Raw genomic sequence first — 144,179 nt, 5'->3', positions numbered from 1 at the left:
AGGAAAAGGTCCATTTCTGTCAAGTTCTCAAACTTATTAGCATAAAGTTTTGAGAAGTATTCCCTTATTATGTTCTGAATCTTGGTTGTTTCCGTGGTGATGTTTCCATTCTCATCTCTGAGTTTATTAATTTGGGTGTGTTCTCTCCTTTTTCTGATAAGATTTGCTAAGGGTCTGTCAATTTTGTTAAGTTTTTCGAAGAACCAACTCTTTGTTTTGTTGATTCTTTCTATAGTTTTTTTGGATTCTAATTCATTTAATTCTGATTTAATTTTGATTATTTCTTTCCGTCTACTGGATTGGGGTTTATCTTGCTGCTATTTTTCAAGGAGGTTTAGATGTGTCATTAAATTGTTAGTTTCCAATCTCTACAATTTGTTGATGTAGGAGCTCAGAGCTATAATCTTGCCTCTGAGTACTGCCTTTGCTGTGTCCCAGAGGAGCTGGTAATTTGTGTGTTCATTTTGGTTGAATAGCATGAACATTTGAATTTCCTTTCTAATCTCTTCCATGACCCACTCATGACTCAGCAGTGTCTTGTTCAGCCTCCATGTGATACCGGACTTTCTTTGGTGTCTTTTGGTGTTGAGTTCTAATTTTATTCCCTTGTGGTCAGAGAGAATTCAAGGTATAAATTCAATGTTTCTGAATTTAGACAAGTTTACTTTGTGGCCTCAAATGTGGTCTATTTTAGAAAACGTTCCATGTGCTGCTGAGAAGAACCTGTATTCTGATGCTGCTGGGTGAAATTTTCGGTAAATGTCTGTTAAGTCTAGTTGATCTATGGAGCTGTTTAGATCTGCGGTTTCTCTGTTGAGTTTTTGTCTAGTGGGGAGAGTGGTGTGTTAAAATCCCCAACAATTAATGTCTTTGGATCTATATGGGATTTGAGGGAAAGTAGTGTTTCTTTGATAAATTTGAGTGCTCCATTGTTTGGCGAATAGATATTTAGAATTGTAATATCCTCCTGAAGGAGAGATCCTTTAATTAGTATGTAGCGACCTTCTTTATCTCTTCTCACGAGTTTTAATTAGAAGTCTATTTTATCTGATATTAGGATTGCAACTCCCGCCTGTTTATGAGGGCCGTTTGCTTGGTAGATTTTGTTCCAGCCTTTCACCTTGAAAATATGTTTGTTTTTACGGGCAAGATGTGACTCCTGCAGGCAGCAGATAGAAGGGTCTTGTTTTTTAATCCAACTAGACAGTCTATGTCGCTTAATTGGAGAGTTCAGTCCGTTAACGTTAAGAGATAGGACTGAGAGGTATTTGGGAGTTCCTGCCATGTTATCCACCTTCTTGGGAGCTGTGAAAACTGGGTTCTTACTAAGGTTCTTAGACTCTCAGTTTGGGTGCAGTTTCTTGGCCTTTGTTGCGTTCTTGTTGGTTTTCTATGTGTAGGACATCTTTAAGAATCTTTTGTAGGGCTGGTTTGGTGGAGATGTATTGTTTCAATTTTTCTTTGCTATGGAAGGTTTTTATTTGGCCTTCAGTTATGAAGGAGAGTTTAGCTGGGTATAGTATTCTTGGTTGATAGTTGTTTGTTTTTAGGGCATGGCATACGTCATTCCAGGCTCTTCTTGCTTTGATTGTCTCTGCTGAGAAATCTGAGGTAAATCTAATTGGTTTCCCTTTATAGGTGATTACCCTTTTCTCCTTGACAGCTTTAAGGATCTTTTCCTTGGTCTGGGTTGATCCTGTGTGGATTATAATGTGACGGTGGGATGTCCTATTCTGGTCTGGTCTATTTGGGGTTCTAAAAGCTTCTTGTATTTGAATAGGCCTATCTTTTTGTATGTTTGGGAAGTTCTCTGCTAGGATCCTGTTAAACAAATTTCCTAGAACATTAACTTCTGTTTCTAGGTGCTCCTCTACACCCATTATCCTTAGATTGGGCCTTCTGATGGTGTCTTCCAGGTGTTGGATAGACCTATCATATTTCTTGGACTTGTCTTGGATGGTTGTATGTTCTTTCTCTATAATATCTAGGCTGTCTTCAATCCCTGAGATTCGATCTTCTGCATGGTCTAACCTGCTGTCAAGACTCTCTACTTTGTTTTTTATCTCTTTTCCTTCTAATTGGTCAGCTTTGATGGCTTCAAGTTCTTTGTTGAAGCTCTGTTTTAGGTCTTGTATGAATTTCTTTACTTCCTTAATTTGGTGTTCACTGTTTGTTCTCAAATCACTTAGTTGATTAGTTATGGTTTCTTTGGACTCCCATTCCTTCTGTTGGGTTCCATTCAGCATTCCCTTTGTGGTCTCCCTGACTTCCTTCAGCTCTTTGTTAATGGATTCCATGAATGCCTTTAGTGATCTTTGTGTATTCTCTACCTGGTCTCTTAATTTGTGAATTACTCTTTGATTAGTTTCCTCCCTTCTGTGGGATTCCTGCAGTTCTCTTTGATTGTTCTCTGCCTGCTCACGCCATTCCTCCCTTTCTCTTTGAGTATTCTCAAGTTGTTCACGCAAATCCTGTATCAGTTTTTGAGAAGCTTCCTCACGCTTATGATATTCCTGTATAAACTTCTGGGATGCCTCCTCTCTCTCCCTATCACACTCATACAGAATCCTTTGTACATTGTCAAACTTCTCATTTATCATGTTTGCTATTAGTGTTTGTAGAGCTATTTGGGAACTCTCCTCTGGATTATTCTTTATCTGTTCTAATCCCTGATTATCAAGGTTGGGAATTGAGATACCCGAATTTGCCATTTTCTTGTGTTTTTGCGGCTTACTCGGCCCATTTGAGATAAAGATTGCACCAGTTTTGTGCTAGAACACTATCTTAACGCAACCATCAACCAAAGTTTGCATTTGTACAGTCAATAGTCTACAGATACAATCTAGTTCAACAGATACACCTATTCAACATCAAACGACTATATGTTAAAGGACTTCGAACTGCAGAAAAGAATTTGGAAAACCAGAAATTATTAGGATTAGGGAGAGATGTGGGTAAAAAATAGGAATAGATTGGTGTGGGGAGGCACAGGGAGAGTTAACTATGTCCTAATCACAGTGCAGGAAATGGGTTGGGTAGGATGCAAGTAGAGAGAGAGAGAAAAAGAAGAGACGGAAAGGGGAATAAAGAGAGACCAGAGAAAGAATAGAAACGTAAAAATTAATGTTATTATAGAGGTTAAAAGACCGTCTATTTAGAGAGGAATGTGAATATGTTCAGAGAAGGGGAGGGACAAGGATGGGAAAGGGAGAAGAAAAGATCAGAAGTTCAGTAGAGCTAGATAAAAAACAAAAAGATAATTAAGAAAGAAAGAAAAAGAGAAAGAAGACAAGAAAAGAAAGGAAAACTCTCATTCACGTATTCCTAAAATAAAAATTATAAGATGAGGAAAAAAAAAAGTTACTGGAAAACAATTATTTTTTCAGAAGAGGCAAAAATTAAAGATTAATAAAAGTTTTAGAAGGGAAAAAAATTTATATATATATATATATATATATATATATATATATATATATATGGTAACAAAAAACAAAAAAACAAGCAAAAAAAAAAAAGAAAAGAAGAAGAAGAAAAAAAAAAGAAAAAAAAGTCTTTTGATTTTTTTTTGGGGGGGGGAGGAGTGGGAAGAATCCTGTATCTCCCTTTTGTCTGCAACCAGTCTCTTGTTGTAGTCTCTGGTCAGCTTGAGGTCCTGTGGCTTGATTGGTTTCTTAAGTCGGTTGGTTGGAAGAGGCAGAAAAATGCTCTGCTTTACCCAAGATTTTGAGATCCCCCTCCCAGGTTAGTTTTCTGGGAGGGTGGTCTGCTTTGAGAGTCACAAAAGAGGGGGATGTGGTGATGAGGCTAGGTTCTGGGTAGAGTTGAGGCCTTTCAACAAACAGTAGCTTTTCCCTGGGGCTATTTTGTGATAAAGCTCACAGCGCCCAGCCTGGAGCCACTCTCAGGGTTTCTGTTTTTCAATTGATTGTGGTGGCTGCTAGAGGGAGGGGGAGCCTCTGGTTCTGGTTACCCAGTGAGGCAAGGCACTTCGATGGCTGGCGCCTGAGCTGGATGACTTTTCCCTGGATGGAGCTGAGTCTGGCAGGTCACTTCGCCATTAAGTTCTTGTGACCTGCTAAATGACTCATTTTATTCCAAGGCCTGAGCTGGAGCTAGCAGCTCCTCCGAGCTTTGTCGGTATCCATGATGGAGATCACCGGTGCTGGGGGGGGAGGGGTGGCCTTCCCTCCTCTGCTCCCTGAGGAGTGAGGACGTCGGGCTTGTACTCACGCCGAGTCTTGGATCCTGGGTCGTCTCTGGTCTGCAAACAGCAGGATGAAGATGTTCGCTCCTTGTCGGTTCTTGTTGGTCTTGAGTAGAATCCGCTCGTTCGCTGCCCCTTTAAACAGTTTTAACGCACCCAAGCAATGGGGTTTTACTCCTTCCTCAAAGGAGTGACATGCCTCCATAGAGAAATTGACAGCACCAATCTTCCCAAGAAGTTCTGTTCTGCATCCCAGCAAGACAGAAAGTGTCTCATCCTGTCTACAATCACAGGTTCCTTTTTTTTTTTACTTACCACTTGGAGGGATGAAAAGTTTTTGAGACCTCAGGATGTAAATGACAACATAGAGCAATCAGACCTTCGGTGAGGTAAACAATATTGTATGCTGCCCAAGTTCTGAAGGCTTTACAAATTCTCAAAGAGATACAAGAGAAATAGACAGCATGGTTCTATCACAGGCAACAGCGGTGTGCATCCTAGCAGGACTTGAAGCCCCTCACAGTGTCCACAGTAACAAGTCCGAATTTTTTCCTTGCAATTCAGAGTGGGCTGACCAGTGTTAGAATGCTCAGGATGAAAACGACAAGATAGAGCACTGAGAATGTGGGGAACTTAAAACAAAATTGTTTTATGGCGCCAAGTTTCTGAATGCTCTATACTTTCGAAAAAGAAAACACCAACCCCGAAGAGAAATAGACAACATCGTTCGGTTTCTAGCAGCCCCTGTGTGCAGCCTGGCATGGTTCAAAACCCCTCTTGGTGTCAGCATCCGCAGGTCAATCTATTTCCTTGCAATTTTGGGAGAGCTGTGGAGGGTTTGGGAGCACAGGATGCAAACAACAAGAAAGAGTTCTCACAATTTGGGGACCAAAAAGAAAATTGTTTTAAGTTCTCCAAGTTCTGAGTGCTCTCAACTTTTCCCAAAAGCGAGACAAGCCACTTAGGCAAAATGGAAAGCATTGTTCGGTCCCAGGCAACTGTGCTCTGAATCTTAGCAGGGCTTAATGACCCTTGCATTATCCACATTAAACAGTCCAAACGTTGTTCTTCCAATTCTGGGAGAAGTGACCAGTGTTAGGGAGCCCAGGTACAAACGATAAAATAGAGTACTCAGAATATGGGGACCCAAGAACAGTCTTAATTCCCCCAAGGAGGAGGGCTCTACCACTTCCCCAAGGAAGAGACATCCCTCCAAAGAGAAATTCACAGCTGCCATCTTTCCCCTGAAGCGCTGCTCTGCATCCTAGCAATATTGAAAGTGCTTCATTCTGTCTACAATAACAGGTGAAATTTTTTTTCCTTTTAATTCTGAGAGAGGTCAAAAGTGTTTAGGAACTCAGGATGCAAAGAACCAGATAGAGCACTCAGAACCTCAGCGATTTAAAACATTATTGTTTTACGGTGACTAGGTTCAAAATGCTCTACACATTCGCAAAGGAAAGACAGGGCACTAAGGAGAGCTAGACAGCATCGGTCTATCCCAGGCATCTTTGGTCTGCATCCTAGCAGAGCTTAAACCTCCTCACACCGTCCCGATTAACCAGTCCCAAGGTTTGAGTGCTCTACACCTTCCCCAAAGGAGAGAAAACCCGCTAAATAGGAATAGACTGCATTTCTCTCGCCCAGGCAACTCTGGTCTGCATCCATCAGGGCTTAATGCCCCTCACACTGTCCACAGAGCCCAGTCCAGTTTGTTTCATCCAATTCTGGGAGAGCTGATCCGTGTTAGCGAGCTCAGGATGCAAACGACCAGAAAGGACACTCAGAAATTGGTGACCTTAAAACAGTTTTAAGGTCCCAAAGTGAGGAGGCTCTACTCCTTTCCCAATGGAGAAACAATCCTCCAAAGATATATGGACAGCACTGAACTTTCCCACTAAGCCCTAATCTAAATCCTAGCAAGACTGAAATTTCCATATACTGTCAACAATAACAGGTCCACTTATATTCCTTGTAATTCTGGGAGAGCTGAAAAGTGTTTGGAAGCACAGGATGCAAACGACAAGATAGAGCAACAGAGACATTTGGCACCTTAAAACAAAATAGTTTTTTAGGGCTCAATTTCTCAATGATCTACACCTTCCCCAAAGGAGAGACAAGACTCTAAATAGAAATATACCGCATTTTTCTAACCCAGGTTACTCGGGTCTGCATCCTAGCATGGCTGAAAGCCTCTTATACTGTCCATTAACAGTAACAAGTCCAATTTTTTTCTTCCAATTCTAGGAGAGCTGACCAGTGTTAGCGAGTTCAGCATGCAAACGGAAGTTTGAGCAAAGCAGAGAAAGTCAGATAAGGTGATGTTAATGAAATGAACCATAATATATGTATTCAAATGTTTTTTATTTGCTTTCAAGCGATTGTTTATGGCACATTCATAATATCATTTATTTTTACTTTGTAAGTCCTTCTCCCATTGTATAACCACTGCTTTCACTGTATTTCATGTCGGTATAATTTGTGGAGGGGAAATGGAAAAACAATTCGTTTAAATAGGGATTCGTTTAAATAGAAGAGGAAGATGGTGGAGGAGAAGCTGGAATCTGAACAAGCTCTCGCATAGAAAGCAGTTTTAGAGTTCCAGTGAACAGTCCTAAGCCAGAGAATCACACCAAGTGTGCTATCACAGGACAGAGAGTTAGACAAGAGAGGGGAAACCAAGGCAAAAATACACATCTGAGGGCCTGTCAGCCGCCACCACAGGCGGCTTTTCTTTTTTTTTTTTTTTTTTCTTTTTTTTTTTTTTGGTACCTTATATATATATATATAATTTTTTTCCTTTTCTAAAAATTTCATTAATCTTTAATTTTTGCCTTTTTTGAAAAAATAATTGTTTTCCAGTAACTTTTTTTTTCCTCTTATAATTTTTATTTTAGGAATACATGAATGTGCGTTTTTCTGTCTTTTCTTGTCTTCTTTCTCTTTTTCTTTCTTTCTTAACTATCTTTTTGTTTTTTTGTCTATCTCTACTGAACTTCTGATCTTTTTTTCTCCCTTTCTAATCCTTTTCACCTTTTCCTCTCTTTTGATCTTCTTTATGTGACTTAACTGTTGTCCTGCACATCCTCAGATAAACCCGTAATTAAGTAGTAGACTCTATCCCCCATTGTGTACACACTTAATCCACAAATTTATTACTCAATTCAAAACCTCTGAGACTTAAATTCCTTAATAGCAGTACTACCTCTTTATACCTATATAATATTTTAAGCATTTTCTTAAGTTTTTCACGTCTCTGCTATGTCCCTACCCTTCTATTAATATACTCACATTCCTCTCTAAATAGATGGTATTTTAATCTCCATAATAATATTAATTTATACGTTTCTATTTTTTTCTGGTCTCTTTTCATTTCTCTTTAACTTTCTTCTTTTTCTCTCTCTCTACTTGCATCCTACCCAACCTATTTCCTGCATTGTGATTAGGACATAGTTAACTCTCCCTGTGCCTCCCCACACCAATCTATTCCTATTTTTTACCCACATCTCTCCCTAACCCTAAAAATTTCTGGTTTTCCAAATTCTTCTTTGCGGTTCGAACCCATTAACATATAGTTGTTTGATGTTGAATAGATGTATGTGTTGAACTAGATTGTATCTGTAGACTCTGTATAAATGCAAACGTTGGTTGATGGTTGCCTTAAGATAGTGTTCTAGCACAAAACTGGTGCTATTTTCATCTCAAATGGGCAGAGTAAGCCGGAAAAACACAAGAAAAATGGCAAATCCGGGTATCTCAATTCACAATGTTGATAATCAGGTTGATGATCAGATAATGAACAATCCAGAGGAGAGTTACCAAATAGCTTTACAAACACTGGTGGCAAACATGATAAATGAGAAGTTTGACAACTTACAAAGGACTCTGTATGAGTGTGATAGGGAGAGAGAGGAGGCATCCCAGAAGTTTATACAGGAATATCATAAGCATGAGGAAGCTACTCAAAAACTGATACAGGATTTGCGTGAACAACTTGAGAATACTCAAAGAGAAAGGGAGGAATGGCGTGAGCAGGCTGAGAACACTCAAAGAGAACTGCAGGAATCACACAAATGGGAAGAAAAAGAACTGCAGGAATCCCACAAACGGGAGGAAGCTAATCAAACAGTAATTTAGGAATTGAGAGACCAGGTAGAGAATACACAAAGATCACTAAAGGCATTCATGGAATCCATTAACAAAGAGCTGAAGGAAGTCAGGGAGACCACAAAGGGAATGCTGAATGGAACCCAACAGAAGGAATGGGGGTCCAAAGAAACCATAACCAATCAACTAAGTGATTTGAGAACAAACAGTGAACACCAAATTAAGGAAGTAAAGAAATTCATACAGGACCTAAAACAGAGCTTCAACAAAGAACTTGAAGCCATCAAAGCTGACCAATTAGAAGGAAAAGAGATAAAAAACAAAGTAGAGAGTCTTGACAGCAGGTTAGACCATGCAGAAGATCGAATATCAGGGATTGAAGACAGCCTAGATATTATAGAGAAAGAACATACAACCATCCAAGACAAGTCCAAGAAATATGATAGATCTATCCAACACCTGGAAGACACCATGAGAAGGCCTAATCTAAGGATAAAAAACAAAGTAGAGAGTCTTCACAGCAGGTTAGACCATGCAGAAGATCGAATCTCAGGGATTGAAGACAGCCTAGATATTATAGAGAAAGAACATACAACCATCCAAGACAAGTCCAAGAAATATGATAGATCTATCCAACACCTGGAAGACACCATCAGAAAGCCTAATCTAAGGATAATGGATGTAGAGAAGCACCTAGAAACAGAAGTTAAAGGTCTAGGAAATTTGTTTAACAGGATCCTAGCAGAGAACTTCCCAAACATGCAAAAAGATAGGCCTATTCAGATACAAGAAGCTTTTAGAACCCCAAATAGACCAGACCAGAATAGGACATCCCACCGTCACATTATAATCCACAATGGATCAACTCAGACCAAGGAAAAGTCCTTAAAACTGTCCAGGAGAAAAGGGTAATCACCTATAAAGGGAAAACAATTACAATTACCTCAGATTTCTCAGCAGAGACAATCAAAGCAAGAAGAGCCTGGAATGACGTATGCCATGCCCTAAAAACAAACAACTATCAACCAAGAATACTATACCCAGCTAAACTCTCCTTCATAACTGAAGGCCAAATAAAAACCTTCCATAGCAAAGAAAAATTGAAACAATACATCTCCACCAAACCAGCCCTACAAAAGATTCTTAAAGATGTCCTACACATAGAAAACCAACAAGACCGCAACAAAGGCCAAGAAACTGCACCCAAACTGAGAATCCAAGAACCATAGGAAGAACCCAGTTTTCGCAGCCCCCAAGAAGGTGGATAACATGGCAGGAACTCCCAAATACCTCTCAGTCCTATCTCTTAACGTTAACGGACTGAACTCTCCAATTAAGCGACATAGACTGTCTAGTTGGATTAAAAAACAAGACCCTTCTATCTGCTGCCTGCAGGAGTCACATCTTGCCCGTAAAAACAAACACATTTTCAAGTTAAAGGCTGGAACAAAATCTACCAAGCAAACGGCCCCCATAAACAGGCAGGAGTTGCAATCCTAATATCAGATAAAATAGACTTCTAATTAAAATTCGTGAGAAGAGATAAAGAAGGTCGCTACATACAAATTAAAGGATCTCTCCTTCAGGAGGATATTACAATTCTAAATATCTATTCGCCAAACAATGGAGCACCCAAATTTGTCAAAGAAACACTACTTTCCCTCAAATCCCATATAGATCCAAAGACATTAATTGTTGGGGATTTTAACACACCACTCTCCCCACTAGATAGATCAACTCGGCAAAAACTCAACAGAGAAACCGCAGATCTAAACAGCTCCATAGATCAACTAGACTTAACAGACATCTACCGAACATTTCACCCAGCAGCATCAGAATACACGTTTTTCTCAGCAGCACATGGAACGTTTTCTAAAATAGACCATATTTTGGCCACAAAGCAAACTGGTCTAAATTCAGAAACATTGAAGTTATACCTTGCATTCTCTCTGACCACCAGGGAATAAAATTAGAACTCAACACCAAAAGCCACCAAAGAAAGTCCGGTATCACATGGAGACTGAACAACACACTGCTGAATCATGAGTGGGTCATGGAAGAGATTAGAAAGGAAATTCAAATGTTCATGCTATTCAACTAAAATGGACACACAAATTACCAGCTCCTCTGGGACACAGCAAAGGCAGTACTCAGAGGCAAGTTTATAGCTCTGAGCTCCTACATCAACAAATTGGAGAGATCGGAAACTAGCAATTTAATGACACATCTAAACCTCCTTGTAAAAGAGCAGCAAGATAAACCCCAATCCAGTAGATGGAAAGAAATAATCAAAATTAAATCAAAATTAAATGAATTAGAATCCAAAAAAACTATAGAAAGAATCAACAAAACAAAGAGTTGGTTCTTCGAAAAACTTAACAAAATTGACAGACCCTTAGCAAACCTTATCAGAAAAAGGAGAGAACACACCCAAATTAATAAACTCAGAGATGAGAATGGAAACATCACCATGGAAACAACCAAGATTCGGAACATTATAAGGGAATACTTCTCAAAACTTTATGCTAATAAGTTTGAGAACTTGACAGAAATGGACCTTTTCCTAGCAAATATTGACATGCCAAAACTAAACCAAGATGTGTTAAACCAGCTTAACAGGCCCATATCAAGCATTGAAATAGAAACAGCAATAAGAGACCTCCCAGCTAAGAAAAGTCCAGGACCATCTGGAATTTTACAAGGCCTTCAAAGCAGAGCTCACACCAATACTCCTCCAACTCTTCAATGAAATTGAAAGAGAAAGCTCACTACCGAACACATTCTATGAAGCCATTATAACCCTCATCCCAAAACCAGGCAGGGATTCATCAAAGAAAGAGAACTAGAGACCCATTTCTTTGATGAACATTGATGCAAAACTTCTCAACAAAATTTTGGCCAATCGACTTCAACAATTCATCCAAAAAATCATATACCATGATCAAACAGGATTCGTTTCAGGGATGCAAATCTGGTTCAATATACGCAAATCAATTAATATTATTCATCACATCAACAGGCGCAAGAATAAGAACCACATGGTTCTCTCAATAGATGCAGAAAAAGCATTCGACAAGATCCAACACCCCTTTATTATGAAGGTTTTGGAAAAATTAGGAATCCATGGAACATTCCTCAATACAATAAAGGCTGTATATGACAAACCTACAGCCAGCATTATATTCAATGGTGAAAAACTAAAGCCATTTCCTCTTAACTCAGGAACAAGACAAGGATGCCCACTCTCTCCACTTCTCTTCAATCTAGTATTAGAATGCCTAGCTACAGCAATAAGACAAGATGCAGACATAAAGTGGATCCAAATAGGGAAAGAAGAAATAAAACTCTCCCTCTTTGCAGATGACATGATCTTGTATTTAAAGAATCCCATAGACTCCACTCCCAAATTACTCAAGCTGATTCAAAACTTTGGCAAAGTAGCAGGTTATAAAATTAACCCCCCAAAATCAATGGCTTTTCTGTATGCCAACAATGAGAAAAGTGTGGCTGAAATTAGGAAAGCAACTCCATTTGTAATAGCCCCACAAAGAATAAAATACCTAGGAATTAACTTAACTAAAGAAGTGAAGGACCTCTATGATGAAAACTTTAAAATCTTAAAAAAGGAAATCAACACAGAACTTAAAAAATGGCAAAACCTCCCATGCTCCTGGATTGGAAAGATTAACATTGTGAAAATGGCAATTCTTCCCCAAGGCTATCTACAAATTCAACGCAATACCTATCAAAACTCCATCCTCATTCTTCAAGGAAATAGAAGAGGCAATCCAAAAATTCAAATGGAACAATAAAAGACCCCGAATAGCAAAAACACTCCTCAACGGTCTTTCCGTTGAGGAATATCAATACCAAACTTCAAACTCTACTATAAAGCCATAGTAAACAAAACAGCTTGGTATTGGCATAAGAACAGACCTCAGGACCAATGGAATAGAATTGAAAACCCAGAAATGAACCTACAGACCTATAGGCATCTAATCTTCGATAAGGGACCTAAAACAATAGAATGGAAGAAAGATAGCTTCTTCAGTAAATGGTGCTGGCAAAATTGGTTAACTACATGTAGAAAACTTAAGCTAGATCCTTATATATCACCCTGCACCAGAATCAACTCCAAATGGATCAAAGACCTTGAACTCAAAGCAGACACTCTGAAAACATTACAGGATGGAATAGGAGAAACCCTAGGTATCCTTGGCTCAGGCCGAAATTTTCTGAATAGAGACCCGGAAACACAACACATCAAAGAAAGGTTGGACAAATGGGATTGCATAAAGTTGCAGAGCTTCTGCAGGGCAAATGACATAGCTAGCAAGATCAATAGAAAACCCACGGATTGGGAGACGATCTTTACTAGCCATACAACGGACAAGGGTCTCATATCTAAAATATACTTGGAACTCAAAAAATTAAACCCCCCAACAACAAATCCTCAAAGAAACAACTGCCCAGTAAATAAGTGGGCGAAAGACTTAAAGAGAAACTTCTCTGAAGAAGAAAGAAGGATGGCCAATAGACACATGTAGAAATGTTCAACATCCCTAGCCATAAAAGAAATGCAAATCAAAACAACATTGAGATATCACCTCACTCCAGTTAGAACGGCAAAAATCAAGAACTCTAACAACAACAGATGCTGGAGGGGATGTGGACAGAAAGGAACTTTACTTCATTGTTGGTGGGAATGTAAACTTGTTCAACCACTTTGGAAAGCAGTATGGAGGTTCCTCAAAAGACTTCACATAGAACTCCCCTATGACCCAGCAATCCCACTTTTGGGCATTTACCCAAATGTTTACAAACAAGACCACACTAAAGCTACCAGCACAACTATGTTTATTGCAGCATTATTTACCATAGCTAAGATATGGAAGCAACGCAGATGCCCCTCAGTAGATGAATGGATCAAGAGAATGTGGTATATATACACAATGGAATTCTATGCCTCCATCAGAAAGAATGACATTGCCCCCTTTGTTAGGAAATGGAAAAACTTGGAAAAAATTATATTAAGTGAAGTAAGGCAGGCCCAAAGAAACATAGGTCCCATGGTTTCCCTTATTTGTAATATCTAGTATATGTATGAATCAAGCGGAAAAGGTCAGATAATGTGATGTCAGGAAAATGAACCCTTAGATGTGTATTTTAATGTTTTTTTCTTTCATGCATGTGTTTCTAACGCATTTATAAGATTATCTCTTTGTTGCTTTGTATGTCCCTCCCCCACATTATAACCCCTGATTTCACTATATTTGATGTCAGTATAACTTGTGGAGGAGATGGGGAAAAACCAGTTGTTTAAGGATACAGGTGGACCTGTTGCAACAATGAGAAGTAGAAGTTGTCATGTCCAAAACGAGTTTTACAACGTCGGTGCGGGGGGGTGGGAGGGGGGAAGGAGAAGGATTGGGATTGGGGGCAGGTGGGAGGCTGGGAAGAGATGTGAAGGGTAAACGAAGGAGGAGGCTGCAATGATTGGTAAGAAATGTACACATTATCCTGCCCATGTAATTGTAACTCCTCTGTACAGTATGTTCACAAATAAAATTAAAAAATAAAAATAAATAAATAAATAAATAGGGATACATGTGGACCCATTGCAAAAATGCGATGTACAAGTCGTTATGTCCAAAACGAACTTTACAACTTTGGTTTGTGAGTGGCGAGAATATGTGAGGGGGGTGTACTGTGGGGGAAGGCAGGAGGAGGATGGGAAAAGATGGGGAGGGGAAACAAAGGAGGACGATACAATACTTTATAAAAAATGTACTCATTAAATTGCACACGTAATTGCAACCCCTCTGTACATTGTTTCAACAAAAAAATAAATGAACAAATAAATAAATACATAAAATTAAAAGCAAGAAAAGATCGAGCACACAGAACTTGGGGACCTTTAAACAGTTTTAATGCCCCCAAGCAATGAGGGTTTACTCTTTCCTCAAAGGAGTAACATGCCTCCATAGAGAAATTGACAGCACCAATCATCCCAAAAACCTCTGGTCTGTATCCAAGCAAGACAGAAAGTGTCTCATCCTGTCTACAATCACAGGTTCCTTTTTTTTACTTACCACATGGAGGGATGAAAAGTTTCTGAGACCTCAGTATGTAAATGACAAGATAGAGCAATCAGACATTCGGTTAGGTGAACAATATAATATGGTGCCCAAGTTCTGAAGGCTTTACAAATTCTCAAAGAGATACAAGAGAAATAGACAGCATGGTTCTATCACAGGCAACAGCGGTGTGCATCCTAGCAGGACTTGAAGCCCCTTACACTGTCCACAGTAAAAAGTCCGAAGTTTTTCCTTGCAATTCAGGGTGGGCTGTCCAGTGTTAGAATGCCCAGGATGAAAACGACAAGATAGAGCACTGAGAATGTGGGGAACTTAAAACAAAATTGTTTTATGGCGCCAAGTTTCTGAATGCTCTATACCTTCGAAAAAGAAAAGACCAGCCCCCGAAGAGAAATAGACAACATCGTTCGGTTTCTAGCAGCCCCTGTGTACATCCTGGCATGGTTCAAAACCCCTCTTGGTGTCACCATCCGCAGGTCAATCTTTTTTCCTTGCAATTTAGGAGAGCTGTGGAGAGTTTGGGAGTACAGGAGGCAAATAACAAGAGAGAGTTCTCAGAATTTGGGGACCATAAAGAAAATTGTTTTAAGGTCTCCATGTTCTGAATGCTCTCAAATTTTCCCAAAAGCGAGACAAGCCACTTCCGAGAAATAGAAAGCATTGTTCTGTCCCAGGCAACTGTGCTTTGAATCTTAGCAGGGCTTAATGACCCTTGCACTATCCACAGTAAACAGTCGAAACTTTGTTCTTCCAATTCTGGAGGAAGTGACCAGTGTTAGGAAGCCCAGGTACAAACGATAAGATAGAGTACTCAGAGTATGGGGACCCGAGAACAGTCTTAAGGCCCCCAAGGAAGGAGGTCTCTACACCTTCCCCAAGGAAGAGACATGCCCCCAAAGAGAATTTCGCAGCACCCATCTTTCCCAAGAAGCTCGGCTCTGCATCCTAGCAATACTGAAAATGTCTCATTCCGTCTACAATAACAGGTGAAATTTTTTTCCTTTTAATTCTGAGAGAGTCAAAAGTGTTTAGGAACTCAGGATGCAAAGAACAAGATAGAGCATTCAGAACCTCAGCGATTTAAAACATTATAGTTTTAAGGAGACCAGGTTCTAAATGCTCTACACATTCCCCAAAGGAAAGACAGGGCTCTAAGGAGAGATAGACATCACCGATCTATCCCAGGCATCTTCGGTCTGCATCCTAGCAGGGCTTCAACCTCCTCACACTGTCCCCGTTATCCAGTCTCAATTTTTTCCTTACAATTCTGGTATTGCTGAGCAGTGTTAAGGAGGTCAGGATGAAAACGACAAGATAGAGTCCTGAGAACTTGGGTACGTTAAAACTGAGCTGTTTTTTTGGGGCCTCAGTTGGGAATACTCTCCACCTTCCATAAAGAAGAGACAAGCCACCAAAGAGAAATAGACAGCATATTTCGGTCTCTAGTAGCTCCTATGTGCCTCCTGGCATGTTTCACAGCCCCTCTCGGTATCACCATCCATAGGTCAAAAGTTTTTTTGAAATATTGGGAGAGCTGAGGAGGTTTTGGGAGCACAGGATGCAAACAACAAGAAAGAGCTCTCACAACTTGGGGACCTTAAAACAATAATTTTAAGTGCTCTACACCTTCCCCAAAGCTGATAAAAGCCGCTAAATAGAAATGGACTGCATTTTTCTAGCCCAGGCAACTCTGGTCTGCATCCATCAGGGCTTAATACCCCTCACACTGTCCACAGAGCCCAGTGCAATTTGTTTAATCCAATTCTGGGAGAGCTGACCTGTGTTAGCGAGCTCAGGATGCAAACGACAACATAGAGCACTCAGAAATTGGTGATCTTAATACTTTTAAGGTCCCCAATTGAGGAGGCTCTATTCCTTCCCCAATGGAGAGACTAGCCTGCAAAGATATATGGACAGCACAGACCTTTCCTACTAAGCCCTAATCTACATCCTAGCAAGACTGAAAGTTCTATATACTGTCAACAATAACAGGTCCAATTATATTCCTTGCAATTCTGGGAGAGCTGAAAAGTGTTTGGAAGCACAGGATGCAAACGACAAGATAGAGCAACAGAGACATTTGGCGCCTTAAAACAAAATAGTTTTTCAGGGCTCAAATTCGCAATGATCTACACCTTCCCCAAAGGAGAGACAAGACTCTAAATAGAAATATACCGCATTTTTCTAACCCAGGTTACTCGGGTCTGCATCCTAGCATGGCTGAAAGCCCCTTATACTGTCCATCCACAGTAACCAGTCCAATATTTTCTTCCAATTCTGGGAAAGCTGACCAGTGTTAGCTAGTTCAGCATGCAAACGAAAGTTTGAGTAAAGCAGAGAAAATCAGATAAGGTGATGTTAATGAAATGAACCCTAATATATGTATTCAAATGTTTTTTATTTGCTTTCAAGCGATTGTTTATGACGCATTCATAAGATCATTCCTTTTTTACTTTGTAAGTCCCTCCCCATTTAAAACCACGGCTTTCACTGTATTTAATGTCGGTATAATTTGTGGAGGGGAAGGGGAAACACAATTCTTTTAAATAGGGATACAGGTGAACCCATTGCAAAAATGCGATGTACAAGACGTTATGTCCAAAACGAACTTTACAACTTTGGTTTTTGTGTGGTGCCGGGTATTGGAGCGGGGAGGATTGTTGGGGAGGGCAGGAGGAGGATGGGAAAAGATGGGAAGGGGAAACAAAGGAGGACGTTACAATACTTTATAAAAAATGTACTCATTATCTTGCACATGTAATTGTAACCCCTCTGTACATTGTTTTCACAAAAAATAAATGAACAAATAAATAAATGTATAAATTTAAAAGCAAGAAAAGATGGAGCACTCAGAACTTGGGCACCTTGAAAAAGTTTGAAGGCCCCCAAGCAATGAGGGTTTACAACCCTCCATAGAGAAATTGACAGCACCAATCTTCCCAAGAAGCTCTGGTCTGCATCCTAGCAAGACAGAAAGTGTCTCATCCTGTCTACAATCACAGGTTCCGTTTTTTTCTTTACCACTGGGAGGGCTGAAAAGTTTTTGAGATACCAGGATGTAAACGACAAGATAGAACACTCATACCTTCGGTGGGGTAACCAATATTGTAGGTTGCCCAAGTTCTGAAGGCTCTACAATTCCTCAAAGGAGATACAAGCCGCTAAAGAGAAATAGACAGCATGGTTCTATCACAGGCAACAGCGGTGTGCATCCTAGCAAGGCTTGAAGACACTTACACTGTCCACAGTAAGAAGTCCGAATTTTTTCCTCGTAATTCAGGATGGGCTGACCAGTATTAGGATGCTCAGGATGAAAATGACACGATAGAGCACCGAGAATGTGGGGAAATTAAAACAAAATTGTTTTATGGCGCCAAGGTTCTGAATTCTCTATACCTTCGAAAAAGAAAAGACCAGCCCCCGAAGAGAAATAGACAACATCGTTCGGTTTCTAGCAGCCCCTGTGTGCATCCTGGCATGGTTCAAAGCCCCTCTTGGTGTCACCATCCGCAGGTCAATCTTTTTTCCTTGCAATTTTGGCAGAGCTGTGGATGGTTTGGGAGCACAGGATGCAAACAACAAGAGAGAGTTCTCAGAATTTGGGACCATAAATAAAATTGTTTTAATGTCTCCAAGATCTGAGTGCTCTCAACTTTTCCCAAAAGCGAGACAAAGAAAGGAGGAGAAATAGAAAGCATTGTTCTGTCCCAGGCAACTGTGCTGGGCTTAATGACCCTTAGCAGGGCTTCATGACCCTTGCACTATCCACAGTAAAGAGTTCAAACTTTGTTCTTCCAATTCTGGGAGAAGTGACCAGTGTTAGGGAGCCCAGGTAAAAACAATAAGATAGAGTACTGAGAATATGGGGACCTTAGAACAGTCTTAAGGCCCCCAAAGAAGGAGGGCTCTACAGCTTCCCTAAGGAAGAGACACCCCTACAAAGAGAAATTCACAGCACCCATGTTTATCCAGAAGCTCTGCTCTGCATACTAGCAATATTGAAAGTGCCTCATTCTGTCTACAATAACAAGTGAAATTTTTTTCCTTTTCATTCTGAGAGAGGTCAAAAGTATTTAGGAAATCAGGATGCAAAGAACAAGATAGAGCACTCAGAACCTCGGCGATTTAAAACATTATTGTTTTACGGTGACCAGGTTTTAAATGCTTTACACATTCCCCAAATGAAAGACAGGGCACTAAGAAGAATTAGGCAGCATCGATCTATGCCAGGCATCTTCTGTCTGCATCCTATCATGGCTTAAATCTCCTCACACTGTCCCCATTAACCTGTCCCAATTTTTTCCTTGCAATTCTGGGATTGCTGAGCAGTGTTAACGAGTGAAGGAAGAAAACCAAAAGATAGAGCCCTGAGAACTTGGGTACCTTAAAACAGAACTATTTTATGGCCCCTCAGTTGTGAATACTCTCCACCTTCCAAAATGAATAGACATGCCACCAAAGAGAAATAGACAGCATATTTCGGTCTCTAGTAGCTCTTACGTGCATCCTGGCATGGTTCACAGCCCCTCTCGGTATCACCAGCTATAGGTGAAAAGTTTTCTTTGAAATATTGGGAGAGCTGAGGAGGTTTTGGGAGCACAGGATACAAATAACAAGAAAGAGCACTCACAAATTCCCCAAAGGAGAGAAAAGCCGCTAAATAGAAATAGACTGCATTTTTCTCGCCCAGGCAACTCTGGTCTGCATCCATCCGGGCTTAATGCCCCTTACACTGTCCACAGAGCCCAGTCCAATTTGTTTCATCCAATTCTGGAAGAACTGACCTGTGTTTGCGTGCTCAGGATGAAAACAACAAGATAGAGCACTCAGAAATTGGTGACCTTAGAACAGTTTTAAGGTCCCAAAGTGAGGAGGCTCTACTCTTTCCCAATGGAGAGACAAGCCTCCAAAGATATATGGACAGCACAGACCATTCCCACTAAGCCCTAATCTACATCCTAGCAAGACTGAAAGTTCCATATACTGTCAACAATAACAGGTCCAATTATATTCATTGTAATTCTGGGAGAGCGGAAATGTGTTTGGAAGCACAGGATGCAAACGACAAGATAGAGCAACAGAGAAATTTGGCGCCTTAAAACAAAATAGTTTTTCAGGGCTCAAATTCGCAATGATCTACACCTTCCCCAAAGGAGAGACATGCCTCTAAATAGAAATACACCGCATCATTCTAACCCAGGTTACTCGGGTCTGCATCCTAGCATGGCTGAAAGCCCCTATACTGTCCATTCACAGTAACCAGACCAATTTTTTTCTTCCAATTCTGGATAGCTGACCAGTGTCAGCGAGTTCAGCATGCAAATGAAAGTTTGAGTAAAGCAGAGAAAGTCAGATAAGGTGATGTTAATAAATGAACCCTAAGATATGTATTCAAATTTTTTTATTTGCTTTCAAGTGATTGTTTATGACACATTCATAAGATCATTTCTTTTTTACTTTGTAAGTCCCTCCCCAATTGTATAACCACTGCTTTCACTGTATTTCATGTCGGTATAATTTGTAGAGGGGAAGGGGAAAAACAATTCGTTTAAATAGGAATACAGTTGGAACCATTGCAAAAATGTGATGTACAAATCGTTATGTCTAAAACAAACTTTACAACTTTGGTTTGTGATTGGTGGGGGCTATGGGAGCGGGGAAAACATTGTGGGAGGGCAGGAGGAGGATGGGAAAAGATGGGAAGGGGAAAGAAAAATGGATGTTACAATAGTTCATACAAAATGTACTCAATGTCTTGCACAGGTAATTGTAACCCCGCTGTACATTGTTTTCACAAAAAAATAAATGAACCAATAAATAAATTAATTAATTAAAACAAGAAAAAATGGAGCACTCAGAACTTAAGGACCTTGAAACAGTTTGAAGACCCCCCAAGCAATGAGGGTTTACTCCTTCCCCAAAGGAGGGACACGCCTCCATAGAGAAATTACAGCACCAATCTTTCCAAAAAGCTCCGGACTGCATCCTAGCAAGACAGAAAGTGTCTCATCTTGTGTACAATCAGAGGTTCCGTTTTTTTCCTTACCACAGGTAGGGCTGAAAAGTTTTTGAGATCTCAGGATGTAAACGACAAAATAGAGCACTCAGACCTTCGGTGAGGTACACAATATTGTATGGTGCCCAAGTTCTGAAGGCTCTAGAAACCTCAAAGGAGATACAAGCCTCTAAAAAGAAATATACAGCATGGTTCTACCACAGGCATCAGCGGTCTGCATCCAGGCAGGGCTTGAAGCCCCTTACACTCTCCACAGTAACAAGTCCGAATTTTTTCCTTGCAATTCAGGGTGGGCTAACCAGAGTTAGGATGCTCAGGATGAAAACGACAAGAGAGAACAATGAGAATGTGGGGAACATAACACAAAATTATTTTATGGCGAAAAGGTTCTGAAGGCTCAATACCTTCGGAAAAGAAAAGACCAGCCCCCGAAGAGAAATAGACAACATCGTTCGGTTCCTAGCAGGCCCTGTGTGCATCCTGGCATGGTTCAAAGCCCCTCTTGGTGTCACCATCCGCAGGTCAATCTTTTTTTCTTGCAATTTTGGGAGAGCTGTGGAGGGTTTGGGAGCACAGGATGCAAACAAGAGAGAGTTCTCAGAATTTGGGGACCATAAAGAAAATTGTTTTAAGGTCTCCATGTTCTGAGTGCTCTCATCTTTTCCCAAAAGCGAGACAAGCCACTTAGGAGAAATAGAAAGCATTGTTCTGTACCAGACAACTGTGCTCTGAATCTTAGCAGGGCTTAATAACCCTTACACTATTCACAGTAAACAGTCCAAACTTTGTTCTTGCAATTCTGAGACAAGTGACCAGTGTTAGGGAGCCCAAGTACAAATGATAAGATAGAGTCGTCAGAATATGGGGACCCTAGAACAGTCTTAACACCCCCAAGGAAGGAGGGTTCTACACCTACCCCAAGGAAGAGACATGCCTCCAAAGAGAAATTCACAGAACCCATCTTTCCCAAGAAGCTCTGCTCTGCATCCTAGCAATATAGAAAGTTCCTCATTCTGTCTACAATAACAGGTGAATTTTTTTTTTCCTTTTAATTCTGAGAGAGGTCAAAATTGTTTAGGAACTCAGGATATAAAGCACAAGATAGAGCACTCAGAACCTTGACAATTTAAAACATTATTGTTTTAAGGTGACCAGGTTCTAAATGCTCTACACATTCCCCAAAGGAAAGACAGGGCTCTAAGGAGAGTTAGACAGCATCGGTCTATCCCAGGCATCTTCGGTCTTCATCCTAGCAGGGCTTAAACCTCCTCACACTGTCCCCATTAACCAGTCCCAATTTTTTCCTTGCAGTTCTGGGATTACTGAGCAGTGTTCGGGAGCTCAGGATGAAAACGACAAGATAGAGCCCTGAGAACTTAGGTACCTTAAAACAGAACTATTTTAGGTGCTCCTCTACACCCATTATCCTTAGATTGGGCCTTTTGATGGTGTCTTCCAGGTGTTGAATAGACCTATCATATTTCTTGGACTTGTCTTGGATGGTTGTATGTTCTTTCTCTATAATGTCTAGGCTGTCTTCAATCCCTGAGATTCGATCTTCTGCATGGTCTAACCTGCTGTCAAGACTCTCTACTTTGTTTTTTATCTCTTTTCCTTCTAATTGGTCAGCTTTGATGGCTTCAAGTTCTTTGTTGAAGCTCTGTTTTAGGTCTTGTATGAATTTCTTTACTTCCTTAATTTGGTGTTCAGTGTTTGTTCTCAAATCACTTAGTTGATTGGTTATGGTTTCTTTGGACTCCCATTCCTTCTGTTGGGTTCCATTCAGCATTCCCTTTGTGGTCTCCCTGACTTCCTTCAGCTCTTTGTTAATGGATTCCATGAATGCCTTTAGTGATCTTTGTGTATTCTCTACCTGGTCTCTCAATTCCTAAATTACTGTTTGATTAGCTTCCTCCCGTTTGTGGGATTCCTGCAGTTCTCTTTCTTCCCGTTCGTGGGATTCCTGCAGTTCTCTTTGAGTGTTCTCAGCCTGCTCACGCCATTCCTCCCTTTCTCTTTGAGTATTCTCAAGTTGTTCACGCAAATCCTGTATCAGTTTTTCAGTAGCTTCCTCACGCTTATGATATTCCTGTATAAACTTCTGGGATGCCTCCTCTCTCTCCATATCACACTCATACAGAGTCCTTTGTACATTGTCAGACTTCTCATTTATCATGTTTTCTAGTAGTGTTTGTAGAGCTATTTGGGAACTTTCCTCTGGATTATTCTTTATCTGTTCTAATCCCTGATTATCAGGGTTGGGAATTGAGATACCCGAATTTGCCCTTTTCTTGTGTTTTTCTGGCTTACTCTGCCCATTTGAGATGAAGATAGCACCAGTTTTGTGCTAGAACACTATCTTAACGCAACCATCAACCAAAGTTTGCATTTGTACAGTCAATAGTCTACAGATACAATCTAGTTCAACAGATACATCTATTCAACATCAAACAACTATATGTTAAAGGACTTCGAACCGCAGAAAAGAATTTGGAAAACCAGAAATTATTAGGATTAGGGAGAGATGTGGGTAAAAAATAGGAATAGATTGGTGTGGGGAGGCACAGGGAGAGTTAACTATGTCCTAATCACAATGCAGGAAATGGGTTGGGTAGGATGCAAGTAGAGAGAGAGAGAAAAGGAAGAGACGGAAAGGGGAATGAAAAGAGACCAGAAAAAAATAGAAACGTAAAGATTAATGTTATTATAGAAATTAAAAGACCATCTATTTAGAGAGGAATGTGAGTATATTAATAGAAGGGTAGGGACATAGAGGAGAAGTGAAAAACTTAAGAAAATGCTTAAAATATTATATAGGTATAAAGAGGTAGTACTGCTATTAAGGAATTTAAGTCTCAGAGGTTTTGAATTGAGTAATAAATTTGTGGATTAAGTGTGTACACAATGGGGGATAGAGTCTACTTGTTAACAGAAAGGAACCTTACTTCATTGTTGGTGGGAATGTAAATTTGTTCAACCACTTTGGAAAGCAGTATGGACGTTCCTCAAAAGACTTCACATAGATCTCCCCTATGATCCAGCAATTCCACTTTTGGGCATTTACCCAAATGTTTACAAACAAGACCACACTAAAGCTACCAGCACAACTATGTTTATTGCAGCATTATTTACCATAGCTAAGATATGGAAGCAACCCAGATGCCCCTCAGTAGATGAATGGATCAAGAAAATGTGGTATATATACACAATGGAATTCTATGCCTCCATCAGAAAGAATGACATTGCCCCATTTGTTAGGAAATGGAAAGGTTTGGAAAAAATTATATTAAGTGAAGTAAGGCAGGCCCAAAGAAACATAGGTCCCATGGTTTCCCTTATTTGCAATATCTAGTATAGGTATGAGTCAAGTGGAAAAGGTCAGATAATGTGATGTTAGGAAAATGAACCCTTAAATATGTATTTTAATGTTTTTGTTTCTTTCATGCATGTGTTTGTAATGCATTTATAAGATTATTTCTTTGTTGCTTTGTATGTCCCTCCCCCACATTGTAACCCCTGCTTTCACTATATTTGATGTCAGTATAACATGTGGAGGAGATGGGGACAAGCAAGTCGTTTAAGGATTCAGGTGAACCTGTTGCATCAATGAGAAGTACAAAATGTCATGTCAAAACAAGCTTTACAATGTCGGTGTGGGGGCGGGAGGGGGGTATGATTGGGTGGGGGGGAGAGGGGAGGCTGGCAAGGGAGGTGAAGGGTAAACAAAGGAGGAGGCTGCAATGCTTGGTAAGAAATGTATGCATTATCCTGCCCATGTAATTGTAACCCCTCTGTACAGTATGTTCTCAAAAAAAAAAAAACAGAACAGTTTTTTGTCGCCTCAGTTGTGAATACCCTCCACATTCCATAATGAAGAGCCAATCCACCAAAGAGAAATAGACAGCATATTTCGGTCTCTAGTAGCTCCTATGTGCATCGTGGCATGGTTCACAGCCTCTCTCGGTATCACCAGCCATAGGTCAAAAATTTTCTTTGAAATATTGGGAGAGCTGAGCAGGTTTTGGGAGCATAGATGCAAATAACAGAAAGAGCACTCACGACATGGGGACCAAAGTCCTGAGTGTTCTACAACTTCCCCAAAGGGGAGAAAAGAAGCTCAATAGAAATAGACTGCATTTTTCTCTCCCAGGCAACTCTAGTCTGCATCCATCAGGGCTTACTGCCCCTCACACTGTCCACAGAGCCCAGTCCAATTTGTTTCATCCAATTCTGGGAAAGCTGACCCGTGTGAGCCAGCTCAGGATGCAAATGACAAGATAGAGCATTTAGAAATTGGTGACCTTAAAACAGTTTTAAGGTCCCAAAGTGAGGAGGCTCTACTCCTTCCCCAATGGAGAGACAAGCCTCCAAAGATATATGGACAGCACCGAACTTTCCCACTAAGCCCTAATCTACATCCTAGCAAGACTGAAAGTTCCATATACTATCAACAATCAGAGGTCCAATTATATTCCTTGGAATTAATGGAGAGTTGAAATGTGTTTGGAAGCACAGGATGCAAAAGACAAGATAGAGCAACACAGAAATGCGGCGCCTTAAAACAAAATTGTTTTTCAGACTTCAAATACGCAACGATGTACACCTTCCCCAAAGGAAAGACAAGCGTCTAAATAGAAATAGACCGCATCTTTCTAACCCAGGTTACTCCGGTCTGCATCCTAGCATGGCAGAAAGCCCCTTATACTGTCAATCCACAGTAACCAGTCCAATATTTTCTTCCAATTCTGGGAAAGCTGACCAGTGTTAGCTAGTTCAGCATGCAAACGAAAGTTTAAGAAAAACAGAGAAAGTCAGATGTGGTGATGTTAATGAAACGAACCTAAGATATGTATTCAAATGATTTTTATTAGCTTTCAAGCGATTGTTTATGACACATTCATAAGATCAATTATCTTTAATTTGTAAGTCCCTCCCCCATTGTATAAGCACTGCTTTCACTGTATTTCATCTCGGTATAAATTGTGGAGAGGAAGGGAAAAACAATTCGTTTAAATAGAGATACAGGTGGACCCATTGCAAAAATGCGATGTACAAGTCATTATGTTCAAAATGAACTTTACAACTTTGTTTTGTCAGTGGTGGGGAGTTTGGGAACGGGGAGGACTGTGGGGGAGGGCAAGAGGAGGATGGGAAAGATGGGAAGGGGAAACAAAAGAGGACGTTAAAACACTTTATAAAAAATGTACTCATTATCTTGCACATGTAATTGTAAGCCCTCTGTACATTGTTTTCACACAGAAAATTAATGAACAAATAAACAAATAAATTTTAAAAAAAGAAAAGAGGGAGCACTCAGAACTTGGGGACCTTGAAACAGTTTGAAGTCCCCCAAGCAATGAGGGTTTACTCCTTCCCCAAAGGAGGGACACGCCTCCATAGAGAAATTGACAGCACCAATCTTCCCAAAAAGCTCTGGTCTGCATCCTAGCAAGACAGAAAATGTCTCATCCTGTCTACAATCACAGGTTCCATTTTTTTCCTTACCACTGGGAGGGCTGAAAAGATAGAGCACTAAGACCTTCGGTGAGGTAAACAATATTTTATGGTACCCAAGTTCTGAAGGCTCTACAATTCCTCAAAGGAGATAGAAGCCACTAAAGAGAAATAGACAGCATGTTCTATCACAGGCAACAGCGGTCTGCATCCTAGCAGGGCTTGAAGCCCCTTACATTGTCGACAGTAACAAGTCTGAATTTTTCCTTGCAATTCAGGGTGGGCTGACCAGTGTTACTATACTCAGGATGAAAATGACAAGATAGAGCACTGAGAATGTGGTGAACTGAAAACAAAATTGTTTTATGGTGCCAAGGTTCTGAATGCTCTATACCTTCGAAAAAGAAAAGACCAGCCCCCGAAGAGAAATAGACAACGTCGTTCGGTTTCTAGCAGCCCCTGTGTGCATCCTGGCATGGTTCAAAGGCCCTCTTGTTGTCACCATCCGCAGGTCAATCTTTTTTCCTTGCATTTATGGGAGAGTTGTGGAGGGTCTGGGAGCACAGGATGCAAACAACAAGAGAGAGTTCTCAGAATTTGGGGACCATAAAGAAAATTGTTTAAGGTCTCTAAGTTCTGAGTGCTCTCAACTTTTCCCAAAAGCGAGACAAGCCACTTAGGAGAAATAGAAAGCATTGTTCTGTCCCAGGCAACTGTGCTTTGAATCTTAGCAGGGCTTAATGACCCTTGCACTATCCACAGTAAACAGTCGAAACTTTGTTTTTCCAATTCTGGGAGAAGGGACCAGTGTTAGGGAGCCCAGGTACAAACGATAAGATAGAGTACTCAGAATATCGGGACCCTAGATCAGTCTTAAGGCCCCCAAGGGAAGAGGACTCTACACCTTCCCCAAGGAAGACACACACCTCTAAAGAGAAATTCACAGCACCTATCTTTCCCAAGAAACTCTGCTCTGCATCCTAGCAATATTGAAAGTTCCTCATTCTGTCTACAATAACAGGTGAAAATTTTTTTCCTTTCAATTTTGAGAGAGGTCAAAAGTGTTTAGGAACTCATGAAGCAAAGAGCAAGATAGAGCACTCAGAACCTCAGCAATTTAAAACATTATTATTTTATGGTGACTAGGTTCTAAATGCTCTACACATTCCCCAAAGGAGAGACATGGCACTAAGGAGAGTTAGACATCATCGGTCTATCCCTGGTCTCTTCTGTCTGCATCCTAGCAGGGCTTAAAACTCCTCACACAGTCCCCATTAACCTGTCCCAATTTTTTCCTTGCAATTCTGGGATTGCTGAGCAGTGTTAAGGAGTTCCGGAAGAAAATGACAAGATAGAGCCCTGAGAACTTGGGAACCTTAAAACAGAACTGTTTTTGGCACCTCAGTTGTGAATACTCTCCACCTTCCATAATGAAGAGACATGCCACCCAAGACAAATAGACAGCATATTTCGGTCTGGAGTAGCTTCTATGCATCCTGGCATGGTTCACAGCCCCTCTTGGTATCACCAGCCATAGGTGAAAAGTATTCTTTAAAATATTGGGAGAGCTGAGGAGTTTTTGGGAGCACAGGATGCAAATGACAAGAAAGACCACTCACGACTTGTGGACCTAAAACCAATTGTTTTAAGGTCCCCAAGGTGTGAGTGCTCTACACCTTCCCCAAAGGAGTGAAAAGCAGCTAAATAGAAATGGACTGCATTTTTCTCGCACAGGCAACTCTGGTCTATATCCATCAGGGCTTGATGCCCCTCACACTGTCCACAGAGCACAGTCCAATTTGTTTCATCCATTCTGGGAGAGCTGACCTGTGTTAGCAAGCTCAGGATGCAAACGACAAGATAGAGCACTCAGAAATTGGTGACCTTAAAACAATTTTAAAGTCCCAAAGTGTGGAGGCACTACCCCTTGCCCGATGGAGAGATAAGCCTCACCCTCACCCTCAGCCTCACCCTAACCCTAACCCTAAATCTAACCCTAACACTCATCCTAACCCTAATCCTAACCCTAACACTAACACTAACCCTAACCCTCACACTCACCCTCACACTCACCCTAAGCCTAACCTTACCCTAACCCTAATACTAAACCTAACCCACACCCTCACCCTAACCCTAACCCTAAACCTAACCCTAAAACTCACGTTTACACTATCACTAAGCCTAACCCTCACCCTAACCTGAACCGTCAACCTCAATGTAACCATAACCCTCACCCTAACCTGAACCCTAACCTTAACCCTCGCCCTCACCCTAACACTCACCATCACCCTAACCCTCACACTAACCCTAACCGTCACCCACACCCTAACATTCACCTTCACCCGAACCCTCACACTCACCCTAACTTTCATCCTCACGCTAAACATCACCCTAACCCTAACCCTCACACTAACCCTCAAACTAACCCTCCCCCTAACCCTCCCCCTAACACTCATGCAAACCATAACCCTCTCTCTCACCCTAACCCAAACCTTAAACCTTACCCTCACCCTAACCCTAACCCTAACCCTCACACGAAACCAAACTTTTACCCTCACTCTAACCCAAAACCTACCCCTCATCCTAACCCTCACCCTAAACCTAACCCTCACCCTAACCCTAACCCTAACTCTCAACCTCACCCTAGCCCTTATCCTAACCCTAATCCTAACCCTAACCCTAAAACTCACCCTAACCCTAATCATAACCCTAACCCTCACCCTCACCCTCACCTTAACTTTCACCCTCAACCTCACCCTCACCCTTACCCTCACATTAAACCTAACCCTCACCCTAAACCTAACCCTAACCCTCACCCTCACCCTAAACCTCAACCTCAGCCTAACACTAACCCCAACCCTAATCCTAGCCCTCATTGTAAACCCAATCCTATCAATAACACTAAAACTCACCCTAACCCGAAATGTAACCCTAACCCTCACCCTTACCCTTACCCTCACATTAAACTTCAGCCTCAACTTAACACTCACCCTAACCCTAAACTCTAACCCTCACTCTCACCCTAACTTTAACCCTCACACTCAACCTAACCATCACCATCACCCTAAGCCTCACCCTAATCCTAACCATCACCCACACCCTAACCCTCACCTGAACCCTCACTCTCATGCTCAACGTCACCCTAACCCTAATCCTAAACCTAACCCTCACCTTAACTCTCACCCTAACCCTAATCATAACCTAACCCTCAACTTCACTCTAACTCTAACCCTAAACCTAAACCTAACCCTCACCCTCACCCTCACCCTAAACCTATCCGTAAACCTAACCCTCACCGTCACACTTTCCCTCACCCTAACCCGAACCCTCACCCTCACCCTCACCATAACCCTAACCCTAACCCTAATCGTAAACCTACCCCTCACCCTCACCCTCACCCTACCCTCACCATAACCCTAACCCTAACCCTAACCCTCACCTTAAACTTCACCCTCTACCTCACACTCACCCTAACACTCACATTGACCCTAACCCTCACCCTAAACCTAACGCTAACCCTCACCCTCACCCAAACCCTCAAACTCAGCCTAACACTAACCCCAATCCTAATCCTTAACCTAAACTTCACACTCACCCTCACACTAACCCTAAACCTAACCTTCACCCTCACCCTCACACTAAACCTAAGGCTAAACCTAATCCTCAGCCTCAGCCTAACCCTCACACTATAACCCTTAACCTCACATGAAGCCTAACCCTAACAATAACCCTCACAGTAAACCTAATACTCACACTAACCCTAACACTACCCCTCAGCCTAACCATCAACCTAACCCTAACCCTAACCATTAATCCTCACCCTATCCTTAACCCTAACCTGAACCCTCACCCTAATCCTCAACCTCACCCTAACCTTAATGCTAACCCTAAACCTCACCCTCACCCTAACTCTCACCCTAACACTTACCCTCAACATAACCCTATCCCTCACCCTCACCCGCACCCTAACCCTCACCCTAACACTTACCCACACCCTAACCCTCAAACTAAACCAAACCCTAACCCTAACCCTAAACTTTACCCTAAACCTCACCGTAATGCTCATCCTAATCCTAACCCTAACCCTCACCCTAACCCTCACTCTCACACAAACCTTAACCCTAACCTTAACCCTCACCCTCACTCTAAACCTCATTCTAACCCTTATCCTCACCCTAACCCTAACACTAACCCAAACCCTCACCCTAACCCTAACCCTCATCCTCATCCTAACCCTAAACCTATCTCTCTGACTATCCCTCACCCTAAGTTCACACTCACCCTAAACATCACCCTAACTTGAACCCTCACCCTAACCCTAACCCCAACACTCACCCTAACCCTTACCCTCACCCAAATCCTCAACCTCACCCTAATCTTCACCCTAACCAAACCCTAACCCTTACATAACCGAAACCCTCAACCTCATCCTCACCCTCACCCCAACCCGCACGCCCACCCTAGCCCTCACCCTAACCCTAACCCTAACTATAACCCTCAATCTCACCCTCACCCTCACACTCACACTCAGCCTAACCCACACCAAAACCCTAAGCCTATCCCAAACCTCAAGCTACACCTAACTCTCATCCTAACCTAACCTAACCATAAACCTAACCATCACACTCACCCTAACACTAACCCGAAACCTAAAACACCCTAATCCTCATCCTAAACCTAACTCTAATCCTAACCCTCACCCTCACCCTAAACCTCACCCTAACCCTTAGCCTCACAATAACCCTAACCCTAACCCTAATCCTCACCCTATACCTCACCCTAACCCTTACCTTCACCATCACGCTAAACCTAACACTAAACCTCACCCACACCCTAACCCTCACCTGAACCCTCACCCTAACCCTAACCCTAATCCTAACCCTTAAACTCACCCTCACCCTCACCCTCACCCTCACCCTCACCCTAACCCTAAACCTAATCATAAAACTAATCCTCAACCTCACACTAACGCTACCCTATCCATAATCCTAACCAGCACCCTCACACTAAACCTAAACCTGACACTAACCCTCACCCTAAACCTAACCCTAACCCTCACTCTAATCTTTACCTTAAACCTAACACTAACCCTAAACCTCACCCTCACCCTAACCCTCACATTAACCCTTAACCTAACACTAACCCTAAAATTAATCCTAACCCTCACACTAACCCTAAAACTCACCCTAACCCTCACCCTAACCCTCACCGTAACCCTAACCCTAACCCTAACCCTCACACACACCATAACCCTCACCCTCTCCCTCACCCTCACCCTCACCCTCACCCGAAAACTTACGCGAACCCTAACCCTACCCTCACCCAAAACATCACACTAAACCTAACCTTAACTCTCACCTTAACCCTAACTCTCACCCTAACCCTAACTCTCACCCTCAACCTAATACTCACCCTAAACCTAAGACAAAATAACCCTCACCCTAACCCTAACCCTAACCCTAATCCTAAAGCTAACCTTCACCCTCACACACACACTTACCCTAACCCAAAACCTAACCCTCCATCTCACCCTAACCCTAACCCTCACCCTCATCCTAACCCTATCCCTAACACTAACATTCACCCAAACCCTAAACCTCACCCTAACCCTAACCCTAACCCACACTTCACCCTAACCCTAACCCTAAACCTAACCCTCACCCTAACCCTAACCCTCACCTTAAACCTAACGCTAACCCTAACCTAAACCTCACCGTAAACCTCACCCTAACCCTTATACTCACACTAACGCTAACCCTGAACCTAACCCTCACACTAACACTAACCCTCACACTAAGCCTAAACCTACCCTCACCCTAAACCTCAGCCTCACAATAACCCTAACCCTCACCCTCATCCAAACCATCACCGACACCCTAACACTCACCCTACCCTAACCCACACCCACACCCTAACCATCACCCTCACCCGAATCCTCACCCTCACCTGAACCCTCACCCTCACCCTAACCCTCAACCTCACCCTAAACATCACTCTAAAACTAACCCTCATCCTAACACTAATCCTCACCCTAACCCTAACCCTCACCCTAACCCTCACCATCACCCAAACACTCACCCTAACCCTGACCCTCACCCTCACTGTAACCCTCACCCTAACCCTAACCCTAACCCTAAACCTAACCCTCATCGTCAGCCTAACCCTAAACCTAACCATCACCCTCACCTTAACCCTCACCCTCATCCTCACCCTCAACCTCACCCGCTCCCTAACCCTTATCCTCACACTAACACTAACCCTAACCCTACCCCTCACCCTAACCCTCAGCCTAACCCTAACCTTAAACCAACCCTCACCCTAAACATAACACACCCTAACCCTCAACCTAACCCTATTCCTAGCCCTCACCTTACAACTCAACCTAACTCTAACCCTAACCCTCAACCTAATCCTCACCCTAACCCTAAAACTTATCTAACCGAACCCTAACCCTCAACCTCACCTTAGCCCTCACTCTAACCCTAACCCTAAACTTAACCCGCACCCTCCCCCTCCCCCTCCCCCTCAGTCGAACCATAAACCTAACCCTAATACTTACCCTAAACCTCCCACTCACCCTCACTCTAACCGTACCCTAACCCTAAAACTAACCCTCACCCTAATCCTAAACCTAACACTCACCCTCAACCTCACCCTAACCCTAACACTAACCCTAAACCTCACTCTCACCCTAACCCTCACACTAACCCTAAATCTCACCCTAACCCTAACCCTAACCCTCAGCCTAACCCTAACCCTAACCCTCACCCTCACCCTAATCCTCAACATACCCTCACCCTCACCCTTACCCTAAACCTAAACCTCACCCTCACACTCACCCTAACCCTCACCCTAATCCTAAACTTACCCTCACCCTCAACCTCACCCTAACCCTCAGACTAAACCTGACCCTAACCCAAAAACTCACCCTAACACTAACCCTAACCCTTACACTAAACCTAACCCTCACGCTAACCCTAATCCTAACCCTCACCATCACCCTAAACCTAAACCTAACCCTAATCCTCACACTAAACCTCAATCTAAAACTAACCTTATCCCTAAGCCGAACCCTAAACCTAACCCTAACCCTCACCCTAACCCTAACCTTACCCTCACCCTAACCCTAACCCAAACCCTCACCCTAACCCTAACCCTCAACCTAACACTCACCCTCATCCTAATCCTCACCTTAAACCTAACCCTAACCATTACCTAACCGAAACCCTCACGCTCACCCTCAACCTAGCCCTCCCCGTAACCCTAAACCTCACCCTAACCCTAACCCTAAACCTCACCCTCACCCTACCCCTCACCTAAACCTAACCCTAACCCTAACCCTCACCCTAACCCTAACCCTAAACCTAAACCTCACCTTAACAGTCACCCTAACCCTAACGCTAACCCTAACGCTCACCCTCAACCTAACCCTTACACTCACACTAACCCTAATGCTAACCCTAACCCTCAACATCCACCCCTCCCCCTCAGCCTAACCTTAACCCTAACCCTAATCCTGACCCTAAGCCTCTCCCCCATCACCCTAACCCTAAGCCTAAACTTAAAAATAACCCTACACCTAAAGCCAACCCTAATCCTAACCCTAACCCTAACCCTAAAACTCACCCTAACCCTAATCCTAACCCTAACTCTCAACCTCACCCTGAACCTCACCATAACCCTCAAACTCACCCTCACCATCACCCTAACCCTCACACTAACCCTAAAGCTCAACCTAACCCTATCCCTAACCCTCACCCTCACCCTCACCCTCACTCTCAGCCTAACCCTAATGCTAACCCTAACCCTCACCCACACCCTCACCCTAACCCTAACGCTAACCCTAACTCTCAATCTCCCCCTCCCGCTCCCCGTCAGCCTAACCTTAACCCAAACCCCAATCCTTACCGTAACCCTCACCCCCACGCTCACCCTAACTCTAACCCTAACCTTAAAAATAACCCTAACCCTAAAGCCAACCCTAATCCTAACCCTAAACCTAACCCTAACCCTAAAACTCACCCTAACCGTAATCCTAACCCTAACTCTCAACCTCACCCTCACCCTCACCCTAACCCTCTCCCTCAGCCTCACTATCACCCTAACCCTCACACTAACCCTAAATCTCAACCTAACTCTAACTCTAATGCTCACCCTCACCCTCACCCTCACCCTCACCCTCACTCTCAGCCTAACCCTAATCCTAAACCTAACCCTCACCCTCACCCTCACCCTAAACCTAATGCTAAACCTAAACTTCGCCCTCACCCTCACCCTCACCTTAACCCTCACCCTCACCATCACCTCACACTCACCATCACACACACCCTCACCCTAAACCTCACCCTAAGCCTAACCCTCACCCTAAACCTAACCCTAAACTTCACCCTAACCCTGAACCTCAACCTAACACTCATCCTAACCCTAACACTCACCCTAACTCTCACCATCACATGAACCCTCATCCTAACGCTAACCCTAACCCTCACACTAACCCCAAACATCACCCTAAACCTAACCCTAACCCTCAAACTCACACTAAACCTAAGCATCACCCTAACACTCACCCTCACCCTAACCCTCACCCACACCCAAACGCTCATCCGAAGCCTCACCCTCACCCTAAACATCACCCTCATCCTCACCCTCACACTCACCCTCTGCCTAACCCTAAACCTAACCCTAATCCTAACCTTAACGCTCACCCTCACCCTAACCGTAACCTTAACCCTAACCCTAACCCTCACTCTCACCCACACTCTAACACTAACCCTCACCCTAACCCTCACCCTAACCCTAACCCTCACGGTAAACCTAACCCTCACCCTCACCCTAATCCTAAACCAAACCCTAACCCTAACCCTAAAGCTAAGCCTAACACTCACCATCACCTTAACCCTCACCCTAACCCTTATCCTCACTCTAACCCTAACCCACACACACACTCTAACCCTCAACCGAACCCTCACCCTCACACAAACCCTCACAATCACCCTAACTCTCACCCTCACCCTCACCCTCACCCTAAACCTAACACTCACCCTAAGCCTAACCATAACCCTAACCCTCACCCTAACCCAAACCCTCAACCTCACCCTCACACTAAGCCTCAGCCTATCCCTAAACCTAACCCTAATCTTAACCCTAACCCTCACCCTCACCCTCACCCTAACTGTAACCCTAATCCTAACCGTAACCCTCACCCTCACCCTAACACTAACCCTAACCCTAACCTCTCCCTAACCCAGCCCTCACGGAAACCCTAACACTCACCCTCAAGCTAATCATAAACCAAGCCCTAACCATAACCCTCACCCTCACCTAATCCTCACCCTAACCCTTACCGTCACCCTAATGCTAACCCTAACCCAAATCCTCACCCTCACCCTAACCCTCACCCTCACCCTAAACATCACCCTAACAGCAAACCTCACCCTAACCCTACACCTAACCCTAACCCTAACACTAACACTCAACCTAACACTCACCCTCAACCTAATCCTCACCCTCAACCTAACCCTAACCCTTACCTAACCGAAACCCTCATCCTCTTCCTCACTCTCACCCTCAACCTAGCCATCACCCTCACCCTAGCCCTCACCCTAACCCTAAACATCAGCCTAACCCTAACACTAACCCGAAAACTCACCCTCACCCTCACCCTCAACCTAACGTTTATCCTCACACTAACCCTAACCCTTTCCCTCACACTAACCCTAACCCTCACCCTAACATTAACCCTACCCCTCACCCTAACCCTAACCCTAACCCTAACCCTATTCCTAACCATCACCCTCACCCTAACCCTTACCCTACCCCTCATCCTCACCATCACCCTAACCCTCACCCTAACCCTAACCCTCACCCACAACCTAACCCTCACCCTCACCCTCACCTGAACCCTCACCCTCACACTAACCCTCACCCTCACCCTAAACATCACCCTAACCTGACCCCTCACCCTAACCCTAACCCTCACCCTAACCAAAACCCTAACCCTAATCCTAAAGCTAACCCTAACCCTCAAACACACACTTACCCTAACCCTCCATCTCACCCTAACCCTAACCCTCACCCTCATCCTAACCCTATCCCTAACCCTAACATTCACCCAAACCCTAACCCTAACATTCACCCAAACCCTAACCCTTACCTAACCCTAACCCTAACCCACACTTCACCCTAACCCTAACCCTCACCTTAAACCTAACGCTAACCCTAACCTAAACCTCACCATAAACCTCACCCTAACCCTTATACTCACACTAACGCTAACCCTGAACCTAACCCTCACACTAACAATAACCCTCACACTAATCCTAACCCTAACGCTCACACCACCCTCTCCCTAACTCTAACCCTAACACTAACTCTAACACTCTCACTCACACCCACCCTAACCCGAACCCTAACCATCAACCTCAACCTCACTCTCAGACTAACTATAAGTCTAATCCTAATCCTAACCCTCACCCTCACCCTCAACCTCACCCTAACCCTAACGCTAACACTAACCATCACCCTCACCCTCACCTTCACCTTCACCCTAACCCTCACCCTCAACCTCACCCTCACCCTCACTCTAACCCTAACCCTCACCCTAAACCTAAGCCTAACCCTCACCCTAAACCTAAGCCTAACCCTCACCCTAACCCACACCCTAACCCTAAAACTAACCCTAACCCTCACCCTCACCCTCACACTCACCCTCACCCTCACCCTCACTCTAACCCTAACCCTCACCCTAAACCTAAGCCTAACCCTCACCCTAAACCTAAGCCTAACCTTCACCCTAACCCTAACCCTCACCCTAACCCTCACCCTAACCCTAAAACTAACCCTAACCCTCTCCCTGACCCTCACCCTTACCATAACCCTTATCCTCACACTAACCCTAAACCTTACCCTCACACTAACCATAACCCTCACCCTAACCCCAACCCTACCTCTCACACTAACTCTACCCAAACTTCACCCTCACCCTAACCCTAACCCTAAGCCTCAAGCTCACCCTAACCCTCACCCTAACCCTCACCCAAACCCTAACCCTAACCCTCACCCAAACCCTAACCGTCACACTCAGAGAACCCTAACCCTCAAACGAACCCGAACCCTCACCCTAATCCTCACCCTCACTCTAAACATCACCCTAACCCTAAACATCACCCTAATCCTAACCCTCACCCTAACCATAACGCACAAACTAATCCATACCCTGATCCTCCCACTAACCCTAACCCTAACACTTCCCTAACCGAAACACTCAACCTCACCCTCACCCTCACCCTAACCCTCACCCTCACCCTAGCCCTCACCCTAACCTTAACCCTCACCCTAACACTAACACTCACCCTCACCCTCACCCTCAACCTAAACTTAACCCTAACCATCACCCTAACCCTAACCCTAACCCTAACACTCACCCTCACTCTAACCCTAACCCTGATCTTCACATTAACCCTCACCCTAACCCTAAACCTAACCTCACCCTAACACTCACCCTCAACATAACCCTAACCCTAACACGAACCCTAACCATCAACCTCATCCTAACCCTCACCATCAACCTAATCCTCACCCTAACCCTAACCCACACCCGCACCCTAAACTTCACCCTCACCAGAACCCTCACCCGAACCCGAACCCGAACCCGAACCCTCACCCTAACCCTCACCCTCCCTCTAAACATCACCCTAACCATAACCCTCACCCTAATCCTAACCCTAAGCCTAAGACTCACCCTAAACCTAACACTCAATCTCACTCTCACACTCACCCTCAGCCTAACCCTAAACCAAACCCTAATTCTAACCCTCACCCTCACCCTCACCGTAACCCTAACCTTAACCCTAATCCTCACCCTCACCCTTACCCTAACACTAACCCTAACACTAACCCTCACCCTAAGACTAATCCTGATCCTTACCCTAATCCTAAAACACACCCGAAACCTAACCCTCACAGTCATCCTAAACTAAACCCTAACGTTAACCCTCACCCTCACCTAACCCTGACCCTAACCCTTACACTCACCCTAACGCTAACCCTAAACCTAATCCTCACCCTCACCCTAACACTTACCCTCACCCTAAACATCACCCTAACCCTAACACTATCTCTCACCGTAACCCTAACACTCAACCTAACACTCACTCTCACCCTAATCCTCACCCTAAACCTAACCCTAACCTTTCCTTAACCAAAACCCTCATCCTCACCCTCACCCTCACCCTAACGCTCACCCTCACCCTCACCCTAACGCTCACCCTCACCCTACCCTTCACCCTAACCCTAAATCTCACCCTAACACTAACCCTAATCCTCACCTTCACCCTCACCCTAACCCTAAATCTAACCCTAACCCTCCCCTAACCCTAACCCTTATCCTCACACTAACCCTATCCCTAACCTAACCCTCACCCTAACCCTAACCCTAACCCTCACCCTAACCCTAGCCCTAGCCCTCACCCTAACCATGACTCGAAACCTCACCATCACACTAAACCTATCCCTAACCTAACACTCACCCAAACCCTGAGCCTCAATCTAACCCTAATCCTAACCCGCAACCTCACCCTAAACCTAACCCTAACACTAAACCTCACCTTAACCCTAACGCTAACCCTAACCCTCACCATCAACCTAACCCTCACCCTAATCCTTATCCTCACACTAACCCTAACCCTAACCCTAACCTTCACACTAATCCTAACCCTCACCCTAACCTTAAACCTAACCTCAACATAACACTCACCCTCACCCTAACCCTAACCCTAATCCTCACCCTAATCCTCACCCTAACCCTCAACCTCATGTTAACCCTCACCTTCACCCTAACCCTCACCATAACCCTAGCCCACACCCACAAGTTAAACCTCACCCACACCCTCACCCTCACCCTCAGCCTCACTCTCACCTTAACCCTCACCCTCACCCTAATCCTCACCCTCACCCTAAACATCACCCTAAACCTAAACCTCATCCTAACCCTAACCCTAACCCTAAAACTCAACCTAACTCTAATCCTAACCCTAAACCTCACCCTCACCATCAACTTCACCCTATGTCTAACCCTCACCCACACCCTAAGCCTAACACTAACCCTAACCCTAATCCTAAATGCAACACTCACCCTCACACTAACCCTAAAACTCAACCTAACCCTAATCCTAACCCTAACCCTCACCCTCACCATCAACCTCACCCTATGTCTAACCCTCACCCTCACCCTAAGCCTAACACTAACCCTAACCTTAATCCTAAATGCAACACTCACCCTCACACTAACCATAAACCTAACCGTAACACTAACCCTCACTCTCACCCTCACCCTAACACTGACCCTAACCCTTATCCTCACACTAAACCTAACCCTAACCTGACCCTAACCCTCACACTAACCATAACCCTAACCCTCACACTAGCCCTAACCCTCACCCTAAGCCTAAACCTACCCCTCATCCTAACCCTCACCCTCACGCTAACCCTCACCCTAACCCTAACCCTCACACTAAACGAAACCCTCACCCACACCCTAACACTCAACTTCACCCTGACCCTCACCCTAAACCTAATCCTCACCTTAACAATAATGCTACGCCTTACCTAACCGAAACCCTCAAACTCACCATTAACGTCACCCTAAACCTCACCCTCACCCTTGCCTTAATCCTAACCTTAACCCTCACCCTAACCCTAACACTAACCCTCTGCCTCACCCTCACCCTAACCCTAACCTGAAACCTATCCCTCAACCGAACCCTCACCATAAACCAACCCTCACTCTAACACTAACCCTCACCCTAAACCTCACTCTAACACTAACCCTAAACCTAACCCTCACCCTAACCCTAACCTGAAACCTATCCCTCAACCGAACCCTCACCATAAACCAACCCTCACTCTAACACTAACCCTCACCCTAAACCTCACTCTAACACTAACCCTCACCCTAACCCTAACCCTACCCTTCACCGTACCACTTACCCTAACCCTAACCCACAACCTAATCGTCACCCTAACCCTAAAACTTACCTAAGCGAAACCCTCACCCTCAACCTCAACCTAGCCCTCACCCAAAGCTTAACCCTAACCCTAACCCACACCCTCACCCTCACCCTCACCCTCAGTCGAACCCTAAAACTAACCCTAATCCTAATCCTAACCCTCACCTTCACCATCAACCAAACCAAACCCTAACCCTAAACCAAACCCTCACCCTAATCCTAAACCTAACCCTCAGCCTCAACCTCACCATAACCCTAACCATAGCTCTCACCCTCACCCTAACCCTCACACTAAACCTAAACCTCACCCTAACCCTAAGCCTAAACATCACCCTCACCCCACCCTAAAACTCAGCCTAAACCTAACCCTAAACCAAAAATTCACCCTAACCCTAATACTAACCCTAAACCTGACCCTCACCCTTACCCTCACCCTCACCCTAAACATCACCCTAACCCTAACCTTCACCCTAACCCTAACCCAAACCCTCACCCTAACCCTAACCCTCAAGCTAACACTCACCCTCATCCTAATCCTCACCCTAAACCTAACCCTAACCCTTACCTAAACGAATCCCTCAGCCTCACCCTCACCCTAGCCCTCACCCTAAACCTAAACCTCACCCAAACCCTAAACCTAAACCTCACCATATCACTAAACCTAATCCTCACCCTAACTCTCATCCTAACCCTAACACTAACCCTAACCCTCACCCTAACCCTAACACTAACCCAAACCCTCACCCTCACCCTAACCCTCACCATAACCGTTGCCCTCACCCTAACCCTAACGCTAACCCTAACCCTCAACTTCCCCTCCCCCTCCCCCTCAGGCTAACCTTAACCCTAACCCTAATCCTAACCCTAACCCTCACCCCCACCCTCACCCTAACACTAAACCTAACATTAACAATAACCCTAACCCTAACGCCAACCCTAATCCTAACCATATACCTAACCCTAACCCTAAAACTCACCCTAACCCTAATAATAACCCTAACTCTCAAAATCACCCTGACCCTCACCCTAATCCTCTCCCTCACACTCACCATCACCCTAACCCTCACACTAACCCTAAATCTCAACCTAACCATAACCCTAACCCTCACCCTCACCCACACTTGCAATTTCAGCCTAACCCTAATCCTAACCCTCACCCTCACCCTCACCCTAACCCTAACGCTAAGCCTAAACCTCGACTTCATCTTCACCCTCACATCACACTAACCTTCACACTCACCCTCACCTCACACTCACCATCACCCACACCCTCAACGAAAACATCACCCTAAGACTAACCCTCACCGTAACCCTCACCCTAAAACTCACCCTAAACCTAACCCTCAACCTAACCCTAACACTAACCCTAACGCTCACCATCACCTTAGCTCTCACCCTAACCCTTATCCTCAAACTAACCCTAACCCTAACCCTCACACTAACCCTAAACATCACCCTAACGCTAAACATACTCCTCAGCCTATCCCTGACCCTAACTCACACCCTAACCCTAACCCTCACCCTAAACCTAACCCTAACCCTCAACGTCACACTAACCCTAACCATCACCCTAACACTCATCCTAACCCTAAACCTCACCCATACACTAATCCTCACCCGAACCCGAACCCTCACCCTCAGATTAAACCTCACCCTCTCCCTAAACTTCACCCTAAACCTAACCCTCACCCTAACCCTAACCTTAACCCTAACCCTCATCCGATCCCTAACCCTCACACTCACCCTCTGCCTAACCCTAAACCTAACCCTAATACTAACCCTAACCCTCACCCTCACCCTCACCATAACTGTAACCCTAACCCTAACCCTAACCCACATCCTCAACCCCACCCCAACACTAACCCTAACCCTAACCCTCACCCTAACCCTAACCCTCAAGGTAACCCTAACCCTCACACTCACCCTAATCCTAAACCAAACCCTAACGCTAAACCTAACCCTAAAGTTAACCCTAACACTCACAGTCACCTCAAGTCTCACCCTAACCCTTATCCTCACTCTAACCCTAACCTTAACCCTCACACAAACCCTAACCATCACCCTAACCCTAACCCTACACCTCAACCTAAACCTCAACCTATCCCTTACCCTAAACCTAACCCTAAAACTCACCCTAACCCTAACGCTAACGCTAACCCTCACACTCACCCTCAACCTCACCATAACCCTTATCTTCACACTAACCCTAACCCTTAAAATCACACTAACCATAACCCTCACCCTAACCCTAACACTACCCCTCACCCTATCCCTAACCCTAACCCTAACTTTCACCCTCATCCTAAACCTAACCCTAAACTTCACACTCATCTTAACCCTCACCCTCACCCTAACCTTCACCCTCAACCTAAACCTCACCATCACCCTAACCCTCACACTAACCCTAACCCTCAACCTAACCATAACCCTAACCCTCACCCTCACCGTCACCCTCAGCCTCAGCTTAACAGTAACCCTAACCCTAATGCTAACCCTAAACCTCACCCTCACCCTAACCCTAACGCTAAAACTAAACTTCACCCTCACCCACACCCTCACCCTAACACTCACGCTCACCCTCAACATAAACCTCACCCTCACCCATACCCTCACCCTAAACATCACTCTAACCCTAACCTCACCCTAACCCTAACCCTAAAAGTCACCCTCGCCCTAACCCTCAACCTAACCCTCAACCTAACCCTAACCCTCACCCTAACCCTTACCCTCACCATAACCCTCAACCTAAACCTCAACCTAACCCTAACCCTCAACCTAACCCTTACCCTCACCCTAAACCTCACCCTAACCCTTATCCTCACACTAATCCTAAACCTAACCCTCACATGAACACTAACCCTCACCCTCAACCAAACCCTAACCCTATCCCTAACCCTAACACTCACCCTAACCCTAACACTAACCCCAAACCTCACCCTAAACCTAACCCTAACAGTCAACCTCACACTAACCCTAACCATCACCCTAATACTCACCATAACCCTAACCCTCATCCATACTCTAACCCTCACACTCACCCTCACCCTCACCCGAACACTCAACCTCACACTAACGCTCACCCAAACCCTAAATATCACACTAACCCTACCCCTCACCATAACTCCAACGCTCACCCTAACCCTAACCCTTACCTAAACCTCACCCTCTCCCTAATCCTCACTCTAACCCTAACCATACCCTACCCTATATGAAACCCCCAATCTTACCCTAATCCTCACCCTAACCCTAACCCTCACCTCACACTAACCCTCACCCTCACACTAACCCTCAGCCTAATCCTAAACCTAACCCTAATCCTAACCTTAACCCTCAACCTCACCCTGCCCCTAACTGTAACGCTAATCCTAACCCTAACCCTCAGCCTCACCCTAACAATAACCATAACCCTAAACCTCACCCTAACCCAACCCTCACGGAAACCCTAAACCTCAACCTCACCCTAATCCTAAACCAAGCCCTAACCATAACCCTCACCCCACCTAAACCTCACCCTAACCCTTAACCTCACACTAGTGATAACCCTAACCCTAATCCTCACCCTCAGCCTAAACCTCACCCTCACCCTAAACATCATCCTAACCGCAAACCTCACCCTAACCCTAAACCTAACCCTCACCGTTAACCTAACACTCAACCTAACACTCAACTTCACCCTAATCCTCACCCTAAACCTAACCCTCACCCTTACCTAACCGAAACCCTCAACCTCACCCTCACCCTAGACATCACCCTCACCCTCACCCTCACCCTAACCCTAAACCTCAACATAAAACTAACCCTAACCCTCACCCGCACCCTAACGCTAATTGTAACCCTAACCCTAACCCTCACCCTAACCCTAAACCTCAACCTAATCCTAACCTTAACGCTAACCCTCACCCTAACCCTAACCCTAACCCTCAACCTAAACCTCACACTAACCCTAGTGCTAACCCTAACCCTCACCCACACCCTAACCCTCACGCTAAACCTTCCCTCCCCCAAACCCTATCTCTAACCCTAACCCTAACCCTCACACTAACCCTAACCCTCACCCTAACCCTAACCCTAAACCTACCGCTCACCCTAACCCTCACCCTCACCCTCACCCTCACCCTAAACCTAACCATCACCTACACCCTAACCCTCAACCTCACCCTAACCCTCACCCTCAACCTAATCCTCACCCTAACAATAACGCTAACCCTTACCTAAATGCAACCTTCAACCTCATCCTCACTCTCACCCTAACCCTCAACCTCTTACTAGCACTCACACTAACCCTAAACCTAATCCTAACCCTAACCCTCAACCTCTCCCTCCCCCTCAGCCTAAACTTAACCCTAACCCTAAACCTAACCCTAACCCTCACCCTAACACTAACGCTAAACCTCACACTTACCCTCACACTAACCTACACCCTAACCCTAACAATAACCCTAACCCTAACACTAATCCTAAGCCAAACCCTCACCCTAACCCTTACACTAACTCTAAACCTAAAACTCACCCTAACCCTAACCCTAACCCTTATCCTCACACTAACCCTAACCCTTACCCTCACACTAACCCTCACCCAGACCCTTACCCTAATTCTAACCCTAACCCTAAAGTTAACCCTCACACTCACCCTCACCATAACCCTAACAATAACCCTAAAGCTAACCCTAATCCTAACCCGAAATTCACCTAACCCTAACTCTAAACCTAACCCTAAAATTCACCCTAACCCTAATCCTAAACCTGACCCTCACCTTCACCCTAAGCCTCACCATCACCCTAACTCTCACACTAACCCTAACCCTAACCCTAACCCTCACTCTCACCCTTACCTTCACCCTCAGCCTAACCCTAAGCCTAACCCTAATCCGAACCCCAACCCTCACCCTCACCTTCACCCTAACATTAACGCTAACCCTAACCCTCACCCTCACCTTCACCTTCACCCTCACCCTAACCCTCACTCTCACCTTCACCCTGACCCACACCGTAAACCTCAACATTACCCTAACCTTAACCCTCACCCTAACCCTCACCCTAACATTCACCCTAAACCTAAAGCTAACCCTAACACTCACCCTCACCCTCACCATCACCATAATCCTTACCCTCACACTAACCCTAACCCTAACCCCAACCTTAACCCTCACCCTCAATCTAACCCTAACACTAACCCTCACCCTAACCCTAAACCTAACCTCACCCTAACCCTCACCCTCAACATATCCCTAACCGTAACCCTCACCCTAACACTAACCCTAACCATCAACCTCATCCAAAACCTCACCGTCACCCTAAACCTCAACCTGAACCTAACACACACCCACACCCTAAACTTCACCCTCACCAGAACCCTCACCTGAACCCGAACCTGAACCCTCACCCTAACTCTCAAGCTCACCCTAAACATCACCCTAACCCTAACCCTCACCCTCACCCTAACCCTAACCCTCAACCTCACCCTAGACCTCACCCTAACTTTATACCTCACCGTAACCCTAACACTAATCCTCAGCCTCACCCTCACCATAGCCCTAACCCTAATAGTAACCCTCCCCCTTACCCTCACCCTAACCCTAAATCAAAACCAATCCCTCACCCTAAAACTAACCCTCAATCTAACACTAACCCTCACCCTAACCCTCACACTAACCCTAACCCTCACCCTATACCTAACCCTACACCTCACACAACCACTCATCATAACCCTATCCCTAACCCTAACCCTCAACCTAATCCTCACCCTAACCCTAAAACTTACCTAACTGAAACCCTCAACCTCAACTTCACCCTAGCCCTCACCCTAACCCTAACCTAACCCTATCCGACATCCTCACCCTCACACTCACCCTCAGTCTAACCCTAAACTTAACGCTAATCCTAACCCTAAACCTCACCCTCACCCTCGCCCTAACCTTACACTAGGCCTAACTCTAACCCTAACCCACACCCTCACCCTCATCCTAACCCTCACACTAACCGTAACACTCACCCTAACCCTAACCCTAACAATTCCCCTCACCCACAACCTCACCCTCAGCCTAAACCTTACCCTAACACTTAAACTCACCCTAACCGTAACCCTAAACCTAACCCTCACACTAACCCTAACCCTAACCCTAAACCTAATCCTAATCCTAACCCTAACACTCACCCTAACCCTAACCCTAACCCTAACCCTAAGCCTAAAAATCTCCCTAACCCTAATCCTAACCCTAACCCTCACACTCACCATCACCCTCACCCCGTCTAGCTCTCAACCACACCCTAAACCTCACCCTAAGCCTAACACTAACCCTAACCATAATCCTAAAACTAAACCTCACCCTCACTCTAACACCTAAACCTAAAGCTAACCCTAACCCTCACCCTAACCCTAACCCTTACCATAACCCACACCCTAACCCTCACCGAAACCTTAACGCTAACCCTAACACTCATCCTCACCCTAACCCTCACCCAACCCTTATCCTCACACTAAACCTAAGCCTAAACATAACCCTACCCCTCACACTAACACTAACCTTCACCCTAACCCTAACACTACCCCTCACCCTATGCCTCACCCTAACCCTCACCCTAATCCTAACCCGCACCCTAAACCTAACCCTAACCCTCACCCACAACGTAACCCACACCAGCAACTTAACCCGCACCCTTACCCTTACCCTCACCCACCCTCAGCCTCACAAGAACCCTCACCCTCATCCTAAGCCTAACCATAACCCACATCCTAACCCTCACCCTAACCCTAATCCTCACCCTAACCCTAACCCTAACATTCACCTTAATCCTAAACATACCCTCAACCTCACCCTCACCCACACTCTAACCCTCACACTAACCCTAACCCTCACCCTAACCCAAAGTCTAACCATCAGCCTCACTCACACCCTGACCCTCAGCCTAACCCTAACCCAAACCCTAATACTCACCCTAACCCTAACCCTAACCCTAATCCTCACACTAACCCTAACCCTCACCCTAACCCAAACCCTAAACCTAAACCTAACCCTAATGCTAAAACTAGCCCTCACCCTAATCCTAACCCTAACCCTCACCCTAACTCTAACCCTAACCCTAATCCTAACCCTAACCTTCACCATCACAGTCACCTTCACCCTAACCCTCATCCTCACCCTCACCATCACCCTTACCCTAACCCTATCCCTAACAATAACCCTCAACCTAACCCTAACTCTAATCCTAAACTTAACCGTCACCATGACACTAAACCTAACCCTAACCCAAAAACTCAACTTAACCCTAATCCTAACCCTAACCCTCACCCTCATCCTAACCCTCACCCTCACCCTAAACATCACCCTAACCCTAACCCTCAACCTAAACCTAAACCAAACCCCCACCCTAAACCTAACCCTCAATCTAATACTCACCCTCAACCTAATCCTCACCCTAAACCTAACCCTAACCCTTATCTAACAGAAACCCTCACCCTCACCCTAACCCTAGCCCTCACGCTAACACTAATCCTAACCCTGACCCTAACCCTAAACCACAAACTCACCCTAACCCTAACCCTAACCCTCAACCTCACACTATCCCTAACGCTAACCCTAACCCTCACCCTCCCTCTCCCCGCCCCCTCAGCCTAACCTTAACCCTAACCCTAAACCTAAGCCTAACACTTAATCCCACCCTCACCCTAACCCTAAACTTACCCTAAAGCTAACCCTCATCCTCACAATCACACTAACCCTAACCCTAACGTTAATGATAACCCTAACCCTAAAGCCATCGCTAATCCTAAACCTAAACCTAACCCTAACCCTAAACCTCACCCTAACCCTAATCCTAACCCTAATTCTCAATCTCACCCTGACACTCACCATAACCCTCACCCTCACCCTCACCATCACCCTCACCCTAGCCCTCACCCTCACCCCCACCCTCACCATAACCCTAAACATAACCCTAACGCTAACCGGCACATTCACCCTCACCCTAAACCTAACCCTAACCCTAAAAATAAGCCAAACCCTAAACATAAACCTAATCCTAACCCGAACCCTCACCCTAACCCTAACCCTAACCCTAAAACTCATGCTAACCCTAATCCGTACCCTAACCCTCACCCTCACCCTAACCCTCACCCTCAACATCACCGTAACCCTCACACTAACCCTAACCCTCACCCTAATCCTAACCCTGACCCTCACCCTCACCTTCAGCCTAACCCTAACCCTAATCCTAACCCTAATCCTTACCCTCAGCCTCACCCTAACCCTAAAGCTAACCCTAACCCTCACCCTCTGTCTCAACTTCACCCTCACCCTAAGCCTCACCCAAAGCCTAACCCTATTCCTAACCCTCACCCTCACCCTAACCCTAACACTAACCCTCACCCTCATACTAACCTTCACCATCACCCTAAACCTCACCCTAACCCTAACACTCACCCACACCCTAAAACTCAACCTCATCCTCACCCTCACCCTCACCCGAACCCCCATACTAATCCCCACCATCACCCTAATGCTACCCCTCACCGTAACAATAAGCCTCACCCTAACCCTAAGCCTCACCCTCACCCTAACCCTAACTCTACCCCTAAGCCTCACCCGAACCCTAACCCTCACCCTCACCCTAACCCTAACTCTAAAACTCACCCTCACCTCACCCTTACCTTCACCCTAACCCAAACCCTAAACCTCACCCTCACCTTCACCCTAACCTTCACCCTAACACTTACTCTCACCCTAAACATAATCCTAACCCTAACCCTCACTCTAACCCTAACCCTCACCCTAAACCTAACCCTCACCCTCACCTTAACCCTAAAACTAAACATACCCATCTCCGTAACCCTAACCCTAACACTAACCCTAACCCTAAACTTACCCCTAACCCTCACCCTCACCCCTACACTTACCCTCACCCTAACCTTTACCGTCACACTAACCCTCACCCATACCTTCACCCTCACCCTCTCCTGAGCCCTCACCCTCACCCTAACACTCACCCTCATGCTAACCATAACCCTAACCCTTACTCTCACTCTAAACCTAACCCTAACACTCATCCTTACCCTAACCCTCATCCTAACATTAACCCTAACCCTAAACCTAAGCCTCACCCAAACCCTCACCCTCACCCTAACCCTAACACTAAACCTTACCCTCATCCTAACCCTTACCCTTACCCTAACCTGAACCCTCTCATCAACCCTAACCCCCACCCTAACCCTAACCCTAACCCTAACACTAAACCTTACCCTTATCCTAAACCTTACACTTACCCTAACCCTAACCCTTACCCTCACATCAACCCTAACCCTCACCTAACCCTAACCCTACCCCTCACACTAAACCTCACCCTAACCCTAACACTAACCCTAACCCTGACCCTAACCCTCACCCTATCCGTTACCCACAACCTAACCTTCATCCTCTCCCGAACTCTCACCCTCACCCTAACCCTCACCCTCACGGGAAACATCACCCTAAACCTAACCCTCACCCTAACCCTTACCCTCACCATAACCCTAACAATAACCCTAACCCTAACCCTAACAAAAACCCCAAAACTCACACTAACCCTAACCCTAAACCTTACCCTCACCCTAACCCTAACCCTAACCGTAACCTTCACACCAACCCTAACCCTCATCCGAACAGTACCCTACACCTCAACCTAACCCTCACCCTAACGCTAAACCAAACCCTAACCCTCACATTAACCCTAAAGCTCACCCTAACCTTAAACCTACCCCTCACCCTCATCCTAACACTATCCCTAACCCTCACACTAACCCTAACCCAAACCCTAACCCTCACCCTAACCTTAAAAATACCCCTCAACCTAAACCTCACCCTAAACCTAAACCTAACCCTACCCCTCACAATAACCCTAACCCTCTCCCTATCCCTAACACTAGCCCTCACACTAACCCTCACCCTAACCCTCACCATAACACTAACTCTAACCCTAATCCTCACCCTCACCCTAACCCTCAACCTAAACCTATACCTCACCTTAACCCTAACCCTAAACACTACACTAACCCTAACCCTAACACCACCCATAAACCTAACTCTAACCCTAACCCTAACCCTAACCCTTACCCTAACCCTAAACCTCAAACTAACCGTCACCCTAAACTTAAAACTAAACCTAACCCAAACCTTCAACCTCACCCTCACCCTCACCCTAACCCTAACCCTAACCCAAACTTTAAACCTAACCGTCACCCTAACCCTAACGCTCACCTTCCCTCTAACCCTCACCCTAACCCTAGGCCTCACCCTAAACCTAAACCTCACCCTCACCTCACCCTAACCCTAAACCTAACACTAACGCTAAACCTCACCCTAAACCTCACCCTAAACCAAACCCTAAATCTCACCCTCACCCTTACACTGACCTTCACCCTAACACTCTCACCCTAAACCGAATCCTAACCCTAACCCTCAGACTAACCCTAACCCTCACCCTAAACCTAACCCTCACCCCTCACCCTAACCCTACCCCTCTCCCTAACCGTCTCTGTAACCCTAACCCTAACACTAACCCTAACCCTAACATTACCCGTAACCCTCACCCTCACCCCCACCCTCACCCTCACCCTAACCCTAACTGTCACACTAATCCTCACCCATACCCTAACCCTCACCCTCTCTTGAGCCCTCACCCTCACCTAACACTCACCCTCACGCTAAACATCACCCTAACCCTTACTCTCACCCGAAACCTAACCTTAACACTCATCCTTACTGTAACCCTCATCCTAACCTTAACCCTAAGCCTAAACCTAACACACACCCTAACCCTCATCCTAACCCTAACCCTAATCCTAAACCTCATCCTCATCCTAACCCTTACCCTTACCCTAACCCTAACCCTAACCCTCACATCAACCCTAACCCTCACCCTAACCCCAAGCCAAGCCCTCACACTAAACCTCACCCTAACCCTAACCATAACCCTAACCCTCACACTAACCCTAACACTCACCCTATACCTAACCTTACCCCTCACCCTCAGCCGAACCCTAACCCTAACCCTCACCCTAAACCTAACCCTCACCCGAACCCTCACCCTCAGCCTAACGCTCACCCTACCCTACCACTCAACCTAACACTCACCCTAATGCTAACCGTAACCCTCACCCACACCCTAACCCTAACCCTCACACGAACCCTCATCCTCACCATAAAGCTCACCCTCACCCTAACTCTCACCCTCAACCTAGCCCTCAACCTAACCCTAACGCTATCCCTAACCCTCATCCTAATCCTAACCCTAACCCTACCCCTCACACTTACCTTAACCCTAACCCTACCTCTCTCTAACCCTCAGCCTAACCCTAACTCTAAACATTGCCCTATCCCTAACCCTAACTCTCAACCTCACCCTAAATCTAACCCTAACCCAAACAATACCCCTCACCCTACCCCTCGCCCTCACTCGAACCATAACCCTCACAATAACCCTATCCTTCACCCTAAACCTAACCCTACCCCTCACCCTAAGCTTCAACCTAACCCTCACGCTAACCCTAATGCTAACCCTCACCCTCACCCTCACCCTAACCCTCAACCTAACCCTTTACCTTACCATAACCCTAAGCCTAACCCTCACAGTAACCCTAACCCTAACCCTGCCCCTAAACCTAACTCTAACCCTTACCCTCACCCTAGCCCTCACCCTAACCCTAACCCTAACGCTCACTATAACACTCAGTCTCACCCTAAAATTCACTGTAACCCTAATCCTCACCCTAACCCTAACCCTCACCCTCAACCTCACCCTACCCCTACCCCTACCCCTCACCCTCACGCTCAGCCTAACCATAAACCTAACCCTAATCCTAAACCTAACCCTCACATTCACCCTCAGACTAACTCTCAGCCTCACCCTAGCCCTCACGCTAACCCTAAACATAACGCTCCCCCCTCCCCCTCGGACTAACCCTAACCCTAATCCTAACCCTAACCCTCAACCACACATTAATTCTTACCCTCACCCTAGCCCTTACCCGAACCCTAAACCTAACATTAACCCTCACCGTCACGCTCACCCTCAGCCTAACCCTAAACCTAGCATTGATCCTAAGCTTAACCCTCACCCTCATGCTAACCATAACCCTATCCCTCACCCTAACCCTAACCCTCACCCTCACCCAACACTAAAGTTAACCCTAAACCTAAACCTCAACCTTACCCTAACCCTAACACTAACCCTCACTTGCACCCAAACCCTCAGCCTAAACCTTACCCACAACATAACCTTCACCATCTCCCGATCACTCACCCTCACCCTAACCCTCACCCTCACGGGAAACATCACCCTAACCCTTACCCTGACCCTAACCCTTACCCTCACCATAACCCTGAAAATAACCCTAAACTTAACCCTCACACAAACCCCAAAACTCACACTAACCCTAATCCTAAACCTTACCCTCACCCTAACCCTAACCCTAACCGAAACCTTCACAACAACCCTAAACCTCATCCGAACTCTACCCTATCCCTCAACCTAACCCTCACCTTAACGCTAAAGCTAACCCTAACCCTCACACTAACACTAACGCTCACCCTAACCCTAAACCTACCCCTCACCGTCAGCCTACAACTAGCCCTAACCCTCACCCTAACCCGAACCCTAAACCTAACCCTCACCCTAACCCTAATAATACCCCTCACCCTAACCCTCACCCTAACGATAAACCTAACCCGAACCCTCAAAATAACCCTAACCCTCACCCTAACCCTAACACTACCCCTAACCCTATCACCCTAACCCTAACACTAACCCTAACCCTCACCTCACCCTCACCCTAACCCTCAACTTAAACCTATAACTCACCCTAACCCTAACCCTAACCCTGACAGTAACCCTAACTCTAACATTACCCCTAAACCTAACTCTAACCCTCACCCTTACCCTAGCCCTAACCCTTACCCTCACCCTCACCCTAACCCTAACAGTAACATTCACTCTCAGCCTAACCCTTACCCTAACCCAACCCTACCCCTCATGCTCACCCTACACCTAACCCTAAACCTAACCCTAACCCTCACAATAACGCTAACCCTCACACTAACCCTAAAAATACCTCTCACTCTAACCCTCACCCTAACCCTCACTCTAACCCTAATCCTAACCCAAACTGTCACAATAACTCTAACCCTCACACTAACCCTAACCCTAACCCTCAACCTAACCCTCACCTTCACCCTCACCATCCACCTCACCCTAAGCCTAACCCTAACCCTAAACCTAATACTATTTCTAAACCTAACCCTCGCCCTCACCCTCAACCTCATCCTAACACTATCCCTAACCCTCACCCTAACTCTTATCCTCACCCTAACCCTACCCCTAACTCTAACCCTAACCCTCACGCTAACCCTAACCCTCAACGTAACGCTAACACTACACCTCACCATAACCCTAACCCTAACCCTAACTCTAAACCTAACACTCACCCTCACCCTAACCCTCACCGACACCCTAACACACACCCTAACCCTAACCCTCACACACACACTAACACTCACCCTAACCTGATCCTTCACCCTAACACTAAACCTAACCCTAACCCTCTCAGTAACCCTAACCCTCACCCTAAACCTAACCCTATCTCCCACCCTGAGCTTCAACCTAACCCTCATCCTAACCCTAATTCTAACCCTTACCCTCACCCTAGCCCTCACCCTAACCCTAATCCTAACCCTAACCCTCATCTAACCCTCACTCTCACCCTAAACATCACTGTAACTCTATTCCTCACCCTAACCCTAACCCTCACCCTCACACTCACCCTCACACTAACTCTCCCCCTCCCCCTCCTCCTCAGCCTAACCCTAAACATAACCCTCCCCCACCCCATCAGCCTAACCCTAACCCTAACCCTAATCGTAACCCTAAGCCTCACCCTCAAACGAAATCTTACCCTCACCCTAGCCCTCACACTCAGCCTAACCCTAAACCTAACATTGATCCTAAGCCTAACCCTCACCCTCGCGCTAACCATAAACCTATCCCTCACCCTAACAATAACCATCACGCTCACACTAACCCTAAACTTAACCTTAACCGTACCCCTCACCCTACCCCTAAACCTCACCCTCACCCTAACCCTAACCCTAACCCTCACCCTCACCTCACACTAACCCTAAACCTAACACTAAACCTAAACATCACCCTAATCCTCACCCTTACCCAAACCCTAATTCTCACCCTCCCCCTCACCCTAACCCTCAACCTAACCCTTACCCTCACCCTAAACCTAATCCTAAACCTAACCCACACACTAATCCTAACCCTCACCCTCACCCTAATCCTAACACTAACACTACCCCTCTCCCTAACCGTCTCCATAACCCTCACCCTAACACTAACCCTCACCCTAACCAAACCTTGCCCTTCACCCTCACCCTAAACTTACCCGTAAACCTCACCCTCACCGCTACCCTGACCGTCACCCTAACACTTAATATCACACTAAATCTCACCCACACCCTATCCCACACCATCTCCTGAACCCTCACCCTCACCCTAACACTCTTCCTCACGCTAAACATCACCCTAACCCTAACTCTCACCCTAAGCCTAACCCTAACACTCACCCTTACCATAACCCTCATCCTAACATTAACCCTAACCCTAAATCTAACCCTCACCCTAACCCTAACCTTAACCATACCCCTAAACCTCACCCTCACCCTAACCCTAAACCTTACCTTAACCCTAAACCTATCCCTCACACCAACCCTAACCCTCACACTGACCCTACACCTACCCCTCACACTAAGCTTCACCCTAACCCTAAACCTAACCCTAACCCTCACATTAACCCTAACACTCACGCTAAAACTAATCTTACCCCTCACCCTCACCCTAACCCTAACCCTAACTCTAACGCTCACCCTAAACCTAACCCTCACCAGATCCCTCACCATCACCCTAACCCTCACCCTACACTACCCCTCAACCTAACCATCACCCTAACGCTAAACATAACCCTCACCCACACCCAAACCCTAACACTCACCGGAACCCTCACCCTCACCCTAAAGCTCACCCTCAACCGAACTCTCACCCTCAGACTAGCCCTCAACCTAACCCTAACCCTCACCCTAACCCTAACCCTAACCATAAACCTCACACTAAATCTAACACTAACCCTCAGCCAAACCCTAACACTAAACCTAAACATTGCCCTCACCCTAAACTTAACCCTCACCGTCACCTGAACCCTCAAACTCACCTTAACCATAACAATACCCCTCACCCTACCCCTCACCCTCACCCTAACCCTAACCCTCACAATAACCCTAACCCTCACCCTAAACCTAAACCTACGCCTCACCCTAACTTTCAACCTAACCCTCACCCTAGCCCTAACACTAACCCTAAACCTCACCCTCACCTAAACCCTCACCCTAAACCTTTACCTCACCCTAACCCTAATCCTAACCCTGACAGTAACCCTAACCCTCACCCTAAACCTAACCCTACCCCTCACCCTAACCTTCAACCTAACCCTCATCCTAACCCTAATTCTAACACTTAACCTCACCCTAGCTCACACCCTAACCCTAATCCTAACCCTAACCCTCACCTAACCCTCACTCTCACCCTAAATATCACTGTAACCCTATTTCTCACCCTAACCCTAACCCTCACCCTCACGCTCACCCTCACACTAACTCTCACCCTCACCCTCCTCCTCAGCCTAACCCTAAACATAACCCTCCCACTCCCCCTCAGCCTAACCCTAATCCTAACCCTAACCCTCACTCTCACACTAAGTCTTACCCTCACCCTAGCCCTCACACTCAGCCTAACCCTAACCCTAACATTGATCCTAAGCCTAACGCTCACCCTCACGCTAACCATAACCGTATCCCTCACCCTAACAATAACCATCACCCTCACACAAACCCTAAACTTAACCCTAACCCTAACCCTCACCCTAACCCTAAGCCTAACACTAACCCTAACTCTCACCCTTACCCTCACCCTAAACTTCACGCTAACCCTTCCCCACACCCTAACCTTCACCCTCTCCCGAACCCTCACGCTCACCCTAACCCTCACCCTCATGCGAAACATCACCCTAACCCTAACTTTCACCCTAACCCTTACGCTCACCCTAACCCTAAAAATAACCCTAAACCTAACCCAAACAAAAAACCCAAACCTCACACTAACCCTAAACCTAAAACTTACCCTCACCCTAAACCTAACCCTAAACCAAACCTTCACACAAACACTAACCCTCACCCTCACCCCACCCTATCCCTCAACCTAAACCTCACCCTAACGCTAAACCTAACCCTAATCCTCACACTAACCCTAACCCTCACCCTATCCTTAACCCTACCCCTCAACGTCAGCCTACCACTAGCCCTAAACCTCACCCTAACCCTAACCCTAACCCTCACCCTAACCCTAAAAATACGCCTCAACCTAACCCTCACCCTAACCCTAAACCTAACCCTAACACTCAAAATAAACCTAACCCTCACCCTAACCCTAACCCTACCCCTCACCCTAACTCTCACCCTAACCCTAACACTAAACCTCACACTAAACCTAACACTTACCCTAACCCTAACCTTCACACCAACCCTAACCCTCATCCTAACCCTAACCTACCACTCAACCTAACACTCACCCTAACGCAAAACCTAACCCTAACCCTCACACTAACCATAACCCTCACCCTAACCCTAACCCTACCCCTCACCCTCACGCTACTACTAGCACTAACCCTCACCCTAACCTTAACCCTCACCCTAACCCTAAAAATATCCCTCACCCTAACCCTCACCTTAACCTTAACGCTAACCCTAACCCTCACACTCACCCTATCCCTAACCTAACCCTATACCTCACCCTAACCCTGACCCTAACCCTGACAGTAAACCTAACCCTAACCCTACCCCTAAACCTAACTCTAACGCTCAACCTTACCCTAGCCCTAACCCTCACCCTCACCCTCACCCTAACCCTAACGCTATACCTAAACCTCACCTTCAGCCTAATCCTAACCCTAACCCTAATCCTACCCCTCACCCTCATCCTACACCTAACTCTAACCCTCACCCTAACCATCTCAATAACCCTAACCCTCACACTAACCCAAAAAATACCCCTCAACCTAACCCTCACCCTAACCCTAAACCTAACCCTAACCCTCACCCTAACCCTAACTCTCACCCTAAACATCACCGTAACCCTAATCCTCACCCTAACCCTAACTCTCACCCTCACCCTCAACCTAACCCTAACCCTAAACTTCTCCCTCAGCCTAACCCTAACCCTAATCCTAACCCTAAACCTAATCCTAACCCTCACACTCACACTCACCCTAAGCCTAACCCTAACCCTCACCCTAGCCCTAAACCTAACCCTAACCCTCACAATAAACCTAATCCTCAACCTAACCCTAACCCTACCCCTCAGGCTATTCCTCACCCTAACACTAAGCTAAACCCTAACGCTAACAGTAATGCTAAAACTAACCCTACCCCTAAACCTAACTCTAACCTTCACCCTTACCATACCCCTAACCCACACCCTCACCCTCACCCTCACCCTAACCCTAAACCTCACCCTCAACCTAACCCTAACCCTAACCCTAACCCTACCCCTCATCCTCTCCCTACCCCTAACCTAAACCTAACCCTGACCCTCAAAATAAGCCTAAACCTCACCCTAACCCTAAAAATACCCCTCACCCTAACCCTCACCCTATCCCTAAACCTAACCCTAAACCTCACAATAACCCTAATCCTCACCCTAAACCTAACCCTGCCCCTCACCCTAACCCTGACTCTAACCCTTACCCTAACCCTAACGCTAACCATAACCCTCACCCTAAACCTAACCCTCAACCTAAAACTAGCCCTCACCCTAACACTAACCCTAACACTCATGCTAACACTCAGTCTCACCTTAAACATCACCGTAACCCTAATCCTCACCCTAACCCTAACCCTCACCCTCACCCTCACCTTAAACCTAACCCTAATCTTAACCCTCACACTCAGCCTAAACCTAACCCGAACCCTAACCATAAACCTAACTCTAACCCTCAACCTCACCCTCACAATTACCCTAAGGTTAACCCTAAGCCTCACACTCACACTAACCCTAAACCTAACCCTCTCCAAAGCCTTAACCCTCACCTGGAACCTAACCCTAATCCTCACCCTCACACTAACCCTAACCCTCACCCTAACCCTAACCCTACCCCTTACCCTAACCCTCACCCTAACCCTAACATTAAACCTCAAACTAAAACTAACCCTTACCCTAACCCTAACCTTCACACCAATCCTAACCTACCACTCAACCTAACCCTCACCCTAACGCAAAACCTAACCCTAACCCTCACACTAACCATAACCCTCACCCTAACCCTGACACTACACCTCACCCTCATGCTACAACTAGCCCTAACCTTCACCCTAACCCTAACCCTAACCCTCACCCTATCTCTAACCCTAAAAATACCCCTCACCCTAACCCTCACCTTAACCCTAACGCTAACCATAAACCTCACCCTCACCCTAACCCTCAACCTAACCCTATACCTCACCCTAACCCCTAACCCTAACTCTAACCCTAATCCTATCCCTCACCCTCATCCTGCCCCTAACCCTAAACATAAAACTATCCCTCACAATAACCCTAATACTCACACTAACCCTAAAAATACCCCTTACCCTAACCCTCTCCCTAACCCTAACACTCTCCCTAACCCTCAGAAGAACCCTAATCCTCACCCTAACCCTAGCCCTATACCTCATGCAAACCCTCACCCTAACACTCACCCTAAACCTAAACCTCAACCTAACCTTATACCTCACCCTAACCCTAACCCTAACCCTCACCCTTACCCTCACTCTCAACCTAAATATCACTGTAACCCTAAACCTAACCCTCACCCTCACCCTCACCCTAACCCTAAACCTAACCCTAAACTTCTCCCTCAGACTAACCCTAACCCTAATGCTACCCATAACCCTAAACCTAACCCTAACCCTCACACTCACATTCACCCTAACCCTAAACCTAACCCACACCCAAGTCCTAACCCTCACCTGGAAACTAAACCTGACACTCACCCTCATCCTGACCCTAACACTCATCCTAACCCTAACCCTACCATTCACCCTAACCCTCACCTAACCCTAACACTAAACCTCACACTAAACGTAACCCTCACCCTAACCCTAATCTAGCCCTCTTCTAAACCCTCACCCTAACACTCATCCTCACGCTAAACATCACCCTAACCCTAACTCTCACCCTAAGACTAACCCTAACACTCACCCTTACCCTAACCCTCATCCTAACCTTAACCCTAACCCTAAACCTAACCCGCACCCTAATGCTCACCCTATCCCTAAGCCTAACCTTAACACTCACACTTAACATAACCCTTACCCATAACCTAGCCCTAACCCTAACCCTCACACCAACCCTAACCCTCACTCTAACCCTAACCCTACCCCTCACACTAAACCTCACCCTAACCCTAACACTAAACCTAACCCTCATATTAACCTTAACACTGACCCTAAACCTAACCTTACCCCTCACGCTCACCCTAATACTAACCCTAACGCTAACACTCACCCTAAACCTAACCCTCACCAGATAATTCACCCTCACCCTAAAGCTCACCCTACCCTACCCCTCAACCTAATCCTCAAGCTAACACTAACATTAACACTCACCCACACCCGAACCCTAACACTCACCCTCACCCTCACCCTCACCATAAAGCTCACCCTCACCCGAACTCTCACCCTCAGCCTAGTCCTCAACCTAACTCTAACGCTAACCCTAACCCTCACCCTAACCCTAACCCTAACCGTAACCCTCACATTAACCCTAAACCTAACCCTCAGCCAAACCCTAACCCTAACCCTAACCATTGCCCTAACCCTAAACCTAACCCTCACCATCACCCTAACCCTTACCCTCACCCTAACCAAAACAATACCCCTCACCCTACCCCACCCTAACCCTAAATCTCACAATAATCCTAACCCTCATCCTAAACCTAACACTACCCCTTACCCTAACCTTCAACCTAACCCTCACCCTAACCCTAACGCTAACCCTAACCCTCACCCTCACTCTCACCCTAACGATCAATCTAACCCTTTACCTCACCCTAACCCTACCCCTATCCCTAACCCTCACATTAACACTAACCCTCACGCTAAACCTAAGCCTACCTCTCAACCTAACCTTCAACTTAACCGTCACCCTAACCCTAACTCTAACCCTTACCCTCACCCTAGCCCTCACCCTAACCCTAATCCTAACCCTAACCCTCACCCTAACCCTCACTCTCACCCTAAACATCACTGTAACCCTAATTCTCACCCTAACCCTAACCCTCACCCTCACCCTCACCCTATCCCTAACCCTAACGCTCACCGTCCTCCTAAGCCTAACCCTAAACCTAACCCTCACCCTCACACTAACTCTCACCTTCACCCTAGCCCTCATGCTAACCCTAAACATAACCCTCCCCCCTTCCCCTCAGCCTAACCATAACCCTAACTCTAATCCTAACCCTAACCCTCATCCTCACACTAACACTTAAACCTCACCCTAGTCCTCACCATAAACCTAAACCTAACCCTAACCCTCACCCTCACCCTCACCCTCAGCCTAACCCTAAACTTAGCTTTGATCCTAAGCCTAACCCTCACCCTCATGCTAACCCTAACCTTATACCTCACCCTAACCTTAACCCTCACCCGCACCATAACCCTAAACTTAACTTTAACCCTAACCCTCACCCAAACCCTAACCCTAACACTAACCCTAATACTCACACTAACCCTAACCCTAACCCTTACCCAAACCCAAGCCTTCACCCTCTCCCGAACCCTCACCCTCACCCTAACCCTCACCCTCAAACGAAATATCACCCTAAACCTTACCCTCACCCTAACCTTAACAATAACCCTAACCCTAACCCTCACACAAACCCCAAACTTCAGAGTAACCCTAACCCTAAAGCTAAACCTCGCCCTAAACCTCACCCTAACCCTGAACCTAACACTCACCCTAACACAAAACCTAACCCTAACCCTCACAGTAACCATAACCCTCACCCAAACCCTCACCCTACCCCACACCCTCACGCTACCACTAGCCCTAACCTTCACAATAACCCTAACCCTAACCCTAAAAATACCCCTCACCCTAACCCTCACAATAACCCTAACGCTAACCCTAACCTTCATCCTCACCCTAACAATCAACCTAACCCTATACCTCACCCTAACCCTAATCCTAACCATGAGAGTAAACCTAACACTATCCCTACCCCTAAACCTAACTCTAACCCTCAACCTTACGCTAGCCCTAAAACTCACGCTCACCCTCACCCTAACCCAAACCTATACCTAAACCTCACCCTCAGCCTAATCCTAACCCTAACCCTAACTCTAATCCTACCATTCACCCTCATCCTACACCTAACCCTAAACCTAACCCTATCCCTCACAATAACCCTAACCCTCACTCTAACCCTAAAAATACCCCTCAACCTAACCCTCTCGCTAACCCTAAACCTAACCCTAACCCTCAAAATAACCCTTATCCTCACCCTAATCCTAACCCTACACCTCATGCAAACCCTCACCCTAACCATCACCCTAACCCTAACGCTAACCCTAACACTCACCCTAACCCTAACCCTCAACCTAACCTTATACCTCACCCTAACCCTAACCCTAACCCTCACCCTAATCCTCACTCTCACCCTAAACATCACCGTAACCCTAATCCTCACCCTAACCCTAACCCACACCCTCACCCTCAACCTAACCCTAACCCTAACCCTAAACCTAACCCTAACCCTCACACTCACACTCACCCTAAACCTAAACCTAACCCTCACCCAAGACCTAACCCTCACTTGGAACCTAACCCTAAAGTTCGCCCTCATCCTAACCCTAACATTAATCCTAACCCTAACCCTACCACTCACCCTAACCCTCACCCTAACCCTAAACCTAAACCTCAGACTAAACCTAACCCTCACCCTAACCCTAACCCTAGCATTCACCCTAAACCTCACCCTAACACTCATGCTCACGATAAACATCACCCTAACCCTAACTCTCACCCTAAGCCTAACCCTAACACTCAGCGTTACCCGAACCCTCATCCTAATCTTAACCCTAACCCTAAACCTAACCGGCACCCTAAACCTCACCCTAACCCTAACCCTAACACTAAACCTCACCCTAAGCCTAACCCTAACACTCACCGTTACCCTAACCCTCATCCTAAACTTAACCCTAATCCTAACCCTAACCCTTACTCTCACCCTAACCATAACAATAACCCTCACCCTACCCCTCACCCTCACCCTAACCCTAACCCTCACAATAACCCTAACACTCACCCTAAACCTAACACTACCCCTCACCCTAACCTTCAAACCTATCCCTCACCCTAAGCCTAACGCTAAATCTAACTCTCACCTTCACCTTCACCCTAACCCTCAACCTAACCCTTTACCTCACCCTAACCCTAACCCTACCCCTAAACCTCACATTAACCCTAACCCTCATCCTAAACCTAACCCTACCTCTCACACTAACCTTCAACTTAACCCTCACCCTAACCCTAATTCTAACCCTTACCCTCACCCTAGCCCTCACCCTAACCCTATTCCTAACCCTAAACCTCACCCTAACCCTCACTCTCACCCTAAACATCACTGTAACCCTAATCCTCACCCTAACCTTAACCCTTACCCTCACCCTCACCCTAACCCTAACACTCACCGTCCTCTTAAGCCTAACCCTAAACCTAACCCTAATCCTAAACCTAACCCTCACCCTCACACTAACTCTCACCCTCACCCTAGCCCTCACCCTAAATCTGAACATAACCTTTCCCCCCTCCCCCTTAGCCTAACCTTAACCCTAACCCTAATCCTAAACCTAACACTCACCCTCACACTAACTCTTACCCTCACCCTAGCCCTCACCCTAAAACTAAAGCTAACCCTAACCCTCAACCTCACCCTCACCCTCAGCCTAACCCTAAACCTAGCATTGATCCTAAGCCTAACCCTCACCCTCATGCTAACGCTAACCTTATACCTCACCCTAACCCTAACCCTCAACCTCACTGTAACCATAAACTTAACCTTAATCCTAACCCTCACCCTAACCCTAACCCTAACACTAACCCTAATCCTCACAATAACCCTCACCCTAAACCTTACCCACACCCAAACCTTCACCCTCTCCCGAACCCTCACCCTCACCCTAACCCTCACAGTCACGTGAAACATCACCCTAACCCTAAGCCTCACCCTAACCCTTACCCTCACCCTAACCTTAACAATAACCCTAACACTAACCCTCACACAAACCCCATACCTCAGAGTAACCCTAACCCTAAACCTAACCCTCACCCTAAACCTCACCCTAACCCTCACCCTAACCCTCAACCTAACACTCACCCTATCGCAAAACCTAACCCTAACTCTCAAACTAACCAAAAACCTCACCCTAACCCTCACCCTACCCCTCACCCTCACGCTACCACTAGCACTAGCCTTCACCCAAACCCTAACCCTAACCCTAAACCTCACCCTAACCCTAAAAATACCCCTCACCCTAACGCTCACATTAACCCTAACACTCACCCTCACCCTAACCCTCAACCTAACCCTATACCTCACCCAAACCCTAACCCTAACCCTGACAGGAAACCTAACCCTAACCCTACCCCTAAACTTAACTCTAAGCCTTAACCTTACCCTAGCCCTAAACCTCACCCTCACCCTCACCCTAACCCTAACGCTATACCTAAACCTCACCCTCAGCCTAACCCTAACCCTTACCCTAACCCTAATCCTACCCCTCACCCTCATCCTACCCCTAACCCTAAACCTAACCCTATCCCTCACAATAACCGTAACCCTCACACTGACCCTAAAAATAGCCTGCACCCTAACCCTGTCCCTAACCCTAAACCTAACCCTAAAACTCACAATAACCTAATCCTCACCCTAAACCTAACCCTACACCTCATGCAAACCCTCACCCTAACCATCACCCTAACCCTAACACTAACCCTAACACTCACCCTAACCCTAACCCTCAACCTAACTTTATACCTCAACCTAACCCTAACCCTAACCCTCACCCTAATCCTCACTCTCACCCTAAACATCACCGTAACCCTAATCCTCACCCTAACCCTAACTCTCACCCTCACCCTCACCCTAACCTTAACCCTAACCCTAAACCTAACCCTAACCCTCACACTCACACTCACCCTAACCCGAAACCTAACCTTCACCCAAATCCTAACCCTCACCTGGAACCTAACCCTAACGATCTCCCTCATCCTAACCCTAACCCTCTTCCTAACCCTAACTCTAACACTCACCCTAACCCACACCCTATCCCTAACACTAAACCTCACACTAAACCTAAACCTCACCCTAACCCTAACCCTAGCACTCACCGTAACCCTCACCCTAACACTCATCCTCACGATAAATATCACCCTAACCCTAACACTCACCCTAAGCTTAACCCTAACACTTACAGTTACCATAACCCTTACCCTTACCTTAACCCTAACCCTAACCCTCACACCAACCCATAACCCTAATCCTGACAGTAACCCTAAACATAACACTACCCCTAAACCTAACTCTAACCCTCAACCTTACCCTACCCATAACCCTCACACTCAACCACACCCTAACCCTCACCCTAACGCTAAACCTACCCCTCACACTAAACCTCACCCTAACCCAAACACTAACCCTAACCTTCACATTAACCCTAACACTCACCCTAAACCTAACCTTACCCCTCACCCTCACCCTAACCCTAACCCTAACCCTAACACTCACCCTAAACCTAACCCTCACCAGATCCCTCACCCTCACCCTAAACCTCACCCTAGCCTACCCCTCAACCTAACCTTCACCCTAACGCTAACCGTAACCCTCACCCACATCCGAACCCTAACACTCACCTGAACCCGAACCCTCACCCTAAAGCTCACACCCAACCGAACTCTCACCCTCAGCCTAGCCCTCAACCTAACCCTAACGCTAACCCTAACCCTAACGCTAACGCTAACCCTAACCGTAACCCTACACTAACCCTAAACCTAACCCTCACCCTAACCCTAACTCTAACCATATCAATCACACTAACCCTAAACCTAACCCTCAGCCAAACACTAACCCTAACGCTAACCATTCCCCTAACCCTAACCCTAACCCTCACCATCGCCCTAACCCTTACTCTCAACTTAACCATAACAATACCCCTCACCCTCACCCTAACCCTAACCCTCACAATAACCCTAACCCTCACCCTAAACCTAACACTACACCTCACCCTAACCTTCAACATATCCCTCACCCTAACTATAAGGCTAAACCTAACCCTCACCCTCACCCGAACCCTCAACTAAACCTTTACCTCACCCTTGCCCTAACCCTACCCCTAACCCTCACAGTAACCCTTAACCCTCACCCTAAACCTAAACCTACCCCTCATCCTAACCTTCAACCTAACTCTCACCCTAATCCTACTCTAACCCTTACCCTCACCCTAGCCCTCACCCTCATCCTAATCCTAACCCTAACCCTCACCCTAACCCTCACTCTCAACCTAACCATCAATGTAACCCTAATCATCACCCTAACCCTAACCCTCACCCTTACCCTAACCCTACCCCTAACCCTAACCCTTACCCTCCTCCTCAGCCTAACCCTAAACCCAACCCTAATCCTAAACCTAACCCTCACCCTCACACTAACTCTCAACCTCACCCTAGCCCTCACCCTAACCCTAAACCTAACATTAACCCTCACCCTTACCCTCACACTCAGCCTAACCCTAACCCTTACATTGATCCTAAGCCTAACCGTCAACCTCAAGCTAACCATAACCCTATCCCTCAAGCAAACAATAACCCTCACGCTCACCCTAACCCTAAACTTAACCCTAACCATAACCCTCACCCTAACCCTAACCCTAACACTAACCCTAACCCTCACCCTAACCCTCACCCTAACCCTCACACTAACCCTTACCCACATCCTAACCTTCACCCTCTCCCGAACCCTCACCCTCACCCTAACCCTCAACTTCACGCGAAACATCACCCTAACTCTAACCTTCACCCTAACCCTTACCCTCACCCTAACCCTAACAGTAACACTAACCCTAACCCAAACACAAATCCCAAACCTCACACTAACCCTAGCCCTAAACCTTACCCTCACCCTCACCCTCACCCTAAACCTAACCTTCACACCAACACTAACCTACCCTACCCCTCAACCTAACCCTCACCCTAATGCTAAACCTAACACTAACCCTCACACTAACCCTAACCCTCACCCTAACCCTAACCCTACCCCTCTCCCTAACCCTCACCCTATCCCTAACACTAAACCTCACACTAATCCTAACCCTCACCCTAACCCTAAAAATAACCCTCACCCTAATCCTCACCCTATCCCTAAACCTAACCCTAACCCTCACAATAAACCTAACCCTAACCCTACCCCTCACCCTAACCCTCACCTTAACCCTAACACTAACACAAACCATCACCCTCACCCTAACCCTCAACCTAAACCTATACCTCACCCTAACCCTATCCCTAACCTTGACAGTAACCCTAATCCTAACCCTACCCCTAAACCTAAATCTAACCCTCAACCTTACACTAGCCCTAAACTTAACTCTCACCCTAACGTTCATGCTCACCTTAATCCTAACCCTGAACCTAACCATCAACCGAAACCTCACCCTAACAATCACCCTCACCCTCACCCTAACCCTAACCCTCACCCTCAGCCTAACACTAACCGTAACCCTACCCCTCACCCTCACCTTAACCGTAACCCTAAACCTAACCCTAACCCTCACAATAAGCCTAAACCTCACCCTAACCCTAAAAATAAACCTCACCCTAACCCTAAACCTAACCCCAAATTTCACAATAACCCTAATCCTCACCCTAACGTTACCCCTAAACCTAACACTGACCCAAACCCTCACCCTAACCCTAACAGTAACCCTAACCCTAACACTAACCCTCAACCTAACCCTAGCCCTCACCCTAACCTTATCGCTAACCCTCACGCTAACCCTCATTCTGACCATAAACATCACTGTAACCCTAATCCTCAACCTAACGCTAACCCTCAGCCTCACCCTCACCCTAACCCTAACCCTAACCCTCACCCTCAGCCTAACCCTAACCCTAACCCTAACCCTAATCCTAACCCTCACCCTCACCCTCACACTAACCCTAATGCTAACCCTAAGCCTCACACTCACACTCACCCTAAACCTAACCCTCACCCAAGCCCTAACCCTCACCTGGAACCCAACCCTAACCCTCACCCTCATTTTAACCCTAAACCTCATCCTAACCCTAACCCTACCCCTCACCCTCACCCTCACCCTAACCCTAACACTAAACCTCACACTAACCCTAACCCTCACCCTCACTCTAACCCTGGCCCTCACCCTAACCCTCACCCTAACAATCACACTCACACTCAACCTCAGCCTAACCATAACCCTAAAACTAATCCTAACCCTACCCCTCACCCTCACCCTACCCCTCACCCTCACCCTACAACTCACCCTAAGCCTCACCCAAAAACTAACCCTCACCCTTATCCTCACCCTCCGCCGAACCCTTACCCTAAACCTAACCCTAACCCTCACCCTCAGCCTAACCCTAAACCTAACCCTGCCCCTCACCCTCACCCTAACCATAAACCTAAACGTAACCTTAACCCTCACAATAACCCTAAACATAACCCTAACCCTAACCCTAAATTAACCCTAACCCTAACCTTCAACCTAACCCTAACCCTAACACTAACCTAACGCTCACACTATCCCTAACCCTCACCCTCACCCTAGCCCTACCACTCACCCTCAACCTACCATTAGCCCTAACCCTCAACCTAACCCTAACCCTAACCCTAACCCTCAACCTAACCTTAAAATACCCCTCACCCCAACTCTCACCCTAACCCTCACCCTAACCCTGATGGAAACCCTAACCCTCACCCTCACCCTTACCCTCAACCTAACCCTATAACTCACCCTAACCATAACCCTAATCCTGACAGTAACCCTAAACATAACACTACCCCTAAACCTAACTCTAACCCTCAACCTTACCCTACCCCTAACCCTTACACTCAACCTCACCCTAACCCTAACCCTCACCCTCATCCTAACCCTAACTCTAAACCTAACCCTACCCCTCACCCTCACCCTACCCCTAACCCTAAACCTAACCCTAACCCTCACAATAACCCTAAAACTCACCCTAACTCTAAAAATACCCATCACCCTAAAGCTCACCCTAACCCTAAACCTAACCCTAAAGTTCACAATAACCCTAATCCTCACCCTAACCATAACCCTACCCCTTCCCTCATCCTCACCCTAACCCTCACCCTAACCCTAACACTAACCCAACCCACACGCTAACCCTACCCCTCAACCTAACCCTACCCCTCAACCTCAACTTACCACTAACCCTCACACTAACACTCAATCTCACCCTAAACATCACTGTAACCCTAATCTTCACACTCACCCTAATCCTTGCCCTCACCCTAACCCTAACCCTAACCCTAAACCTACCCCTAACCCTCAACCTCACCCTCACACTAACCCTAACGCTAAACCTAACCCTCACACTCACACTCACCCTAACCCTAAACCTAACCCTCACCCAACCCCTAACCCTCACCTGGAACCTAAACCTCACCCTCACCCTCATCCTAACCCTATCCCTCATCCTAACCTCAACCCTAACCCTCACCATAACCCTCACCCTAACCCTAACACTAAACCTCACCCTCAAACTAACCCTAACCCTCACCCTAAACACCACTGTAAACCTAACCATAACCCTAAACCTAAACCTCACACTAACCCTAACCCTCACCCTAACCCTAAAACCTAACCCTAGCCCTCACCCTAACCCTGACCCTAACCCTGACCCTCACCCGAAACATCACCCTAACACTAACCCTCACCCTAAACCTAAACCTAACCCACACCCTAACACTAACCATCACGCGCACCCTCAACCTAACACTCACCCTCACCCTGGCACTCACCCTAACTCTAAGCCTAACCCTCAACCTAAACCTAACCCTCACCCTAACTTTAACCGTCATCTCTCCATCACCCCAATCCTCAGCCTAACCCCAACCCTAACACTAACCGTAACCCTCACCCTAACCCTAACACAAGCACTACCCTGTCCCTAACCCTCACCCTCACCCTCACCCTAACCCTCACCTCACCCTAACCCTCACCCAAACCCTCATACACACCCTAAACCTCTCCCTCAACCTAACCCTCACCCACAACCTAAACCTCTCCCTCACCCTCATCCTCACCCTAACCCTCATCCCCACCCTCACCCTAACCCTAAACCTAACCCTATGCCTCACCCTAACCCTCACCCTAACCCTATCCCTAAGCCCACTCAACCTCACCCTAAACCTTACCCTAACCCTAACCCTCACACACACACTAACCCTCACCCTTACCTGAACCCTCAACCTCACCCTAACACTCACCCTCACCCTAAACATCACAGAAACACTAACCCTCACCCTAAACCTCACCCTAACACTAACCACCCTCACCCTCAGCCTAACCCTAACACTAACCGTAATCCTAAACTTAACCCTCAAACTCGCCCTCACCCTAAACTTAAACCTAACCCTAACCCTAACCTTCAACCTCACCCTCACCTTCAACCTAAACCTAACCCTCACCCTAAACCTTACCCTCACCCTAACCCTAACAATAATCCTAACCCAAACCCTCACACAAACCCCAAACCTCACACTAACCCTAACCCTAAACCTAACACTCACTCTAACCCTAAAACTAACACTAACCTTCACACCAACCCAAACCCTCATCCTAACCCTACCCTACCACTCAAACTAACCCTCACCGGAACGCTAAACCTAACCCTAACCCTCACACTAACCCTAACCTTAAACCTACCCCTCACCCTCACCCTACCACTAGCCCTAACCCTCACGCTAACCCTAACCCTAACTCTAACCCTCAAGCTAACCCTAAAAATACCACTCACCCTAACCCTCACCCTAACGTTAAACCTATCCCTATCCCACACAATAACCCTAACCCTCATTCTAACCCCAACCCTAACCCTAACCCTAACCCTCACCCTCACCCTCACCCTCAACCTAACCCTATACCTCACCCTAAACCTAACCCTTACTCTAACCCTTAGAGTAACCCTAACGCCAATCCTACCCCTAAACCTAATTCTAACCCTCACCCTTACACTATCCCTAACCCTTACCCTCACCCTCACCCTAACCCTAAAACTAACCTTCACCCTCAGCCTAACCCTAACACTAACCCTAACCCTACCCCTCACCCTCACCCTACCCCTAACCCTAAACCTAACCCTAACCACCACAACAACCCTAACCCTCACCCTAACCCTAAAAACACCCCTCACCCTAACCCTCACCCTAACCCTAAACCTAACCCTAACCCTCACAATAACCCTAATCCTCACCCTAACCCTAATCCTACCCCTTACCCTAACCCTCACCCTAACCCTAACGCTAACCCTAACCACCCTCACCCTAACCCTAACCCTCAACCTAACCCTAGCCTTCACCTTAACCCTAACCCTAACCCTACACCTCCCTAACCTTCATACTCACCCTAAACATCACCGTAACCCTAATCCTTACCCTAACCCTAAACCTCACCCTCAGCCTAACCCGAACACTAACCCTAACCCTAAACCTAACACTAATCCTCAACCTCACCCTCACACTAAACCTAGAGCTAACTCTAACCCTCACACTCACACTCACCCGAAACCTAAACCTAACCCTGACCCAAGCCCTAACCCTCACTTGGAAGCTAACCCTAACCCTCACCCTCATGCTAACCCTAACCCTCATCCTAAACCTAACCCTACCCCTCACCCTAACCCTGACCCTAACCCTAACACTAAACCTCACACTAAACCTAACCCTCAACCTAACCCTAACCCTACCCTCACCCTAACCCTCACTCTAACCCTCACCCTCACCCTCAAACTCAGCCTAAACATTACCCTAACATTAATCCTAACCCTAACCCTCACATTTAGCCTAGCCCTCACCCTCACCCTAGCACTCACCCTAAGCCTCACCCTAAAACTAACCCTCACTCTCATCCTCACCCTCACCCTAACCCTCACCCTAACCCTAATCCTAACCCTAACCCTCAAACTCACTCTCATCCTAACCCTAACCCTAACCCCAACCCTCACCCTCAACCTAACCCTAAAATTATCCCTCATCCTCAGCCTAACACTAACACTCACCCTTACCCTAACACTAAGGCTAACCCTAGCCCTCACCCTAATCCTGACCCTAACCCTCACCCTCTCCCGAAACATCACCCTAACACTAACCCTCACCCTAACCCTAAACCTAACCCTCACCCTAACACTAAACCTCACGCGCACCCTCGACCTAACCCTCACCCTCACCCTGGCACTTACCCTAACTCTAAGCCTAACCCTCACCCTAACCCTAACCCTCACCCTAACTTTAACTCTCAACTCACCATCACCCCAATCCTCAGCCTAACCCTCACCCTAACACTAACCGTAACCCTCACCCTAACCCTAAAACAAGCCCTACCCCTGTCCCTAACCCTCACCCTCACCCTAACCCTAACACTCACCCTCACCCTAATCTTCACCTCACTCTAACCCTCACACTCACCCTAACCCTCACCCACACCCTAAACCTCTACCTCACCCTCCTCCTAACCCTCAGTCTAACCCTAATCCTAACCCTAACCCTAATCCCCACTCTCACCTTAACCCAAACCTAACTCTACGCCTCAACCTAACCCTCACCCTAAACCTATCCCTAAGCCTAATACTCAACCTCACCCTAACCCTTACCCTAACCCTAACCCTCACACGCACCCTAACCCTCACCCTCACCCTAAACATCACGCAAACACTAACCCTCACCCTAAACCTCACCCTAACACTAACGCTCATCCTCACCCTCACCCTCAGCCTAACCCTACCCCTAACCGTAATCCTAACCTTAACCCTCAAACTCACTCTCACCCTAAAATTAAACCTAAACCTAACCCTAAACTTCAACCTCATCCTCACCCTCACCCTAACCCTAACCTTAACTCAAACTCTAACACTAACCCTCACCCTAAACCTAACCCTCACCATCACACTAACCCTCACCCTAACCCTAACCCTCACCCTAACCCTAACCCTCACCCTCACCCTAACCCTAACCCTAACCCTCACCCTCACCTCACCCTAACCCTAAACCTAACACTAACCGTAAACCTCACCCTAAACCTCACCCTAACCCAAACCCTAATTCTCACCCTCACCCTCACCCTAACCCTCACCCTAACCCTTACCCTCACCCTAAACATAATCCTAAACCTAACCCTCACACTAATCCTAACCCTCACCCTAAACCTAACCCTCACCCTCACCCAAACCTTAACACTAACCCTACCACTCTCCCTAACCTTCTCCATAACCCTAACACTAACCCTCACCATAATCTTACCCCTAACCCTCACCCTCACCCCTACCCTGACCATCACCCTAACCCTTACTGTCAGACTAACCCTCACCAACACCCTAACCCTCACCCTCTCCTGGACCCTCACCCTCACCCTAACACTGAACCTCATGCTAAACATCACCCTAAACCTAACTCTCCCCCTAAGCCTAACCCTAACACTCATCCTTACCCTAACCCTCATCCTAAACTTAGCCCTAACCCTAAACCTAACCCTCACCCTAACCCTAACCCTAAACCTCACCCTCAACCTAACCCTTACCCTTACCCTAAACCTAACCCTAACCCTCACACCAACCCTAACCCTCACCCTAACCCTAACCCTACCCCTCACACTAAACCTCACCATAACCCTAACCCTAAACCTAACCCTCACATTAAACCTAACACTCACCCTAAACCTTACCTCTCACCCGCACCCTAAACCTAACCTTAACCCTAATGCTCACCTTAAACCTAACTGTCACCAGATCACTCACCCTCAACCTAATCCTCACCCTACCCTACACCTCAACCTAACCCTCAACCTAATGCTAACCATAACTCTCACCCACACCCGAACCCTAACACTCTCCCTCACCCTCACCCTCACCGTAAAACTCACCCTCACCCTAACTCTCACCCTCAGCCTAGCCCTCAACCTAAACCTAACGCTAACCCTAACCCTCAGCCAAACTATAACCCTAACCATTGCCATAACCCTAACACTAACCCTCACTGTCACCCTAACCCTAACCCTCACCCTAACCATAGCAATACCCCTCACCCTACCCATCACCCTCACCCTAAAACTAATCCTCACAATAACACTAAACCTCACCCTAAACCTAACCCTAACCCTCACCCTAACGTTCAACCTTACACTCACCCTAACCCTAATGCTAACCCTAACACTCACCCTCACCCTAACCCTCAACCTAAACCTTTACCTCACCGTACACGTAACCCTGACAGTAACCCTAACCCTCACCCTAAACCTAACCCTACCCCTCACCCTAACCTTAAAACTAACCCTCATACTAACCCTAACTCTAACCCTTACCCTCACACTACCCCTCACCCTCACCCTAACCCTAACCCTAACCATCACCCTAGCCCTCATTGTCACCCCAAACATCACTGTAAACCTAAACCTCACCCTAACCCTAACCCTCACCATCACCCTCACCCTACCCTACCCCTAACCCTCACCCTCATCCTCAGCCTAACCTTAAACCTAACCTTAATCCTAAACCTAACCCTCACCCTCACACTAACTCTTACCCTCAACCTAGCCCTCACCCTAAACCTGAACCTAACATTAACCCTCACCCTCACCCTCACACTCAGCCTAACCCTAACCCTAACATTGATCCTAAGCCTAACCCACACCCTCACGCAAACCATAACCCTTTCCCTCACCCTAAGAATAACCCTCACCCTCACACTAAACCTCACACTAACCCTTAACCACACCCTAACCTTCACCCTCTCCCGAACCCGAACCCTCACCCTAAACCTCACCCTCACGCGAAACATCACCCTAACCCTCACCCTAAACCTAAACCTCACACTCAGCCTAACCCTAACACTAAGTCTAACTGTCTCCGTAACCCTAACCCTAACACTAAACCTCACCCTAACCTTACACCTAACCCTCACCCTCACCCCATTCTCACCCTCACCCTAACCCTTACCGTCACACTAATCCTCAACCACACCCTAACCCTCACCCTCTCCTGAACCCTCACCCACACCCTAACATTCACTCTCATGCTAAACATCACTCAAAGCCTAACTCTAAACCTAACCCTAAACTTAACACTCACCCTTACCCTAACAGTCATCCCAAACTTAACCCTATCCCTAAACCTAACCCTCACCCTAACCCTCACCCTAAACCCAACCCTAAACCTAAACCTCGCCCTCACCCTAAGCCTTACCCTTACCCTAACCCTACCCTAAGTCTAACCCTCACACCAATCCTAACCCTCACACTAACCCTAACCCTACCCCTCACCCTAAACTTCACCCTAAACCTAACGCTAACCCTAACCCTCACCCTAACCCTAACCCTAACACTCACCCTAAACCTAATCTTACCCCTCACCCTCACCCTAAACCTAACTCTAACCCTAACCCTCACTATAAACCTAACCCTCACCCAAATCCTCACCCTCACCCTAACCCTCACCGTAAGAGTAACACTCAGCCTAACCCTAAACCTAACACTCACCCTAACACTAAACCTCACGTGCACCCTCAACCTAACACTCACTCTCACCCTAGCACTCAGATTAATTCTAAGCCTAACCCTCAACCTAACCCTAACCCTCACCCTAATCCTAACCCTCATCACACCATCACCCTAATCCTCCGCCTAAACCTAAACCTAACACTAACCCTCCCCCTCACCCTAGCCCTCACCCTAACCCTAACACTAACTCTTACCCTCACCCTCACCCTAACCCTAACCCTTAACGCAACCCTAAACTTAACCCTAAACCTCACCCTCACCCTAACCGTCACCTGACCCTAACCCTCACCGTCACCCTAACACTCACCAACACAATAAACCTCTCCCTCACACTCATCCTCACCCTAGCCTAACCCTAAACATAACCCTAAACCTAACCCTAACCCTCAACCCCAGCCTCACCCTAACCCTAAACCTAACCTACGCCTCACCCAAAGCCTCACCCTAACCCAGCACTAACCCTAACCCTCATCCTTACCCGAAACCTAACCCTAACACTCAACATCACCCTAACCCTCAGACTAAACCTAACCCTCACCCACACCCTAACCCTAACACTCACCTGAACCCTCAACCTCACCCTAACCCTCAACCTCATCCTAAACATCACTCAAACATTAACCCTCACCCTAACCCTCACCCTAACACTAACCCTCACCTACACCCTCACCCTCAGCCTAATCCTAACACTAACCCTAATTCTAACCCTAACCCTCAAACTCATCCTCACCCTAAACTTAAACCTAACCCTAACCCTATCCTTTAACCTCACTCTCACCCTCACCATAACCTTAACCCTAACCCAAACACAAACCCTAACCCTCACCCTAACCCTAAACCTCAACATCACACTATCCCTCACCCTAACCCTAACCCTCACCCTAACCCTAACACTCACCCTCACCCTAACCCTAACCCTAACTCTCACCCTCACCTCACCCTAACCTTAAACAAAACTAACCCTAAACCTCACCCTAACCCTCACTCTAACCCAAACCCTAAATCTCACCTTCACACTCACCCTAAACCTCACCCTAAACCTTACCCTCACCCTAAACATAATCCTAACCATAACCCTCACACTAACCCTAACCCTCACCCTAAACCTAACCCTCACCCTCACACTAACCCTAACACTAACGCTACCCCTCTCCTTAACCCTAACCCTAACACTAAACCTCACCCTAACCTTAAACCTAAACCTCACCCTCACCCCTACTCTCACCCTCACCCTAACCCTTACCATCACACTAATCCACACACACACTACCCCTCACACTCTCCTGAAACCTCACCCTCACCCTAACACTCATCCTCATGCTAAACATCACTCTAAGCCTAACTCTAACCCTAACCCTAAACCTAACACTCACCCTTACCCTAACCCTCATCCTAACCTTTACCCTAAACTTAAACCTAATCCTCACCCTAACCCTCACCCTAACCTTAACCCTAATCCTAAACCTCACCCTCACCCTAACCCTTACCCTTACCCTAACCCTACCCTAAGTCTAACCCTCACACCAACCTTAAACCTCACCCTAACCCTAACCCTACCCCTCACCCTAAACCTCACCATAACCCTAACCCTAACCCTCACACTAACCCTAACACTCACCCTAAACCTAATTATACCCCTCTCCCTCACCGTAACCCTACTCTAACCCTAACCCTCACACTAAACCTAACCGTCACCCTAATCCTCACCCTCACCCTAACGCTCAAGCACACCTTAACACTCACCATCACCCGAAACCTTAGCCACACCCTAACCCTAAACCTCAGCCGAAGCCTCACGCTCACCCTAAAGCTCACCCTCACCCTAACTCTCATCCTCACCCTAGACAGCAACCTAACCCTAACGCTAACCCTAACCCTCACACTAACCCTAACACTAACCCTAACCCTAACCCTACCCTATCCCTAACTTTCAGCCTAACCCTAACCCTAACCCTAACCATTTCCCTAACCCTATCCCTAACCCTCACCCTCACCCTAACCCTAACCCTCACCCAAACCTAACAGTACCCCTCACCCTACCCCTCACCCTCACCCTAAACCTAACCCTCACAATAACCCTACCCCTCACCCTAACCCTAACCATACCCCTCACCCAAACCTTCAACCTAACCCTCACCCTAACCCTAACGCTAACCCTAACCCTCACCCTTACACTAACTCTCAACCTAACCCTTTACCTCACTTTAACCCTAACCCTAACCCTAACCCTCACAGTAACCCTAACCCTAACCCTACCCCTAAACCTAACTCTAAGCCTTACCCTCACCCTAGCCCTCACCCTGACCCTAACTCTAACCCTAACCCGCACTCTAATCCTAAATATCACTGTAACACAAATCCTCACCCTACCCCTAACACTCACCCTCACCCTCACAATACCCTTAACCCTAACACTAAACCTCACGCTCAGCCTAACCTTAAACCTAACCCTAATCCTAAACCTAACCTTCACCCTCACCCTCACACTAATTCTCACCCTCACACTAGCCCTCACCCTAACCCTAAAAATAACTCTCCCCTCTCCCTGTCAGCCTAAAGCAAACCCTAACCCTAATCCTAACCCTAACCCTCACCCTCACACTAACTCTTACCCTCCCCTAGCCCTCACCCTCACCCTCAGCCTAACCCTAAACCTAACATTGATCTTAAGTCTAACCCTCACCCTCACTCTAACCCTAACTCTATCCCTCACCCTAACCCTAACCCTCACCCTCACTCTAACCCTAAACTTTACGCTAACCCTAACCCTCACCCTAACCCTAACCCTAAAGTAACCTTAACCCTCACCCTAATCCTCACCCTAACTCTTACCCACACCCTTAACTTCACCCTCTCCCGAACCCTCACCCTCACCCTAACCCTCATTCTCACTCTAAACATCACCCTAACCCTAACCCTCACCCTAAACCTTACCCTCACCCTAACCCTAACAATAACCCTAACCCTAAACCTCACACAATCTCCAAACTTCACACTAACCCTAACCCTAAACCTTACCCTCACCCTAAACTTAACCCTAACCCTAACCTTCAGATGAACCATTACCCTCACCCTAACCCTATCCTACCCCTCAACCTAACCCTCACCCTAACGTTAACCTAAACGTAACCCTCACACTAACTGTAACGCTCACCCTAACACTAACCCTACCCCTCACCCTCACTGTAACACTAGACCGAACCCTCCCTCTAACGCTAACGCTAACCCGAACACTCACTTTAACCCTAAAAGTACCCCTCACCCTAACTTTCACCCTAACTCTAAACCTAACCCTAACCCTCACAATAACCCTAACCCTCACCCTAACCCTAAACCTACCCCTCAACCAAACCCTCACGCTAACACTAACGCTAACCGTATTGCTCTCCCTCATCCTAATCCTCAACCTAAAACTATACCTCACCCTAACCCTAACCCTAACCCTAACTCTGACAGTAACCCTAACCCTAAACCTGCCCCTAAACCTAACTCTAACTCTCACCCTTACCCAAACCCTAACCCTCACCCTCATCGTAACCCTAACACTAACCCTAATCCTCACCCTCAGCCTAACCCTAAACCTAACCCTACAGCTCACGCTCACCCTAACCCTAACCCTAACCTAAACCTAACCCTAACCCTCACAATAACCCTAACCCTCACCATAACCCTAAAAATACCCCTCACCTTAACACTCACCCTAAACCTAAACCTAACCCTAACCCTCACAATAAACCTAACCCTCACCCTCACCTTAACCCTACCCCTCACCCTAACGCTCACCCTAACCCTAGCCGTCACCCTAACCCTAACCTTAACCCTCACTCTCACCCTATCCCTCGCTCTCACCCTAAACATCACCGAAACCCTAATCCTCACACTAACCCTCACCCTCATCCTCACCCTAACCCAAACCCTAACCCTAAACCTAATCCTAACCCTCAACCTCACCCTAACACTAACCTTAACGCTAAAATTAACCCTCACACTCAAACTCACCCTAACCCTATACCTAACCGTCACCCAAGCCCTATCCCTCACCTGGAACCTAAACCTAACCCTCACCCTCATCCTAACCCTAACCCTCATCCTAACCATAAACCTACCCCTCACCCAAACCCTCACCCTAAACCTAATCCTAACCCTAACCCTCAAAGTAACCCTAACCCTCACCCTAAACCTAACCCTCACCCTCACCCTAACCCTAACACTAACCCTACCCCTCTCCCTGACAGTCTCTGTAACCCGAACCCTAACAATAACCCTCACACTAAACTTACCCCTAATCCTCACCATCACCCCTAGCCTCATCCACACATTAACACTTAAAGTCACACTAACCCTCACCCAAACCCTAATCCACACCCTCTCCTGAACCCTCACGCTCACCCTAACACTCACCATCACGCGAAACATCACCCTATCCCTAACTCTCACCTTAACCCTAAACCTAACACTCACCCTTACCCTAACCCTCATCCTAACCTTAACCCTAACCCTAAAAAACCCTTACCCTAACCCTAACCCTAACCCAAAACCTCACCCTAACCCTAACCCTTACCCTTACCCTAACCCTAAACCTAATCCTCACACCAACCCTAACCCTCACCCTAACCCTAACCCTACCCCTCACCCTAAACCTCACCCTAAACCTACCCCTAACCCTAACCCTCACACTAACCCTAACACTCACCCGAAGCCTAACCTTACAACTCACCCTCACCTTAACCCTAACCCTAAACCTAAACCTAACCCTCACCCTAATTCTCACCCTCACCCTAACCCTTACCCTATCCTACCCCTCAAACTAATCTTTACCCTAAGCATAACCATAACCCTCACCCAAAAACTAACCCTAACCTTCACCCAAATCCTCACCCTCACCCTAAAGCTCACCCTCATTGTAACTCTCACCCTCACCCTAGCAATCAAACTAAACCTAACGCTAACCCTAACCCTCACCCTAAACCTTACCCTAACCGTAACCCTCACACTAACCCTAACCCTAACCATACCCTCTCCCTAACCCTTAGCCTAACCCTAACCTTAACCATTGCCCTAACCCTAACCCTAACCCTCAACCTAATCCTAACCCTTACCCTCACCCTAACCCTCACAATAACCCTACCCCTCACCCTAACCCTAACCCTAACCCTCACCCTAACTTTCAACCTAACCCTCTCCCTAACGCTAACCCTAACCCTTATCCTCACCCTAACCCTCAACCTAACCCATTACCTCACCCTAAACCTAACCCTAATGGTAACCCTCACAGTAACCCTAAACCTGACCTTACACCTAAACATAACTCTAACCCTTACCCTCATCCTAGCCCTCACCCTAAACCTAACCCTCACCCTAACCCTCACTCTCACCCTAAACATAACTGTAAACCTAATCCTCACCCTAACCCTAACCCTCACCCTCACACTACCCCTAATCCTAACCCTCACCCTCACCCTCATCCTAACCCTAAAGCTAACCCAAATCCTAAACCTAACCTTCATCATCACCCTCACACTAACTCTCACCCTCACCCTAGCCCTCACCCTAACCCTAAACATAACCCTGCCCCCCTCAACTTCAGCCTAACCCTAACTCTAACGTTAAACCAAAACCTAACCCTCACCCTCACACTAACACTTACCCTCACCCTAGCCCTCACCCTAACCCTAAACCTAACCCTAACCCTCACCCTCAGGCTAACCCTAACCCTATCGCTCAGCCTAACCCTAACCCTCACAGTAACCCTACCATACCCCTCAACCTAACGCTAAACCTAACCCTAACCCTCACACTAACCATAACCCTAACCCTAACCCTAAACCTAATTCTCACCCTCACCCTACAACTAGCCCTAACCCTCACCCTAAACCTCACCATAAACATAAACCTAACCGTAACCTTCAAAATAACCCTAACACTTACCCTAACCCTAACCCTACCCCTCACCCTACCCCTCACCCTACCCCTAACGCTAACCCTAAACCTCACCCTCACCCTAACCCTCAACCTAAACCTATACCTCACCCTAAACCTAACCCTAAACCTAACCCTGACAGTAACCCTAACCCTAACCCTAAACCTAAACCTAATTCTAACCCTCACCCTTACCGTAGCCCTAACCCTCACCCTCACCCTCATCCTCACCCTAACCCTACCCCTCACACTCACCCTACCCCTAACCCTAAACATAAGCCTAACCCTCACAATAACCCTAAACCTCACCGTAACCCTAAATATACCAATCACACTAACCATCATCCTAACCCTAAAGCTAACCCTAACACTCACAATAAACCTAATCCTCACCCTAACCTTAACCCTACCCCTCACCCTACACCTCACCCTAACCCTCACCCTAATCCTAACCCTGATCCTAACCCTCACCCTCACCCTAACCCTCAACCTAACCCTAGCCCTCATACTAACCCTAAACCTAACCCTAACCCTCAGCCTCACCCTAACCCTCACCCTCACCCTAAACCTTACCGTAACCCTAACCCTCACCCTCAGCCTAACCCTAACCCTAACACTCACCCAAGCCCTAACCCTCACCTGGAACCTAACCCTAACCCTCACCCTCATCCTAACCCTCACCCTCATCATAAACCTAACCCTACCCCTCACCCTAAACCTCACCCTAACCCTAACACTAAACCTCACACTAAACCAAACCCTCACCTTAACCCTAACTCTAGCCCTCACCATAACACTCACCCTATCCCTCACCCTCACCCTCAGCTTAACCATAATGCTAACACTAGTCCTAACCCTACCCCTCACATTCAGCCTACCGCTCACCCTCACCCTAGCACTCACCCTAAGGCTCAGCCTAAAACTAAACCTCACCCTCATCCTCACCCTCAGCCTAACCCTCACCCTAACCCTAATTCTAACCCTAACCCTCAACCTCACCCTCATTCTAACCATCACCCTCACCCTCACCCGAAACATCACCCTAACACTAACCCTCACCCTAACCCTAAACCTAACCCTCACCCTAACACTAACCCTCACACGCACCCTCAACCTAACACTCACCCTCACCCTAGCACTCACCCTAACTCTAAGCCTAACCCTCACCCTAACCCTAACCCTCACCCTAACCCTAAACCTCAACTCATCATCACCCTAATCATAAGCCTAACCCTAACCCTAACCCTAACCGTAACCCTCAACCTAACCCTAACACAAGCGCTACCCCTGTCCCTAAACCTCACCCTCACCCTAATCCTAACCCTCACTCTCATCCTAACCGTCAACTCACCCTAACCCTCACCATCACCCTTACCCTCACCCACAACATAAACGTGTCCCTCACCCTTCCTAACCCTAACCCTAACCCTAATCATACACCTAACCCTCATCCCCATCCTCACCCTAAACCTAAACCTAACCCTACCCCTCAGCCTAACCCTCACTGTAACCCTATCCCAAATCCTAATACTCAACCTCACCCTAACCCTTACCCTAACCCTAACCCTCACACGCACTCTAACCCTCATCCTCACCCGAACCCTCAACCTCACCCTAACCCTCACCCTGAACCTAAACATCACCCAAACACTAACCCTCACCCTAAACCTCACCCTAACACTAACCCTCATGCTCACCCTCACCCTCAGCCTAACCCTACCCCTAACCCTAATCCTAACCTTAACCTTTAAACTCACCCTCACTCTAAAATTAAACCTAACCCGAACCCTAACGTTCAACCTCATCCTAACACTCACCCTAACCCTAACCCTAACCCAAATTCTAACTCTAACCCTCACCCAACCCTAACCCTCACCCTAACCCTAACCCTCACCCTCAACCTAACCCTAACCCTAACCCTCACCCTCACCTCACCCTAACCCTAAACCTAACACTAACCCTAAACCTCACCCTAACCCTCACCCTAACCCAAACCCAAATACTCACCCTCATCCTCACCCTAACCCTCACCCTAACCCTTACCCTCACCCTAAACCTAATCCTAAACCTAACCCTCACACTAATCCTAACCCTCACCCTAAACCTAACCCTCACGCTCACCCTAAACCTAACACTAACCCTACCACTCTGCCTAACCTTCTCCATAACCCTAACCCTAACCCTAACCCTCACCATAAACTTATCCCTAACCCTCACCCTCACCCCCACCCTGACCGTCACCCTAATCCTTACTGTCACACTAACCCTCACCCACAACATAACCCTCACCCTCTCCTGAACCCTCACCCTCACCCTAACACTCATCCTCACTCTAAGCATCACCCTAACCCTACCTCTCACCATAAGCCTAGCCCTAACCCTCATACCAACCATAACCCTCACCCTAACCCTAATCCTACCCCTCACACTAAACCTCACCCTAACCCTAACCCTAAACCTAACCCTCACATTAAACCTAACACCCTAAACCTAACCTTACCCCTCAGCTTCATTGTAACCCTAACCCTAACCCTAATGCTCACCCTAAACCTAACCATCACCAGATCCCTCACCCTCACCCTAACCTTACCCTACCCTACCCCTCAACCTAACACTCACCCTAACGCTAACCGTAACCCTCACCCACACCCGAACCCTAAAACTCACCCTCACCCTCACCCTCACCCTCACCCTAAAGCTCACCCTCACCCTAACTCTCTCCCTCAACCTAGCCCTCACCCTAACCCTAACCCTAAACCTGAACCTTACATTAACCCTCACACTCACACTCACACTCAGCCTAACCCTAACCCTAACATTGATCCTAAGCCTAACCCTCACCCTCACGCTAACCATAATCTTATCCCTCACCCTAAAAATAACCCTCACCCTCACCCTAACCCTCAAACTAACCGTTAACCACATCCTAACCTTCACCCTCTCCCAAACCCTCACCCTCACCCTAACCCTCACCCTCACGCGAAACTTCACAATAACTCTAACTTTCACCCTAACCCTTAGTGTCACCTTAACCCTAACAGTAACCCTAACACTTACCAAAACACAAACCCCAAACCTCACACTAACCCTAACCCTAAACCTTACCCTCACCCTAACTCTAACCCTAAACCTAACCTTCACACCAACACTAACCCTAACCCTAAACCTTACCCTCACCCTAATCCTAAAGTTAACCCTAACCCTCACAAAAAACCTAACCCTCACCCTAACCCTAACCCTAACCCTCACCCTACCCCTCACCCGAACCCTAACACTAACCGAAAGCATCACCCTCTCCCTGACCTCACCTTAACCCTAAACCTAACCCTAACCCTCACAATAACCCTAATCCTCACCCTAAATCTAACCCTATCCCTCACGCTAACCCTAACAATACCCTTCACCCTACCCCTCACCCTTACCCTAACCCTAACCCTCACAATAACCCTTATCCTCACCCAAACCCTAACCCTTCCCCTCACCCTAATCCCCACCCTAACCTTCACCCTAACCCTAACGCTAAACCTAACCCTCAACGTAACCTTAACCCTCAACTTAACCCTAGCCCTCACCCTTACCCTAACCTAACCCTAACCCTAACCATAACCCTCACTCTCACCATAAAGATCACTGTAACTCTAATCCTCACCCTAACCCTAACCCTCACCCTCACGCTACCCCTAACCCTAATCCTCATGCTAAGCCTAACCCTAACCCTAAACCTAACCCTATCCCTCACACTAACCTTAACGGTAACCCTAACCCTCACCCTCACACTCACCCTAACCCTAAACTAACCCTCACCCAAGCCCTAACCCTCACCTGGAAACTAACCCTAACCCTCACCCTCATCCCAACACCGACCCTCATGCTAATCCTAACCTTACGCCTCACCCTAACCCTCACCTTAGCCCTAACACTAAACCTCACACTAAACCTAATCCTCCACCTAACCCTAACCCTAGGCCTCACCCTAACCATCACCATCACCCTAGACATAACCCTAACCATAACACTAACACTAATCCTAACCCTACCCCTCACTCTCACCTACCAATCACCCTCACCTTACCACTCACCCTAAGCCTCACCCTAAATCTAACCCTCACCCTCATCCTCACAATCAGCCTAACTCTCACCCTAACCCTAACCCTAACCCTAAGCCTCAACCTCAGACTCATCCTAACCCTAACACTAACCCCAACCTTCACCCTCGCCCTCACCCTCACCCTCACCCTAACCCTAACCCTCACCCTCGACCTAACCCTAACCCTCATCCTAAACATCACACTAACCCTAAACCTAACCCTAAAGCTAACCCTAACACTCACAATAATCCTAATCCTCACCCTAACCCTAAGCCTAACCCTCACACTAACCATCACCCTAACCCTAAGGTTAAACCTAACCCTCACCATAACCCTAAACATCAACCTAAACCTCGCCCTCATCCTAAACCTAACCTAATCCTAACCCTCAGTCTCACCCTAAACATCACCGTAACACTAATACTCACCCTAACCCTCACCCTCACCCTAAACCTAACTCTATACCTCACCCTCAGCCTCACCTGACCCTAACCCTTAACCTAACACAAACTCTAAACCTCAGCCTAACCCTCACACTAACCCAAAACCTAAATCTCAACCTCACACTCACCCTAAGCCTCACCCTAACCCTTACCCTCACCATAAACCTAATCCTAACCCTAACCCTCACATTAACCCTAACCCTCACCCTAAACCTAACCCTCACCCTCACCCTCACCCTAACACTAAGCCTAACACTCTCCCTAACTGTCTCCGTAACCCTAACCCTAACACTAAACCTCACCCTAACCTTAAACCTAAACCTGACCCTCACCACTACTCTCACCCTCACCCTAACCCTTACCGTCACACTAATCCTCACCCACACCCTAACCCTCACACTCTTCTGAACCATCACCCACACCCTAACATTCACCTTCATGCTAAATATCACTCTAAGCCTAACTCTAAACATAACCCTAACCTTAAAAATCACCCTTACCCTAACCCACATCCCAACCTTAACCCTATCCCTAAACCTAACCCTCATGCTAACCCTCACCCTATACCCAACCCTAAACCTAAACCTCACCCTCACCCTAACCCTTACCCTTACCCTAACCCTACCCTAAGTCTAACCCTCACACCAACCCTAAACCTCACCCTAAACCTCACCCTAAACCTAACCCTAACCCTAACCCTCACACTAACCCTAACACTCACCCTAAACCTAATCTTACCCCTCACCCTCACCCTATCCCTAACTAACCCTAACCCTCACCCTAAACTAACCCTCACCCAAATCCTCACCCTCACCCTAACGCTCACCCACACCTTAATACTCACCATCACTTGAACCCTCACACGAATCCTAACCCTCACCCTCACCCTCACCCTAACCCTCACCCTAACAGTAAACCTCAGCCTAACCCTAAACCTAACACTCACCCTAACACTAAACCTAACGTGCACCCTCAACCTAACACTCACTCTCACCCTAGCACTCAGCCTGATTCTAAGCCTAACCCTCAACCTAACATTAGCCCTCACCCTAATCCTAACCCTCATCTCACCATCACCCTAATCCTAACCCTCATCTCACCATCACCCTAATCCTCCGCCTAAACGTAACCCTAACACTAACCCTAACCCTCACCCTAACCCGGACACAAGCCCTAACCCTGTCCCTAACTCTCACCCTCACCCTAACCCTAACCCTTAACACAACCCTAAACTTAACCCTAACCCTCACCCTCACCCTAAACCTCACCTGACCCAAACCCTCACCGTCACCCTAACCCTCACCCACACAAGAAACCTCTCCCTCACACTCATCCTCACCCTCACCCTAACACTAAACCTAACCCTACGCCTCACCCAAAGCCTCACCCGAACCCTAACCCTAACCCTAACCCTCACCCTTACCCTAAACCTAACCCTAACACTCAACCTCACCCTAACCCTCACCCTAAACCTAACCTTCACCCACACCCTAACCCTAACCCTAACCCGAACCCTCAACCTCACCCTAACCCTCACCCTCATCCTAAATATCACCCAAACACTAACCCTCACCCTAATTCTCACCCTAAAACTAACCCTCACCCTCACCCTCACCCTCAGCCTAACCCTAACCCTAACCCTAATCCTAACCCTAACCCTCAAACTCACCCTCACCCTAAACTTCAACCTAACCCTAACCCTATCCTTTAACCTCACCCTCACCCTCACCCTAACCCTAACCCTAACCCTCACCCTAACCCTCACCCTAACCTAACCCTCACCCTCACCTCACCCTATCACTAAACCTAACACTAACTTTAAACCTCACCCTAACCCTCACCCTAATCCAAACCCCAAATTTCACCCTCACACTCACCCTAAACCTTACCCTAACACTTACCCTCACCCTAAACATGATCCTAATTGTAACCCTCACACTAACCCTAACCCTCACCCTAAATCTAACCCTCACCCTCACACTAACCCTAACACTAACGCTATCCCTCTCCCTAAACGTCTCCGTAACCCTAACCCTAACACTAAACCTCACCCTAAACTTAAAGCTAACCCTCAACCTCACCCCTACTCTCACCCTCACCCTAACTCTTACCGTCACACTAATCCTCACCCACACCCTACCCCTCATCCTCTCCTGAACCCTCACCCTCACCCTAACACTCACCCTCATGCTAAACATCATTCTAAGCCTAACTCTAACCCTAACCCTAACACTAACACTCACCCTTACCCTAACCCTCATCCTAACCTTAACCCTAACCCTAACCCTTACCCTTACCCTAACCCTACCCTAAGTCTAACCCTCACACCAACCCTAACCCTCACACTAACCCTAACCCTAACCCTCACACTAAACCTCAACCTAACCCTCACACTAACCCTAACCCTCACACTAACCCTAACACTCACCCTAAAACTAATCATACCCCTCACCCTCACCCTAACCCTAAATCTAACCCTAACCCTCACACTAAACCTAACCCGCATCCTAATCCTCACCCTCACCCGAACGCTCACCCACACCTTAACACTCACCATCACCCGAACCCTCACCTGAACCATAACCCTCACCCTCACCCTAGCCCTCACCCTAATGCTAACCTTAACCCTTACCCACACCCTAACCCTAACCCTTACCCGAAACCTCAACCTCAACCTAAATCTCACATTCACCCTAACTCTCACCCTCACCTTAGCCCTCAACCTAACCGTAGCCCTAACCCCAACCCTCAGCCAAACCCTAACCCTAACCCGAAACCTAACCCTAACCCTCAACCTCACCCTAACACTAACCCTAACGCTAACCCTAACCCTCACACTCACACTCACCCTAACCCTAAACCTAACCCTCACCCAAGTCCTGACACTCACCTGGAACCTAACCCTAACCCTCAACCTCATGCTAACCCTCACCCTCATCCTAAACCTAACCCTATCCTTCACCCTAAACGTCAACCTAACCCTAACACTAAACCTCACACTAAACCAAACCCTCACCCTAACCCTAACCCTAACCCTAGCCCTCACCCTAACCCTCACCCTCAACCTCGACCTCAGCCTAAACATAACCCTAAAACTATTCCTAACCCTTACCCCTCACCCTCACCCTAGCCCTCACCCTCATCCTAGCACTAACCCTAACCCTCACCCTAAAACTAAACCTCACCCTCATCCTCACCCTAAGCCTAACCCTCACGCAACCCTAAACCTAAACCTAAGCCTCAAACTCACACTCTTCCTAACCCTAAAAATAACCCCAAACCTCACCCTAAACTTCACCCTAACTCTAAGCCTAACCCTCACCCTAAGCCTAACCCTCAACTTAACCCTAAACCTCATCCCACCAATAACCTAATCCTCAGCGTAACCCTAACCCTAACACAAAACCTAACCCTCACCCTAACCTTAGCACAAGCCCTAACCCTGTCCCTAACCCTCACCCTCACCCTAAACCTAACCCTTAACCTCACCATAAACCCTAACCCTCACCATCACCCTAACACTCACCTCACCCTGACCCTCACCGTGACCCAAACCCTCACCCACACCCTAAACCTCTCCCTCACCCTCATCCTCAGCCTAAACCTAACCCTCACCCAAACCCTAACACTCACCCTCACCTCACCCAAACCCTAAACCTAACACTAACCCTAAAACTCACCCTAACCCTCACCCTAACCCAAACCCTAAATCTCACCCTCACCCTCACCCTAACCTTCACCCTAACCCTGACCCTCACCCTAAACCTAATCCTAACCCCAACACTCACAGTAACCCTAACCCTCACCCTAAACCTAACCCTCACCTTCACGCTAACCCTAACACTAACCCTACCCCTCTCTATAACCGTCTCTGTAACCCGAACCCTAACACTAAACCTCACCCTAACTTACCCCTAATCCTCACCATCACCCCTACCCTCACCCTCACCCTAATGCTTACCGTAACACTAAGCCTCACCCAAACCCTAACCCTCACCCTCTCCTGAACCCTCACGATCACTCTAAAACTCACTCTCACGCTAAACATCACCGTAACCCTAACTCTCACCCTAACCCTAAACCTAACACTCACCCTTACCCTAACCCTCATCCTAACTTTAACCCTATCCCTAAACCTAACCCTTACCCTAACCCTCACCCTAACCCTAACCCTAACCTTAAACCTCTCCCTCACACTCACCCTAACACTAAACCTAACCCTCACCCAAGTCCTAACCCTCACCTGGAACCTAACCCTAATCCTCACCCCAAAACTAACCCCAACCCTCATCCTCACCCTCAGCCTACACCTCACCCTAACACTAATCCTAACCCTAACCCTCAACCTCACCCTCATCCTAACCCTAATCCTCACCCAATCCTCACCTTCGCATTCACCCTCACCCTCACCCTAACCCTAACCCTCACCCTAAACATCACCCTATTCCTAATCCTAACCCTAAGACTAACCCTCACCCTAACCCTAAACCTAAACCTCACACTAAACCTAACCCTCACCCAAAGCCTAACCCTAGCCCTCAACCTAACCCTCACCCTAACCTTCACCCTCACCCGAAACATCGCCCAAACACTAATCTCACCCTAACCCTCACCCTAACACTAACCCTCACCCTCACCCTCACCATCAGCCTAACCCTAACCCTATCCCTAATCCTAACCCTAACCCTCAATGTCACACTCACCCTAAACTTAAACCTAACCCTAACCCTAACCTTCAATGTCACCCTCACCCTCAACCTAACCCTAAACCTAACACAAACTCTAAGCCTAACCCTCAACCTAACCCTAACCCTCACCATCACACTAACCCTCACCCTAACCCTAACCCTCACCCTAATCCTATCCCTCACCCTCACCCTAACCCTAACTCTAACACTCTCTCGCACCTCACCTTAACACTAACCCTCAACCTCACCCTAACCCTCACACGAACCCTTAGCCTCACCATAAACCTAATCCTAACCCTAACCCTCTAACCCTAACCTTCACCCTAAACCTAAACCTCACCTTCACACTAATCCTAACACTAATTCTACCCCTCTTACTAACCGTCTCCGTAACCCTAACAATAACACTAACCCTCACCTTAATGCTAAACCTAACCCTAAACCTCACAATAACGGTAACCCTCCCCCTAACCATAACTCTACCCCTCACAATCACCCTACCACTAGCCCTCACCCTCACCCTAACACTAAACCTAAGCCTAACCCTCAAACTAACCCTAAAAATACCCCTCACCCTAACCCTCACCCTAACCCTAAACCTAACCCTAACCCACACAATAACCCTTATCCTCACCCTAACCCTAAACCTACCCCTCAACCTAACCCTCACCCTAACGCTAAACCTAACCCTAACCCTCACACTAAACGTAACCCTCACCCTAACCCTAACCCTACCGCTCACCATCTCCCTACCACTAGCCCTAACCCTCACCCTAACCCTAACCCTCACCCTCACACTCACACTAACCCTAACCCTAACCTTCACCTATAGCCTAACCCTAAACCAACGCTAACCCTAAACATACACCTACCCCTCACCTGGAACCAAACCCTATCCCTCACCCTCATCCTAACTCTAACCCTCATCCTAACCCTAACCCTACCCCTCACCCAAGCCCTAACACTAAACCACCACTAAACCTAATCCTCACCCTAACCCTAACCCTAAACCTCACCCTAACCCTCACCTTCAGCCTCCACCTCAGCCTAACCATAAACCTAACACTAATCCTAACCCTACCCCTCACTCTCACCCTAGTCCTCACCCTGACACTAGCATTCACCCTAAGCCTCACCCTAAAACTAACCCTCACCCTCATCCTCACCCTCAGCCTAACCCTCACCCTCACAATAATCCTAACCCTATCCTTCAAACTCACCCTTACCCTCACGCTCACCCTCACCCTAAACCTCACCCTACCCTACACCTCAACCTAACCCTCACCCTAAAGCTAACCGTAACCCTCACCCACACCCTAACCCAAACCCTAACCCGAACCCTAAACCTCACCCTAAAGCTCACCCTCACCCTAACTCTCACCCTCACCCTAGCCCTCAAACAAACCATAAAGGTAAATCTAAACCTCACCTTAACCCTAACCCTTATGCTAACCCTCACGCGAATCCTAACCCTACCCTCTCCCTATCCCTCAGCCTAACCCTAACCATAACCCCAACCATTGCCCTAACCCTAACCCTAAACCTCAAACTCACCCTAAACCTAACCCTCACCCTAACCCTAACAATACCTCTCACCCTACCCCTCAGCCTCAACCTAACCCTAACCCTCACAATAACCCTATCCCTCACCCTAACCCTAACCCTACCCCTCACCCTAACCTTCCAACTAACCCTCACCCTAACCCTAAAGCTAACCCTAAGCCTCACCCTCACCCTAACCCTAACGCTAACCCTAAGCCTCACCCTCACCCTAACCCTCAACCTAACCCTTTACCTCACCCTAACCCTAACCCTAACCCTAAACCTCACAGTAACCCTAATCCTAACCCTACCCCTAAACCTAACACTAAACCTTCCCCTCACCCTAGCCCTCACCCTCACCCTAACCCTAAATCTAACCCTCACCCTAACCCTCACTCTCACCCTAAACCTCACTGTAACCCTAATCCTCACCCTAACCCTAACCCTTACCCTCAACCTTCCCCTAACCCTAACCCTCACCCTCACCCTCAGCCCAACCCTAAACCTCACACTATTCCTAAAACTAACCCTAACCCTCAACCTCACACTAACTCTCACCCTCACCCTATCCCTCACCCTAACCCTTAACATAACCCTCCCCCCGCCTCCTCAGCCTAACCCAAACCCTAACCCTAATCCTAACCCTAACACTCACCCTCACACTAACTCTTACTCTCACCCTATCCCTCAATCTAACCTTAAACCTAACCCTAACCTTCACCCTCACCCTCACCCTCAGCCTAATCCTAACCCTAACATTGATCCTAAGTCGAATCCTCACCCTCACGCTAACCCTAACCCTATCCTTCACGCTAACCCTAACCCTCACCCTCACCTTAACCCTAAACTTAACCCTAACCCTAACCCTCAGCCTAACCCTAACCCTTACCCACACACTAACCTTCACCCTCTCCCGAATCCTCACCCACACCCTAACCCTCACCCACACGGGAAACATCACCCTAACCCTAACCATAACCTTAAACCTTACCCTCAACTTAACCCAAACAATAACCCTAAACCTAACCCTCACACAAACCCCAAACCTCACACTAACCCTAATCAGAAACCTTACCCTCACCCTAACCCTAACCTTAACCCTAAACTTCACATCAACCCTAGCCCTCACCCTAACCCTAGCCTACCCATCAACCTAACCCTCACCCTAACGCTAAACCAAACCCTAACCTTCACACTAACCCTCACCCTCACCCTAACCCTAACCCTACCCCTCAGCTTCACCCTACCCTCTATCCCTAACCCTCATCCTAACCCTAACCCTAAGCCTAACCCTCACCCTAAACCTAAAAATACCCCACAACCTAACCCTCACCCTAACCCAAAACCTAAACCTAACCCTTACAATAACCTCTAACAGTCACCCTAACCCTAACCCAACCTCTAACCCTAACCCTGACCATAACACTCACCCTAACCCTAACGCTTACGCTAACCCTCACCCTCACCCTAAACCTATACCTCACCCTAACCCTAACACTAACACTAACTCTGACAGTAAGCCTAACCCTAAGCCTCCCCCTACACGTAACTCTAACCCTCACCCTTACCCTAGCCCTAAACCTCACCCTCACCCTCACCCTAACCCTAACCCTAAACCTAACACTCACCCTCAGCCTAACCCTAAACCTAACCCTAACCCTACCCCTCACCCTCACCCTGCCACTAACCCTAAACCTAAACTTAACCCTCACAATAACCCTAACCCTCATCCTAACCCTAAAAATACCCCTCACCCTAACCCTCACCCTAACCCTAACCCTAACAATAACCCTAATCCTCACTCTAAACCTAACCCTAACCCTCACCCAAACCCTCACCCTAACCCTAACGCTAACGCTAACCCTAACCCTCAACCTAACTCTAGCCGTCACCCTAAACCTAACCCTAATCCTTACCTTAACCCTATCCCTAACCCTCTCCCTCACCCTAACCCTAACCCTAACCCTCACCCTCAGCCTAACGTTAACCCTAACCCTAACCCTAAATCTACGCCTAAACCTCAACCTCACCCTCACACTAACCCTAATGTTAACCCTAACCTTCATACTCACAATCACCCTAAACCTAAACCTAACCCTCACCCAAATCCTAACCCTCACCTGGAACCTAACCCTAACCGTGACCCTCATCCTATCCCTAACCGTAACCCTCACCCTAACACTAAACCTCACACTAAACCTAAACCTCACCCTAACCGTAACTCGAGCCATCACTGTAACCCTCACCCTAACCCTCCCTCACCCTCAATCTCAGCCTAACCATAACCCTAACACTCATCCTCATCCTAACTCTAACCCTACCCCTCATCCGAACCCTTACCGTCACACTAGCCCTCACCCACACCCTCAATCTCACCCTCTCCTTATCCCTCAACCTCACACTAACCCTAACACTAACCCTCACGCTAAATCTCAACGTAATCCTATCCCTAAACCTAACACTCACCATAAACCTAACCTTACCCCCAACCTCACCCTAACCCTAACTCAAACCCTAACACTCACACTAAACCTAACCATCACCCTACTCTTCACCCTCACCATAACCCTCACCCACACCTTAACACTCACCCCCAATCGAACCCTCACCCTCACCCTAACCCTCACCCTACCCTACCCATCACCCTAACCCTCACCCAAACGCTAACAGTAACCCTCACCCACAACTTAACACTCACCCTCACCCTCACCCTCACCCTCACCGTAAAGCTCACCCTAAACCTAAGTCTCACCCTCACCCTAGCCCTCAACCTAACCGTAACGCTAACCCTAACCCTCATTCTAACCCTAACCCTAACCCTCACCCTAACCCTAACCCTAACAATACCCCTCACCGTATGCCTCACCCTCACCCTAACCCTAACCCTCACAATAACCCTAAGCCTCACACTAACCTTATCCCTACACCTCACCCTAACTTTCAACCTAACCCTAACCCTAACCCTAATGCTAACCCTAACCCTCACAGTAACCCTATCCCTAACCCTACCCCTAAAGCTAACTCTAACACTTACCCTCACCCTAGCCCTCACCCTAACCTTAACCGTCACCCTAACACTCACTCTCACCCTAAACATCACAGTAATCCTAATCCTCACCCTAACCCTAACCCTCAACCTCACCCTCACAAAACCGCTAACCCTAACCCTCAGACTCACCCTCAGCCTAACCCTAAATCTAACCCTAATCCTAAACCTAACCCACACTCTCACACTCACACTAACTCTCACCCTCACCCTAGCCGTCACCCTAACCCTAAACATAACCCTCCCCCCCTTCCCCTCAGCCTAACACTAACACTTACCCTAATCCTAATCCTGACACTCAGCCTCACCCCCTCACCCTCAGCCTAACCCTAAACCTAACATTGATCCTAAGCTAACCCCACCCTCACCCTCACCCTCACCCTCATCCTAACCATAACCCTAACATTGGTCCTAAGCCTAACCCTATCCCTCACACTAATCCTAACCCTCACCCTGACTCTAACCCTAAACTTAACCCTAACCCTAACTCTAACACTAAACCTAACCCTCACCCTAACCCTTACCCAAACCCTAACCCTCACCCTCTCCCGAACCCTCACCCTCATCCCAGTCCTCACCCTCACGTGAAATATCACCCTAACCTTAACCTCACCCTAACCCTTACCCTCACCCTAACCCTAACAATAACCCTAATCCTAACCCTCATAAAAACCCAAACCTCACAATAATCCTTACCCTAAACCTTACCCTCAGCCTAACCCTAACCCTAACCCTAACCTTCACACCAACCCTAACCCTCATCCTAACCCTAACCTACCACTCAACCTAACCCTCACCTTAACGCTAAACCTAACCCTAACCCTCACACTAACCCTATCCCTCACCCTAACCCTAACCGTAGCCCTCACCCTCACCCAACCACTAGCCATAATCCTCACCCTAACCCTAACCCTAACACTCACCCTAAACCTAAAAATAACCCTCACCCTAACCATCACCCTAACCCTAAACCAAACCCTAACCCTCACAATAAACCTAATCCTCACCCTAACCCTAACCCTAACCCTCACCCTAACCTCACCCTAACCCTAACTCTCAAGCTAACCCTATACCTCACCCTAACCCTAACCCTAACCCTAACCCTCACCCTAACACTCACTCTCACCCTAAACATCACTATAAACCTAATCCTTACCCTAACCCTAACCCTCACCCTCACCCTCACCCTAACCCTAACCCTAACCCTAACCCTAATCCTAACCCTAATCCTTACCCTGACCTTAACCCTCACCCTCATCCTAACCCTAACGCAAACCCTAACCCAAAACCTAACCCTAACTCTCACAATAACCCTAACCCACACCCAAACCCTAAAAATACCCCTCACCCAAACCCTCAGCCTAACCCTAAACCTAACTCTAATACTTACCGTAACCTTAATCCTCACCCTCACCCTTACCCTAAGCCTAACCCTAACCCTCACCCTCATCCTAACCCTAACCCTAACCCTAAACCTAAACCTAACCCTAACCCTCAACCTCACCCGCACACTAACCCTATCGCTAACCCTCATACTCACACTCACCCTAACCCTAAATCTAACCCTGACCCAAGCCCTAAACCTTACCTGGAACCTAACCATAACACTCACCCTCATCCTAACCCTAACCCTATTCCTCTCCCTAACGCTCACCCTAACCTTAACTGTAAACCTCCCACTAAATCTAACCCTCACTCTAACACTAAACCTAACACTAAACCTAACCCTCACCCTAACCCTAACCCGAGACCTCACCCTAACCATCACCCTCACCCTCAACCTCAGCCAAACCATAACCCTAACACTAATCCTAACCCTATACCTCACCCTCACCCTACCCCTCACCCTCACCCTAGCACTCACCATAAGCCTCACCCTAAAACTAACCCTCACCCTCCTCCTCACCCTCACCCTAACCCTCACCCTAGCCCTAATCCTAACCCTAAACCTCAACCTCACCCTCATCCTAACCCTAACCCTAAACCCAACTCTCAGCCTCGCACTCACCCTCACCCTCACCCTAACCCTAAACCTCACCCTCAACCTAACCCTAACCCTCTCCCTAAACATTACCCTAACCTTATCCCTATCCCTAACCCTATCCCTCCCCCCAACCCTAACCCTAAACCTCACACTAACCCTAACACTCACCCTAACCCTAAACGTAGCCCTAACACCAACCCTCACACTAACCCTCACCATCACCTGAAACATCACCCTAACACTAACCCTCAACCGAACCCTAAACCTAACCCTCACCCTAACACCCTCAATCGCACCCTCAACTTAACACCCTCACCCTAGCACTCACCCTAAGTCTAAGCCTACCCCTCACGCTCACGCTAACCCTAACATTAACCCTCATCTAACCATCATCCTAATTCTCAGCCTAAACCTAACCCTAACACTAGCCCTAACACTCACCCTCATCATAACACAAGCGTACCCCTGTCCCTAACCCTCACCCTCACCCTAAACCTTAACCTCACCCTAAACTTAACCCTAACACACACGCTCACCCAAACCCTCACCTCACCCTAACCCTCACCCACACCCTAAACTTCTCCCTCACGCTCATCCTCACCCTCAGCCTAATCCTCACCCTAACCCTAATCCTAACCCTAACCCTCATCCCCACCCTCACCCTAACACTAAACCTAACCTTACGCCAAACCCTAACCCACACCCTAACCCTAACCATAACCCTAACCCACACCCTAACCCTCACACTCAACCGAAACCTCAACCTCACCCTAACCCTCACCCTCACCCTAAACATCACCCAAACACTAACGCTCACCCTAACCCTCACGCTAACACTAAACCTCACCCTCACCCTCACCTTCAGCCTAACCCTAACCCTCACCCTAACCCTAACCCTATACCTAACCCTCACCTCACCCTAACGCTAAACCTAAAACTAACACTAAACCTCACCCTGACCCTCACCCTAACCAAACCCTAAATCTCAACCTCACCCTCACCCTAACACTCACCCTATCCCTTACCGGCACCCAAAACCTAATCCTAACCCTAACCCTCAAACTAACGCTAACCCTCACACTAAACCTAACCCTACCCCTCTCCCTAACCGTCTCCATAACCCTAACCCTAACACTAACCCTCACCCTAAACTTACCCCTACCCTCACCCTCACCCCAACCCTTACCGTCACACTAACCCTCACCCACACCCTAAATCTCACCCTCTCCTGAACCCTCACCCTCAACCTAACACTCACCCTCACGCGAAATATCACCCTGACCCTAACTCTCAACCTAACCCTAACCCTAACACTCACCCTTACCCTAAGCCTCATCCTAACCTTAACCCTAACCCTAAACCTAACCCTCACCCTAACCCTCACCCTAACCCTAAATCTCACCCTCACCCTAACTTTTACCCATACCCTAAACCTAACTGTAACCCTCACACCAACCCTAACCCTCACCCTAACCCAAACCCTAAACCTCACACTAAACCTCAAACTCGCCTGAAAACCTAACCTTATCCCTCATTCTCACCCGAACCCTAACTGAAACCCTAACACTCACACTAAACCTAACCCTCACACTAATCCTCACCCTCACCCTAACCCTCACCCACACCTTAACATTCACCCTCACCCAAACCCTCACCCTCACCCTAGCCCTCAACCTAACCCTATCGCTAACCCTCACCCTAACCCTAACCCTAACCCTCACACTGTAGTGACCGTCTACTCGACCAGCGAGGAAAAACGACCACCACACCAGGAGTCTTCTCAGATCACGCTTTATTGGAGAGCCTTTTAGTTGTAGGAGAGCTTGGGCGCGAGAGAGCGTGCACCCGAAATACAGCTGCTTATATATGAGAATCGGAACGCGGGTCTTTCTATTGTTGGTCGCCTGCCTTTCACCGTCACCAGGTGTCATGGGATTGGCTGGGAACTCTACCTGGCTCGTGCATGCGCACAGCCCAGGCCTCCCACCAAGCACCGTCTGGGGTGGAAACCTCAAAGCTGCAAGGGAGTGGGCGGAGTCTCGCCTCGGCTCCCTACAGTTCCCCCTTCTTTGTTTTATGGCAACAGGTAAGAGTAGAGGTTGGGCCTCTGTCTAAGACATTAATGAGAGGACCTTGCACTGGCCTTCGCCTGAGGGGCGCGCCTTCCCCAGTGATGACCAGGCCCGTCCGATGCCTTTTTTGCAGAGGTGGGATCTTGGGCATCAACCCACTTGCAACCCAGCATGCTCTTCTTGAGGAGATGAGAACCATCTCCTCAAGTGCAGTGCACTTGCCTTGCACCCTGTCCCAAATTGCAAATTGCATACCTGTCCCGGTGCAATGGGATCCCCTGATCCCTCGGGGTGCTAAGGCTATGCAGAATGGTAAGGCTTAACTGCCTCTTAGGGCCGACAGCCAAATCTGGGGTGAGGATCCACTCTCCAAAGTGGCTAATGCTTGCGAGATAACAACCTTGTCCCTTCTGGTTTGGGCTCGAAGGCGACAGACCAACCATAGGCAGACCACGCATCCTCCCAAGCAGTAGGCTAAAAACATTCCGACTCCCACCCTCTTTGGAAAAGGACACCGCAGAGGCAATCCAGTCAGTAAATTGTAACAGCCCACAGCATCATTGGTTTAGCTATCACAGGGATTGCTATTAGTACTGTTGCTAACAGCAGGAAGATCAGCTGAGTGGATGGCATCTTCAAGATGGGGTTCTTCTGCAGTCTCCACCGGCCTGGTCAGTCTCATTGGCACCCAGTGAGGTACTTCTTGACTCTGTGGAAAAACACAAACAGCTCCCCTGGATCTCGTTATTACCGGATCCGGTCCATACCATTTATTATTAATAACATCCTTCCACATAACCATGTCTTTAGTATCCATGGAGTCTCTTGTCATATGCCGATCTGCGGCAGACTGATCGTTGTCATTTAGAATTAAAAAATTAAGGGTAAAGAGCGCAAGAGAAAGTCTTTCCCTGGGGGACGCGGACTCAGCAACTACCCCTTTTTGTTTTTGAAGCATTTCTTTTATGCTTCTATTAGCTCTTTCCACTATACCTTGTCCTTGAGGATTGTAGGGCAATCTGGTGGTGTGGGCAACCTGCATTTGTGCGCAAAAGGCGCGAAAACCATGGGAAGTATAAGCAGGGCCATTATCCGTCTTAAGTCTAAGGGGCTTTCCCCAAGCTGCCCAAGCTTCTAAGCAGTGTATTCTGACGTGAGACACCTTTTCTCCTGCCAGAGGTGTGGCATGAATGACACCAGAAAAGGTGACCACAGACACATGTAAATATTTCAACTTACCAAATTCCGTCAGATGAGTAACATCCATTTGCCATAGGGCGTTTGGTCTCAACCCCCTGGGGTTTACCCCCAAATGGGGAGGATGAAGAAAGGTAACACAAGATCTACAGGCTTTAACAATATCTCTTGCCACATGCCTGGACAAATTATATCTTTTCCTAAGGGTATTAGCAGGTACATGATACAATCTATGAAAGTCTTTTGCCAATTCTACAGGATCAGCAGCAACCAGAGCCATAGCCCGAGTTGCCTGGTCCACCAAATCATTACACTTTGCCATCGGGCCCGGCAACATAGAGTGGGCACGAATATGTCCAATATAAAAAGGATGTTTTCTGTTTAAGATAAGGGATTGAATCTGTAACAAAACATTAGAAATTGTACTGGCCTGCTTAACTGAAGCAGCAACTTCAAGAGAAGCAACGGCATTTACAACATATAATGAATCAGAAAATAAATTAAAAGGTTGATCAAATCTTTTAAAAACTTCAAGCACAATTAAACATTCAACAGCCTGTGGGACATTCGGCCGAAAATTAAAGACTACCAGCTGTTTGTGTCCTTGAACAAAAAAGGCACCTTGTCCAGATTTTGATCCATCCGTAAAGATGGTTAGAGCATCAGCCAAGGGCTCCTTTGAAGTGACAACAGGAAAATACACTAAATTTTTGTTAACTATGGCAAGCAGAGGATGCTTAGGATAATGATTATCAATTACATTTGGAAATGAGCAAACAAGAATTGCCCACATATCCATTGTGGCTGCTAAAATTTCAACTTGCTCACGGGTGTATGGAATAATTAATTTATCTGGAATTTTTGCAAAGTGCATTAAACAATACTTCATACCCAAAATTGCCTGTTTAGCCACTAATTCAGGAAAATATTGAACAGTTTTTGCTCCCACAGAATTGCCGTGTAGCCACAATAAGGGGCCATTTTGCCAAAGAACCCCCGTGGGATAATTTTTTGTTTTTAATATACATAAATCAATAGGTAATTTTAAATCAACCCGTGAAAGTTGAGCCCTAGACAAAGCTGCCTCAACCTTTTGTAGGGAATTTAGTGCTAAAGGTGTCAGGGATCTAGAGGAGGTGACTTCAGGGTCGCCCTCCAAAATAGCAAATAAAGGTAACAACTCTGACCGAGGGAGATTAAGAAACCCCCTTATCCAATTAATATCTCCTGCCAATTGCTGAAAATCATTAAGTGTTTTAAGATGACCAGTTCGAATGGAAAGTTTTTGTGGTTTAATCTCAGTAGGAGAAACAATGGTTCCCAGAAATTGAACAACACTAGTCTGCTGAACCTTCTCAGGGGCAATAATTAATCCTTTATTAGCTAAGGTCTCCGTTACCTGCCCAAACACCTTATGAAGAGTCTCTACCGAGGGAGCAGCCAACAAGATATCATCCATATAATGGACAATCCGTACTTTTGGAAATCTTTCCTTAACAGGGGTTAATGCAGCCCCCACGAACAATTGACAAATTGTTGGGCTATTAGCCATCCCTTGGGGGAGAACTTTCCACTGATAGCGAGCATCCGGAGTTTCATGATTAACCGAGGGCAAAGTAAAGGCAAAGCACTCCCTATCCTTTTCATAAAGAGGTATGGAAAAAAAACAATCCTTAATGTCTAAAGCCAAAATAGGCCACTCTCTAGGTAAAGCAGAGAGCAGTGGAAGTCCCCTTTGGATGGGTCCCATAATTTGCATCTGGGCATTTACTGCTCTAAGGTCATGTAATAATCTCCATTTTCCGGAGGCCTTTTTGATCACAAAAATTGGGGTATTCCAAGATGACACTGAAGGCTCAACATGCCCCAGCTGCAGCTGTTCCTGGACAAGAGTTTGAGCCGCTTCCAATTTTTCTCGAGAGAGGGGCCACTGAGGAACCCACACCGCCTTTTGCGTTAACCAAGGTATGGGTACCACACCTTCAGTGGAAGCTTTGTTTTCAGAGGCCCCTAAGAAAAACCCAAACCCTTCCTGTCCTGTTTAGGAAGTGGCTCTATCGGCTCCTTGCGTCCTTGGAGACGCCGACCAAGCCCCAAGGCTGGCACAAATCCTTGCTGTTTCATCATATTCTGACTGGCCTCAGAATAATCATTAGTTAAAGTTAGCTTCAGCTGTTGCTGCACATCTCTTCCCCAAAGATTGACAGGGACGTCTACCACAAATGGCTGCATTTTTCCAACCTGGCCTTCGTCTGTTCTCCAAGTCAATTCTTTTGCACTTAACTGTGGGGCATTGGCATAGCCCAGCCCTTGTAAGGTCTGGGAGGATTTCTGAGTTGGCCATTGCTTTGGCCACTCCCCTCTTTGGATGATGCTTCGATCTGCCCCTGTATCCACCAATCCCTCAAATCTTCTCCCTTCCACTTGGAGAGTTAGCATGGGTCTTTGGTCTAAAGTTATGGACAGGCATGTAAGGTCGACTCCAGTGGAGCCTAGCCCTTTATCTCCTCTCTCTATCTCCTTAGCAGGGAAGTTGCCATGAAGAGAAGGCAAAAGCAGAAGCTGTGCAATTCTATCCCCGGGAGAAATGGACACCACTCCATGGGGGACATGACAGAGGACCTTGATAGTCCCCGTATAGTCAGGGTCAATCACTCCTGGGAAAATTATTAATCCTCTCATTGTGGAGGAGGAGCGTCCTAAAACTATTCCTACAGTGCCTTCATCTAGGGGTCCTGTCATGTCTGTCTCCACAATCTGGACTCCCATCTGCTGTGTTAATACCCGTCCGGAGGTGGCACAGAGGTCCAACCCTGCGGAGCCTGAGGTTGCTCTTCTTGGCTGGGGAGTTGTTGCGGGTGCTGTCTGGGAGCCAGAGTCTGAAATGCCCCATAAACTTTCGGGCCTGGGGACGAGGGCCCTTCTCTCCGTTTTTTGGCTCCTGTTCCGAATTAGTGTTTGGAGTAATTTGGGGGATAAAATGTCCATTGATGTCTCTAACTGACCTGCATTCATTGACCCAATGCTTTCCCTTTTTACAACGAGGACACACTCCTGGAGTCCTTGGCAGCCTGGGTATATTTTGTACAGGACCACCATTTTGTGGGCATTGCTGTCTAAAATGTCCCAACTGACCACACCGGAAACACCCTTTTCCTTTACTATCTTTTGCGGCCCCGGCAGCCGACAAGACAGCAGCTGCCAGCCCCGCATTGGTCAGGGGGCCACCTACTTCTCTGCAGGCTTTTAACCAAGCTTCTAGGCTTTGGGTTCTTACTGGGGTAATTGCCCTCTGACATTCCTTGGTGCTTTGTTCAAAAATGATTTGTTGTACAAATGGCATGGCCGTTTCCAGATTTCCTAACACCCGCTCGGCTGTCTCTAGCATACGGGCAACAAAATCAGAAAATGGCTCATTAGGGGCCTGCATGATTTTTGTTAGATTGCCAGCCACCTCTCCCTTGTTTGGGAGGGCTCGCCAGGACCTGTAAAAAACCTCGTTTACCTGGCGGTATACTTCAAAGGGATATCCTGTCTGGTCTACCGAGTAGATTCCCTGCCCCAGAAGCATGTCTACGGTCCAGTCCGGGTGCCCGTCATGGACATTTTGTCTGTATTGGGCTTGAGCCTTGTCTTGTACAATTGACCGAAAATCAAGGAACTGCCCGTGATTAAGGCAAGTACGGGCCACTTCAAACCAATCCATAGGTGTCATAGCATTAATAGTTAGCCTTCGAAGCAAGGCAGTGGTATAATTGGCCGTCACTCCATAAGTCCTGACTGCCTCAACTAAATCTTTTAACTGGGAGTAGGAAACCAGCTCAAAATTTCTTTCATTAGTAATGGGATTTTCAAAAACTGGAAAGGCAGCCGCTAATCGCGACCAGGTTTTTTCTTTTATAAAGTGACTCTTCCCTGCCGGCGGGCACGGCTGGGGGGCTGACGGGTGAGGGGCAGCTCCGTTTCCTCTTCCTGGCTGCTGCGGTACTCCCACCCCTAGGGGGCGCCACCCTCCATATCTGTCTGCCACGTGCTCCGCCACAGCCTCTTCTAACTCTTCACTATCAGCTGGATCGAGCTGCTCTCCCTCCTCCTCTAACATTTCTTCCTCTGAGTCACTCACAAGATTACTATATTCTTGGTCCCGCCCTTCCACATGTAGGGCTGAGAACCGGTTTGCTTTTAAAGAAGGGACGGGGGTCTCCTCGAGAGCCCCTCCCTAAAACCCTTCTCCTTTTGTGAGGGCTGCAGCCCCTCTTGCTTTAATTCTTTAGGATCCTTTTGTCTTTTTTCCCTTTTTCTTTTAGGCCTATTTTCCTCCCCCTTACTGTATGCTGACTCTGATAGACTATCCTGATGCTGCGTTAGTACTTTGCGTCCTTCCTGGATTAAATCAAACCCTCCCTCCTCGAGGCAAGTGCGCACCATCAAAAAGACAAGCCACAAGGGAAGAAGCAATGCAAGCAACCAATAAATATCTAAATCTACAGTGAACAGCATACCGGGGGATATTTACCGACGTCTCCTCTCCGCGTGTTGAGTTTTGGCTCCAATTCGGCCTCTAGCGCGGGTCCCGTCCCAGGTTCGTTCCCGGGTTTCAGCACCAGTTGTAATGACCGTCTACTCGACCAGCGAGGAAAAACGACCACCACACCAGGAGTCTTCTCAGATCACGCTTTATTGGAGAGCCTTTTAGTTGTAGGAGAGCTTGGGCGCGAGAGAGCGTGCACCCGAAATACAGCTGCTTATATATGAGAATCGGAACGCGGGTCTTTCTATTGTTGGTCGCCTGCCTTTCACCGTCACCAGGTGTCATGGGATTGGCTGGGAACTCTACCTGGCTCGTGCACGCGCACAGCCCAGGCCTCCCACCAAGCACCGTCTGGGGTGGAAACCTCAAAGCTGCAAGGGAGTGGGCGGAGTCTCGCCTCGGCTCCCTACATCACACTAACCCTAACCCTAACCCTACCGTCTCCCTAACGCTCAGCCTAACCCTAACCATAACCATTGCCCTAACCCTAACCCTCACCCTCACACTAACCCTAACCCTAACCCTAACCATACCCCTCACCCTACCCCTCACCCTCACCCTAACCCTCACCCTCACAATAACACTAACCCTCACTCTAACGCTAACCTTACCCCTCACCTAACCTTCACTCTAACCTTCACCATAACCCTAACCCTCACCCTCACCCTAACACTCAACCTAACCCTTCACCAAACCATAACCTTAACCCAAACCCTAACCCTCACAGTTACCCTAAATCTAACCCTACCCCTAAACTTAACTCTAACCCTTACCCTCACCCTAGCCCTCACCCTCACCCTAACCCTAACCGTAACCCTCACCCTAACCCTCACTCTCACCCTAAACATCATTGAATAACTAATCCTCACCCTAACCCTAACCCTCACCCTCACCCTTCCCCTAACCCTAACCTCACCCTCACCCTCAGCCCAACCCTAAAGCTTACCCTAATCCTAAACACAACCCTCACCCTCACCCTTCCCCAACCCTAAATCTCACCCTCACCCTCAGCCCAACCCTAAACCTCAACCTAATCCTAAACTCAACCCTCACCTCACCCTCACACTAACTCTCACCCTCACCCTAGCCCTCACCCTAACCCTTAACATAACCCCCCCCTCCTCCTCAGCCTAACCCTAACCCTGACCCTCACACTAACTCTTACTCTCTCCCTAGCCCTCACCTGAACCTAAACCTAACCCTAAACCTCACCCTAACCCTCACCCTCACCCTCAGCCTAACCCAAACCCTAACATTGATCGTAACCCTAACCCTATCCCTCACACTAACCCAAACCCTCGACCTCAACCTAACCCTAAACGTAACCCTAACCCTAAACCTCACCCTAACCCTAACCCTAACACTAAACCACACCCTCACCCTAACCCTCACCCTAACCCTTACCCACACCCTAACATCATCCCCTCCTGAAACCTCACCTTAACCCTAACCCTCACCCTCACGCAAAACATCACCCTAACCCTAACCCGAAAAAGACCCCTCACCCTAAACCTCACCCTAACCTTAACCCTCACAATAAACCTAACCCTCACCCTAACCCTAACCCTACCCCTCACCCTAACTCTCACCCTAACCCTAACGCTAACCCTAACCCTCACCCTCACCCTAACCCTCAACCTAACCCTATACCTCACCTTAACCCTACCCCTAACCCTAACCCTAACAGTAACCCTAACCCTTAACCTAAACCTAAACCTAACTCAAAACCTCACCCTTACCCTAGCCTTAACCCTAAACCTCACCCTTACACTAAACCGAACCCTAACACTCAACCTCACCCTAACCCTCACCCTAACCCTAACCCTCACCCACACCTAACACTAACCCTAACCCTCACCTTAACCCATACCCACACCCTAACTTCACCCCCACGTGAACCCTCACCTTCACCCTAACCCTCACCCTCATGTGAAACATCACTCTAAACCTAACCGTCACTCTAACCCTAAAAATATCCCTCACCCTAACCCTCACCCTAACCCTAAACCTGACAATAACCCTAACACTCACCCTCACCCTCACCCTAACCCTGACCCTCACCCTTACCTCACCCTAACCCTAAACCTAACACTAACCCTACTTCATCTTAACCCTCACCCTAACCCTAACCCTCACCCACAACCCAACCCTCACCCGAACCCGAACCCTCAACTCACCCCAACCCTCAACCTCACCCTAAACATCACCCAAACACTAACCCTCACCCTAACCCTAATCCTAACCCTAACCCTCAACCTCACCCTCACCCTAAACTTAAACCTAACCATATCCCTAACCCTAACTTTCAACCTCACCCTCACCCTCACCCTAACCCTAAACCTAAACCAAATTCTAACCCTAACCCTCACCCTACCCTAACCCTCACCATCACACTAACCCTCACCCTAACCCTAACACTCACCCTAACCCTAACCCTCACCCTCACCCTAAACCTAACCATAACCCTCACCCTCACCTCACCCTTACCCTAAACCTAACACTAACCCTAAACCTCACCCTATCCCAAATACTAAATCTCACCCTCAGCCTCACCATAAACCTCACCCTAACCCGTACCCTCACCCTAAACCTAATCCTAACCCTAACTCTCACACAAACCCTAAACCTCACCCTAAACCTAACCCTCAACCTCACACTAACCCTAACACTAACCCTACTCCTCTCTCTAATCGTATCCGTAACACTAACCCTAACACTAACCCTCACCCTAACCTTACCTCTTACCCTCTCCCTCACCCCTACCCTCACCCTCACCCTAAACTTAACTGTCACACTAACCCTCACCCACACCATAACCCTCACCCTCTCCTGAACCCTAACGCTCATATTAACCTTAACCCTACCCTTCACCCTAAACCTCACCCTAACCCTAACCCTAACAGGAACACTCACATTAAACCTAACACTTACCCTAAACCTAACCTTACCCCTCACCCTCATCCAAAACCTAACCCTAATCCTAACCCTCACCCTAAACCTAACCCTCACCCTAATCCTCACCCTCACCCTAACCCTCACCCACACCTTAACACTCACCATCACCTGAACCCTCACTCTCACGCTAACCCTCACCCTACCCTACTCCTCAAACTAACACTCACACTAACGCTAACCATAACCCTCACCCACACCCTAACCCTAACCCTCACCCTCACCCTCACCCTCACCCTAAACCTCACCCTCACCCTGACTCTCACCCTAAGCCTAGCCCTCAACCTAACCCTAACGCTCAACCTAACCCTCACCCTAACCCTAAACCTAACCCTAACCCTCACACTAAACCTAACCCTAACACTACCCTCTCCCTAACCCTCATCCTAACCCTAAACCTTCCCCTAACCATTGCCCTAACGATTACCGTAAACCTCACCCTCATCCTCACCTTAACCCTAACCCTCACCCTAACCCTAAAAATACCCATCACCCTAACACTAACCCTAACGCTCACAATAACCCTAACCTTCAACCTAACCCTAACTCTACCCCTCACCCTAACCTTCAACCTAACCCTCACCGTATTTGTAACGCTAACCCTAACCCTCACCCTCACCCTAACCCTCAACCTAAACCTTTACCTCACCCTAACCCTAACCCTAACCCTAATCTTCACAGTAAACCTAACCCTAACCCTACCTCTAAACCTAAATCTAACCCTTACCCTCAACCTAGCCCTCACCATAACCCTAACCCTAACCCTACCCCTAAACCTAACCCTCACCCTAACCCTAACACTAAACCTCAAACTAAACCTAACCCTCACCCTAACCCTAACCCGAGCCATTAGGGTGAGCCTAACTCTCACACTCAGCCTCAACCTCAGCCTAATCATAACCCTAACACTAATCCTAACCCTACCCCTCACCCTCACCCTACCCCTCACCCTCACGCTAGCACTCACCCTAAGCCTCACCCTAAAACTAACCCTCACCCTCGACCTAATCCTACCCCTCAGCCTCACCCTACCACTAGCCCTAACCCTCACCCTAACACTATCCCTAACCCTAAGCTAACCCTAAATATACCCCTCACCCTTACCCTCACCCTAACCCTAACCCTAACCCTAAAATACCCCTCACCCTAACCCTCACCCTAACCCTAATCCTCACAATAACCCTAACCCTCACCCTAACCTTAAAAATACCCCTCACCCTAACCGTCACCCTAAGCCTAAACATAACCCTAACCCTCACAATAACCCTAACCATCACCCTACCCCTAACCCTACCCCTCACCCTAACCCTCAACCTAACCTTCACCCTTACCCAAACGTTAACGCTAACCCTCACCCTCACCCTAACCCTCAACCTAACCCTTCACCTCACCCTAACCCTAACCGTAACCCTGACATTAACACTAACCCTAACCCTACCCCTAAGCGTAACTCTAATCCTCCCCCTTACCCTAGCCCTAAACCTCACCCTTACCCTCACCCTAACCCTAAGCCTAAACCTAACCCTCACCCACACCCTAAGCCTCAACTAAACCTTCACCTCACCCTAACCCCAACCCTAACCGTAACCCTGACAGTAACACTAACCCTAACACTACCCCTAAACGTAGCTCTAAGTCTCCCCCTTACCCTAGCCCTAAACCTCACCCTCACCCTCACGCTATCCCTAAGCCAAAACATAACCCTCACCCTCAGCCTAACTCTAACCCTAAACCTAACCCTAACCCTACCCCTCACCCTCACTGTACCGCTAATCCTAAACCTAACACTAACCCTCACAATAAAACTAAGCCTCACCCTAACCCTAAAAATATTCCTCAACCTATCCCTCATGCTAACACTAAGCCTAACCCTAACCCTCACAATAACCCTAATTCTCACCTTAACCCTAACCCTAACCCTCACCCTAACCCTCACCCTAACCCTAACGCTAACCCTACACTTCACCCTAACCCTAACCATCAACCTAACCCTAGGCCTCACCCTAACCCTAACCTGAACCCTATCCCTCACCTTAACCCTCACTCTCACCCTAAACATCACCGTAACCCTAATCCTTACCCTAGCCCTCACCTTCACCCTCACCCTCACCTTAACCCTAACCCTAACCCTAACCCTCACTGTCAGCCTAACCCTAACCCTAACCCTAACCCTAAATCTAACCCTAACCCTCAACCTCACCCTCACACTAACCCTAACGCTAAACTTAACTCTCATACTCACACTCACCCTAACCCTAAACCTAACCCTCACCCAAGCCCTAACCCTCACCTGGAACCTAACCCTAACCCTCACCCTCATTCTAACCCTATCCCTACCCCTCACACTACCCCTCACCCTAACCCTAAAACTAAACCTTACATTAAACCTAACCCTCACCATAACCCTAACCCGAGCCCTCACCCTAACCCTCACCCTAACCGTCACCAACACCCTCAACCTCACCTTACCATAACCCTAAGACTAATCCAAACCCTACCCCTCACACTCACCCTACCCCTCACACTCACCCTAGCACTCACCCTAAGCCTCACAATAAAACTAACCATCACCATCATCCTCACCCTCAGCCTAACCCTCACCCTAACCCTCATCCTAACCCTAAACCTCAACCTCACCCTCATCCTAACCCTTACCCTAACCCCAACCCTCACCCTCGCCCTCACCCTCACCCTAACCCTAACCCTAACCCTCACCTTCGACCTAACCCTAACCCTCACCCTAAACATCACCCTAACCCTAACCCTATCCCTAACCCTAACCCTCCCCCTAACCCTAACCCTAAACCTCACACTAGCCCTAACCCTCACCCTAACCCTAACCCTAGCCCTCACCCTAACCCTCACCCTCACCCTAAACATCACCCTAACTCTAACCCTCAACATAACCCTAAACCTAACCCTCACCCTAACACTAACCCTCACGTGCACCCTCAACCTAACACTAAACCTCACCCTAGCACTCACCCTAACTCTAAGTCTAACCCTCACCCTAACCCTAACCCTAACCCTAACCCTAAAAATACCCCTCACCCTAACCCTCACAATTACCCTAACCCTCACCCTAACCCTAAAAATACCCCTCACCCTAACCCTCACCCTAACCATAAACCTCACAATAACCCTAACCGTCACCCTAACCCTAACCCTATCCCTCACCCTAACCCTCACCCTTACCCAAACATTAACGCTAACCCTCACCCTAACCCTCAACCTAACCCTACACCTCACCCTCACCCGAAATCTAACCATAACCCTGACATTAACACTAACCCTATCCCTACCCCTAAACTGTAGAGAGCTGCGAGAGGCTGCTCCTGGAAGATGGTGCCGGCTTCCGCCCTCTGCCTTCCGGATGGTGAGTGCTCTCTGTGGTAAACAGCTCCTTATATGGCTAAGGCAGAGAATCTGGCTTGCTTCCACGTACCTGAACCTATTGGTGGTTCCCATGTGGCGTATCACGGTTGGCTACCCAGTGGGTACTTAAGGCTGTGGGGAATTCTCCCCGGGGTTGGGGTGAGAAGATTACTCAAAGGTCCTGAAAAAACTGCAGAGAGAAGAGTTCGGTGTCACATCTTCCTTGGTGGTCGAGGCTCTAGCGACACGTGGTGGCCTGTATGGGGACTCAGCCATAACCCCAATGAGGACTCAGAACTCTCTGCAGTCAGGGTGGTGCACTGGTAAGTTCCCAGGTAAAAGGGGAATCCGTGACAAGAGCGGGGGTAAGTCCCTAGGTAAAAGGGGAATCCACGACAAGAGCGGGGGATAAGTTTCCAGGTAAAAGGGGAATCTGCGACAAGAGCAGGGGATAAGTTCCCAGGTAAAAGGGGAATCCGCGACAAGAGCAGGGGGGGGGGATTTTTGCTCTTCTCTGTAGATAAAGAGAGAGTGAGAACCCGGGGCTAGTCAATAGAGTAGCTAAAAGTAAAAGTAAAAGTTTGTTTACCAGCTTTAAATGTTTAAAACATGGGCGCTTCTTCTTCGCACCCAATTTTTTTGGCTCTCAATGAGCTACTGCACTCAAAAAAGTTAAAAATAAAAAAGAGTACTTTAGAGAGATTTTTGGATGAAAGTGACATCGTTGCCCCGTGGTTCGATGTCTCTGGAAGCCTCATGGTGGCCTCTTGGGAGAAACTAGGGAGGGACCTAGATTTTGCCTCTGAACAAGGAACGCTTAAGAGCGGGGTGAGACCAATATGGAAACTGATAAGAGGCTGTCTCGAGGACCAGCGTTGCAGTGAGGTGGTAGAGAATGGTCAGGCCGCCCTAGAAGTGCTGCAGGAAGAAAGATCGGAAAGGGCAGACAGCGAAAAGGAGGAGAGCAGGGGGGGGGTTATACCCCGATTTTGCCGAACTAGAGACCTCTGAGTCTACAGACTTACAGGAACTACAATCACTCATAGAACGAATAGAAAAAACAAAGATAAGAAAGAGGAGGAAAGGGAAGGAGAGAGAGGACCCAGATAAAGACGAATACATGCCCTCCCTGCACCGCGCCACACCTTCGGCCCCTCCGCTGTCTGCGGAGGACCCCGGAAGTGGCAGTCCCGGCTGTTCTTTCAGCCCAGACGTGTGGAAAGCGGTCAGAAGCGAGTTACATCTAGCCTGTCCAATATTTCAGGATCCACAGGGACAGCGGTATCATGAACCCTTAGATTTTAAGGTTATAAAATCTTTAGCTGAGTCTGTGCGGACATACGGAATCACAGCCTCCTTTACTGTAGCCCAGGTGGAGGCCCTAAACAGACACTGCATGACACCCGGTGATTGGAATGGGCTCGCACGAGCTTGTTTGAGCCCAGGTCAGTATTTAGATTGGAAGGCCTTTTTGATTGAATTTGTTAGTGAAGAGGCTGCGGGAAACCCAGCTTGGGACAGAGATATGCTGCTTGGACAGGGGAGATTCGCCAATCAGCAGGTAGGCTACCCGGTTCAAGTTTATGAACAAATCAATAAAATTGGCATAAAGGCATGGAAGGCCTTACCAAATAAAGGCGAGGTGAGTGGCAATCTCACCAAAATCCTGCAGGGCTCTAAGGAGCAGTTTTCGGACTTTGTTGCCCGTATGGTCCAGGCCGCTGGCAGAATTTTTGGTGACCCAGATGCAGCCATGCCATTAATTAAACAGCTTGTTTACGAGCAGTGCACTAAGGAATGCAGAGCCGCCATAACCCCATATAAGAATAGAGGACTAGAAGCATGGATGAAAGTTTGCAGAGAGCTGGGCGGACCACTAATGCTGGATTAGCTGCTGCTGTGGTGCAATTAACCCAGAAGAAAGGGGGAGGCTCAGGTGTGTGCTTTAGATGCGGCAAGATGGGACACATAAAGCATAATTTCCCTGAAAGAGGAAGTGTGATAGAAACAGGAAAGGGACAACAGCCTAAGCAGCCTGGGCTATGCCCTAGATATAAAAGGGGGAAGCACTGGGCAGTTGAATGCCAATCTGTGAAAGACATCCACAGTCGAACCTTAACGCAGGCCCAGGAGGAAAGAACCCATTCAAAAAATGGGCAGCGGGGCCCCCGCCCTCAGGGCCCGCAAATATATGGGGCAGTCGAGAACCAGGACAGGAGCTACTACCCAGAACAATGGCCAACCCTCCGGCACCCCAAGGACCGTGGAGAGCCACTGCTGGCTCAGCAGGACTGGACCTCCGTGCCACCACCAGACTCGTATTAACTCCCCGAATGGGGGTCCAGTTAGTTGACACAGACTTCCAAGGACCCCTTGAGCCTGGCACGGTGGGATTGTTGATAGGGAGGTCATCCACAATTCTGCGGGGCCTTAAGGTGCATCCTGGTGTGATTGACCCAGACTATACTGGAATTGTAAAGATTATGGTTGAATCTCCTAAAGGAATTTTAGCCATCTCCCCAGGAGATAGAATTGCTCAGCTTTTGATTTTACCCAGTTTACATGACCATTTTGCGGCTCAGCCCAAGCTAAGAGGAAAGGGGGGTTTTGGATCCACAGGAACAGACTTAACATTCCTCTCTTGATTTGGACCAAAGACCAGTTCTTGAACTCAATGTTGATAATAAGAAAATTTTGGGCCTTTTGGATACTGGGGCAGACAGGAGCATTATTTCCAGAAAAGATTGGCCATCGGGATGGCCTGTACAAGCGTCCTCCCAAATCTTACAAGGTCTGGGATATGCTAAGGCCCCTGACATGAGTGCGAGACAGCTACACTGGAGTGATGAAGAAGGACATTCCGGTATAATACAGCCTTATGTGTTAGAGCTCCCGGTTTCCTTATGGGGCAGAGACCTTATGAAAGAAATGGGATTTAAATTAAGTAATGACTATTCCCCTGCATCACAGGACATGATGGTGCGTATGGGTTATCACCCCAGTTTTGGACTAGGTAAATTTCTACGAGGGAACAAGGAGCCTATTAAAGTGTACCAGAGAAACCACAGGCAGGGCTTGGGTTTTTCCTAGGGGCCACTGGGGGAGGGATCCCCATGTCCTGGAAAACGGAGGAGCGGGTGTGGGTGCCTCAGTGGTCACTTTCCTCTGAAAAATTAACTGCTGCCAGGACATTAGTACAAGAACAGTTAACCCAAGGACACATTAAACCATCAGTATCCCCGTGGAATACACCTATTTTTGTTATTAAAAAGAAGTCTGGAAAATGGCGTTTGTTACACGATTTACGAGCCATCAGTAACCGGATGCAAATTATGGGCCCTGTACAACGAGGCCTACCTTTGCTTTCTTCCCTGCCGGCCTTTTGGCCCATTATTGTGATTGATATAAAGGATTGTTTTTTTTCCATTCCCCTACATGATCAAGACAGTGTAAGGTTTGCTTTTACTATTCCCTCCTGCAATCATGAGGAGCCAGATAAAAGATATGAGTGGGTAGTTTTGCCTCAGGGGATGGCCAATAGTCCTACTATGTGCCAACTTTATGTGGACGAAACTCTTGCCCCTCTTAGACAAAAATATCCCAAATTAAGATGCATTCATTATATGGATGATATTTTACTAACAGCAAAGAGTAAACATATGCTGGAAAAGGCATATGTGGATTTGATTGAGATGCTAAAGCACAGAGGACTGTTTATAGCTCCTGAAAAGGTACAGCAGGACCAGGTTATTGATTACTTAGGAGCGAAAATATGTAAAAATTGCTTTACTCCACAAAAGGTAGAGTTGAGAAAAGATAATCTAAAAACCTTAAATGATTTTCAAAAATTGTTAGGAGATATTAATTGGGTTAGAAGCTATTTAAAGCTACCAAATTATGAGTTGAGACCCCTTTATGCTATGTTACAAGGAGACTCCGCTTTGTATTCTCCTAGACAGTTAACCAAAGAGGCAAGAGAGACTTTACATAAGGCAGAAGATAGATTACAAAATGCCTGCTTACAGAGAATACAGGAAGACAAGAGTATTACCCTGTGTATACTCCCTACCTTTTCTCAACCTACTGGGTTGTTGTGGCAAGAAGGCCCATTGTTTTGGATTCACCCGAAAATATCACCGGCCAAGTCTATTGAATATTACCCTACTGCTGTGGCTGGTGTTGCACTATCTGGAATTCAACAATGCTTACAGTATTTTGGAATTGCCCTGTCTACCATTATAGTTTCTTACACCAGCCATCAAGTTCAAACCTTGTGTGCTACTATAGATGATTGGGCTATTTTACAATGTAGCTTTACTGGACAAATAGACAACCACTTTCCAAAACATCCCCTTTTGGGGTTTTTAAGGAACACCCAATTATCTTTCCTAAGGTAACGACTTCTCAACCTATTGTAAGTGCCCCTAATGTATTTACTGATGGCTCAAAAACGGGATGTGGTGTATACATGGTTGAGGCACAACGACCGGTACAGCACCAGTTTCAGCCCGGCGCTCCTCAGATGGTAGAGTTAAAAATTGTTATAAAAGTTTTTGAAGCATGCCCATTTCCTTTTAATTTAATATCTGATTCTGCTTATGTTATTAACGCCCTCAAGGTTTTAGAGGTTGCCGGACCTATTAAGAGTTCCAGTCCGGTTGGTCCATTATTTCAACAATTACAACAGTTGATTTGACAGAGAAAATCCTGCTTTTATCCCTTGCATATTCGGGCTCATACGGGCCTGCCAGGACCCCTGGGCAAAGGAAATGATGTAGTGGATCAATGGACCCTACAAGAATGGGTATTTATTAGCTCTGTCTTAAACAGAGCCAAACCTTTCATAAAACATTTCATGTTAATGCAAAAGCACTACAACAAAAATTTCAAATTTCTTGAGCCGATGTGAGACAGGTGATATTAGACTGTCCTCGATGTGTAATTTATCAGCATCCACCTAGTGTTGGGGTTAATCCCCGGGGTTTGCTCCAGCTAAAAGTTTGGCAGATGGATGTGACTCACATCTCTGAGTTTGGACACCAAAAATATGTACATGTGTCTGTGGACACCTGCTCAGGTGTTATACATGCCACGCCCTCAGCTGGAGAAAAGGCACGCAATGTTATTGCCCATTGTTTGGAGGCCTGGGCAGCCTGGGGAAAACCTTATCAACTTAAGACTGACAATGGACCTGCGTACACAGGACAACAGTTTGCCTCCTTTTGTCATCAAATGGAGGTGCAACTTATACATGGTTTGCCCTACAATCCCCAAATCCAAGGCATTGTGGAACGTGCTCACCGCACGATAAAAGAGTGCCTACAAAAACAAAAGGGGGGAATTGGCCATGGCCGTACCCCAAAGGAAAGACTTTCTCTTGCTTTATTTACTATTAATTTTTTAAATTTGGGTGCTCAGAGTCAATCCACAGCAGATAGACATAATGAACCTTATGGCCCAGCAAAAGGGATGGTAAAATGGAAGGATGTCTTGACAGGGATCTGGCGTGGGCCCGATCCCGTGCTGACATGGGCACGAGGCTCTGTTTGTGTTTTTCCTCAGGACCAACAAGATCCGGTGTGGGTGCCTGAACGCCTCACTAGAAAAGCCCAGTGTGAAGAGGCACGAGATGCGGGGGGTGATGTCTTCCTGCTCATCCTTGCGATGGTGCAACCAGGAAGACAGTACCGAGATGGGGGACCCTGTCCGTGTTCCCGAGACTGATGCCCGTACGACATGATGCATAACTGTTTCCTTGATTACAGTCTTTTCGGGTTCTGGTACCGTGACTGGTGTGGCAACTGCTACGGGTTGTGTCGGCCAAAGTGTTAAACCTAAATCTTCTGTTACTCACAGGCCTACCTCTGTGTGTGTGTATCCCCCATTTTTGTTCATTGTGAGTATGGAAGAACTTACCTCGTGCAGTAATGAAACCTGCTTTTATACCCAATGCTGGAATGCCTCAAAGTTTAAATATGCTTTAGTTACCCGCATGCCTCGTTGGGTGCCTGTGCCTGTGGATGCTCCTAATGCTATGACCCAATCATCTTAAGGAGGGGGGCTGGGAAGGTGGCTCAGTGGTAGAGCGCTTGCCTTGCATTCATGAGGCCCTGTGTTCGATTCCTCAGCACCATATAAGCAAAATGAAAAAAGCCGGAAGTGACGCTGTGACTCAAGTGGTAGAGCACTGGCCTTGAGCTAAAGAGCTGAGGGACAGCGCCCAGGCCCAGAGTTCAGGCCCAGGAAAAAACCTATTCAAAAAATGCTGCAAATTGTCTAAACAGTTGTCTAGTTATCTTTTAGGTAATTGAACTGGGGAGTTCGACACCCTGATGGAACAGCTTAGGGTTGCCATCGTCATGGTGAACTCGACCCGAGTGGATGCCGGATTGGCGGAGGGGTTATCTTCATGGATATCCCCTGCTATGAATCATCTTAAGGAATGGGCGGGTTTGGGAGCCCTGACATGCCTCCTGGTGTTAGCCTCCTTGGTATGTCTGCGGTGCATTTGCCAAATTAGAGGTTCTCAGCGTCGCAGTGCAGCCATGATTATCCAAGCCTTTACAGGCATTGGAGCAGGTCAGTCCCCCCCAAGCGTGGCTTGCCACCCTAAAACAATGAACACAGATTGCAAAGCCAAAATACTGCAGTCGAGAGGCATGAGTTTTGCCCTCGAGGAGAGCATGTTTGATTGCACACGGTTTCGATTCGCCTTTTCCCGTCCTTGTGAAAAACGAATCAATGGACAGGCTGAGTCATCCCTAGAGAGGCGCCCTCTGGGAGAAGGCTTGTATGCAGTCCTTGCATTGCACAACAGGGATCAGACCTCTGTTCTCATCTGTGTTCTTTAAACAAATAAGGGGAAACTGTAGAGAGCTGTGAGAGGCCGCACCTGGAAGATGGCGCCGGCTTCTGCCCTCCACCTTCCCGATGGCGAGTGCTCTCTGTGGTACACAACTCCTTATATGGCTAAGGCAAAGAATCTGGCTTGCTTCCACGTACCTGGACCTATAGGTGGTTCCCACGTGGCGTATCAGGGTTGGCTACCCAGCCGGTACTTAAGGCTGTGGGGAATTCTCCCCGAGGTTGGGGTCAGAAGATTACTCAAAGGTCCTGAATAAACTGCAGAGAGAAGAGTTCGGTGTCGCGTCTTCCTTTGGTGGTAGAGGCGGTAGCAACACTAAACGTAACTCTAATCCTCCCCCTTACCCTAGAACTAAACCTCACCCTCACCCTCACCCTAAAGCTAAGGCTAAAACTAACCCTCACCCTCACCCTAACCCTAACCGTAAACCTAACCCTAACCCTACCCCTCACCCACACCCTACTGCAAACCCTAAACCTAACCCTAACCCTCACAATAACCCTAACCCTCACCCTAACCCTAAAAATATTCCTCACTCTATCCCTCAAGCTAACACTAAACCTAACCCTAACCCTCACAATAACCCTAATCCTCACCTTAAACCTAAGCCTAACCCTGACTCTAACCCTAAGGCTAACCCTAAACTTCACCCTAACCCTAACCCTCAAACTAACCCTAGGCCTCACCCTAACCCTAACCCTAACCCTACTCCTCACCTTAACCCTCACTCTCACCCTAAACATCACCATAACCCTAATCCTTACCCTAACCCTAACGCTCACCCTCACCCTCACCCTAACCCTAACCGTAACCCTAACCCTAATCCTCACTATCAGCCTAACCCTAACCCTAACCCTAAACCTAAACCTCAACTTCAACCTAACACTAACAGTAACACTAACCCAAACTCTCACATTCACACTCATCCTAACCCTAAACCTAACCCTCACCCAAGCCCAAACCCTCACTGTCATCCTAACCCTAACCCTACACTTCACCCGAACCTTCATCCTAACCCTAACACTAAACCTAATCCTCACCCTAACCCAAACCCGAGCCCTCAACCTAACCCTCACCCTCACCCTCAACCTCACCTAACCATAACCCTAACACTAATTCTAACCCTACCCCTCACCCTAAATCTACTCCTCACCCTCACCCTAGCACTCACCCTGTCTCACCCTAAAACTAACAATCACACTCAGCCTAACCCTCAGCATAACCCTCACCCTAACCCTAACCCTAACCCCAACCCTCAGCCTAGCCCTCACCCTCACCCTCACCCTAAACCTAACCCTCACTTTCGACCGAACCCTAACCCTCACCCTAAACATCACCCTAACCTTAACCCTATCCCTAACCCTAACCCTCCCCCTAACCCTAACGCTTAACCTCACACTAACCCTAACCCTCACCCTAATCCTAACCCTAGCCCTCACCCTAACCCTCACCCTCATCCAGAAACATCACCCTGACACTAACCCTCAACCTAACCCTAAACCTAACCCTCACCCTAACACCCTCAAGCTCACCCTCAACCTAAAACTAACCCGCACACTAGCACTCACCCTAACTCTAAACCTAACCCTTACCCTAACCCTCACCCTCACCCTAACCCTAACCCTCATCTAACCATCACCCTAATCCTCAGCCTAACCCTAACCCTAACACCAACCCTAACCCTCACCCTAACCCTAACACAACCACTACCCCTGTCCCTAACGCTCACGCTAACCCTAACCCTCACCCACACCCTAAACCTCTCCCTCAACCTAATCATCACCCTCAGCCTAACCCTACCCTAACCCTAATCCTAACCCAACCCTCATCCCCACCCTCACCCTAACCCTTACAATTACCCTAACCCTAACCCTAACCCTCACACCAACCCTAAAACTCACCCTAACCCTAAACCTACCCCTCACCCTAAACCTCACCCTAAACCTAACCCTAACCCTCACACTAATCCTAACACTCACCCTAAACCTAACCTTACCCCTCACCCACACCCACACCCACACCCTAACCCTAACCCTCACACTAAATCTAAACCTCACCCTAATCCTCACCATCACCCTAACCCTCACACACACCTTAACACTCACCATCACCTGAACCCTCACCCTCACCCTAACCCTCACTCTACCCGACCCCTCAACCTAAACCTAATCCTAACACTAACCATAACCCTCAACCACACCATAACCGTAACCCTCACCCGAACCCTCACCCCAAAGCTCACCCTCACTGTAACTCTCACCCTCTCCCTAACCCTCAGCCTAACCCTCAGCCTAACCCTAACCATTACCCTAACCCTAACCCTAACCCTCACCCTCACCCTAACTCTCACCCTGACCCTAACAATGCCCCTCACCTACACCTCACCCTCACCCTAACCCTAACCCTCACAACAAACCTAACCTTCACACTAACCTTAACCCTAACCCTCACACGAACCCTAAAGCTAACCAAACCCTCAACCTCACCTTAACATTCAAGCTAATACTCTACCTCACCCTAACCCTAACCCTAAACCTAACCCTCACAGTAACGCTAACACTAACCCTACCCCTAATTCAAACTCTAAACCTTACCCTCACCGTAGCTCTCACGCTAACACTAACCCTAACGATAACCCTCACCCTAACACTCACTCTCACCCTAAACATCACTGAAACCCTAATCCACAACCTAACCCTAACCCTCACCCTCACCCTCACCCTAACCCTAACCCTCACCCTCACACTCAGCTTAACCCTAAACATGACCCTAATCCTAAACCTAACCCTCAACCTCACACTCACACTAACTCTCACACTCACATTAGCCCTCACCATAACCCTAAATAAAAACCCTCCCCCCTCCCCCTCAGCCTAACCCTAAACCTAACCCTAATCCTAATCCTAACCCTCACTCTCACACTAACTCTTACTCTCAACCTAGTCCTCAACTTAACCCTAAACCTAAGCCTAACCCTCACCCTCACCCTCACCCTCAGCCTAACCCTAACCCTAACATTGATCCTAAGCCTAACCCTCACCCTCACGCTAACCCTAACCTTATCCCTCACCCCAACCCTAACCCACACCATAACCGTAAACTTAACCCTAAACCTAACCCTCACCCTAACCCTAACCCTAACACTAACCCTAAACCTCACCCTAAACCTCACCCTAACCCTTACCCACACCTTAAACTTCACCCTCTCCCGAACCCTCACTCTCACCTAACCCTCACCCTAATGCGAAACATCACCCTAAACCTAATTTTCAACCTAAACCTTACCCTCAACCTAACCCTAAAAATAACCCTAACCCTAAACCTCACACAATCCCCAAACGTCACACTTACCCTAACCCTAAACTTTACCCTCACCCTAACGCTAACCCTAACCCTAAACTTCACACCAACCCTAACCCTCACGCTAACCCTACCCTACTCCTCAACCTAACCCTCACCCTAATGCTAAACCTAACCCTAACGCTCACACTAACACTAACCCTCACCCTAACCCTAACCCTACCCCTCACCCTCACCCTACCACTAGCCCTAAACCTCACCCTAACCCTAATCCAAAACCTAACCCTCACCCGAACCCTAAAAATACCCCTCACCCTAACCCTCACCCTAACCCTAAACCTAAACCTAACCCTCACAATAAACCTAACCCTAACACTTACCCCTCACCCTAACCCTCACCCTAACCCTAATGCTAACCCTAAACCTCACCCTCACTCTAAACCTCAACCTAACCCTATACCGCACCCTAACCCTAACACTAACCCGAGACCTGACAGTAACACTAACCCTAAACCTACACCTAAACCTAACTCTAACCCTCACCCTTACCCTAACCCTAACCCTCACCCTCACCATCACCATAACCCTAACCCTAACCCTCACGCTCAGCTTAACCCTAAGCCTAATCCTAACCTTACCCCTCACCCTCACCCTAAACCTAACCCTAAACGTAACCCTAACCCTCACAGTAACCTTAACCCTCACCCTAACGCTAAAAATACCCCTCCCCCTAACCCTCACCATAACCCTAAACTTAACCCTAACCCTCACAATAACCCTAATCCTCACCCTAAACGTAACCCTCAACCTAACCCTAGCCCTCACCCTAACCCAAACCCTAACCCTATCCCTCACCCTAACACTCCCTCTCACCCTAAACATCACCGTAACCCTAATCCTCATCCTAACCCTAACCGTCACCCTCACCCTCACCCTATCCCTAACACTAACCCTCAACCTCAGCCTAACCCTAACCCTAACCCTAACCCGAAACCTAAACCTAACCTTCAACCTCACCCTCACACTAACCCTAACGCTAACCCTATCCCTCACACTCACACTCACACTAACCCAAAACCTAACCCTCACCCAAGCCCTAACCCACAACTAGAACCTAACCCTAACCCTCACCCTCATCCTAGCCCTAACCCTCATCCTAACCCTAACCTTACCCCTCACCCTAACCCTAACCCTCAACCTCACACTAAACCTAACCCTCACTCTAACCCTAACCTGAGCCCTCACCGTAAACCTCACCCTAACCCTCACCCTCACCCTCAACCTGAGGCTAACCATAACCTAAAACTAATCCTGACCCTAACCCTCACCCTCACCCTACCCATCACCCTCACCCTAGCACTCACCCTAAAACTAACCCTCACCCTCATCCTCACCCTCACCCTAACCCTCACCCTAACCCTAATCCTCAACCTAAACCTCACCCTAAACCTAATCCTAAACCTAACCCTCAAACTCACCCTAACCCTAACCCTAACCCTAACCCCATACCTCACTTTCGCCATCACTCTCACCCTAACCCTAACACTAACCCTCACCCTCAACCTAACCCTAACCCTCACCCTAAACATCACCCTTACCCTAACCCTAACCCTAACCCTCACCCAAGCCCTAACCCTAAAACTCACACTAACCCAAACCCACACCCTAACACTAACCCTAGCCCTCACCCTAACCCTCACCCTAAACCTCACCCTCACCGGAAACATCACCCTAACACTAACCCTCACCATAACCCTAAACCTAACGCTCACCCTAACATTAACCCTCAAGCGCACTCTCAACCTAACACTCATCCTAGCACTCAACCTAACTCTAAGCCTAACCCTCACCCTAACCCTAACCCTCATCTCACCATCACCCTAATCCTCAGCCTAACCCTAACCCTAACACTAACACTCACCCTAACCCTAACACAAGCCCTACCCCTGTCCCTCAACCTCACCCCCAACCTCATCCTCACCCTAAACATCACCCAAACACTAACCCTCAGCCTAAACCTCAACCTAACACTAACCCTCACCCTCACCCTCAAACTTAGCCTAACCCTAACCCTCAACCTAAACCTAACCCTAACCCTCAACCTCACCCTCACCCTAAACTTAAACCTAATCCTAACCCTAACCCTAACCTTCAACCTCACCGTAACCCTAACCCTAAACCTAACCCTAATCCTAACCCTAAATTTCAACCTCACCCACCTCCTCACCCTAACCCCAAACCTAATCCAAAATCTAACCCTAACCCTCACCCTCACCCTAACCCTAACCCTAACCCTCACCCTAACCCTAACGCTAACCCTCACCCTCAACTCACCCTAACCCTAAACCTAAAACTATCCGTAAACCTCACCCTAACCCTCATCCTAAACCAAACCCTAAATCTCACCCTCACCCTCACCCTAACCCTCAACCTTACCCTTACCCTCACCCTAAACCTAATCCTAACCCTAAACCTCACACTAACCTTAACCCTCACCCTAAACCTAACCCTCACCCTAACCCTAACACTAACCCTACCCCTCTCCCCAACAGTCTCCATAACCCTAAAAGGAATCCTAACTTAACCTTACCCCTAATGCTCAACCTCAGCCCTACCCTAACCCTAATCCTAACTCTCATCCTAACCCTAACCCTCACCCTCACCCTCACCCTAACCCTAACCATAAACCTGACCCTCACCCTAATCCTTACCCTTATCCTAACCCTAACCTTCACACCAACCCTAACCCTCACCCTAATCCTAAACTTACCCCTCACCCTAAGCCTCACCCAACCCTAACCCTAACAATAACCCTCACACTAACCCTCACACTCACCCTAAACCTAACTTTACCCCTCAGCCTCATCCTAAACCTAACCCTAACCCTAACCCTAACCCCCACCCTAAACCTAACCCTCACCCTTACCCTAACCCTAACCCACACCTTAACACTCACGATCATCCGAACCCTCACCCTCACCCTAACCCTAACCCTAACCCTACCCCTCACCCTAACCCTCAACCTAACCCTAACACTAAACCTCACACCAAAATTAACCCTCAACCTAACCCTAACCCGAGCCTTTAGGATGAGCCTAACCCTCACCCTCACCCTCAACCTCAGCCTAACCATAACCCTAACACTAATCCTAACCCTACCCCTCAGCCTCACCCTAGCACTCACCCTAAGCCTCACCCTAAAACTAACACTCACCCTCAGCCTAACCCTCAACCTAACCCTAATCCTAACCCTAACCCTCAACCACAGCCTCATCCTAACCCTAACCCTAACCCTAACACTCATCCTCGGCCTCACCCTCAACCTCACCCTAACCCTAACCCTCACACTCAACCTAACCCTAGCAATCACCCTCACACTACCACTAGCCCTAACCCTCACACTAACACTAAACCTAACCCTAACCCTAACCCTAAACATACCCCTCACCATAACCCTCACCCTAAACTTAACCCTCACCCTAACCCTAAAAATAACCCTCACCCTAACCCTCATCCTAAACCTAAACCTAACCCTAACCCTCACAATAACCCTAAACGTCAGCCTAACTCTTACCGTACCCCTAACCCTAAATCTAACCCTAAACCTCAACTTCACCCTCACACTAACCCTAAACCTAAACCTAACTATCATACTCACACTCACCCTAACCCTAACCCTGACAGTAACCCTAACCCTAACCCTCCCCCTAAACGTAACTCTAAACCTCCCCCTTACCCTAGCCCTAAACCTCACCCTCACCCTCACCCTAACCCTAAGCCTAAACCTAACCCTCACCCTCAGCCTAAACCTAACCCTAACCCTAACCCTAACCCTACCCCTCACCCTCACCCTAACCCTACTGCTAACCCTAAACCTAACCCTAACCCTCACAATAAACCAAAACCTCACCCTAACGCTAAAAATGTTCCTCACCCTAACCCTCATGATAACACTCAACCTAATCCTAACCCTCACAATAACCCTAATCCTCACCTTAACCCTAACCCTAACCCTCACCCTAACCCTAAGGCTAACGCTAAACTTCACCCTAAACCTAACCCTCAACCAAAACCTAGGCCTCACCCTCACCCTCACCTTAACCCTCACTCTCACCCTAAACCTCACTGTAACTCTAATCCTTACCCTAACCCTCACCCTCACCCTCACCCTCACCCTAACCCTAACCCTGACCCTAACCCTCAACGTCAGCCTAACCCTAACCCTAAACCTAAACCTAAACCTAACCCTAACCCTCAACTTCACCATCACATTAACCCTAAAGCTAAAACTAACTCTCATAATCACAATCACCCTAACCCTAAACCTAACCCTCACCCAAGCCCTAACCCTCACCTGGAACCTAACCCTAACCCTCACCCTCATTCTAACCCTATCCCTACCCCTCACACTACCCCTCACCATAACCCTAACACTAAACCTCACACTAAACCTAACCCTCACCCTAACCCTCACCCACACCCTCAACCTCACCTAACCATAACCCTAACACTAATCCTAACCCTACCCCTCACCCTCACCCTACCCCTCACCCTCAACCTAGCACTCACCCAAAGCCTCACAATAAAACTAACCCTAACCCTCATCCTCACCCTCAACCTAACCCTCACCCTAACCCTAATCCTAAACCTAAACCTCAACCTCGCCCTCATCCTAACCCTTACCATAACCACAACTCTCACCCTCGCCCTCCAACTCACCCTCACCCTAACCCTAACCCTCACCCTCACCCTAACCCTAACCCTCACCCTAAACATCACCCTAACGCTAACCCTATCATTAACCCTAAACCTCACCCTCCCCATAACCCTAACACTAAACCTCACACTAGCCCTAACCCTCACGCTAACCCTAACCCTATAGCTCACCACAACCCTTACACTCACCCTAAACATCACCTTAACACTAACCCTCAACCTAACCCTAAACCTAACCGTCGACCTAACACTAACCCTCACGTGCACCCTCAAACTAACACTAAACCTCACCCTAGCACTCACCCTAACTCTAAGCCTACCCTAAACCTAAGCCCAACTCTCAGGCTCGCCCTCACCCTCACCCTCAACCTAACCCTAACCCTCACCCTCGACCTAACCCTAACCCTCACCCTAAATATCACACTAACCTTAATCCTATCCCTAACCCCAACACTCCCCCTAACCCTAACCATTAACCTCACACTAACCCTAACCCTCACCCTAAACCTAACCCTAGCCCTCACCCTAACCCTCACCCTAACCCTCACCCTCAGCCGGAAACATCACCCTGACACTAACCCTCAACCTAACCCTAAACCTATCCCTCACCATAATACCCTCAAGTGCACCCTCAACCTAACACTAACCCTCACCCTTGCACTCACCCTAATTCTAAGCCTAACCCTTACCCTAACCCTAACCCTCACCCTAACCCTAACCCTCATCTAAACATCACCCTAATCCTCAGCCTAACCCTAACCCTAACCATCACCCTAATCCTAAAACAACCACTACCCCTGTCCCTAACCCTCACCCTAACCCTAAACGTTAACTTCACGCTAACCATAAACCTAACGCTCAACCTCACACTAGCCCTCACCTCACCCTAACACTCACCGTCACCCTAACCCTCACCCACACCCTAAACCTCTCCCTCACCCTCATCCTCACCCTCAGCCTAACCCTAACCCTAATCCTAATCCTAACCCTAACCCTCATCCCCACACTCAACCTAACAGTAACCCTCACCCTCAGTCTAACCCTAACCCTCACCCTAACCCTAACCCTAAGCCTCACCCTCACCTCACCCAAACCCTAAACCTAATACTAACCCTAAAACTCACCCTAAACCTCAGCCTAACCCAAACCCTAAATCTCCCCCTCACCCTCACCCTAATCCTCACTCTAACCCTTACCCTCACCCTAAACATAATCTAACCTTAAGCCTCACACTAACCTTAACCCTCACCCTAAACCTAACCCTCACCCTCACATTAACTCTTACCCTCACCCTAGACCTCAGCCTACCCCTAAACCTAACATTAACCCTCACCCTCAGCCTAACCCTAACCCTAACATTGATCTTAAGCCTAACCTTCACCCTCACGCTAACTCTAACCTTATCCCTCACCCCAACCCTAACCCTCACCCTCACCCTCACCGTAAACTTAACCCTAAACCTAAACCTCACCCTAACCCTAACCCTAACACTAACCCTAAACCTTACCCACACCCTAACTTCACCCCCTTCCGAACCCTCACCTTCACCCTAACCCTCACCCTAACCCTAAGCCTCACCCTAACCCTAAAAATACCCCTCAGCCTAACCCTCAGCCTAACCCTAACCCTCACAATAACCCTAACCCTCACCCTAACCCTAACCCTACCCCTCACCCTAACCCTCACCCTAACTCTAACGCTAACACTCTCACCCTCACCCTAAACCTCAACCTAACCCTATACCTCACCCTATCCCTACCACTAACCCTAACCCTGACAGTAACCCTAACCCTAAACCTACACCTAAACCCAACTCAAACCCTCACCCTTACCCTAGCCCTAACCCTAAACCTCAACCTCACACTAAACCTAACCCTAACACTCACCCTCACCCTAACCTTCACCCACACTCTAACCCTCACCCGAACCCGAACCCTCAACCTCACCCCAACCCTCACCCTCACCCTAAACATCACCCAAACACTAACCCTCACCCTAACCCTAATCCTAACCCTAACCCTCAACCTCACCCTCACCGTAAACTTAAACCTAACCCTATCCCTAACCCTAACCTTCAACCTCACCCTCACCCTCAACCTAACCCTTACCGTAACCCAAACTCTAACCCTAACCCTCACCCTAACCGTAACCCTCACCATCACACTAACCCTCACCCTCACCCTAACCCTCACCCTAACCCTAATCCTCACCCTAACCCTAACCTTCACCCTCACCCTAAACCTAACCCTAACCCTCACTCTCACCTCACCCTAACCCAAACCTAACACTAACCCTCACCCTCACCTGACCCTAACCCTATCCCAAATCCTAGATCTCACCCTCATCCTCACCTTAACCCTCACCCTTACCCTTACCCTCACCCTAAACCTAATCCTAACCCTAACTCTCAGACTAATCCTAAACCTCACCCTAAACGAAACCCTCACCCTCACACTAACACTAACACTAACCCTACCCCTCTCCCTAACCGTATCCTTAACCCTAACCTTAAGACTAACCCTCACCCTAACCTTACCTCTTACCTTCACCCTCACCCCTACCCTCACCCTCACCCAAACCTTAACCGTCACAGTAACCCTCACCCACATCATAACCCTCACCCTCTCCTGAACCCTAACGCTCACATTAACCCTAAATCTACCCTTCACCCTAAACCTCACCCTAACCCTAACCCTAACAGGAACACTCACACTAACACTAACACTCACCCTAAACCTAAACTTACCCCTCACCCTCATCCAAAACCTAGCCTTAACCCTAACCCTCACCCTAAACCTAACCCTCACCGTAATCCTCACCCTCACCCTAACCCTCACCCACACCTTAACACTCACCATCACCTGAACCCTCACCCTCACGCTAACCCTCACCCTACCCTAGCCCTCAACCTAACCCTCACACTAACGCTAAACATAACCCTCACCCACTGCCTAACCCTAATCCTCACCCGAACTCGAACCCTCACCCTAAAGCTCACCCTCACCCTAACGCTCACCCTCACCCTAGCCCTCAACCTAACCCTAACGCTAAACCTAAACCTCACCCACTCCCTAACCCTCAGCCTAACCCTAACCCTAACCCTAACCATTGCCCTAACCCTAACACTAACCCTCACCCTCACCCTCACCTTAACCTAACCCTCATACTAACAATAAAAATACCCCTCACCCTAACCCTCACCCTAACACTAACCCTAACACTCACAATAACCCTGTCCTTCACCCTAACCCTAACCCTACCCCTCACCCTAACCTTCAACCTAACCGTCACCGTAACTCTAACGCTAACCCTAACCCTAACCCTAACCCTCACAGTAACCCTAACCCTAAACCTACCCCTAAACCTAAGTCTAACCCTTACGCTCACCCTAGCCCTCACCCTAAGCCTAAACCTAACCCTAACCCTCACACTCAGCCTAACCCTAACCTTAACCCTAACCCTAAACCTAACCCTAACTCTCAACCTCACCCTCACACTAACCCTAACGCTAAACCTAACTTTCATACTCACATTCACCCTAACCCTAAACCTAACCCTCACTCAAGCCCTAACCCTCACCTGGAACCTAACCCTAACCCTCACTCTCATTCTAAACCTATCCTTACCCCTCACACTACTCCTCACCTTAACCCTAACACTAAACCGCACACTAAACCTAACCTTCACCCTAACCCTAGGGTTAGGGTTAGGGTTACCTCACCCTAAGCCTCACCCACACCCACAACCTCACCTATCCATAACCCTAACACTAATCCTAACCCGACCCCTCACCCTCACCTTACCGCTCACCCTCACCCTAGAACTCACCCTAAGCCTCACAATAAAACTAAACCTCACCCTCATCCTCACCCTCAGCCTAACCCTGACCCTAACACTATTCCTAACTCTAAACCTCAACCTCACCCTCATCCTAACCCTTACTCTAACCCCAACCCTCACCCTCGCCCTCACCTTCACCCTCACCCTAACCCTCACCCTGAACCTCGACGTAAACCTAACCCTCAGCCTAAACATCACCCTAACCCTAACCCTATCCCTAACCCTAACCCTAAACCTCACACGAGCCTTAGCCCTAACCCTCACCAGAAACATCACCCTAACACTAACCCTAAACCTAAAACTCACCCTAACACTAACCCTCACATGCACCCTCAACCTAACACTAAACCTCACCCTAGGACTCACCCTAACTCTAAGCCTAACCCTAAACCTAACCCTAAACCTAAACCTAAAAATACCCCTCACCCTAACCCTCACCCTAACCCTAACCCTCACGGTAACCCTAACCCTCACCCTTACCCTAAAAATACCCCTCAACCTAACCCTCACCCTAACCCTCACCCTAACCCTAACCCTCACAATAAACCTAACCGTCACCCTAAACCTAAACCTACCCCTTACCCTAATCCTCAACCTAACCCTCACCCTTACCCAAAGGTTAACAGTAACCCTCACCCTCACCCTAAACCTCAAACGGACCCCACACCTCAACCTAACCCTAACCCTAACCGTAACCCTGACGGTAACAATAACCCTAACCCTACCCCTAAATGTAACTCTAATCCTCCACCTTACCCTAGCCCTAAACCTCTCCCTCACCCTCACCCTAACCCTAAGCCTAAAGAAAACCCTCACCCTCAGCCTAACCCTAACCCTAAACCTAACCCTCACTCTACCCCTCACCCTCACCCTAACGCTAACCCTAATCCTAACCCTAACCCTCACAATAAACCTAACCTTCACCCTAACACTAAAAATATTCCTCACCCTAACCCTCACGCTAACACTAAACCTAACCCTAACCCTCACAATAACCCTAATCCTCACCTTAACCCTAAACCTAACCCTCACCCTAACCCTAACGCTAACCCTACCCTTCACCCTAACCCTAACCATCAATCTAACCCTAGGCCTCAACCTAACCCTAACCCTAACCCTAACCCTCACCTTAACCCTCACTCTCACCCTAAACATCACCGTAACCCTATTCCTTACCCTAACCCTCACCCTCAACCTCACCCTCACCCTATCCCTAATCCTAACCCTAACCCTCACTGTCAGCCTAACCCTAAGCCTAACCCTAACCCTAATCCTCAACCTCACCCTCACCCTAACCCTAACGCTAAACCTAACTCTCATACTCACACTCAACCTAACCCTAAACCTAATCCTCACCCAAGCCCTAAACCTCACCTGGAACCTAACCCTAACCCTTACACTCATTCTAACCCTGTCCCTACTCCTCAGCCTAACCCTCACCCTAACCCTAACACTAAACCTAACGCTCACCCTAACCCTAACCCGAGCCCTCATCCTAACCCTCACCCTATCCCTCACCCACACCTTCCACCTCACCTAACCATAACCCTAACACTAATCCTAACCCTACCCCTCACCCTCACCCTAGCACTCACCCTAAGCCTCACAATAAAACTAAACCTCACCAACATACTCTCCCTCAGCCTATCCCTCATCCTAACCCTCATCCGAACCCTAAACCTCAACCTCACCCTCATCATAACCCTTACCCTAACCCCAACCCTCACCCTCGCCCTCACCCTCACCCTAACCCTAACCCTAACCCTCACCCTCGACCTAACCCTAACCCTCACCCTAAACATCACCCTAAACCTAACCCTATCCCTAACCCTAACCCTGCCCCTAACCCTAACCCTAAACCTCACACTAGCCCTAGACTTCACCCTAAACCTCACCTTCACCGGAAACATCACCCTAACACTAACCCTCAACCTCACCCTAAACCTAACCCTCACCCTAACACTAAACCTCACACACAGCCTCAACCTAACATTAAACCTCACCCTAGCACTCACGCTAACTCTAACCAGCCCGCACCCTAACCCTGATCCTAACCCTAAACCTAAAAATACCCCTCAACCTAACCCTCACCCTAACCCTAACCCTCACAGTAACCCAAACCCTCACCCTAACCCTAAAAATACCCCCCACCCTAACCCTCACCCTAACCCTCACCCTAACCCTATCCCTCAATATAACCCTAACCATCACCCTAAACCTAACCCTACCGCTCACCCTAACCCTCAACCTAACCCTCACCTTTACCCAAACGTTAACACTAACCCTCACCCTCACCATAATCCTCAACTAACCCTACACCTCACCCTAAACCTAATCCTAACTGTAACCCTGACATTAACACTAACCCTAACACTACCCCTAAACGTAACTCTAATCATCCCCCTTACCCTAGCCCTAAACCTCACCCTCTCCCTCACCTTAACCCTAAGCCTAAACATAACCCTCACCCTGAGCCTAAACCTAACCCTAACCCTACCCCTCACCCTCACCCAACCGCTAACCCTAAACCTAACCCTAACCCTCACAATAAACCTAACCCTAACCCTAACCCTAAAAATATTCCTCACCCTATCCCTCACGCTAACACTAAACCTAAACCTAACCCTCACAATACTCCTAATCCTCATCTTAACCCTCACCCTCAACCTCACCCTAAACCTACGCTAACCGTACCCTTCACCCTAACCCTAACCCTCAACCTAACCCTAACCCTAGGCCTCACCCTAAACCTAAACCTAAACCTAACCCTCACCTTAACCCTCACTCTCACCCTAAACATCACCGTAACCCTAATCCTTACCCTTAACCTCACCCTCACCCTCACCCTCACCCTATCCCTAATACTAACCCTAACCCTAACCCTAAACCTAAACCTAACCCTCAACCTCACCCTCACACTAACCCTAACGCTAAACCTAACTCTCATACTCACACTCACCCTAACCCTAAACCTAAGCCTCACCCAAACCCTAACCCTCACCTGGAACCTAACCCTAACCCTTACCCTCATTCTAACCCTATCCCTACCCCTCACCCTACCCCTCACTCTAACCCTAACACTAAACCTCACACTAAACCTAACCCTCACCCTAACCCTAACCCGAGCCCTCACCCACACCCTCAACCTCACCTAAGCATAACCCTAACACTAATCATAACCCTACCCCTCACCCTCACCCTACACCTCACCCTCACCCTAGCACTCACCCTAAGCCTCACAAAGCAACTAACCCTCACCCTCATCCTCACCCTCAGCCTAACCCTGACCCTAACCCTAATCCTAACCCTAAACCTCAACCTCACCCTCATCCTAACCCTTACCCTAAATGCAACCCTCACCCTCGCCCTCACCCTCACCCTCACCCTAACCCTAACATTCACCCTCGACCTAACCCTAACCCTCACCCTAAACATCACCCTAACCCTAACCCTATCCCTAACCCTAACCCTCCCCCTAACCCTAACCCTAAACCTTACACTAGCCCTAACCCTCACCCTAACCCTAATCCTAGCCCTCACCCTAACCCTGACCATCACCGGAAACATCACCCTCGCCCTCACCCTCACCCGCACCCTAACCCTAACCATCAACCGCAACATAAAACTAACCCTCACCCAAAACATCACCCTAACCCTAACCCTATCCCTAACCCTAAACCTCCACCTAAACTTAACCCTAAACCTCACACTAGCCCTAGCCCTCACCCTCACCGGAAAAATCACCCTAACACTAACCCTCAACCTAACCCTAAACCTAACCCTCACCCTAACACTAACCCTCACATGCACCCTCAACCTAAGACTAAACCTCACCCTAGCACTCACCCTAACTCTAAGCCTAAACCAAACCTAACCCTAAATCTAAAAATACCCCTCACCCTAACCCTCACCCTAACCCTAACCCTCACAGTAACCCTATTCCTCACCCTGACTCTAAAAATACCCCTCACCCTAACCCTCACCCTAACCCTCACCCTAATTCTAACGCTCACAATAACCCTAACTGTCACCCTAACCCTAACCCTACCCCTTACCCTAACCCTCAACCTAACCCTCACACTTACCCAAATTTTAACGATAACCCTCACCCTCACCCTAACCCTCAACCCACCCCTACACCTCACCCTAACCCTAACCCTAACCGTAACCCTGACATTAACACTAACCCTAACCGTACCCCTAAACGTAACTCTAATCCTCCCCCTTATCCTAGCCCTAAACCTCACCCTCACCCTCACCCTAACCCTAAGCCTAAACCTAACCCTAACCCTACCTCTTACCCTTACCCTATCACTAACCATAAACCTAACCCTAACCCTCACAATAAACCCAACCTTCACCCTAACCCTAAAAATATTCCTCACCCTATCCCTCATGCAACACTAAACCTAACCCTAACCTTCAAAATAACCCTGATCCTCAACTTAACCCTAACCCTAACCCTCATCCTAACCCTCACCCTAACCCTAACGCTAACCCTACCCTTCACCCTAGCCCTAACCATCAACCTAACCCTAGGCCTCACCCTCACCCTCACCCTAACCCTCACCTTAACCCTCACTCTCACCCTAAACATCACCGTAACCCTAATCCTTACCCTAACCCTCACCCTCAACCTCACCCTCACCCTAACCCTAAGGCTAAACCTAACTCTAATACTCACACTCACCCTAACCCTAAACCTAACCCTCACCCAAGCCCTAACCCTCACCTGGAACCTAACCCTAACCCTTACCCTCATTCTAACCCTATCCCTACCCCTCACCCTATCGCTCACACTAACCCTAACACTAAACCTCACACTAAACCTAACCCTCACCCTAACCCTAACCCGAGCCCTCACCCTAACCCTCACCCTATACCTCACCCACACCCTCAACCTCACCTAAACATAACCCTAACACTAATCCTAACCCTACCCCTCAACCTCACCCTACCCCTCACCCTCACCCTACCACTCACCCTAAGCCTCACCCTAAAACTACCCCTCACGCTCATCCTCACCCTCAGCCTAACCCTCACCCTAACCCTAGCCCTAACCCCAACCCTCAGCCTCGCCCTCACCCTCACCCTCACCCTAAACCTACCCCTCACCCTCGACAGAACCCTAACCCTAACTCTAAATATCACCCTAAACTTAACCCTATCCCTAACCCTAACCCTCCACCTAATCCTAACCCTTAACTTCACACTAACCCTAACCCTCACACTAACCCTAACCCTAGCCCTCACCCTACCCCTCACCCTAACCCTCACCCTCAGCCGAAACATCACCATGACACTAACCCTCAACCTAACCATAAACCTAACCCTCACCTTAACACCCTCAAGCGCAAAGTAACCTAAAAGTAACCCTCACACTAGCACTCACCCTAACTCTAAGCCTAACCCTTACCCTAACCCTAACCCTCACCCTAACCCTAACCCTCATCTAACCATCACCCTAATCCTCAGCCTAACCCTAACACTAACACTAAACCTAAGCCTCACCCTAACCCTAACACAACCACTACACCTGTCCCTAACCCTCACCCTGACCCTAATCCTTAACCTCACCCTAACCTTACACCTAACCCTCAACCTCATCCTATCACTCACCTCACCCTAACACTCATCGTCACCCTAACCCTCACCCACACCCTAAACTTCTCCCTCACCCTCAACCTCACCCTCAGACTAACCCTAACCGTAACCCTAATCTTAACCCAACCCTCATCCCCACCCTCACCCTAACCCTTACCATTACCCTAACCCTAACCCTAACCCTCACACTAACCCTAACACTCACCCTAAACCTAACCCTAAACCTCACCCTAAACCTAAACCTAACCCTCACACTAATCCTAACACTCACCATAAACCTAACATTACTGCTCACCCACACCCACACCCACACCCTAACTCTCACCCTCACCATAAACATAACCCTCACCCTAATCCACACCCTCACCCTAATCCTCACCCACACCTTAACACTCACCCTCACCCGAACCCTCAACCTCACCCTAACCCTCACCCTACCTGACACCTCAACCTAACCCTAACCCAAACGCTAACCATAACCCTCACCCACACCCTAACCGTAACCCTCACGCAAACCCTCACACTAAAGCTCACACTCACCCTAACTCTCAACCTCTCCCTAACCCTCAGTCTAACCCTAACCCTAAACCTAACCATTACCCTAACCCTAAACCTAACCCTCACCCTCACCCTAACCCTAACTCTCACCCTAACCCTAACAATGCCCCTCACTCTACACCTCACCCTCACCCTAACCTTAACCCTCACAATAACCCTAACCTTCACACTAACCCTAACCCTACCCATGACCCTAACATTCAAGCTAACCCTCACCCTAACCCTCACGCTCACACTCACCCTCAAGCTAATCCTTTACCTCACCCTAACCCTAACACTAACCCTAACCCTCACAGTAACCCTAACCCTACCCCTACCCCTAAACATAACTCTAACCCTTTCCCTCACCCTAGCTCTCACGCTAACATTAACCCTAACCATAACCCTCACCCTAACCCTCACTCTCACCCTAAACATCATTGTAACCATAATCCACAACCTAACCCTAACCCTCACCCTCACCCTCACCCAAACCCTAAGCCTAACACTCACCCTCACACTCAGCCTAACACTAAACTTAATCCTAATCCTAAACCTAACACTCAACCTCAAACTCACACTAACTCTCACACTCACACTAGCTCTCACCCTAACCCTAAACATAACGCTCCCCTCTCCCCCTTAGCCTAACCCTAACCCTAACCCTAATCCTAATCCTAATCCTCACCCTCACACTAACTCTTACCCCCACCCTAGCCCTCACCCTAACCCTAAACCTAAGCCTAAACCTCTCCCTCACTCTCACCCTCACCCTCAGCCTACCCCTAACCCTAACATTGATCCTAAGCCTAACCCTCACGCTCACGCTAAACCTAACCTTATCCCTCACCCCAACCCTAACCCTCACCCTCACCATAACCATAAACTTAACACTAAACCTAACCCTCACCCTAACCCTAACCCTAACACTAACCCTAAACCTCACCCTAACCCTCACCCTAACCCTTACAGACACCCTAAACGTCACACTCTCCCGAACCCTCACCCTCACCCTAACCCTCACCCTAATGTGAAACTTCACCCTAACCCTAACTCTCACCCTAAACCTTACCCTCAACCTAACCGTAAAAATAACCCTAACCCTAAACCTCACACAATCCCCAAAACTCACACTAACCCTAACCCTAAACTTTACCCTCACCCTAACGCTAACCCTAACCCTAAACTTCACACCAACCCTAACCCTCACCCTAACCCTACCCTACCCCTCAACCTAACCCTCACCCTAACGCTAAACCTAACCCTAACGCTCACACTAACAATAACCCTCACCCAAACCCTAACCCTACCCCTCACACTCACCCTACCACTAGAATTAACCCTCACCCTAACCCTAACCCTAACCCTCACCCTAAACCTAAAAATACCCCTCACACTAACCCTCACCCTAACCCTAACCCTAACCCTAACCCTCACAATAACCCTAACCCTAACCCTAACCCACACCCTCACCCTCACCCTAACCCTCACTCTAACCCTAACACAAACCTAAACCTGACAGTAACAGTAACCCTAAACCTATCCCGAATCCTAACTCTCATCCTAACCCTAACCCTCACCCTCACCCTAACCCTAACCATAACCTAAAGCTCAACCTCACCCTAATACTTACGCTTACCCTAACAATAAGTGTAACCCTAACCCTCACACCAACCCTAACCCTCACCCTAACCCTAACCCTACCCCTGACGCTAAACCTCACCCTTACCCTAACCCTAACACTAACCCTCACACTAACCCTAACATCACCCTAAACCTAACCTTACCCCTCACCCTCATCCTAAACCTAACCCTAACCCTAACCCTGACCCTAAACCTAACCCTCACCCTAATCCTCACCCTCACCCTAACCCTCACCCACACCTTAACACTCACGATCACCCGAACCCTCACCCTCACCCTAACCCTCACCCTACCCTAACCCTCAACCTAACCCTCACTCTAACACTAACCATAACCCTCACTCACACCCTAACCCTAACCCTCACCCGAAACCTCACCCTCACCTTAAAGCTCACCCTCACCATAACTCTCAACCTCACCCTAGCCCTCAACTTAGCCCGAATGCTAAACCTAACCCTCATCCTCAACCTAACCCTAACCCTCACTCTACCCCTAACCCTAACCCTACCCTCTCCCTAACCCTCAGCCTAACCCTAACCATAACCATAAACATTGCCCTAACCCTAACCCTAACACTGACCCTCACCCTAACCTTAACCCTAACCCTCACCCTAACCCTAACAATACCCCTCACCCTACCCCTCACTCTAACGGTAACCCTAACGCTCACAATAACCCTAACCCTCAACCTTACCCTAACCCTACCCCTCACCCTAACCTTCAACCTAACCCTCACCCTAACTATAATGCTAACCCTAACCCTCACCCTCACTCTAAACCTCTATCTAAACCTTTACCTCACCCTAACCCTAACTAACCCTAACCCTCACAGTAACCCTTACCCTAACCCTACCCCTAAACCTAACTCTAACCCTTACCCTCACCCTAGCCCTCACCCTAACCCTAACCCTAAGCCTACCCCTCACCCTAACCCTCACCCTAACGAAAACACTAAACCGCACACTAAAATAAACCCTCACCCTAACCCTAACCCGAGTCGTTAGGGGGAGCCTAACCCTCACCCTAACCCTCAAACTCAGCCTAAGCATAACCCTAACACTAATCCTAACCCTACCCCTCAACCTCACCCTACCCCTCACCCTCTCCCTAACACTCACCCTAAGCCTCACCCTTAAACTAACCCTCACCCTCAGCCTAACCCTCAACCTATCCCTAATCCTAAACCTAAACCTCAACCACACCCTCATCCTAACCCTAACCTTAATCCCAACCCTCATCGTTGCCCTCAAGCTGACCCTCACCCTCACCCTAAACCTAACCCTAACCCTAAACCTAACCCTCACCCTCAGCCTAACCCTAACCCTAACCCTAAACCTAACCCTAACCCTACAGCTCACTCTCACTCTACTGCTAACCCTAAACCTAATCCTAACCCTCACAATAACCTTATCCCTCAGCCTAACCCTAAAAATATTTCTCACCCTAACCCTCACGCTAACACTAAACCTAACCTTAACCCTCACAATAACCGTAATCCTCACATTAACCCGAACCCTAACCCTCACCCTAACCCTTAACCAAACCCTAACCCTAACCCTACCCTTCACCCTAACCCTAACCCTCAACCTAACCCTAGGCCTCACCCTAACCCTAACCCTAACCCTAACCCTCACCTTAATCCTCACTCTCACCCTAAACATCACCGTAACCCTAATCCCAACCGTCATCCTCACCGTCAAGCTGACCTTCACCCTCACCCTAACCCTAACCCTAACCCTAAACCTAACCCTCACCCTCAGCCTAACCCTAAAACTAAACCTAACCCTAAACCTCAACCTCACCCTCACACTAACCCTAACGCTAACCCTAACCCTCATACTCACACTCACCCCAACCCTAAACCTAACCCTCACCCAAGCCCTAACCCTCACCTGGAACCTAACCTTAACCTTCACCCTCATCCTAACCCTAACCCTACCCGTCACCCTAACCCTCACCCTAACCCAAACACTAAACCTCACACTAAACCTAACCCTCACCCTAACCATAACCCGAGCCCTCACCCTAACCCTCACCCTCACCCTCAACCTCTCCTAAACATAACCCTAACCCTAACCCTAACCCTCACCCTCACCCTACACCTAACCCTAAACCTAACCCTAACCCTCACAGTAACCCTTACCCTCACCCTAACAATAAAAATACCCCTCACCCTAACCCTCACCCTAAGCCTAAACATAACCCTAACCCTCACAATAACCCTAACTGTCACCCTAACCCTAAACCTACACCTTACCCTAACCCTCAACCTAACCCTCACCCTTACCCAAACGTTAACGGTAACCCTCACCCTCACCGTAACCCTCAACCTAACCCTACACCTCACCCTAACCCTAACCATAACCGTAACCCTGACAGTAACATTAACCCTAACCCTACTCCTAAACGTAACTCTAATACTCCCCCTTACCCTAGCCCTAAACCTCACCCTAACCCTAAGCCTAAACATAACCCACACCCTAAGCCTAAGCCTAACCCTAAAACTAACTCTAACCCTACCCCTCACCCTCACCCTACCGCTAACCCTAATCCTAACACTAACCCTCACAATAAACCTAACCCTCACTCTAATCCTAAAAATATTCCTCACCCTAACCCTCACGCTAACACTAAACCTAACCCTAACCCTCACAATAACCCAAATCCTCACCTTAACCCTAACCCTAACCCTCACCCTAACCCTCAACCTAACCCTAACGCTCACCCTACCCTTCACCCTAACCCTAACCATCAACCTAACCCTAGGCTTCAACCTAACCCTAACCCTAACCCTAACCCTCACCTTAACCCTCACTCTCACCCTAAACATCACCGTAACCCTAATCCTTACCCTAACCCTCACCCTCACCCTCACCCTAACCCTAACCCTAATCCTAACCCTAACCCTCACCTTCAGCCTAACCCTAAACCTAACCTTAACCCTAAACATAACCCTAACCCTCAACCTCACCCTCACACTAACCCTAACACTAAACCTAACTCTCATACTCACACTCACCCTAACCCTAACAATAACCCTCACCCAAGCCCTAAACCTCACCTGGAACCTAACCCTAACCCTTACCCTCATTCTAACCCTATCCCTACCCCTCACCCTACCCCTCACCCTAACCCTAACACTAAACCTCACACTAAACCTAACCACCACCCTAACCCTAACCCGAGCCTTCACCCTAACCCTCACCCTATAACTCACACACACCCTCAACCTCACCTAACCATAACCCTAACACTAATCCTAACCCTATCCCTCACCCTCACCCTACACCTCACCCTCACCGTAGCACTCACCCTAAGCCTCACAATAAAACTAACCTTCACCCTCATCCTCACCCTCAACCTAACTCTCACCCTAACCCTAATCCTAACCCTAAAACTCAACCTCACCCTCATCCTAACCCTTATCCTAACCCTAACCCTCACCCTCACACTCACCCTCACCCTCACCCTAACCCTAACTCTCACCCTCAACCTAACCCTAACCCTCACCCTAAACATTACCCTAAACCTAACCCTATCCCTAACCCTAACCCTACCCCTAACGCTAACCCTGAACCTCAAACTAGCCCTAGCCCTCACCCTAACCCTCACCCTCACCGGAAACATCACCCTAACACTAACCCTCAACGTAAACATAAACCTAACCCTCACCCTAACACTAACCCTCACACGCAGCCTTAACCTAACATTAAACCTCACCCTAGCACTCACCTTAACTCTAAGCCAGCCCTCACCCTAACCCTAACCCTAACCCTCACCCTAACCCTAAAAATACCCCTCACCCTAACCCTAATCCTCACAATAACCCTAACCGTCACCCTAACCCTAACCCTAGCCCTAACGCTAACCCTAACCCTCACCTAACCCTAAACCTAATGCTACGCCTCACCCTAACCCTCACCCTCACCCTGACCCTAACCCTCACCCTTACCCTAAACCTAACCCAAACACTCAACCTCACCCGAACCCTCACCCGAACCCTAACCCTCACACACATCCTAACGGTCACCCTGACACTCATCCTCAATCTCAGCCTAACCCTAACCCTCAACCTAACCCTAAGCCTAATCCTCAACCTCACCCTCACCCTAAAATTATACCTAAACCTAACCCTAAACTTCAACCTCACCCTCACCCTAACCCTAACCCTAACCCTAATCCTAGCCTTAACCCTCAACCTCACCCTCACCCTAACCCTTACCCTCACCCTAAACCTAATCCGAACCCTAACCCTCACACTAACCTTAACTCTCACCTTAAACCTAACCCTCACCCTAACCCTAACACTAACCCTACCCATCTCCCTAACAGTCTGTGTAACTCTAAACCTAATCCTAATTTAAACTTACCCCTAACCCTCAACCTCACCCCTCCCCTAACCCTAATCCTAACTCTCACCCTAACCCTAACCCTCACCCTCACCCTAACCCTAACCATAACCTAAACCTCACCTTCACCCTAATCCTTACCCTTACCCTAACCCTAACTGTAACCCTAACCCTCACCCTAAACCTAACTCTCACCCTAATCCTCACCCTCACCCTCACCCTCACCCACACCTTAATACTCACGATCACCCTCACCCTTACCCTCACCCTAACCTTCACCCTACCCTACCCCTCAACCTAACCCTCACTCTCACCCGAAACCTAACCCTAACCCTAAACCTAACCCTCACCCTCAGCCTAACCCTCAGCCTAACCCTAAACCTAACCCTAACCCTACCCCTCAGCCTCACCCTACTGCTAACCCTAAACCTAACCCTAACCCTCACAATAACCCTAACCCTCAGCCTAACCCTAAAAATATTTCTCAACCTAACCCTCACGCTAACACTAAACCTAACCGTAACCCTCACAATAACCCTAATCCTCACCTTAACCCTAACCCTAACCCTCACCCTAACCCTCACCCTAACCTTAACCCTAACCCTACCCTATACCCTAACCCTAACCCTCAACCTAACCCTAGGCCTCACCCTAACCCTAATCCTAACCCTAACCCTCACCTTAACCTTCACTCTCACCCTAAACATCACCCTAACCGTAATCCTAACCCTAACTCTAACACTCACCGTCAGCCTAACCCTAACCCTAACCCTAACCTTAAACCTAACCCTAACCCTCAAACTCACCCTCACACTAACCCTAAAACTAACCCTCACCCTCACCTTACCCCTCACCCTCGCCCTAGCACTCACCCTAAGCCTCACCGTAAAACTAACCCTCACCCTCATCCTCACCTTCAGCCTATCCCTCACCCTCACCCTAACCCTCACCCTCGACCTAACCCTAACCCTCACCCTAAACATCACCCTAACCTTAACCCTATCCCTAACACTAACCCTCCCCCTAACCCTAACCGTTAACCTCACACTAACCCTAACCCTCACCCTAAACCTAACACTAGCCCTCACCCTAACCCTCACCCTAACCCACACCCTCAGACAAAATATCACCCTGACACTAACCCTCAACCTAACCCTAAACCTAACCCTCACCCTAACACCCTGAAGCGCACCCTCAACCTAACACTAACGCTCACCCTAGCACTCACCCTAACTCTAAGCCTAACCCTTACCCTAACCCTAACCCTCACCCTAACCCTAACCCTCATCTAACCATCACCCTAATCCTCAGCCTAGCCCTAACCCTAACAAGAACCCTAACCCTCACTCTTACACAACCACTACTCCTGTCCTTACCTCTCACCCTAACCCTAACCGTTAACCTCACCCTAACCTTAAACCTAACCCTCAACCTCACCCTAACCCTCACCTCACCCTAACACTCACTGTCACCCTAACCCTCACCCAAACCCTAAACCTCTCCCTCACCCTCATCCTCACCCTCAGCCTAACCCTAACCCTCACCCTAACCCTCACCCTAACCCTCACCCTAACCCTCACCCTAACTAACGCTCATCCTCACCCTAGCCCATACCCTAACCCTCACCCTCACCTCACCCTAACCCTAAACGTAACACTAACCCTAAACCTCACCCTCAACCTCGCCCTAAACCAAACCCTAAATATCACCCTCACCCTCACCCTAACCCTTACCCTCACCCTAAACCTAATCCGAACCCTAACCCTCACACTAACCTTAACCCTCACCTTAAACCTAACCCTCACCCTAACCCTAACACTAACCCTACACCTCTCCCTAACAGTCTCTGTAACTCTAAACCTAATCCTAATTTAAACTTACCCCTAACCCTCAACCTCACCCCTACCTAATCCTAATCCTAACTCTCACCCTAACCCTAACCCTCACCCTCACCCTAACCCTAAACCTCTCCCTCACCCTCATCCTCACCCTAGCCCATACCCTAACCCTCACCCTCACCTCACCCTAACCCTAAACCTAACACTAACCCTAAACCTCACCCTAACCCTCACCCTCACCCAAACCCTAAATCTCACCCTAACCCTCACCCTAAACCTCACCCTAACCCTTACTCTCACCCTAAACCTAATCCTAACCCTAACCCTCACACTAACGCTAACACTCACCCTAAACCTAACCCTCACCCTCACCCTAACCCTAACCCTAACAATAACCCTACCCCTCTCCCTAACTGTCTCCGTAACCCTAACCCTAACACTAACCCTCACCCTAACCTTACCCCTAATCCTCACCCTCACCCCTACCCTCACCCTCACACTAACCCTTACCGTCACACTAACCCTCACCTACACCCTAAATCTCACCCTCGCCTGAACCCTCACCCTCAACCTAACACTCACCCTCACGGGAAACATCACCCTATACTTAACTCTCACCCTAACCCTAACCCTAAACCTAACCCTCACCCTAACCCTCACTCTAACCCTATCCCTAACCCAAAACCTCACCCTCACCCTAACCCTTACCCTTACCCTAACCCTAACCCTAACCCTCACACCAACCCTAACCCTCACCCTAACCCTAAACCTACCCTCAACCTAAAACTCACCCTAACCCTAACCATAACCCTTGAACTAAACCTAACACTCACCTTAAACCTAAC

This window comes from Dipodomys merriami, unplaced genomic scaffold (assembly GCF_024711535.1).
Source record: "Dipodomys merriami isolate MVZ:Mamm:240054 unplaced genomic scaffold, mDipMer1.0.p SCAF_7, whole genome shotgun sequence".
Classification (NCBI taxonomy): domain Eukaryota; kingdom Metazoa; phylum Chordata; class Mammalia; order Rodentia; family Heteromyidae; genus Dipodomys; species Dipodomys merriami.
Note: the sequence above shows the minus strand (reverse complement) of the source record.